The sequence below is a fragment of the Hemicordylus capensis genome, chromosome 1 (genome assembly GCF_027244095.1).
Source record: "Hemicordylus capensis ecotype Gifberg chromosome 1, rHemCap1.1.pri, whole genome shotgun sequence".
Lineage (NCBI taxonomy): Eukaryota > Metazoa > Chordata > Lepidosauria > Squamata > Cordylidae > Hemicordylus > Hemicordylus capensis.
This window is the reverse complement of record NC_069657.1, coordinates 279,518,600-279,662,778: the sequence shown is the minus strand read 5'-3', so window position 1 is coordinate 279,662,778 and position 144,179 is coordinate 279,518,600. Positions and strand designations below refer to the sequence as shown.

At 44.6% G+C, this 144,179-nt stretch overlaps 2 long non-coding RNA genes across 3 annotated transcripts in view; both read right to left on the bottom strand.

Moving 5' to 3' along the window:
• Positions 1 to 43,043: 43,043 nt before the first annotated feature.
• On the bottom strand, positions 43,044 to 123,560 carry LOC128340945 (uncharacterized). 2 transcript variants are annotated; one of them, XR_008314101.1, is made up of 7 exons: positions 123,385 to 123,560; positions 121,873 to 122,018; positions 88,887 to 88,954; positions 60,442 to 60,515; positions 44,759 to 44,793; positions 43,522 to 43,670; positions 43,044 to 43,425 (listed from the first exon to the last, which is right to left on the bottom strand). It is a non-coding gene; the product is annotated as an uncharacterized LOC128340945 (long non-coding RNA). The 2 variants fall into 2 exon arrangements; XR_008314102.1 differs by having other exon boundaries at positions 60,459 to 60,515.
• Positions 123,561 to 141,227: 17,667 nt separating this feature from the next.
• LOC128340946 (uncharacterized) overlaps positions 141,228 to 144,179 on the bottom strand; it is a 20,623-nt gene continuing 17,671 nt past the window's right edge. The window contains exon 3 of the long non-coding RNA XR_008314103.1: positions 141,228 to 144,179. This exon is cut by the window's right edge and continues 3,045 nt beyond it. This is a non-coding gene — a long non-coding RNA (uncharacterized LOC128340946).

Genomic DNA, 144,179 nt, shown 5'->3' with positions numbered 1-144,179 from the left:
TTAATCACTCTTCCACAGATGGGCAGAAGCAGAAAAAATGAGGCCAACAAATCAGCACCTTTCAAAATGGCAACCAGAGGTCTAGCTAAGGGAGAAGGGGCCCTTGTTTGCTCTTCTCTCCTGTGGCCCCTTCAGAGTGAGGGAGATAATGTAGAAAATTGGGAAGGGTGGAGTGGGGGGCCCCTCAGGTTGGGGGGCCTGGGTTCTTTGAACCTCTTCACTCAATTATAGCTACACCGCTGTTGGCAATTCTCTTTATATGAAGCAGGAGAAGAACAGCCCCCCCCCGCTACCATTCAGCTCCAGCACAGCATTCTTTCAGCTCTTGCTGGTGTCCACCTTGTGTTTTTTTTTAGACTGTGGGCCCTTTGGGCAACTTCTCCTTCTCCGGCCACATTTGCACATAATGGAAAACCAGAGGTAAGGAGCCTGAGGTTGAATTTCTTGTACATCCAGATGCGTGCAACCATGGTTCTGTCAGAAAAGCAACCCAAGGTTTCCTGTCCCAAACTCCAGTTTGAGCCTTTGGGTTGTAGTGAGTTTTGCTGCTCCTACCTGAGGTTTGCGTTTGGCAGCATTTTGTCCAAAGGCAGAATTGGAGTTACAGTGAGCTGTAACTGGACTTGAGGGAGGAAGCTCCTCCCTTACTTTGGCTGTGATTGGCTGCCAGGACTGTCCTTCATGCCAAAAGGAAGCACATGCAACCAGTTCCTCCAGCTGTGTAGCACTTTCCCGCCCTCTCTGCAGCCTCTGAGTCTGCAATTTTGAACATCTGTAAATTGGGCGGGGGAGGGAAACCGTGGGTCCGTTAGACCTGAGGTTTCCTGTTATGTGCAAATGTGCCTCCTTCTCCTTCTTTTCTGGTTTGAGAACTACCCCCACCCCAAAGCAGTATATAACTAGCAGCAACAGCAGTAGTAGTAGCAGCAGAAAAGGCACATTTGGTAAATAAACTAGAAAATAAATTGCATATCGCATGCAATATGTGTGATGGCTCAGTCTGTAAGATTGTGGGTGCAGATGAATACAATGGGGCTAATCTTGAAAATAGTTTAGGAATTTTAGCTCATCCAGGAGGCGGCAATGGCTCAGTCGTTGCTTGCAAAGATTTTATTATTTTTTTTAATTAGAAACGTTTAATATACCGCCCAATCCAAAGTCTCCGGGTGGTGTACAATGACATGTAAATAAGATAAAGGTAAAGTGTGCCATCAAGTTGATTTTGACCCCTGACGCTCACAGAGCCCTGTGGTTTTCTGTGGTAGACCACAGGAGGGGTTTACTATTGCCTCCTCTTGCACAGCATGAGATGATGCATTTCAGCATCTTCCTATATCACTGCTGCCCAATATAGTACCAGCAGAGATTTGAACCGGCAACCTTCTGCTTGTTAGTCAACCATTTCCCTGCTGCGCTACTTAAGTGTTGCTTGTAGCAGACCACAAACAGTCACTGGTTACCATCTTGTTTCCAGGCTGAATTCAAGGTGCTAGTTTTTACTGGTACAGCTCTAAAAAGCCTGCAGCCTTGGCCATCTCTGAGGAGTGTGTTAGTGTTTTTGTAGGTTACGAAGTATGAAACCAGCATGTGTTTTCTCTCATCTGAAGGGAGTGCAGAGCCGCTCTAACTTACCCTAATGAGCATTCCAAACCTAGGATTGTAGTGAAGCTTCCACTTAACTTTCCATATTTCTTCAGACTTAATATCATGCTACATATTGTGGCATGGGTCCACCCACCATGGTTTATTCCATGCATTTACTTATAGTATTTCCAGACCATTGGGAGATACACAGAATGTGCAAGCGGGGTGATAGGCGAGAGGAATGGGAATCTCAGCTGCAGCTATTAGTTAGAGGAGTTTGCTCAGTGTCGGAATCACATTAAAGGACAGCATTGGCTCCAGCAAATGGATGACTCATTGAGTGCTTGTTTTTCATGGCTGCGTCTCATGCGGTATCACTTCCCTGGTTTTGTGACACTTCCCTCACTGTGAGCCTAATGGCATATTCTCTGTTGCCATGAAGCTGAGAAGCACAGCAGGCAAATGACAGAAGACTCTCCAGCTCAGTCAAGGGGATGTGTGGATTAGAGTCTCCAGTTCCATATCTGTTGGCCATTGCACAGATAAATATTGTCCTTCCTCGGTAGAAAATGAAAACTACAAACTAGTATCTGATCTCATTAAACAAAAAATGAGCACCTGGGGTTTAGATCCCTGAAAAAAAATGAAAGGAGGTGCTGGGGAAGGGAAAGAATGTGACCTTAATGAGATAATTTGTGCACAAAAATGTATAGGCAGAAAGCTAGACAAATGCACTAGGGCTCCCCCCACCCGCCCTTTTAGACACTCCATGTATTTGTGTGACGGCAGTGTTTCTAGAAAATATGAGTTCCTCATTTATATAACTTCTAGACATGGAAATTACATCTTAGACTGAAAAACCCGTCAGCACATGCTGCTTCTACTCAGCCACTCAACAAGTCACAAATCTCCAGAAGATGTACTAATGCACAACATTTTCAAGCAATTTTCTGTTAAGTGGCTTGGTAATGCGTATTTATTACATGCTGCATGTGTATGAATATGCTTTCGTTTGCCATAACAGTCTGCTGTTGCAATTGCATCACTGGAATATAATTTAAGAGAGAGCTCTTTGGGAGTCTGAATAGTTCACACAATTGATAAAAGACTTTGCTGACCTTATGGCTCAAATCTAGCCTGCATCTTGTGTGTAGTAACTGTTTCCAAATTAGGAAGGTTTTGTAACTAGAACTGTATCAACTCTCTTTCTTTTTGGAGTCCATTGCAAAATCTGACCCTTAATTTGTTCAAAATTATCATAGCCATAATTGTTAATACAACTAATTGTCAATGAGAGCTTTAATTCAATCAATCTCTTTATTTCGGTCAACGACCAGATAGCTTTAATTATATTTAGGATGGAATCCATGTGACTTCATATGATGTAATAATATCTCAACTCAACTGTAAGAGTTCTTTCCAGTTTGTTCCCATTCTCTTGAACTGCTTTGCCTGCACAGAAAAAAAAAAGTAGGCAGAAGTACTATCTGAAAGCTGATGGAGATGAAAAAGGTAACAGGCTGAGTTTGGGGAACCTGCAATCTTTCACTGGACGGGGGGAGAACCCCAAAATGCCCCTTCTCCTTGTGGACTGCATTGTGTTGCTTACTGTTGCATAGTGTTGCTTGTAAGCATCAATGTGAAACTACTTTCCTTAGTGTGAGGTATGGTGGCTAGGTATGCAAATAGATCTGGGAAGAAGGTGAGGATTGGTGTAATCCTCACCAATCTTCACCTTCTTCCCAGATCTATTTGCATACCTAGCCACCACACCTCACACTAAGGAAAGTAGTCTGCTTAACAGGCCTGGGTTCCGGGGTCAGGAATGAATGCAGCTATACAGAAGTGAGAAACAACCGGCACAACTGCTCTCTTTAATCTAGCTGAAAAACAATGCATGAGTTGTGGAATCTAATAAGAGACAAGAGATAAACTACTGTCATCTCTCACCAACTGCTAGGGTTTCATTCTGGCAAAATCTTGCTGTTGGCAAATTTGCGGTTGGCGAGTCCTTAAAGACTATGGGAAACAGGAGGTTATGGGAACCATGACCTCAAAGACACCTAAAAATAAAGGAAAAAATACACAAAATTTACTTAAAATCACACACACACAAAATGTCCTGTAATATATCCAAGAGTCACCAAGAAGAATGAGCAGATCAAACCTCTGGAAATTTTTTGAACACCCCCCCCCCCAAAAAAAAAAATCACTCAAAGGCATTTTAAATTGGCAAGAGACAGTAAGGTCAGCAAGGGTCACCAATTGGAATGAGCAGATTGAACTTCTGAACCCCCACAAAATTGCTGAAACCCCCCCATCACTAAAAAACCTCACCAACCGCGGATACTTGGATTGCAGTTGGCAAGACCTGTCCCAATTTCCTGTTCACATATACTCAAAACCGTAGCTGGTAAAAATGTAACTGGCAAGGGATGACTGTATAGCTGAATAGAGCTAAAGGGGTGGGGGAAGGCAGGATGTCTCTGAGTACCAGTTGCAGGGGAGTAACAGCAGGAGAGAGGGCAAGCCCTCAACTCCTGCCTGTGGGCTCCCCAGAGGCATCTGGTGGGCCACTGTGTGAAACAGGATGCTGGACTAGATGGACCTTGGGCCTGATCCAGCAAGGCTGTTCTTATGTTCTTATGAAGGGAAGGAGGACCCAGAAATAACGGTACAGATGAAGTAGGGAACAGAGGCAAGAGAGTAGGAAAGAGAGGCAAGAACCAATGGAAAGAAGGTGTTGTAGGGGCAATTGTGATTTTTCACACAAATGAAGAAACACAAAAAGGCTGTTCACATGAGCAGCTTGACCCGGTCTTGCACAGCTCTATCCAGATAGGGCTGCTCATGTGGAGCACCAGGATTGGGCTCGATCTGGTGCTGTCCCTCTGGGTAGCCCAGGTTCCCCCTCCCCGGCTATTACCAAGGTAAAAGTGCACAGGTGCACTCTTCCACCTCAGTGCCCAGTCATCTGTCTGTTTGGGCTGCCTGCAGCCCAAGCAGCCACACTGCCAGGTGCCTAGAGCACCCAGCTTGCGGGGCACTCCCCTTATGCACCACACTCCTTGCATGGCGCATTGCACGGCGTGGAAGCCTTACCACACTCCTTGTGCAGTGCGCTGAGGAAATTCTGGAGGCTGGGCTGTGTGTTCCTGGCTTCTGGAATGCTGCATTGCCCACCACAGTGGTGATCGTGTGTGCAGCCGAGCAGCGTGGTGAGAGGATCGTTGCAGTCGTTTGAGGGAAGGTAGGCATTAGGGGTGCGCCCGGACCAGTTTTTGTGGTTCATTTCGAATCTGGATCAAATTCATTCCATTTGATTGAACCAGCTCAAACCAGTTCCACCTAGTTTGATGGCCTGAGGGGCTATGCGTGTAAAGGAGAATCAGGTGAGGAATTGCAAGCAAGGGGGAATTTTTCCTTTAAAAGGCTTGTAAGGGCAACTGGTGGGTGGGGGGAGCTAGAAGGCACCTTCAAATATCGGTGCTTACCAATCCTCTGACCGTGGCGGCAGCAACCATGGCTTCTCCTCAAAACCCTGCCACTCCCCCCCCCCCAGCAGCATGGTTCTGGCCTCTGCACCTCCAGGTGGCTTCGCTCCTGAAGCTATACTCCGCCGAGGCTGGAACGACACTGCTGGGCTGCTGGGGGAGGTGCCGGGGTTTCAAGGTCGGGTGGCTGCCACTGGAAGATCAGTAAGCACCTACTTTGAAAAGTGCCCTCTTGCCACCCTAACCCTAACCCTTAGAAGCCTTTTAAAGGCTCCCCCTTTTCTTGTAAAGGGGGAGCCGTACTGGATTCCCCTTTACAAGCATCGTCCCTCAAACTGGGTCGAACTGGTCTTCAATGAGCTGGACTGGGTTCAGTTTGATCGTGGACTAGTCCACCTCTCCTGCAGGCCGGTGTGATTAGCGATCAAACCATCAAACCGGCCCATTGAATTGCAGACCAGTTTGTTGTGGACTGGTTCGTGCACACTCCTTGTAGGCATAATCCTGCCTTCTCCTCACAGTCCCAGGGATTTTGGTCATGTGAACGACTTTAAAGTTTGATACAATTTAAGTCAACTGCCTATAGTGGTGTGCACGGACCAGTTCGCAGCCCATTCTAAAGGCCTGCGAACCGGTTTGCTGGTGGTGGTGGTGGTTTCATGGTTCGCAGCCGGGCGGGGGAGACTCTTTAAGGGTGGGGGAGGATGCACTTACCCCTCCCGCTGCTTTCCCCCCACCGGCACTCTGTTTTTGAAAAGCATTTGGGGGGGCAGCGTACCTCCCTGCCTCCCTTTCCCCCATTTCTTGGCAAAAGGCATCAGAATGTGTGACTGCGTGTGCACACAGCGTGTGCGTGGGTCATGTTTGTGCGTCATGTGTGTGTGTACATCAGATGTGCGCGTGCACGCCATGCACACGTGCAGTCGGACATTCTGAAGCCTTTTGCTGAGAAATGGGGGAAGGGGCGGCAGGGAGGTACACTGCCACCCCAAATGCTTTTCAAGAACAGAGTGCTAGTGGGGGGGAAAGCAGCGGGAGGGGTAAGTGCACCCTCCCCACCCTTAAAGACCCCCCCCGCTCAGCTGTGAACCGGAACACCGCGGTTCCGTGCACACCACTAACTGCCTGAGTTAAATCCTGCAAGGATATAGGACTGTTTTAAGAAGTTCTGAACACTGTGAAAATTGCTAAACATCTGCAAAAGCAATTTGCATTTGATTTGGACTTTATGCAAAAATTAATAGCATATGAAAATGTATCCTTCTTCATGCTGTGCACACAGTCAAAAACAATAGAAGACACTAGAAAGAATTGTAGTGTATTATTTGTAGATCTGTATAAAGGCATTTCTGTATCTAACATAGCTGCTGTGATTCAGCAGCTGTTATGAACATTAAGTTATGTAAGTCTTATATGAGTTTACTTAGTCTAGATGATGCATATTAACATATATTCCAACTGAGCCAGATGTTTTCAGCCTTTATTTATTTATTTATTTATTTATTTTCACTTTAAAATGTAATGATCTGATATTTTCGTCAAGCTCTTAGTGAGACAACTTGTAGCACATCGTATCAATAATAAAACTGAAGACCTGGATCACAGCACAGGGATGAGCAGTCTCTCTTTGAATGGTATACATTTTAATTAAAGAAGTCTGAAATGGCAGGCAATTGAAGGTGCTGGATCAGAAATGCATTAAGATGACATAATGTTCTTTTGGAAAGCTTTCACCAATGTATTCTACAAGACAATTCTTGAATGGGAATGGAAAACAAAATTAAATACTCTGATACAAGATGACTCATGTAGAAATACAAGCTTCAGTGGAATTTGGATATCTGAGAATCATATTCTTCTAAATGCATTACTTGGAAGTACATCTCTCAGATGAACCTTTAACGTAATTGCTCTGACCTAGTCACTCCAGTGTACATAAAGGGCCTCTGATGTGCACATGAGCTTTGCATGTGGAGGAACTGTTCCACTTCAATAAGTAGATGAATGCTCCATTCATGCAGTCAGACACATGTATTGTGTCTATGGAACATTCTCTGACACATGAGAGAACGAGGCATCCATCCCACGTATGTACTGGAGCCATCCAGGGCATGGGGCTTGTGTGCTTAGCATTAGAGCATCAGAGATTTCCTCTGTGGTAACTGAAATATAAAGAAAAGTCTATTGATTGTGGAAGGCTGCAGGGTTGACATTGTTTGTGGCTAAAATGGTAGCAATTCATATAACTACAAACAGCTCTGAGAGAGTACATGGATGTTTAAACAGGGGTTTGTAGTGCTTGTAGAGGGATGATTCGGCTCAACAACCCTCTTACACTATTAAAGGATGTGTCAGGATGTTCTTCATTGGAATCAGGATGGATGTGCTCTCAGCGTGACCCTATCCTCCACGTGTGTAGAAGCTGGTGATAATCTGAATTGGGCCTCAGTGAGACTGATTCACAGTAGGTTTAGGATAGCAAGAGATGGCCCTCCTTTGCAAAACATGTGCTTGACCTGTGGGATTCCCCAGTGCAAGATACAGTGATGGCCCCTAGCTTACAAGACATTAGAAGGGGATTATGTACAAAGGGGAGGCAGAGAGCCCCAAAGCATGGGGCACCCTGGTTTACATTTGAATAGGAGACTACATGTGTGCACTGTAAGATATTCCCCTTAGGGGATGGGGCCACTCTGGGAAGAGCATCTGCATACTTACCTGCAGAAGGTTTCCAGTTCCTTCCCTGGCATCTCCAAAACAGAGCTAAGAGAGACTCCTGCCCACAGCCTTGGAGTAGCCGCTGCCAGTCTGTATAGACAATACTGAGCTAGATAGACCAGTGGTCTGACTTGGTGTAAGGCAGCTTCCTATGCTTCCAATGCCATGAGGAGCAAGGTTTATTTAAAAAACATAAGTGGCCAGAACATTTTGTCATGTTGCTTTCTTCAGGGGCACAGGCCAAAATAGTGAAAACTGAATTCAGACTAGTATTTCTAGTGCACAGAGAGGGCAGTTTGGGTGAACTGCTTCCCCATTACAATTAGGGTCGGCTGGGAGAAGCAACATCCACATTGATCCTATGCCAACTTCCCAGGGTGATCCTTGACATCTGCCAGCTCTAACTGGAGGCCAGGTCCACTCTTTGTAAGCAAAGGAGTCCAAAGTCCCTCCTGTAGCTACAATCCAAGTTTCTTCATCAGATTAATCCTTCAACTAACCAGAGCTTTGATGGTGCTACAGTTCTCACTTTAAAAAGGAATTTTGATTTGGAGGGGTTTTGTTATATACATGTATATAGAAATTTTTGCCCACACTTGCTTGTCAAAAAAATGTTGGGATCTGAACTGTTTCTTGTAATGAGCTGAATTATCATTGCAAAACAAAAAGCAAAACCAAAATAAAACCAACCCCACTGCCAAAACCACACATTATAAGGTATGACGAGACTACATGATGGCTGTCTAAAATCCAGCTTACTTTCCCTATTTATGGGTGATCAAAGTTTGGAAATTCTGCTTTAAAGTAATAGCAAGAGTTGACAGTGAGGAATACAACAGAGTGGCTGCATTCGCATGAAATGTGGAACCGCAGTTGAAAATGCCTGTGGTTCCACGGATGTTATATCCAAACATGAAGAACCAGCATGGTAACGAAAGTTCAGATCTGGAACTCTAATCCGAACCCTCAGGTTATAATGAGTTTTGTTGCTGCAACCTGAGGTTCCAGACTGCCTGCGGTACGTCCAGATTCAAAACTGCAGGCTGCAGGTCCTGGTACCAGAGTTGAAGGAGGAAGCTCCTTCCTCAACTCTGGTGTGATTGGCTTTTCGAGCTGTCCTTCAGTAAAGACTCTCACTGACTACAGAGAGGCTGGTTTCCTGAATGTCTGAATTCAGATTGGGGGGGGGGGGATGGAACAGAGGGTCCATTGTACCTGCAGTTCTGTGTTACATGCGAATGCAGTCAGAGATAATGGAATGGGTGGGGGGAACAGTCATGAAGGGGCAAGCCTTTCAATAACTGCTGCGGACCAAATGACGGCCTCCATCTTTTGGGGCTATTGCCAAATATAGCAGTAAAAACCCTTGTGCAGAGTTATGGTGTTGCTATATGTTATATGCTTATGATATATTGTAACAATATGTCAGATCTGATTCCTTGCATTTGATTTATTTCTGTCCAATATTTCTTACTTGAAGAATTGTCAACCATACCTATGAATAAGACTCCAAAGCTGGGCAGGAATTGACCAGCTAGATACACCCGAGTTCTAAGCCTGTCTGTGACCTTGCTTGCAGCTGCTGATTCCCCAAGGTATTTAGTTATAATCTCTAACCAGAGCACTGAAAATCCAAGTTTTTAAAAAATGAGTTTGGATATGGATGGTGTGGCTGCAGAATATGGAGTAAGCAACATTTTTGTGTGTACCGTATGATCTGGATTATGTAGGCTGGTCTTGTGGGTGTGTAAGGAGGCAGTGAGCTGGGGATTGGCCTAGATGATAATTTGGTTCCTCCCACTTCTACAGTGTCCAATGCTTGAAACACAGACTGGGATCCAAAGATGCATGCACCAGAAGTGCTTCTACATGCATGCAGAAGTTTAGTTGATTCTACAGTGCCCCATGCCTGAAATATTAGGACTATGATCCAGAGAGCCTGACACATGCACCTGAATTGTTTCCCGATGCACACATAGGTTCTGCCAATTTCCCTTTCCTTCTGCAGCCTCTGACTCATGCTTCATCAGATGTGAATCCAGAGGGTCCTCCAATCATCATCAAGAGTGGCTTGGGAGAACTTAAGGGGCTACTGTGGGAAGGGGTGGGGAGGGGGGTTGAAAAGCTCTGGGATGTGCATGGACGATCATGCCTGGCTCTTTGAACCTGGCCCTGTTTTGGTCCAGAGAAAAATATCTTTGAAAAAAGGCTAACAACAGTTGCACCAAATGCTCAGATAATTGCTTTGATAACTCAAGGACACCAGTTAATGCAGCCCTCAAGCCTGGAGACTCTCACAGCTTCCTTGTTCGGAACCTTTTCAGACATGTACACTGCGGCCAATCTTCAGTTCATCATTTATTTACAGACTGTTTCTAACCCTGGAATTTATGATCAACAAACTTTTCAAAGATGAAATGAAAGCATTTGTTATGCTGACACCATTGTGCAGAAGTTGAAACACAGGAAGGCAAAAATCAATACAGAGATGCACATGCTATCCTGAACGTTGTCCGTATATCCTTTCCACTTGCTTGACTAGATCTAATCTTTCTCTCTATGAAAGCATCTTTACCATGATTTCATTCTGATGGCTTTTATAGTGGCTGCAGATAGCTAGCTCTTAAAAGAAACTGCAAAGATATTCCCACAATCCACAGAAATCTGGCTAAGGGAAACCAACACAGTTTATGTGGATTGTGAGAACCCCCAGGCTTGTGGGTGAGCCCAGTGGTTCCATGGCAGCTAGCCTGCCTAATTCCCCCACCCCTTAAACCAGGTCAACAGAACGAGTGCTCTGTTAACCTGTGGTTTTTTTGGCCATGAGACACTGCACCACATTTCTGTGCTGCGGTGACTCATGAGGAGATCCCTGACTGGGAGGCTAACACAAGCATCCTAGCCTCAGGGGTCTCCCCAGGATGCCCCCTATGCTGGCATGGGGCATCCTGGGACTTCCAGGGCTGGGCAGGGCTGGGCAGGATGCCCTCAATCCCCATCGCCCCTACAGGCTCTGTGATGGAGCCGGTAGTCATGTGGCCGCCCAGGTACAGCTCCCTTCAGAACCCAGTAAGGCTCTATACAGCAATCGTGTGTAAAGCCTCTGCATATTTAACTAAATGTACCTTATTTACCTGAATACAGGATGACTCTGAATTTAAGATGCACCCCTGTAAAAACAGTGGTTAAATACAGGTTATACCTATAGTCACCCAAAAGGAAGAGGTGTCTGAATTTAAGATGGTTGTCTGATTTCTAACTTCAAAGAACTTGGAAATACCTAGTTTTGGATTCCGGTAAATACAGTACTGTTTTTAAGGTAGAAAACTCTTTCTATAGTCTTATAATTCTTATCCAGATCTTTTCTTCAGATATTATACAGCTGGAAACAAACTGTAAACTATTGCCAACAGCAGCAGCAGTAACAACAACAACAACAACAACAAAAGCTGATAACCACAGCCTCTTTGTGTTAAGCATGGATCAAATCCCATGCAATCAAGGATGAGTGTAACTGGTTCTGCTCTGAAATTTTTGTGTGGAGTTAGAAATAGAATCATTCCAACTTGCCCAGAATGGATTGTGGAACTTGGAATGGATTCCACAGTCTAGTCCAGGCATCTGGAGAAATGTCTCTGAGTCTCCAGTAAGCTCAGAAGCCTGTGAGGTGTGGCCATTGTCAAGCACAATCTTGGGGAAACAGTGGATCACTCCTTGTATGCTATTTCAAGGACAGACCACCTCAAAATATATTCTCAACACTCCTCTTGAGTCATGATTTTTTGCACATGAGTAGGACTGCCTACTCCCAAGCAGTCCCATTGATTACACTGGATGCCCCACCAACTTTTCCAGACCACAGAACCTACAATAATAGTTCAGGGAAGTGCAGCGATGACCCCCACACCTCAACTGAAAATGTGAGTTGCTACCTAAGAAAAATGAACATTTCAAACCCAACACTAATGAGGATCCAGACCTCAACAACTCAGTTCTCAACATTTCAGCTGAAAGGACATTCTGTGACTTGCCTAAAGGCAATCATCACAGGTCTGGGAGCTGGTCAAGTGAATTCTACAGGCCAGTCTCCCACAATCATTGCTTCCTTTGTTGATTCATTCTCCACTTTCACTGATCACACACTTCTTGGGTATTCACAGTACTAACATCTTCTGTCCATCCAAGCCAAACACAGATGACAGTGCTTCCCTTTGTAAATGTGGTTGCATCTCTGGGGGTATGTCTGGTTTCATAGTGCCTACATAGGCCAACTCTATGGTCAGGGAAGCCTCTGCCAGCTGCACACTTGGAAAATCGTTATCCCCCACCACAATTCCGTGAGGTCAGGTTCAGATGAACACAGCCCTAGGTGAAAATATCAGAGCAGTGGCAAGAACACACCTGCTCTAATGTCACTGTTGGATGTGCCAATGCACTCTTGGTGCATCCTTTAATTGCGTGAGAGGGGGGTTCCAATCCAACTTGCATCTCACCAGGAGAATTGAGAAAAGATCAGAGACCTACTGCAGATAGTTGATCTACTGATGCCAGGCTTACTGAAGCTGACGTTGTCATTGCTGCTATTGTGAGCCTTTTAGTTTTGTTCTGGTGGCTAAAATCCCTGTTTCTGTGAGGTCAGATGCTTTAGAATGATTTCCTCATTCCAAACAGTAGGTCTGACATTATGGAAGGGGATAGTTTCATCTACGCTAACTCAGGAGCACAGACTTGTGTAGTGCCTCAGACTATTTTTCAGATTCTATCAACTTTCAAAGTCAATCGAGCTTGCAAGGAGAAACAAAACTGACATTTCCAAAGAAGGGGGGGTTGCTGAAATGTGACCCCATTGCTGAGTCAGCAGTGATTAGCTGAGTTAGTTGAAACCTTCAGAAGAACTAAAGCTTCTCCTGTTGCACTGGACTGGTGCTTCATTAGTCAGGATGTCAGCTGATGTCTTTTGTTTCTCATAATCTTCTCTTCCTGCCATTATTTATAGACTGCCTTTCAGCTATAATAACCCCCTTGGCATGGTGTTAGGACAATGGACAGTGATACAGGAAAATATGCCAGAAGTTTTGCTAGGAGAAGCCCTCTGAACTAAATGAGCTTATTTGGGTGTCAAATGAATCTTTGAATGGTCTTTCAAAATCCACGTGGTCTCTCTCTCTCTCTCTCTCTCTCTCTCTCTCTCTCTCTCTCTCTCTCTCTCACTAACCTGAGTATAATTAACCAGGTTGGCAACTGAAAGCGGACCACTGGAGTTATGTAGACACAAAATGCTCTCTTTCTCAGTGGGTCCACAGAATGAAGTAGATCAGGCCTGCTCAACTTTGGCCCTCCTGCATACATTGGCCTTCAGCTCCCATAATCCCTGGCTATTAGCCACTGTAGCTGGAGATTATGGGAGTTGTAGTCCAAATACGGCTGGGGGTGTGTGCAAAGTTGAGCAGGCCTGAAGTAGATACACTTTACCAAGCTCAGTGCTAAACTGCTCTTGATTACAAATAATGCCTTTCTAATGAAAGTCAATAGTGAGAGAAAAGCTTGAAGTGGGATTTTGTTTGATAGTTGGAACATTTTGTGTATCCTATGTTCCAGCCCAATAATGTTTGGGCAGCAGGGGGTGGGGGTGGCCATTTCAACATTCATTGCAAATGAGCATAGTGCCCTCTTTGAAAATGTCCAGAAAAATGGTGGGGATCATACACTATTCATGGCAGAACTAGCCTGCATAAAAGAAGGGGGTGGGAAAATACCAGTAATGCTTTCTTCAGTGGGGATCCAAATTTGATCCTTTAATGGGCATCCCTTTATGCTTTCTGGGTATTTAGCAGTCATCTTTCATCCTGTAATCATGTGAGACATCCACTGAAATTAATTCAGGAAGCCATAAAGAAGTGTAGAATTGTATCTCATGCCAATTATCTCTCTATGGTATAACTTCTGTTCCCTTATCTCCTATATCACAGCTAAATTCCTCTCTGACTTGGCTTTCATTTGTTGAGAACCTTATCACCAAAAAACACACAGAGACTAAAAATACACCTTTAAAATGTTTCATGAACAAAAGATCTGACAGTATAACAGCATTGTGCTTCATCTGGGGTCTGGTTTCTAGAGTCTATTCCATTTTATGGGCACATTGGTGGTACTTGCTTGCATCCTTCCGAGTGGACAGAAAATGGTACACAATATTTTTCATGTACTATCTGGAAAAGGACTTTTGCACTATTATTTAGTAAAGGAAGGGGAATGTTTTCCCCCTAAGGTATCTCAGCTCCTAATCAAGAACATGTTATATAAGAATGCCTATTTATATAGAAGGTAAACCAGAAAGAGGAGAGGAGTGTTGCTCACCCATATGTGACTGATTTAAAACTGGCTTCCCAGTCATGCAAGTATGGAGCGGGATGAGTCAGCTAAAAATACACACACCGTAGAACAAGGAATTATACCAGATCCATGGTGAGCCAGGGGATTTAAAACCAGAATCAGTGCCAGCTGAGGACATTTTGCACCTGAAGCAAAATGTGTGTTGTTGTTTTTAAAGGCCACACACAGACAGAAACATTAAACACTCTTTTTTATTTTTAAAAATGATATACCAAGTTCGGAAGCAGGAAAATGTCAGTTCACTCTTCTGGAATCCACTGCTGGAGGCAACTGCGTCACATCACTACCTGGTTAGTCTGATCCTGACTAGAATTGTACGTAGAGACAACATCACCACATGAACAGGAGAACACGGAACCACAGCTTTCTGATTGCCTGCATTTAGATAGGTAGGTTGGTGGTTATCGACACAGTAGCCTCTAGGCCATATGGGATGTGGCACAATTGTGGAGACCTTACTGTTGAAGGCAGTATTAAGGACAAGCAACTTGTGCCGGGTACTAAAAGGATTTCTTGCAGGAAGGCTGGATTCTGAGTTTCCTCACAGTTTCATTTTCTGTTGCAGTAGAAGATAGTTGATTATTTCATTCACCATGTTAACTAGAAATCTGGAGTTGCAAGCAAAGCAAACCCACTGTTCTAACCCCCTTAGACAGAAGTAATCATTGTTTAATGGCTCACTAAAATGGCCTCTACGCATGTGTGGAGACCAGAAACCGGGCCAGAAAAAGTCCAAATTGGAGTGCAGCTGGCCCGGGCTACTCTGGAGGAGGTCAGTGAGGGTGAGGGGAGCTGATGCCAATGCGGCCCCCGATGCTGATTAAAGTGAGTAGTCCTGACTCCTCTCTCACACCCTTTAGCTCTAGGAAGCCCCGCTGCCCTTTACTCATAATTAGGGATGTGCGTTTCATTTCGGATACAAAATGTTTTGTGAACAAAACAGGCCATTTTGGCTGTTTTGTAGCCAAAACAAAACACCCAGTGCTCAAAACAGAAAATGTTGTAGCCAAAACAAAACGTCCCTGTTTTGGATACAAAATGTTTTGTTGTTTTGGCGGTTTTGGAACTCCATTTTGCAATCGCAAAAAGTCTTTCTCCTTCAGTCTCCAGTTTGAGTTTTGACATCTGTTTAAATTTCCAGCCCTTCCAGCCTGCGGATTGGCCAGCGAAAGCATGGGCTGATCTGCTGGCAATTGCCTTCTTATTCCTTTTAAGCAAATTTAAGGGTAAATTTTACCCTCATTGGCCAGTGGGGCAGTGTGCATTTACTCTCATTGGCCAGTGGGGCAGTGTGCATTTCATTGTTGTTGTTTCACACTGTTGTGTGTAGTTCAATTGCATTTCGGACTATGGGGGGGGGGATGTGGATGTGCATGACCTTTGGAAATCTGCCTGATTTTTCCCCCAAAGCTCCGCTGTTGATGTGTGATGTTGATGTTATTTAGGGTGGATTGGGGGCAGAAAGGGGGCTTTAGGGGCAGAAGAGTGGTTCAGGTGGTAGTGCCCCAATGGGTGCCTGCTGCCACCCAGATTCCAAAGGAATTGGGAAAAGTGCTTATTTTTAAAGAATTTCTGAAGTTGACATGTCTTTGGGGCAGATTTGGGGCAGAAAGGGGGCCTGAGGGGCAAAATAGTGGATTGGGTGGCAGTGCCCCAAGGGGTGCCTGCCACAACCCAGATTCCAAAGGAAAAGGGCAAAGGGCTGATTTCTTAGGAATTGTTGGAAGTTTATGCTTCTTTAAGGTCCCCCCCCCCCCAGGGAATAATGGAGGTTTCAGCAGACCCATAACTCCATCTGGGGGGCACTGGGGTGTCCGGGAGTGAGTGGTGGTGTAGTGCACATAGGGTGCCAACCGCCCCCACGGGTTGCTAACCCATGGGGTTCTGGGTTCTGTTGTTTCTGAGGTGTTCTGAGTATAGATTCTCTGGTAGCATATGAGATTTTCAATGACAAACCATGAATCCACTCTCATATGCTACCAGAGAATCTGAATCTACACTCAAAGCATCTCAGAAACAACAGAACCCAGTACCGCATGGGTTAGCAACCCATGGGGGTGGTTGGCACCCTATGTGCTCTACACCACCACTCGCTCTGGGCCACCCTGGTGCCCCCCAAGTGCAGTTATGGGGCAGGAATTATGGAGGTCCATCATTCCCTATGGGGAAGAACTTTACAGACACACAAACTCCATTACATCTTTAAAAATCAGCCTTCTGCCCAATTCCTTTGAAATAAGTCTGGTAGCTTGCTTGCCCCCACTGGGCACTACCACCCACCCTACTCTGCTCTGGGCCACCCCTTTCCCCGCAACATGAAGCTACACTTTTGCTAAAACCTCAATTCTGCCCTAAGGGAAAAATCATGTACTTCAAAAATTCACCAAAACTCAGCCCTTTGCCCAATTCCTCTGAAATTTAGGTGGTAGTTTCCACCCATTGGGCGTTACCACCCCCACCCACTAGTTTTTCCCTGGGGCCATTTTTTTGAAATCCAAAACATTTCGGATTCGGATTTTGCAATTTCGAACAAAGAACAAAATTGGGGTGTTTCGGATTGGCTGGTTTTGAACAAAGAACAAAACAGGGGTATTTCGGATTTGGGCCAAAAACAGAAAACAAAACCAAATGCATAACCCTACTCATAATGGGGAATCCTCACCAGATTCCTCTTCCAGACCCCTAGTGAGTGACCTTCCCATAAGTCCCAAAGATTAAAAAATAAAAAAAGTAGACGCGAATCAGGTAACTTCATAAATATTCCACAGTCCTTTCAGAATCCAGTATTCTCTTTGCATTTCTTTAAAAACAATTACAGAAAATGACAGGAAGGCATTTATAAGTGACATTTAAAGGTGTGATTTCTTATCTTTTTCGCTGCCTTTGGAATCACTGTGGACAGAGATATAGTTTATGCATGCAAACAGAAAGGCTGAGTGAATCATACATGATTTTCTCTGCCTTGATATTTTGGAATGATACCACATGTATTTATCTATAAGACCTTTGCATTCAAAATAACCACTTTTTCCTCTCTCCTGGAATGCAACAGATTAACTTTGGCTTGGACATTCCAACTTGCTTGTGGCATTGGGAAGTGAAAGGATTTTCCAGTATAATGCAAAGGTCTCTTTCAGCTTCTTGCCCAACGCCATCTATTTAGGGTTAACCAAAACCATCTTCAAACCCTCATATAACCCCCAATTAGTTGTGACCCAAATACAAGGTGTGGGCTGACTTGGCAGACCAAATATCAAGCAGAAAGTATTTGAAGTTCAAGGCTTTGCTTATGCCAGATGCAATCATGCTGTAGTTTATATTTTCACATCAGGCCAGTGATTTGAATGCCACACTTGTAAAATAGAACATTCCTTTTTGAGAAATTATATCCAATGTTCCAGATGATTGGGACTTGGAAGGTTTATTAAATCAGACACCAAACAATTCTGAGGCGTTCAGAATTTAAAAACTGTATGTTTTGTTCTTTGGTTAATGTGCACTACATATATTATTTCCAGAGTAGAAAATAAGATGAATTATAACTCACATAGAATAGTTATAATATTACTTGCTTCTTTGCATTTGAATTCTAATGGATTTAGAGGAAATACGTCAAATTGATTTCAAATGGATGTTATGTGGAAGCAGGATCACCGCATCAGCAACTTTGGATCAGAGGATCATCTGCTAACTGTACTGGTCAGAATCGGGGCATCCAATCTTTTTTCCACGTGAAGAGATGATTCACCCAGTATTCCTCAAGTACCCACACTTCGATTTAAAGCTAAAAGGACATTTCAACATAGTGGCTGGTATCCAGTGCAGCAATCTGGGGACGCAGTGGAGCTATGCCTCCCCACACAGAGGGGCTGCTCTTAAATGAGCCAGAGTCTTCCTGAGCAGCAGAGTGCATGCATAGGGAAGTGATTTTTGCTGCTCTCTCTGCCTCCAAAAGTGTTTGTTGCCTTCCATGGATATGTTGCTGAGGGTTGAGCAGCCCTTTGGGACATATTTTTGGAAAGAAAAGAGCACTTATGGAGGCAGGGGAAAGAAGTGAAAATCCTTCCCCCTCCCCCTGCATGAACACTCTGGCTGAACTGTGAGCAGCTTCTCTGTGTGGAAGTACAGGTCAGCTGCATCCCCACATAGCTACTCTGCATGTCAGCCAGTGTGATCAGTCGGTCGCACAGTAAGGCCATTCACACGATCAGTCCAACCTGGGTTAGGCTGCTTGTGTGCAGCGCTGGGATCACTCCTGATTCTGGTACTGCCGTGCCACCTAACCCTACTTTTTGCCTCTGCCTTTAGCCTTTTTGCCCTGGCTTAACTCTGCATTTTGTTCCCTAACTCTAACCCCTAACCCTGACGCCGGGGTCATGTGTATGCTTGGGCTCAGGGGCGTAACTATGATAGGGCAAGGGGAGACAGTTGTCTGGGGGCCCACTGCCTTGGCCCCCCCAGAGGCAAATCACATGACTGACTCTCCCAGCCGCACACCCGCCTGGGCTTCCTTCAGTTGTATTCATCCTCCGAAACTGAGGTGAGTGTTAAGACCTGGAGCTACCAGAACAGCATGCCTTTCTCTAGTACCATTAAATGACTTGCACCATCCACAATTTACAAAACCTTTAAAAAATAATTTAAGATGATGTTCTATTGTGGCACATAGTAAAAAGCATATATTTACTATGCTTTTTGTTACCACTATTCAGCCTCATTTAAGATTTCTTTACTTCATGAGCTGAGCTTCAGTGAGGGAGGGGGCCCATTTTAAAATCTTGTCTCTGGGCCCACTCCAACCTTGCTATGCCCCTGCTTGGGCTGCACACAGTCCGAGTATACAGAGTTGGGTGCCTAGAGTGCCTGACTCCTGGGGAATTTCCCCAATGCACAGTGCTCAACTTGTAGTGCATTGTGGAATATCCAGAGGCAGAGACGCATTGTCCCAGCCTCCAGAGATCCACACTGCTCCAAGCAGCACAGATTGAGTGGAATTGCATTTTGCGTGTCCCACCAGCGAGGAAGGAAGGAAGGATCTTCTGGGGGGAAGGTAAGTTTGATCCAACCTTCCCATCTGCCTACACACCTGGTGGTTGTGTGAAAAGCCTTAGTAAGTGGAATGGTCAAAGTGGGTCAGTAATTTCTTCCTCCATGCTGCTGTACCCATGGAAGATTTTACAGCATCTCAACATACCTTATGTTCTGAAAACACTGACAACTAACTGGACAAAGTTAGTCATGAAAAAGAATTGAAATGAAATTAATGGGACTTAAGTTAGTCAGGACTAATATGGCTCATTGATTTCAATGGTACTTATTCATGACTAACTAGTCCAGATGTTGCCCCTTGAGAAGATTCTTCCAATTCCTCATTCTTCATCCAACCAGAAATATACCAGCTTGTTACAGTTAGCATATAATAACAGCCCTGCTTTGGTGTTAAGTTATCTTTCAGGCTGAGCTTGCAGCAGAATGGTTCAAGGTCAAGGCATGTTGTGAAAATTCCATCCTGCCTTAACCACCATATTCCTGCAGGAATAGGTTGCAATAATGCCCCTGTATAAAAAATATGGGACATGTGACATGACTCTGGTTCAAGACCACAATGACATCCCCTGAAAAAACTGCTTGTCTGGGCCAAACCTGATGAGAATGATTCTGAGGAGGAGGAACAGTACTCAACTCAGTCTCCCAGCATAGGACACTAGGAAGTTCACAACCCCTGAGGAAGAAGGTAGATAGAAGATACATCAGAAGATACCCCTTAGATGACCCACTGTCTGAGGTGGCTGTAGTAACACTAGGTTGGGACCTTCACTGCAATTCTGAGCCCTCCCTCTTCACTGCTGGGGCATCAGGAACAGCTTCGACAATATTATGACACTGGATCCAGGACCCTCCCCAACACTTGGGGAATGAGTTCAGGGAATGAGACAGGTTGGGAAGAACTTATGATCCAGACACTAGGTGACTTGTGGTGCTAGGAACCCGTCTCCCTCCACACACACATCAAGAGAACAAGGGAAGCCCAAGCCAATACCTTCACCATGAACCAAGGACCCAGCCCTACCTTCATCCGCCAACTCAGAGGAGTCACCAGAGAGAACCTACCAGTATTATCAGAGGGTTGCAGTGTCACCAGAGGAGGTACTTATGAAATGAGGCAAATGAAATGAGGCAAAGGGGTGGGGCCAAGTCACTCAGCCTGGACAGCAGCCTTTAAAAACTGGCAGAATGGAGCAACATTTTGTTAATACCTCGCTTGTGCGATCCTGCTTGGCGCTAACCAAAGTTCTGATACCTGGCTCCTGGAGCTGTCCAAGGTTGGGGATGCACCTGGATCTTAGTACATGCATGTGTGGATGCCATTTGAGGGGTCAGCACAGCAGGTTTTGCCATGCTGACCCCTCAAATGGCATCCATGCATGCAGAGGACAGCAGAGCAGTGGGGTTTGGGGTGGAGCTGCCTCACTGTGGGATGTTGGGTCAGGCACCACCCGTTCCATAGGATGCTGGGTGCTGGCAGTGGATGTGTTTGCTTTCATTTAAAGTTATATCTTACTGCACTCACCACCACTCCCTGCAGAAGGCGTCATTGGCTGCCTCTGAGCTCAGCCCAGAACAGGATAGACATCCTGAGCAGAAGCCCAGAACTGGCATTAGCATTCCCATTGGCCTCTGGAGAACTTCCCTCTATCAGCTCCACTCCAGAGGAGGGAACAAGCAGCAGCAGCATATGCTTTTGACCAGGGCCTGGCTCATCTAAGAGGTGAAGCAGCCAGGTATAGTATAAAACCCTTCACTCCATTCCTGTTAGCCACTCCACATGATGGTTCCCCTGCAAACCTAGCTAACTCCTGTCGAACAGCTCTCCAGTGGGTGCTGCTACCCTTCCCTGCTATTTGTTCTTGCTGCTTGTGTGCCCCCTCATTGCACCCAGACCCCAAATAGGAGAGAAGTCATTTGAGATGAGTTTCAACCTCAGGTCAACAATTAACAACAATTATCTGCAATGTGGTGAATAAGCTAAAGCGTGAGCAGGGAACAGAGGGTAGAGGCTGTTACAGCAGTATCTGCCAATCTCGAGGGAGTTGACGGGGCTCTCAGGCTGATAGCAGCCATGTGTCTGCTTGCACCTCTCCAAGGCCACACAGTTGACTGCGGAGAGAGAGGCTGGGTCACCATCCCTGGCCTCCAAAGCTCTGAGGCAAGCATTTCTGCAAAAGGATTCCATTCCCAGACACCCTGGCACCCAGTTCCCAAAGGCTGTTCCATGGAAATCTCCTTTCTCTAATTGCATGTCGAGAAAGCACTGTTATCCCCTCTTACTTGCACTCACCTGCCAGTATGACCAGAGACTCCCCTAGCAAAATTACACTGCCGCTCAGCATCAAAAATGATCCCAAAGGGGAATCAGTGTGAAATAGGTAGGAACATAGGAAGTTGCCATAGACTGAGTCAGACCCTTGGTCTATCTAGCTCAGCACTGTCTTCACAGACTGGCAGCGGCTTCTCCAAGGTTGCAGGCAGGAATCTCTCTCAGCCCTATTTTGGAGAAGCCAGGGAGGGAACTTGAAACCTTCTGCTCTTCCCAGAGCGGCTCCATCCCCTGAGGGGAATATCTTGCAGTGCTCACACATCAAGTCTCCCATTCATATGCAGCCAGGGCAGACCCTGCTTAGCTATGGGGACAAGTCATGCTTGCTACCACAGGACCAGCTCTCCTCTCCAAGGTGAGAAACTCCAGTCATAGTTGGGATGAAACATTCCTACCTGGTCCCAGGTAAGTGACTGGGTAATCCTATGCTGAGAACCCAATGGGTGTGTGGCAAGCTAAATGATTAAGAGGCCGAAGCAGGGGCTAGGGCCATCTTATAAAGTCACCATCCAATACCCCACAGATTGGAATAAGGCCCCATGATCTCATTGATAACATGGAGGACATGGCCCGCTTCCTTTGAGGCAGGATGCGTCAACCCTAGCCCCAACTCCCAGCATACCTGAGTGCTGTGAAGGAGAGGCATTGCTCAGGCTTGGACAAGGAAGCTGATGAGACAGCAGAGTCCATTAAATAAAGATGACAAAATTGGACCCAGTACTATGCCAAGAAGCGCATGGAAATCCTGTCACGATGAACACATGAAGCTGCCTTTGTGTGTCAGACCAACGGTAGCCCATATCACTTACCTGTTTTTTACTCTGACTGGCATCCTATCTGAACTAAACCTTGTTTTGAAAACATGGACAAGATTGCTAAATGCCACTTGTGGTGACTTTCCAAGGCAGAAGCCCTTCTGCCTAATATGTTATACTCCTTTCGCTAGGAAATGCCAGAGACTGAAGTGGGGGCTTTGGGTGCATATGCTCTACCCCGGAGCTCTGGCCGCTCCCATCACATTTCAATGAGCTGCAGAAGCAGCTGACCTAGCAATGCAAAATGCTCAAAATGACCCAGGGCAAAGGAAGGGAATATAGGAAAGAATTATTGCAGCCAACTGAGTTTTGTCAGTCTGAAAACACACAGCTCTTGGAAAGTTGGCTACAGGAATGAGTTTGTGGGCAGGCCTGCTTTCACAGAAAGCACTTGCATTCTTGGAAACATGAGACTATATCAATACTGGTGCCATTGCAAGGACAACATTTATGTAAGAAGGTATGATTCATGGACTGTTTCTCCAGGCTAACATGAACACATGATGCTCTCCAACATTTGCGATACCTGGCTCCAGTTTCATTGAAACATGCATGTATTTATGGGATGAATGCAAGGAAGTTTCCACCCCTCTCCTGTCTGTGACTGAGGCATTCTTTCATTACCCTCAGAAGGTTACAGAGCTCATCTCCTTTTTAGATGGCATCAGCAATGTGCCCATCAAATGCAATGGCAGAGGGAGAGGGTGGGCACAAGCCCACGGGAGGCTTACCTGCCTACCTCTTTGAAGTGCCCTGCCCCTCACTACCTTTGCCAGATGGCAGCAGAAGCTGAAGCTTAGATTGCAAGCTGCTGGGCAGGGATGCGAGAACACAGCTCTGAGAGCTCTTTCTTCTTCTGCCTGTCTGTCCGTGGGCCTTCATCTAAGCCACCCTAACTAAGGGAGAAATGCATAGACACAGGTGATGTGGACTGGTACAGAATCTCTTTCCCTTTCCCTTTCTGACAAGCTCTGAATGTGAGGAGAGCAGGGGGCATGGCCATGAAGCATGTCACCACTGAGGCGAGTGGGGGCAGCACACTCATCCCTGCTCTCCATTTGAGCACCTGAAGAAGGCTACAGTTAGGGAGCAAACCCCCTCAGACATTCTGCTGTCGTTACAGTTACCTTTCTTATCTGCTGCTATCAGCACGCACCAGGTAAATAGATGCATGGCACTAGACAGTTCAATCCAGTGCTGAACAGGAGAGTTTGTGGTTTCTCTTCTCGTGCTACACTATATATTTTAATTAAGAGCCCATATCTGGGTTTCATCATGTCCTAGCGCATAGGGGTCAGTGACAGCATTAGCAGGTGATATCAGAGGTAGGTGAAAGGTTTCCTCATTTTATCTCTCCACGCAGGAGCCTTGGGATGTCCCTCACACTTCTTCGCATAGCACAGAATGGGGAACCAGACTGAACATGTGTTGTTAGCCGTTCCCTTATGTGCTGGAGTCTAGTCCTCGTTTCTTTGTAGTACTCTGAGCAGCTTGCATTCAGTCATGGATGAAAAATAAATCTTTCTTCACTTCTCATTTGCAGTGGAAATAAAGGGCAAGAGGAAGCAATGTACCTCAGGAAACTTTCGGCTTCTTACCACACATCACATTTGTGTTGGAAAACTCACCACACAGCAGGGGATGTGGGGAAGCAGTTCAGTATAAAGAAACCCGCAAAAATAAGTAGTTCCTTTTATTCTACTTCTGTAATTATAGCCCATGATATACACACTTCCTACATTTACAAAATATTTTGTTTCCAATTTAAATCAAGCTCGCAAGCTAGAAATGGGAAGCAAAGCAAAATCTGCATGCATTTTTGCAAGTCTCTACTTGCAGCTTGTTCTTTTGGCTGCTTGTATTTGGAAACCGAAATTCTGCCTTTGAAACAGTTCAAGAGAAGTCTTTGAGCAAACATCTGCATCAAGGCCAGCAGCAGGGGCTGGTGCCATTGGGCACCTGGTGAGGCCTCTGGCTCAGACAGGCTCTTGGCCCTACTCCTCCCTGCTCTTCCTGCCTGCTTGCCCACTCTCTCCAACTGAGCAAGTGGCAATGGGAGAGAGCAGCAACAGCAGCATCCTGTGTGAGGGCATTTTGTCGGAGGATCCCCTGAACTGGGAGCCAGCACTATTCTTCATGCCTCCATTTTTAAGTTGCTCAGAGTCTGCACATGGTTCCCTGCCATTTTGTGAGGTAGGTCAGGCTGAGACATAGGGACTAGCCCAAGGTCACTCAATTGCCAGTGATGGCGGTGGCAACAGGCATTTGGTCTTTTATGGAATGCCTCTGGGTAACAGTATCCCGTGGCATTTTCCTGTGCCTTCTGGGGGAAAGGTTGTGGCCAAGAAATGGTGGCCACCAAGAAGAGCAGCAGTGACTGCCGCTGCCACAGAAGACTGTTGCTGCCACTGCCCACAGAAGCATGATATTGTCTTAAAGGGGTGAGGGACAGATTTCTATGGCCATCACGGGTAAGCCTCTACCTATTTTCAAAAATGCTTGAAAATGTTGTGTTCTCTTGAAATTTGGAAGGGTCCATCCTTCCCTTGAACCCCACCCCTGGCATCCTGAAAAAGGTCAGTACTACTTCCACTACATTATAAAGCAAAGGCATTTATTGACTGAACTCTTCTGCACCAAAGCTTGATTATATAAAACAGCTGGGCCAGTAATTTGACCTATTTTTGTAAGCCTTTCTCCTCCTTTGCCCTCAGTCCTAATCACTGGAGCAGAGGGATAACCACCACCCATTTATTGATGGGATGGGATAGGATGAAGAAGGGGACACACACACACACACACACACACACACACACACACACACACACACACACCAATGCGATCATACTAATAGGAGACTTCATTTTGCCCAAAGCAGGGGGTCCTACTTTGAAGGAGCAGAAATTTGCCATCTGCTGAGGTTCCTACTGCTCAAAAGGAAATGGCACTGTAGACCAGCCCGTCAAAGGCACCTGCATCTTTCCAAGAAATGTCAAAACACACTGCTATGGCTGTGCATTAAAGTAGGTAACAGGGAGCCACCCTATGTTTAAGAATGTCCCAAGCAATTAAGCTGACACTCATCTTCCTTCCCAAACAGGTATTTGTATCCCAGTTCCTCTGCTTCTTCTGGGAACACACACACACACACACACACACACACACACACACACACACACACACACACACACTACTGCCTTGATTAAAAGTTCTATTGCTCCTTGATCAAAGAATGGCCTGATTCATTCAAGATTGGTTATTGAGTGCATCAAAATGGTGTTAGCAGAGCTAACTGGGCAGGTATATTCATTACACACCCAAATAGATCATCCTATTTGGGGCAGATTTCTGAGGGACAGTTCTCAAATATCCCTCACCCCCATTGCCATGCCATAATGAGGTATTCATCTTTCTTGAGGAACTGCTAGCTCTGGCGCTATGGAGTAGCAGAGGCACCACAGCTGAGGAAGGAACACAACAGACCAGTCATTAAGCATTCATTGCTCCCTTTCATTGCCCCGGAAGAGTCAGGATCCTGTCCAACCATGACTATGTAAAGCTACTATTCTCTTTCCCCCTGTGCATCAAAACAAGATGCAGTCACCCTCCTGGATATTCGTCTTCTCTTATGCAAAGTTTGATTACAGTCTAGTTCTGGCCTTTGCTTCATGGTGCAATGGAAACTGGGCACAAACTAGGGGTTGACATCAAGAGCAAAGATACCCCAGTGCAGCAAGAGAGCAGTGGAACTACTAGTGGAACTTCCCAACTAACTGCAACAGTGAAGTGGGGAAGCAACATTTTTTGACACCTTTGCCTTTCTCAGGAAGCCCTCTCTGCCATCTAAAGGCTATGTAACCCCTAGGGACATATTTCTGGGTGGCACAGAGGATTTCCTGGGGAATGGGAAGGCATCAACAATAGATGCTTTCTTGCTGCATCAGTGCAGTTAGTTTGGAAGTTCTGTTAGGCTGCTTTCTTGCTGTACCCTTCCTCTGTATGTCACTGCCATCACTTTTACAAGGAACTGGTATTCTGAGATTGGTCCTGGTTGAAATATATGTTATTTCCTGTCATGAATGAAAGCATAGAGCAATCAGTTGCAAAGCACATTCTTTCTTAGTGCTGTACCTGAAAGTTTCCTGTCTTCCTTTCTCAGCACCATAAATTCTGAATATTTTCAGTGACTAATATTGTGGTGTAGCATTTGCATAACTGTTTTTTTCCAGAATAGCTCTTTGGCTCTCAAAACCATTATATGTAGCAGAAGATATAAAAAGGTCTGGGTGAAAAACGCCCACGGTTATAGCTCAACTGAAACCTGTTTCGTTGCAGCTTGACGTTGTTTATCTATCTATTTTATTTTATTTATTTTTACATTTATATCCTGCTCTTCCTCCAAGGATCTCAGAGAGGTATACATGGTTATTTTTATCCTCACAACAACCCTGTGAGGTAGGTTAGGCTGACAGTTAAGTGATTGGCCTGGAGTCACCCAGTGAGTTCCATGGCTGAATGGGGATTTGAACTCAGGTCTTCCCAGTCCTAGTATAGCACTAATTACTGCACTAACAGGTGACCAAATATAATGGATCCAATCAAATAATGGAGTCAGCAATGTTGAGGAGCAGGCACAACCCCACCCCAATGGTTTATTGAGTGCATCTCAATAAAGAGAGTGCATAAAGAGAGTGCATCTCTTTACCATCCCCATATGAGTGAATATTTGCCATTTTGCTCCTATGAGAAAACAATAAATACTTCACATGGGGATACTGTTGCGATGGAGGCATAACTTGCCTTCCATCTTGACCTTGCCAACAGGGACGCTGAGGTTCTCAAATACCTTCCCTACATGTCATGAGGATGTGTGGTTTTCTGTAGCAGATTCCTGCTTTGAGCAGAGGGTTGGACTCCAAGGCCCATTCCAACTCTATGATTCTATGAACTTCTAGCAATAGTGTGACTACATTCTCAGAGAATAAAGAGGGGAAAGGGGGAAATCCCACCGTGACTACAAAACAAAAAAAGGCAGATAATAATGACCAAACACTGAAAATATAAATAAACACTAGAAATATATATTCAAAAATAATAAGTCAGTAATAAATGATCCATAACATTAATGAACAATACACAAATTGCCTTCTCACAATGCAGAATACATAAACAAAAGCATGTGCAATAACAGTCAAAAGTTAAGGAAGGAGGTGTAACTGAGCCAGGCAAAAATTGGACTGCAGGATGAAATAGGCAAAGTCAAGTATCAAAATCAAAATGGAAGTGGCAGATGACAAAAGCACTGCGTCAGACGTGGTCTCAGAAGGGGTGTGGACGTCCTCAATGGCGAAATGCTCAATACCGTCCGCACAGAAGTGAAGATGTAAAGTCACAAAGGTGCTGATAGCAGAGAATCCGCCGAGCATGCTTCCATAAATAAGCTGGCCTGGATCAGAGATAAAGCCCACTGCATGTCCTTGTGGAGAAAAACAAACTTCATGAATCAATGTCATTCATGAATCAAAGTCGAACGGCTCTTCCAGATATGTGCCGTTTTGCCCACAAAGCTTCATCAGCCTCCAAAACAACATTGGTACCGGTACCCCATTTCTTAAGCTTGACACAGTCTTACAGTCCTTTCCAGCATTACAGTCCTTTCCGTGACTGCCGCTGTCCTTTGCTTTGGTTACATTCTCAGAGAGGCATTCTCAGAGAGGCACTGCACTTCAATCTGCAGGCCATCTTGTGATATTCAAGCCCTTCACTGACGGGAGCTCATGAATGAGGATTACTCTTTCAACTTCTGCTTTAGAGGTAGTAATATCATACATACAGGCTTCAATACACCCATTTTACTACTACTACTACTACGAATATTTATATACCACTTTTCAACAAAATTTCCCAGAGCAGTTGACTATATCCAACCCCACTCAACTCATCAATGAATGAATGAATGAATCAATCAATCAATGAATCTACTACTACTACTAACTAACTAACTACTATTACTACTAATTTATCATGAATTTTTTATATACCGCTCTTCAACCAAAGTTCTCAAAGCAGTTTACATAGAAAAATACACAATTGTTTATTGTTTGTTTGTTTATGCGCAAAAGTGGAAAGACACTAAAATGTCCTCGAAAGAAGACTGGCTGATAAAAATTTTGGAATATGCAGAGATGGCAAAGCTCACATTTATCAGAGAATTTATAAGAGAAGATAATTTTGAATGCTTTAAAGAAGACTGGGAACCTTTTTTTGCTTTATTTAAAGAATTATTTTCCCAATATGGACTTTTCAGTAGGGTTTGAAATATAGTAATAGCAGCAGGTCGGGTTGGGTAAAATCGAGTAGTATCAAATGCAGTTTGTATATTTTGAACTATTATAGCAATGGCTTATATGTATAGTTATTGTGAACCATGCAGATAGGTGAGCTGGAAGTCAATATTTATTTATGTGTACAGTTAGGAAATGAATGTAATTGAATGTTAAAGTTATTGTAAAATCTAATAAAAATTTAATAAGAAAAAGAAAGAAAAAGAAACAATACATAAATAAATGTCAATCAATCAATCAGTCAATCAACCAAGGGCTCCCTGTCCCCAAAGGGCTCACAATGTTAAAAAAGAAACATAAGATAGATACCAGCAACAGCCACTGATGGGATGCTGTGCTGTGGTTGGATAGGGCCAGTTGCTCTCCCTCTGCTCGATAAAGAGAACCACTGCTTTTGAAAGGTGCCTCCTTGCTCAGTTAGCAGGGGGCAGACTCTGAGTTTGAGATTCTGAGTGGGACAAGGATACCCTGATGGAGGCCTCTCTACCTCCTGGGTGCTTTGAGTGCTGCAACAAGTGCCCCAGGCATCGAGGACCCTTTCTCTGTCTAGGTCCCAGTGCTATTCTCCTGTGTTTTGTCTGTGGACAAGAGATGAATGCATAGGCTCAGCAGTGCTCTTTCGACTGGACTCTGGGTCTGAAAAGTCCAGTCCTCTGCCAAGGGGGTGTGTGCGACTCTAAATGTCTCCCCAGGGCCCTAGGCATCTTTTTGAAATGTCCCCTGTGGTGGCGGCACTGGCATGCACTGTGCTGCCACCAGGCAGCCAAGTGTGGTAACAGCCATGGCAGGGCTTCTGCCTGCCCGCCCAATCTCTTTTCCATGCGGGGTGTGTGTGTGTGTGCGGGGTGTTGCAGCTGGGCTGTGGTTGAAGCTGCAGTGCCGCCGCACTGGCAGCTGAGTATGGCAAGACCTATATGTGGCAGGGCCTCTGCCAGCCCACTTGATATCTCTTCCACGCGTGGCAGGGGGAGACAGGGGCTGAGGCCAGGCCAAAGCAGCCTGCCCGCCCACCTGCCCCTGGGCCCACCCTGGCTTCAGGCATGCCTGTGCCGTGAGTCACTGTGAGCACAGCACATGCCTCTGCGGCAGGACCATTGCACCAGCACACACCCACCCCACGAGTCAACAGTGAGCAGGAGTGGAGGAGGCTCTTCTGCAGGCACAGGCACATGTGGCTGGGCTGCCTCCACAGAGGGACCCGGATTTCCCAGCTGATCACGAGCGGAAGGCTCCCCTAGCCGCGCACAGTCTTCCTGGGAGCTGAGTGAGCAGAGCTCTGCAGCAGCTGGTGGCCAGGTAATTGGGGTGGGAGTTAGCATGGAAAGAAGAAATATCTGCTGAGTTAAGCCAAGCAGGTGTTGGATCAGACACACACACACACCCTGCCCAGCGATCCAAAACTAAGCCGGATCCTTCCACCCTTTGTGCAGCCTGGCTCCCAAGCAGCAGTTGAAGAGGTTTCCACCCAGACAAAACAGGAGAGCGCTGCTGTCTGCTTGGAGGCGATGCCATCCTTCTCTCCCGCTGCCCAACCCCTTCCTCAGACGCGTTGGTTTTATTTTTTCTTTGCTTTCCTCTACTGCACAAAACACAACTCTCTCACTCAAGTCATCAAGAATGTCCTTCATGGGTTTTTCTTCTTTGACTGTCAATAGCATTCTTTCAGCAGGCTAGCAAAGGGACTTTGTTTGCGATTTTCAAAGGGGGAGGGCAGGGCATGGAGGGGTGGGTGGGTCTTAGAGCCATATAAAATGCACTTCCAAAAAAACACACCCCTTTCAGTGCAGTTTCATTTTATACATATTCTAGCCTTGTGAAAACATACCTCTTCTTTTGAAAAGATGAGAGCTGCTTTATATGCCCTTTCCTCACCCAGAATGGAAGGCTGTGGAGTATTTTGGTGAAAAAAGTGCATTCAGCTCATTGAAGTGGCAGAATTGTTCATGCCCAATGCTGTGATGTAAGAAATAGTGCATTGCAGCTTCTTTTGCAGTGGTGATGGGCGGGGCGGGGCGGGGGGCAGGGCAGCCTTCCAAAAGCATCTAGGTCCAGGCTCCAAAGCTGCCTCAGTGCACCACTTCATAGGCTTCTTCTGTACAGATGTTTCAAGAAGCAAAAGATGTGGAGTATGTCATATTATAGTCCAAGCTCATGCTCCTGAAATGTTGGTCGAAATGTTGATTGGCAAACAAGGCCATCCCACCCCCACCCTTGGATTGCTACATGGTTGTAGCTCAGGGGCTCCCAATCTACGGTCCCCAGGGGTTGGCCATTGTGGCTGGGGATGATGGGAGTTGTAGTCCAACAGCATCTGGGGACCTAAGTTTTAGAACCCCTGTTGTAGCCTCATAACTATAAAGTTGGGGTGATGAGGACGTTGGTTATGATACCTTTTCCAAGTTCAGAAGAAGCCGATCTCGTTAACAAGAAAGAAGAATTAGGCCATAAATATTATTAGCAGGCAGCTCATGGTTTCTTTCCCTAGGCTGCCGGTGTAAATGGCATGACACTGTAGTTTTAGAGTTGCACAGAAGTGGGTCAGCAGCTGGAGAGAGGCAGGAGCATGGCATATCAGATGTGACACTTGGCAGCTTTGCAGTTTCTAGGATCCAGCAGCGGCACTTTCCCGTTAGCAACGATCTAACTAGCACGCAGCTCAGAGGAGAACACGTGACATCCTCAAGCTTTCCCCTCTCAGCTACTAGTGCTCCCTAACAGGAGATGAGCCAAGAGACCATGTTAAGTGCTATTTCTGAGAAATGCTGCCTGTTGGGGCAGGACCCATGGTGGCGCTGGGCAGGGGCGTAGCAAGGTTGGAATGGGCCCAGAGACAAGATTTTAAAATGGGTCCCCCCTCACTAAAGCTCAGCTGATGAAGTAAAGAAATCGTAAGTGAGGCTGAATAGTGGTAACAAAAAGCATAGTAATATATATATATACACCTATGTGTCACAGAACATCATCCTAAATTATTTTTTAAAAGGTTTTGTAAATTGTGGACGATGCAAGTCATTTAATGGTACTAGAGAAAGACATGCTGTTCTGGTAGCTCCAGATCTTAACACTTACATCAGTTTTGGAGGATGAATGCAACTGAAGGAAGCCCGGGTGTGTGTGCGGCTGGGGGAATCAGTCATGTGACTTGCCTCTGGGGTGGCCCCCAAGGCACTGGGCCCCCAGACAACTGTCTCCCCTTGCCCTATCATAGTTACGCCCCTGGCGCTGGGGCTTTCCCATTATGTACGCGAGCTTTCCAAGGCCTTGGAAGTGCAACCCGCATGGGATCAGGAAGCTGGACATAACACGAGTGCAGGTATTGTCCCAGTGCCATAGTGGTTTGATACAAGCTGAACAAAATGTGCAAATGCAGCAGTTTCTGGGAGTCTGTGGCAAGGATCTGATATAAACAAGAGTAACCAGGAGGTTATTTGCACTTGGCTTCAGGCTTTGGGGTAAATGTTGAGCGAAGCCACTTCGAAGTACACTTGCGGCATTGAGGGAAACAGCCCCTCCCCTCTGCTCTCAGTTTTCTTTTGAAACAACTCCTTATGGCATGCTCCGTGTTTTCCTTCTAGTCAATGAGAGGGTGGGGAGAGAGAAAGCTCCTCCAGGGATAGATCTGCGTTTCTGAAGAAACCATGCCTCTTATCATGCTAATGATTGTTTGTCAGCACCTCTCCCTGTTTGCTCCGGCGTTTCCAGAAAAAGTAGCTTAAAACCAGCATTTTAAAAATCCGGAAATATCTCAAGAGAAGCTAGAATTCACATTACAAAGTCGACTTGTGTGTGGAGTGGGTCCAAGGATCTCAAATGGACTTTGGGGGTAAGTTTGGCTGGTGTGTGAACACATACACTCTCTCCCAAAGGAGATTTGAGGCAGAAGCCCTGTGTGTAAAGCCTCCTGTTAGTCTGAAGTCTTATGGATATTGGACTACTTGACAAAATTACCACAACAATTGTCACATGGCAACATATACGATTAAGGAGGTGTGTAGAGGTGTCTGAGAGGATGTGAGGCCTGATATATAGGGAAACAGAAGCAATATCAACCTATACTGTCAATTTCCCATTCATCACCCAAGTAAATTTAAAACAAAAGACAAAAACATTTTATTTTTTTTGCTGGTGGGGTGTCAACACTAAGTTGCTTCAAGACCACCTCTTGTTTGAAAAGCCACACAACACAATTGGAAGAGAAACAGGGATTCTTTTATCCAAGCATGAACTTGAAAATTACCACCTAATTAGCTGCTGGCAATGTTAATGATGCACAGTTTAGTTTTACCAGTAGACGGGGGCTGAACAATGTCCTCAGTTGAATAAATGTCTACTGAGTGCCTCACTTGTGATCTCCATTGTGCTCTAGCTACTTCTCTGCATCTTTCTGGGTGCACACAACCACATCAGAAAGCTGCCACTTGCCTGATCCTATGGTACAGAATCAAGGAGTGAACCAATAGAAAGTGTAGTCAGTATTTTGACAGGCCTCTCACCATAATCCAGAGCACTATTAGAAGGCAAGGGGCTCTTTCTTAGCTGACATAAACCTTTTGCAGACCAAGAAAATTGTATATCCACAAATTAAATAGATTTCCTTTTCTGGGCCCTAAACACAGAAATCCCTTAAATAATGAAAATCAGAGGGAAACCTCCAATACTCTTAAATCATATTGCATCACTTATCCCCCAAACAGACATGCCATTTATGGCATTTAGGCCATTTGCATTCCACCTTCCCTCCCTCGAGGAACTCCGGGCAGCATGCACAGGATTTCCAGGAGGGGTGACCCATTCAGGCACTCCTGAGCTGGCCTTGCAGGGAAGAGAGAGAGAGAAAGGTCCACCTTTCCTTCTTGTCTCAGCGAACTCAACCCATCCGCTCCTGGAAGAAGCAGACAGAGCAACAAAAAACATTCTGCCTGTAGGAGGCCCCCTAGCTACAGCTGTTGCCCATTTTTGGCATCAGGAACAGGAGTGCTGTCCCTTTGAGGAGGAGGGTGCCTGGCAGGTGGTGAGGGAGCAGATCTGCCACTCCTGTCACCAGGCTCCCCTGAGATGAGGAGTGCGCCCCCTTCCTGCACCGACTAGGCTAGTTCTGTGCCCTCCATGTGCAACCCAGAGCCTGGCTTTAAGACAAGGGGTTCAAATGAGCAATAGCAGCCACTGCCGTCTCTTCCTCCTCCAGCCTGCAGATGCTCGATCTGCCGGCGTGGGACTCCTGAGCAGCCTCATGCAGCCTAGCTTGGCAACGGAGTCGGAGGAGGCTCCACTCAGGAGGCACCAGACGTGGGCCAGGCATTGGCAATCTCAGAGGCACAGACAGAGGCACAGACATTGCCTCCACTACCTCTTGCGGGGCTCGCTTCAGGCCTGCACAACATATGGCCCGGGGCCCGGATTTGGCCCGCAGTGACTGTTTTACTGGCCCCAAGGTCTCTTGCAGCAACACAGGAGCTGGGGACTTCTGTACAGTGCCATCCTGTGCATGCTTTCTCAGAAATATCCTCCATGGTGTGCCCAGTGAGGCTGACTCCCATGTAAGCAAGCCTAGAATTGCAGTCTGAAAGCAACGATGATTTAGGGAGAGGAGAGGACTTGGCATTTGTTTGGGGCTGGTGTGCACTCCAGGGGCCCCACTGACTGAGCAGGACCTAGTCTCTGGCCACTATCCTTGGTTGAAACTATGGGTCCACTGATAAGGGGAATAGATCCACAAGTAACTAATAATATTTTTAATTTTCATCTAATAATGTGTGAAAAATTGACTTGGCCCCTGCACGCCAGGTTGTGGATGGTTCTGGCCCACCAGGGCATTTGAGTTGTGTAGCTGGTTCTAGCTGATCCCTGCTGCAAAGAGGGGGATCTGCTGCTCCTTTCTCCTGTGGAGGTGGCTGATTCCCACCAGCTGCTTTCCAAGATAGCCGTACAAGCCACTGCAAGCTATTTCCGCAAAAATGGAGGTGGCAGCAGTAGCAGCAGAGCTGTGGAGTGGCTATGGGTGGGTGGGGGGGTAGAGCCATGGGGTGGGGGGATGCCAGAGAGAGATTGGGCCTGTCCCAGGGGCATCCTGGGAGTTGGAGAAGTCCCGGGTCAGTGTTCCTCACATCCCCCCTTGACTACACCAGGCTGCATCCCAGCAATCTCCATTCCACTGGCATTGCCAGACTATGAGCATTGTGTCAGCATGTCACTCACCCAGCAAGTATTGGCCATGATATAAGAGGGGGCATGCTCTGTACGATCCTGTCTTCTTGGCATCAATAGTCTGCCCTTGGCAGGGAAAATACATATTAACTCTTTCCTGCCACTCCTTATAGCAGTGACTTTCCCAGAATTCCTAAGCTACACAGCCACACATATGCACAATTACTGATACCCCAGGATGGCAAGGGGCTCTTGCAGATGGGAAGGTCATCTTGGGGGAGAAACACAGAAGACTTACTGAGAAATGGGAAAGAGGGGGTGGTGGGTGGGTGGATGAGAGAAGGGATGGTTCCGTAGAGTTATGCTGTGACATAGTTGCACAGCTGCTACCAGTGTCTAAGGCAGATCTCAAGCACAGTCGTTGCAGCGGGTGTTTCTGGGACTAGGAGGATTCACACCCTAGTTTAAAGAGCAGGGGGCTTGATGGAAATTAGTGCAGGCTCCCTGGATTTGAAAGGGCCGTCTCAAGACTCCCCATGGCAGGGATTGTGGTGCAAAACCACACCCAAACACTGGATAGGAGCCTACAACCAGCAATTGGAATCTCCCTAGAGGGAATCCTCTTGCAGCGTTGCTACACATAGGTTCCAATCTGGCTGGTTTGAACGACTCAAGTTAAACATCCAGAAAATGGTTTGTCACTAGGATCCATGTATACCCCTTTTGGAGGTCCTCTTTTAAACTCCCTTGGGAAATAAAAGCTGTCTTCCCCAGTTGGGGAGGAAGAGACTTGGGCCCCAGTCCCTCCCTCCCCTGAGAAGAAAGGCTTGAGCCCCTCTCTTTTATTTAATTTATTGTATTTTATTTTGTATTTTATTTATTTTATTTATTGAGCCCCTCTCTTCCCACCTACACTGGTGAAAGGTAGACTTAGCCTGAGGATTCTGCCCATCTGTTGGGGACTCCTTTTTGCACGCGCACCCGTTCACAAGAGGGAAAGGGTTCATCAGTCCCCAGAAGGGAAGGGAATGGAGCACCTGCTAAATTACTTTTCCAGGGTTATGGGGCTGCAAGAAGATCTTGAGAGCATAGGTGAAGGACAGCTGGCTTGAGCATCTTGAGGATGACTCCAGAAGATTGCATGCCCAATTCAATCTTATTTAGGGGTCATCTTATTTGGGAGAGAGTTTCCTTGGCAGCAACAGATTGTATTGCATCATTCTGGGTGACCTCATAAGAATAGAGGCAGGCTGTACCTTGAGAAATGAATAACTAATATTGCCATTTACAATGGGTGCCAGACAAAGCAGTAATTTGTTACCTGTGCATGTGCACTTTAAACATACATGCCACATTCAACCATGCTAGGCTCCTCATGTACTGGAGTCCAGTCATACCACACATGCACCTCCTTCATCAGAATGGGTTCAGAAACAGCTGCCCCAGATCAGGTGTTAGGTCCATGAAAGGGTTCATTGCACACCTGTTGTTTCCTCTTTCCTTGGAAGCTTTCACATCCATTTTGATAGGAATTCTAGGTAGAGGTCCTCCATGCAAAGTACTTCTCTAAGGGGTGTGTTGGAGGGTGCCCAAGCAGTCTAAGCACCAATCACTTCTAACACTGACAATCCCCAAAACAACTCCCTTCCCCTCAGAAGCAAGACCTCTCTGAACCCTTGGTTTTCCTATGGCAATCCAGGACTACAGCCATAGAACCCCTGTGTTTCTAGCCTCCCCCGCCCCACCCCATGCCAGCACACATGCTCCACTGTGCATTTATCAATGCCATTAACAGAAACACATATCACACAAGTAAAGGAAACTTTCTTTCCTTAATTAACTGAACAAGAACAAGGGGACCACAGGCGGGGTTCATGTGGTAGCGTTCCTGCATTAGCTTCCATGTACACCACCTAATAGCACAGCAGGGAAATGACTTGACTAGCAAGCCAGAGGTTGCCGGTTTGAATCCCCACTGGTATGTTTCCCAGACTATGGGAAACACCTATATTGGGCCACAGTGATATAGGAAGATGATGAAAGGCATCATCTGATACTGCGCAGGAGGTGGCACTGGTAAACCCCTCCTGTTGCTAACCCATGGGGTACTGGGTTTTGTTGTTTCTGAAGTGTTCTGAGTGTAGATTCTTTGGTAGCATATAGGATTTTCAATGACAAACCATCCTACCAATTTTTAGATGTCCAAACCTGTTCAAACCAGTTTGAACCGGTTCAAAATGGTTCGAATTCGAACCGAACCAGGAGGAGGTTCGAGCAAAACCATAACCGAACCACCCCCTCCTGGTTCGAACCTGGTTCAAATTCGAACCGAACTGGGCAAACTGGTTTTGTGCACATCCCTACTCTGACTCCTCTATGCTTGTACAGGGGCAGCTGCTGTGTTTGTACAAAAATCTCTTTATGTATGTCTGTATGCAGGGCTTAATGACTTCTTAACATAAACACTGGAATGATAACGTCTGAGAACTCGCTCCGGCTGTCTCCTTCTTTTCTTTCTCAGGAACATGTCAGGTACAAAGCAAGCAGGGGAAAGCAGGCTCATTCCAATCTGGGTCTGTCCCTTTATGTATGTATGTATTGTATGTATCTATGTATGTATGTAACAAATATTTATACTGCCCAAAACATACGTCTCTGGGCAGTTTACAAGAAGATAAAACATTAAAACATTAGTTAAAAACAAAACCAAGAAATTTAGCACACAACAATTTAATTAAAAAAAAACACAACAATATTCTAAAACAACATTAAAAACAATCAAAACGGTATCAGTTAAAAGCCAGGGTGAACAGATGCATCTTTAAAGACTTTTAAAAATTTGTCAGAGATGAGGAGGCTCTTATTTCACTAGGGAGAGCATTCCAAAGCCTTGGGGCAACAATGGAGTAGCCACCAGACAAGCCAGTGGCAAGTGCAGACAGACCTCTCCTGATGATCTCAGTGGGCGGTGGGGTTAATAACGAAGAAGACGTTCTCTTAAATATTCAGAGCCCAAGCTGTTTAGGGCTTTATAGGTTATAACTAACACCTTGTATTTTGCCCGGAAACATATTGGCAGTCAGTGTAACTCCTTCAAACCAGGAGTAATATGGGTCTCTCCTAGATGACCCAGAGACCAGCCTGGCTGCCACATTCTGAACCAACTGTAGTTTCCAGACTATGTACAAGGGCAGCCCCACATAGAGTTCATTGCAGTAATCCAGCCGAGAGGTTACCAGCAGATGTACCACTGTTTTGAGGTCATCTATCTCAAGAAACAGACGCAGCTGGCATATCAGCCAAAGTTGATAGAAGGCACCTCTGGCCACCGCATTGACCTGGGACACCAGGGAGAGACTTGGATCCAGAAGCACCCTCAGACTGCGTACCTGTTCCTTCTGGGAAAGTGTGACCACATCCAGAACAGGCAGATAAAAATCGTCTCCTGAGTTTCGAACTCACACGATGAGTACCACCTTCTTATCTGGATTCAGTCTCAGTTTGTCATCCCTCATCTAGCCCATCACCGACACCAGGCAGGCATTTAGCAAAGTTATGCCCTCTACCGATGATGCTGACATGGAGAAATAGATTTGGGTGTCATCAGCATACTGATAACACCCTGCACCAAATCTCCTGATGATCTCTCCCAGTGGTTTCATGTAGATGTTAAACAACATTGGAGACAATATGGAGCCCTGAGGGACACCATACAAAAGTTCAGAATTTGAAGAACAGTCTCCAAGGGACACCATCTGGAACCTGCCCGTGAGGTAGGACCGGAACCACTGCAGAGCAGTGCCTCCCACTCCCAACCCCCTCAGACGCTCCAGAAGGATACTATGGTCAATAGTATCGAAAGCCGCCAAGAGGTTCAAAAGGACCAACAGAGTCACACTTCTTCTGTCAATTCCCAGGTGGAGATCATCCATCAGGCCGACCAAGGCAGTCTCCACCCCATAGCCAGCCTGAAAGCCAGTTTGAAATGGATCTGGATAATCAGTTTCCTCCAAGACTGTCTGGAGCTGGGAGGTCACCATCCTCCCAATTACCTTGCCCAACCCTGGAAGGTTGGAGACAGGCCTGTAGTTACTCAGTTCTGAGGGATCCAAGGTAGGCTTCTTCAGAAGTGGTCTAATAATTGCCTCCTTAAGACTAGGAGGCATCCTACCTTCCCTCAGAGATGCATTTATAATCTCTACCAGGCCTTCTACAACAACTGCCCTGCCAGATAGTATAAGCCATGTCGGGCAAGGGTCAAGAGAACAGGTGGCAGGCCGCACCGTTCCAATCAGCTTGTCCACATCCTCAGGAGTCACAAACTGGAACTGATCCAACCTAACCACACAAGAGGAGTCGCTGGACACCTCCACATCAGACACTGAGGTAACTGTGGAGACGGAGTCTAAGTCGGCCCGAATACGAGAGATTTTCCCAACAAAGAATTCATTAAACACATCACAGCGGGTAATCAATGGTTCCAGATTCTGATTCAAGGGAGGAGGGGCACATACTAGCGCTCTCACAACCCTGGACAACTACGCCAGACGTGAACTTGTGGATGCAATAGGGGTAGAAAAGAATCACTTCTTTGCCGCACGTATCGCCTGAGCATAGGTCTTCAAATGAGTTCTATGTTGCAATCTGTCGGGTTCAAGCCGAGTCTTTCTCCACTTGCGCTCCAGTCATCTACCTCGCTGCTTCAGCCCCCGTAGTTCTTCTGTATACCAAGGGGCCAGTTTTGAAGTGGGTCGGAGAAGACGCTTAGGAGCAATCATGTCTACTGCCCTGGTGAGTTTGCTGTTCCAATTCTCCACCAGGGCATCAACAGGATCACCAGCAGAACCAACACTAAATCCCTCCAAGGCTTCTTGAAATCCCATTGGATCCAATAACCTTCTTGGGCGGACCATCCTAATAGGTCACAAGGAACACAAGGAACATATACCAAGTCAGACCATGGGCCTATCTAGCTCAGTACTGTCTACACAGACTGGCAGGTGTCTCTCTCAGCTCTATTGGAGATGTCAGGGAGAGAACTTGGAACCTTCTGCATGCAAGCATACAGATGCTCTTCCCCTAAGGGGAATCTCTTACAGTGCTCACATGTGGTCTCTCATTCAAATGCAAATGAGGTTGGATCCTGCTTAGCAAAGGGGACAATTAATGCTTGTTACCACAAGACCAGCTCTTCTCATTGTATAATCTCAGCCTTATACAACTCATGGCAATATTTTACTTTTGACTGAAGAACCTGATTTTTTTTAAAGTGTAAGGGTCCTTTACATAGCCCTTTCTGTTGGATTCTCATACATGTCTAGCCTATGCTATTCAGTCTTACCCCCAGATACTGCATCTGTCCCTTGCCCCTGTGAAGGTGGGGTGTCATTGTGAATCCAACCTTAACCAGATGGTGGTCCATCCATGACAATGGGGAAATCACAGGATTCCCCACCCATGGAACACCACCCTGATCAGAGTGAAAGACCAAATCAAGCGTGTGACCACCAATGTGTGTAGGCCCTGAGACCTTTACATGCAGGAACTCTAGGGATGCAGTGTTTCTTTTGCCAAGCAGCGGCAGGAGGAGTGAGGTGACAACAGAAGCGGAGTGTCCACTCTGAGAGACAGCCAGAGAGAGACATGGCCGCTCTAGAACACACGCATTTCTGAGCTGCTCTGAGCTGACCTATTTATGGTAGCGGGAGGAACTTCCTCACAAAACCCAAGTTACAGCGGCCGCAGAATTCAGACGGCACATTGGTGCTTCAGAACCTCCAGTTTCAGCAGTGAAACTCACTACAAATGGAGGGTTCAAATTCAGGTTTGGAGGCAAAAATGGAGTCGCGGTTGGGTGATAGAACTGCAGCTTCATGCATTCAGACAATCAGAAATGCCTCCCTCAGCTACATTTACCTGAGCTTTGGCATGAAGTCTGAATTGGACCATAGTCTTCCTCCTTCTATGTGAACTGCCATGGGAACGTTTTGTTGTTGTTGAGAAGTGGCATATAAATATTCTTAATTCTCTTATAATATTCTTAATGCGGTGTTGCCCACCTAGCCGCACCACATATTTGGGGTTTGGGAGAAAATTTTCAGAAAAGATGATGCAATTTCTGAGGAAGATTGAGCTCCAGTGCCTCCCATTTCAGTACTGTACACTGCCAAATTGATACATATTGTAGTGCTTATGTTCAGCAGATGAAGCCATCAGCTGGGAACTCAAATACGTGTATTTTTGCACCATTGAGGTTTTTGTGATTATAGCCAAAGGATTCAATAAATTAATTTAGCTCTGTATACGGACAGAGGATGCAGGCTGCGTTTCTTAACTTGCTACTATAAAGCTAGTATAAACTGTAGACTGCTTAGAGCTGTTGAATCCATGCTGAGCTATTTCTCTCTCTCTTTTATTACACTATGGGAAATGACTTGTCATACAGGATTACAGCATTGATTTGTCAAGGCTTGAAGTCTGTATCTTTCCCCTTTTTTGAAAGCTTTTTTTCCTTAAGGAAAGTAAACTTATAAGATCACCCAGCAGTGTGTGTGTGTGTGTGTGTGTGTGTGTGCCCCCCTCATCAATTTTGCAATGCCTGGATCAATATGAACCATATTGGGTACAGTTGTAGGGACACATAGGGACACTTCAATGGCGTAGTTTGTGATGATGTCATCACCCCAATTCAAGACAGCAGACACATGAACGTTTGAGGCACAAGTGGGCTAACATGTGAACTGCCTATCTGATTTGAACCAAATTTACTGCAGCTGTAGAGACACATAGGGGCACCACAATGGTGTCATTTATGATTATATCATTCACCCCAATTCAAAATGGCGGACATGTGAACATTTGCGGCTCAAGTGGGCTAACTTATGAACTTCCTAATCAATTTGAACCAAATTCGCAACAGCTGTAAGGACACACAGGGACAGCTCAAGGGCATAGTTTGTAATGATGTCATCCACCCTGATTCAAGGTGGCAAATGCATGAAGATTTGAGGCACAAGTGGGAACTGATTTGGACCAAATTTGTTACAGATGTAGTGACACATCAGGACACCTCAAAGCAGAGGTGCTCTTACCCCTGGACTTCTGGGCCAAAGCCCAGGGCCTCCACACCCCATGGGGACCCCCAATTCCTCTTTATTCTGACCTGGGTAGTGTGCTCAGTGTGCTGTGCCACTGGCCTGCACTGCACCAGGTGGCCGAATGTGATCTCTGCTTTAGAGACACAGAGGAAAGTGGGGAAATAAATATATAGGATGGGAACAGGTTGAGTTGCCTGTTGAAATGTTTCTGCTAATGCATATTTGCACAAATATACCTATTTTAGATTACATTTTTGTCAGTTCCGTTGCTGTTTGTGCCCTCAAGAACCTCAAGTGTGTGTCACAGTGTGTGTGTGTGTGTGTGTGTGTGTGTGTGGTGTGTGTAGGGGGATGATGCTTAACATGTGTGTGGGGGTGGGCTTCAAAGGCCTTTAGGTCCAGACTCCAACATTACCTAGGTGCACCTCTGCCTCAAAGACATAGTTTCTGATGATGTCACCCACCCCAATTCAAGATGGCAGACACATGAACGTTTAAGACGCAAGCTGGCTAATGTGTGAACTGCCTAACTGATCTGGACAAAATTTAGTCCAGTTGTAGGGATAGTGAGAGGAAAGTAGGCAGATTAGTTCTTACCAGAAATTCTTTTTTGTTTTTAGTCTTTCATTTGGAGGTATAGATGGGTATATATATATCCTGTGTATGATGAACACACAAGTCAGAATTGGTTGAACCCAATCCAATCCGACTCTGCAAATGTTGGTTTGGGGTCCTTTGGACCTGTCTGAATTTTGGAGTTGGGATCAGGATCAGATTCAGGATTGGGCTTGGATTTGGGGTTGGGATACAACAAGCATTTTAAAATGTTTTTAAAGAAATCATAGATACTTCAAACCTTGAAGAACGGTAACATAATACCAGAGAGTTGCAGGGGAAGTGATGTGACAGAGAATCTAAATGGAAGTGATGAAACAACAGAGAATCATAGGAGAAACCCAGAAATTACTCAAATTAACAGCTTGTGAATAAAAAAATGGGCTAATTTTTTTTAATTTTTTTTAAAAGGAGATATGCACAGGTAGGTAGGCAGGGGTGAAGACAGAGTTCCCTCCCAGCCACAATCTCTTCAAAAAAGAAGGAAAGAAAGACAAAGAACAGACTCTCGTCAATATTTGGAACTCTGAAAAGCTCCTTTTAAAAAAATGGTGTCAGAAAAGTCAAATTTAAACTTGACTGTGCAATTTTGGGTTTGGACTCTCTCTGAACCCCTCCAATTTGGGTAAAATCAGAATACGTCTGATTTTATACACATATGGACATGCACACAGACAAGTGGTCTCGATACTGTGAAGGCCCCTGCTCTTCCATCTGCTGGGTGTGTGCACTGGCTCTGTTTGTGTGAAGAGCCCACCCAAACATGCAGAGTCTCCATGGCTCTTCCTCCACTGGGAATAGAAATGTGCCATTTTCACAGGTAGGTTCCAGATTTCATCCAGCCTACCAGAAAAATAAAAAACAAAAAACCATGAAAAGTTTTTAATTTCCTGGAAAATGTGGGAAAACTCTTCCATTGAAAACACATGGGAATAGTACCTTCTGACAAACTTTGGCAGTTTTCTCGGGTATTTTTAGAGACAGAAAGTCTGGACATTCACATAATGATGAAGAAATGAACAAGCTATGTTTTTTCAGTTCTCTGAATTTTAATCCATGTTGGATTTCCATGAAAATTGCTTAAGAAACTGAAAAACACAAAAAATGTTGCAACACGTTTACATCCTCAAAACACGGTGCCTCTTCTGGTAATCAACTAGCAAGGAGTGAAGGGAGAGTGCATAGTCATTTTGTGGAACAGGAGCAAGACGCAAGCTCTTTTACTAGTACACTGTATATAGATTACATTGTGATGGCTAAGGGGTCAACTCTTTCTTGGCGCCATTGATGCAATGGGAATTCTGGGATGCAATTCTCTTCTGGGAACTTGGTGGGTTTGATAGGAGTTTGGTGGGATGTTCATTATGCTATTGGGTTCCTGGTGGTGCAGGAAAGGGTTAATACGCCCACACCACATGCCAGGATCCCAATTCTGATCATCCCACTCACAGTTACTACTTCACAAACAAGAATACCACTCAAGTATTCAGGGCCAAACTACAAGTCTAACCATAATATGTAGTTTGGCCCAAAGATCCTTTTAACTGGAGGTGCTGGACTGACCCCGAAGCTTATGCTGCATGCAAACCACATGCTGTATCACTGTCCGAAGTTACCCTTTCATGCTAAGCAGATGCCTGCTTTCTTTTAATGGCTCCTGCACTTCTTTATCCCATGCAGTAGTTTTGTATGGAACTGCTTGTTCACAATTTATTACCAGTGTATTTTGTAAAATGTTCCAAAATAACTTATTAATGAATTTAACGATACCTTAGTCATTCTTTCATAAATATTAATAAAGCATGCATAGATTATATACACATGCATAATATAAAATGCCTCAAGAGTAGTGAATAGTCTACAGCAAACCAACAAGACAAACTGATAAATTCAGGGTTATTTGACTTTTGCCCTTCATCGAGGAAACAAAGCAGACATTAATTTGGAAAATTATTATTCATTGACATGGGGGAGGGAATGGAAAATTAGGTTGATTTCAACATAACCCTTAGACAAACATCTGTTGATAAACATCCAAAACTGTTGTTTCTTTTTTAAACAGGAACAAAACAAAGCAAGGACCTTAAAATCTATGTCCTAACATACGTGGAGTCCACAGCATTACTGTTCTTTCTTCCAAGAAGCTTGCAACCCTTATGAGTTAAAGACATCTTACCCTGTGCCTTTGTTCTTTTAAATAGAGAGTGGAGCCTGGAAAAAGGAAAACAATGATTGTTAAAAGCATGCAGCTGAAAGACTGAATCTGGAAGTCCTTAAAGCTAGGAACACAAAGCGCCCAACCCAGGTTAGGGCAGTCCAGCCTGGGTTAGACTGATTGTGAAGAGTGCCAGGGTTGCTCCCAGTCCTGGTTTTTCCACCTCCACTAACCCAACTTGTAGACCTGGTGGCTTACCAAAGTTAAACAGACCCAGTGGTTTACTGAGATTCATTTAACCTCTGCAGGGAATCATGTGAATGATCGCTGCTGGGTCAAAAGGCTTGTGCCTTGCCCACCACCATTTCCGGCAGCAAACTGGGGGGAAGGAGTGCAGCGGCTGCCCTAATGTGAGCTGCCACCACACTTGTGGCATGGGTCCTTCTGCTCTCATCATTTGCCTTCGCTGTACCACTGCTCATGTGAGCATGCAGTGTGGTAAAGATGGCTACCACTATTCTGCTGGGGAAAACAGGTGAGCTCTTGCCTTCCCCGCAGCTCTTCTGAGTATCAGCCAGAGATCATGTGCACGACCTCCTTGTAGGGATGTGCTTGAAACACGATATGGCATTTGAATCACAGGAAAATCCCTTTAAAACTGATTTTTCCATAGCCCCTTTAACATGGAGGAGAGCAGGTCCATTCCTGCTCCTCCTCTGTTTGCCGCCATAGCCATGAGATAAAAATGATCAGTAGGCTTGACCATTAAGTGTAATTTTGTGTACCTACATTGTTGCTAATTACAAATCTCCAGGATTTTAATAGTATTGATATCATTTCAATGTGCTCTTTTAAAACACACATTTTATTTCATGTTTACATTGTGTCCATAACTTGTAATTAATAGTATAATGATATGGTGAAGCACCAATTATTGTACCAGTAATTATTCATAGATTCAAAAACTATATGCACACTCACATATACATATAAATAAAATAAACCAGGTCTTGGTATCAATACATCATAACTTTTCTTTTGAAGACATTAGAAACATGTCACAGAGAATGGACAAGATAACCTAATAGATCTTTTCCATCTCCTATAGTACGCTAGTAAAATTGAGTCACTGAGTGACATCTAGACTAATGCTGCACTAGTACAATGAAAAAAGATGCACCCTAGCAAGAAGATCACGTTGCTGAATGGAGGCTCAACGTTGCTCATTCTCTTGCATCCTTGTTCCATTTGTATGAGCATTGCACTTGTGCAACAAGGACAGTGGATCCTTGTTGCACAGACCTTCCCTGTGTGGACTTGCTGCAGTCTAAACATTGTGCCTGTGTGACTGTCTGGGAAACTCAGTCCGCCCCGCTACTGTGGGTTCATATAGAGCCACACAGAGGCACTGCACAAGATGCACCCCATTGCCAGTCAGAACCCTAAGGAGAGACCTTCTCTTCTCTTCTCTTCTCTTCTCTTCTCTTCTCTTCTCTTCTCTTCTCTTCTCTTCTCTTCTCTTTGTCATTGCACACAAAACAGCATACAAAATGGGAGGTAATGGCACTTTCCCTGTATTTCACCGCTCTCCCTCTCTCCCTTTTTGCCCGCATACCATCATTCCCCCACTTCCCGTCTATCATTGCATAAATCTCAGGGAACTGCCTGTATTCCTTGTATGACCAAGATTGCCAAATACCTCTGTTTGCGCTGTGTCCCTGTATATAAATAAACTTTACTTCTTTGTTTGAAAATCCTTGTCTCTGAGTCTGTTGCTTCTCTAGGGGTACCCTGATGTGGATATTTGCCTGTGTCCAGACTATGACCCTTGGTTATGCATACTTGCAAGACTGGTTTCAGAATGAATTCCCTCAACTCTAGTCAAAGCTTGGGTTTTCATGTGGGTAGTGTACATTGCTCCCCACAATGAGTAAGTGTGATAACTTCTTTGCCATCATTTATTATCTCTGTGGTGACAGGTCCCCCAGGCCTACTGCCTGCTTGCTAACTAGGGTGGGGGAAAGCCACAAAATGTGGGATAGGAAAATAAATAATGTCTGGGGCCCTTATGGAGGAGGATGCAGTTTGGTTGGATTTTTCACAGTTTGCTTGGTTTAAAATAAAACATATAAGAAACTTTTGCTTCTCTGGCAGACATTTTTCTACATAAATGGAGTCCTGGATCTGTGTGAGGCAAATTTAATAATGTTAGCACCAAAGTAATTCCTGTTGCTTCAGTAGGGGAGGGGTGTGTGGAATATTTTTTATTTTATTTTTTAAAGAAAGGTGTTTGGGTCTGCATTTTAAGTCAGATGCTAGAAATTAAATTTCAGATGGCTCTTTAGTCTGCCACTTCTAACTAAAGTCAAGTTTTCATTGCAAAAACTTAGGTAATCTCTCCTCCTCCACACACTCTTTCTCTCCTCACACACAAAACACACACACACACACACACAAACCCACACACAAACTCAGAGTTTCATATCAGGCACAGGTGACTGCGTTCAGTCGCTGTTCATTTGAGTGTTAAAATTCAATTTACAGTTCCACAGATGTTCTGGGATCCTTTGAATTTAATGAGGATGACTCACTGGGATGAAAATGGACTTGGAGACCTCTAATGCTTTCTGAGATCAATGGGTTCCAGATGAAAACCATCCAGCTTGATCACGGCTTTCATCATGGCCCATCCATTATCTCCTTTGCCCTCTTTGCTTGTCTTGCTGCTTAAAATACAGCATATTCAGAAACATGTGGGTTTCAATAAAACTTGCCTTCATGCAAAGAAAAAATAATACTTGTTCTTCTAGGCTTGATTCTGAATTGTATTATAAATGGAGAAAATGGATCGTGATAAGTTTTGGCAAATTTACTCACTGGAGATTCTAGGGGTGTGCACAAACCAAAAATCATGGCTTGTCTTAAATTTGAATAGAATTTGAGCCAAACTGCATGCTGCCGAACTGGTTCAGTTGAACTGACCGTCTGTCTGGTCCACTTGAACTGGTTCGGCAGTTTGGGTGGCTTATATTTGTAAAGGGGAATCCAGTGGGTATTCCCCTTTACAAGTGCAGGGGTAATCTGTACTAGTAATGAAGGGGCAGCCAGGTAGGGGTGGTGGGAGAGAGATAGTTAGATGCTTACCTGACTGGCAAAGTTGCCAGTGCCACTACCTGCCACCACTCCACAATCTGGCATGGCCCCAAGCATGCACTCTGCCTTCTTTAGGAAGCCACCTGCATGGCAGTGGACCATTTGCATGGCATCTGTGCATGTGTGGACACCATTTACGTGGCCACACAAATGGCATCTGTGCATGCATGGATGCCTGAACTGCTTCATGACTGCATGGGCAGCTTCCTAAAGAAGGCAGAGCACACGCTTGGGGCTGTGACAGAATGGGGAGCAGCAGCAAGCAGCAGTGCCAGCAGCCATGCTGGCTGGGTAAGCATTTAACCACCTCTCTTGGCCCCCCCCCCACCATTTGTTGCCAAACTGGTTTGCCCAAACCGGTCCTGGTTTGGTTCAATCATGGACCAAACTGCCCCCAGTTCAGTCTGGGACCAAACCTCCAAACTGGTCCATTTCGAAGCTAACTAGTTTGGCAACGAACCATTCATGCACACTCCTAAATATTTCCTTTTGTGTTGACAGGATGCCATTTTGATTACAACTTCCCGATTCAGATTGGATTTATCGTTTATTCAGCAGTTAGACTTTTTTTAAAAAAAATCCAACTTGTCAATTAAAAACCCCCAGTTACAATACAGTAGCATACATCTTTCTATGTGGTCGCTAAGAGTCAACACCGACTTGACAGCACTTAATCAATCAATCATCATACATTTATTCAATTAGCAATGTAGCAGCTACTTCTACTGCTCAAAGGCCAAACGAGAAGATGTGTCTAGAGTGAGATTGGGGCCAGCATGTTTACTTTCGAAAATGTAAATAGCAACAATGCAGGGCTCCAATCCAGACTTGGACTACAGTACGACAGAATCATTGACTCCACTGTGGCCCCTGTCTGGATCGGGCTCCTTGAAACTACTGTTTGCCCTGAGAGGAAAGCCAATCTAGCAACTGCTAATTTTGTATTTGCTAAAAATGAGCCAAAATTGTCTTTTTGTCCCAGTAGTTCTACATCTTGCAATCAATGCATCTTGCAATCAGTGTGAATCACCTCTTAACTTCTCATCCACTGTGGTGTGCTCCATGGATATCCTGATGCCCTCCCATCACATTCTTTTATCACACAGGGAGGGGGTGTTTAAATAAGTATTTGGAGCACATGTTGAGGTGCCATTTGGATGAACAGTGCCCCTTATGTGATAAAGGGATGCGCAGTCGGGCATTGGGATGTCCATGGAGGATGTCATGATAGGCATATTCTTGGTGTGACCCTTTTCTAGTTATGTGAGCTGAGACTGTATCATTCCTACTAGCCCAGTGTGTGTGGATTCTGTTGGATTCAAAGATGAAAGAGGAAGATAGAAAAAGAGGCCTAAGATACTACAAAGCTTTTAGTGAAGTATTGTCTCAACCATTACAATGGACAATGAATGAAATTATGATGAAGGGTTGGCTCCCTGGTTCATGGAGGCAGGCAACTATTACATTAATACCAAAACCTGGCCAAGATCAAACTCTGTTTAAAAAGTATAGACCAATCTCCTATAGAAATTATTTGCTTCTATACTTGCTAAAAGAATGGAGGGGGTCTTGGTAGAGTTAATTCATGAAGATCAGGCTGGATTTCTACCAAAAAGGCAAATAAAGCCTTATGCTCTGAGTTAGGCGTCCCACTGGCCCCGGAGAAAACGGAGGGTCCCTCTTCGGTTCTCACCTTTTTGGGTATTGAACTGGATACCTTAGGAGGCTGTTCCAGGTTACCTCAGGCTAAACTCATTACCTTGCGGGCCTTGTTGGCCTCTTGCAGTCATGCGCGCAAAGTGACTCTTAAACAGATGAAGCAGCTTATTGGGCATCTGAACTTTGCTTGCAGGGTGGTAGTCCCTGGCCGCCCTTTTTTACGTAGACTGTGTGACGCGATCAAGGGGGTGAGGCTTGGCCACCATAGGGTGAGGGTTACTGCCCCCATGCGGGCTGACTTGCAACTATGGGAGTCCTTTTTGGACTCTTACAATGGGGTGTCCTTTTGGCGTGAATCCCTCCTCCTGGAAGCGGATTTGCAAGTTCAGTCAGACGCCGCGGGTGGGTTTGGCTTCGGCGTCTACTTTCGTGGTCGTTGGTGCGCTGAACGCTGGCCAGCTGCTTGGGTGGCGAGCGGCGTCATTAGGGATCTGACTTTTCTCGAATTCTTCCCCATTGTTGTGGCTATCCACCTCTGGGCTGATCTTTTTCGGGACAGGGCGGTCCGCTTCTGGTGCGACAACCAGGCCACGGTGCGGGTTATCAATAGGCAGACCTCTAGATCTCCCAGGGTGATGAACTTGGTTAGAGCTTTTGTTTTGGCCTGTTTATCTAACAACATACAGTTCATTGCTTGCCATGTACCTGGCGTTCAGAACAGTCTGGCGGACGCGCTGTCTCGTTTCCAGGTGCAGCGCTTTCGCCAGCTCGCGCCAGAGGCGGAACGTCATCCCGAACAGATGCCGTTGTGGCTGTGGAGCCTTGGCGCTTAGAAGCGCAGAGGGCTGTTTGGGCCTCCCTGGCCCCCAGCACACGCACGGCTTATAATAGACAGTGCAGGGCCTTCATGGATTTTAGGACACAGGTAGGATTGGGTCAGGACTGGCCTCCTCCTGCGGAACATCTGATGCAGTTCCTGGTACACCTTAAGGGTAAGGGGCTTTCTTCCAGGGCATTGGCGGGCTATTTGGCGGCCCTGGCTTTCCAATCTAAAGCTCGGGGCCTTGCTGACACCACAGGGGACTTCAGGGTACGGAGGATGCTGGAGGGTTGGTCCCGGGAGCATCCGGCCGAGGCCGATAGCCGTAAGCCCATTTTGCCTTTGGCGATTCGGGGTGCAGTGGAGCATTTAGCGGGTGTTTGTAGGTCCCCTTATGAGACTGCGCTTTTCCATGCAGCTATGGTGGTCCTGTTTTTTGGGGCCTTTCAGGCCAGCGAGCTTTTCCCCAGGGGGCGGTTCAGCCACTCCACTAGGGTAGTCCAGTTCGGGGACACTGTCCCCGGGCGGGCCGCATTGACCTTGCGCCTGCGTTTTTCTAAGACTGATCAGCGGGGCAGGGGGCACCTTGTGTCACTTCATCGGGCAGAGGACGTTTTGTTGTGCCCAGTGCGGGCCCTTAACGCTTACCTGACCCTTCGGGGGGCTGCGCCTGGGTGCCTTTTCATCCATGAGGATGGACGCCCCCTCACTCAGTACCAATTCTGGGCGGTGGCCTGCCGTGCGCTTCATGCGGCAGGGGTGGACACTGCACGGCTTTCCCTTCACTCCTTCCGCATTGGTGCGGCTTCAACGGCCTCCCGGCTGGGTCTTTCTGGCGAGACTATCCAGCGCATTGGGCGTTGGCGATCTGCCACTTACCGGAAATATGTGCGCTAGCGTCTTTGAGTCGACGCTAATTGTGTTTTTCTTTACAGGCCCGGCGCGTAGGGCTGAGAGGGCTCGGGTCCTCATCCTGGGCCATTCCATTGTTTTCTGGGCTCACAAGGCTGCACGTGGGGTCCAGCCTGGAACGCAGCTGGGTCTGGGCCAGTGGGCATCGATCTCCTGGATCGGTCGTCGCGGGATGGTCATCGCCCAATTTTTGCCTCTGTTTCAGGAATTTATGGCGGCAAACCAGCCGCCGGATATCCTTGTTCTGCATCTTGGTGAAAATGATTTGGCATCCCAGACTGGGTTGGCTATCTTCCACAGCTTGAGGAGGGATATTTTACAGGTCCTTAGGTGGTGCCCGGGGATTGCCATCCTTTGGTCAGCCATGCTGCAGCGCAGGGTTTGGAGGGGAGCCCGGGACCCTTATGGGGTGGACAGGGCCCGCAGGAAGGTTAACGCACAGATGGCACGTTTTCTGGGGTCCATTGGTGGAGGGTTTATAGAACACCCGGGCATAATTTTTTCGTTGCCCTGCCTCTTTAGAGGGGATGGTGTCCACCTTTCGCCTAGCGGGACCCGTTTGTTTTTGAAGGATTTGGAGCAGGGATTGGCTGCGTGGCTACGCGTTCAGTGGGGTTAGCATGGTGTTAAGCTAGGCTAACCCATGCTTTGGCAGGTGCAGTGCGGTTGGAAATGATGTTATTAGGCTGGTGAGCACCTTCGGGTAAGTGTTTGGCTATGGGTCATAAAGGGGCAACTCCCTAGAGACTGCACGGCTCAGGGATGTCTGCCCTTGGTTGACCTACCCTGACTGGTTAAGCCCCATGGAATGGCTGAACGGCTACCTGGGGGCGATGCTAGTTCAGGGACCCGGCACTAGGCTGGCTAGGATAGGCAGCCCCGGTTTCAGAGCTTTCGGGTTGCCTGGAGCCAAGGTGCATCGCCCTATGCCATAGGTTATGCATGCCATGGTTGTGCATGCCTGTAGTACCGCACTGTAAGAAGGGATCAGCCATCCCTGCTCTTTCATTGTTGTTAAAGTTTAATAAACTGTGGCCCTTATTTACACCAATTCCTTGAGTCTCGTGTCTTCTTGGGTGTCGGGCAAAGGCAAATAAAGGACAATGTGCAAACTGTTTTAAATGTATTAGAATATGATGAAAAGCATAATGATAAACAACTGGCTATGTTATTTTTGGATGCAGAGAAAGCTTTCGATAACATCTCCTGGTAATTTATGTTGAAAATCCTGGAAATTGTAGAGTTTGGAGCTAATTATATAAGGTCAATTGGGTCTATATATTCTGAACAAAAAGCAAACATTAACGTTAATGGAGAACTTACAGATTATTTTAGTATTCAAAAAGGTACTAGACAAGATTGTCCTCTGTCTCCATTATTATTTATATTGGTCTTGGAAATTATGTGCAGGATGATAAGGGAAGAGACCAAAATACAAGGATTGTCAATAGGGACACAAAGATACAAACAAAGAGCCTTTGCAGATGATATAGTGTTGTTTTTACAAGATCCTTTAGAGTCAATTGATACATTATTGGAAATATTAGAATCCTATGGGAATATGGCAGGGTTCTATATAAATAAGGATAAGACAAAAGTATTAATTAAAAATATGAACAAGGAAGATATTGAAAAACTTGTCTTGAGATCTAGTTTCAATGTGGGGAAAAAGGTAAAATACCTAGGAGTTATGCTTACAACAAATAATGCCTTATTGTTTCAAAATAATTATATTAAAATCTGGAAGGAAATAAAGAAAGACTTATGTAGATGGAATAGATTGAATCTATTAAGTGGAAGACTTTCTGTTATCAAAATGAATGTTCTTCCTAAAATGCTATATTTCTTCCAGACAATACCAATAATAAATAAAATGTCAATTTTTGATCAATGGCATAAAGATGTAAAGAACTTTACTTGGCAGGGCAAAAAACCAAGAATAAAATTTAAAAACCTAATACCGAATTTTAAGTTATATTTTGAAGCAATATGCCTAAGGTGAATGAAAGAATGGATTACATTAAAAAATTCAAGACTGTTAGATTGGGAAGGATTCGATATAAGATATTGTTGTCATGCATATCTATTTTATGATAAGGTAAAAGTAAATAAAGACTTCTTAAATCACTATGTTAGAAAAAGCTTATATATGGTATGGATGAAAAACAAACTTGTGTTAGAACCAAAAATTCCACTTTGGGTATCTCCACTGGAAGTTATATCTAGAAAACAGAAAAATGTGCAACAGACATGGCCTACGTATCGACAACTGCTTGTTCCCCAAGGTGCAAAATACGAACTCAAAAAACTAGATCTTATGCAGGACTAGAATATTTCTTGGTTTCAGTATCACCAGATTAGCGCCTTATTCAAGCAAGATTGTAAAAAGGGTTTTAATTAATCAGAATTTGAACAACAGTTGTGTGACAAGGAAGACAAACTAGTTTCTAGGATGTATGATCTGTTATTACTGGAAGATACAAGAACAGAAGTAGTGAAAACTTCAATGATTAAATGGGCTCAGGATTTTGGTTACAATATAGACCTGAGAAATGGGAAAAACTATGGATAGAAGACATGAAATACACTGCCTGTTCTAATTTAAAGGAAAATAATCTTAAGATGATGTACAGATGGCATTTAACTCCTAAGAAGTTGGCTTTAATGTACAAGAACATGTCAAACAAATGTTGGAAGTGTAAAAAAGAGGAGGGTTCCTATATACATTTATGGTGGACTTGTAATCAGTCTAAAGGCTATTGGGATTTAATATACAATGAGCTTAAGAAAGTGTTTAAAATGACTTTCCCTAAGAGCCCAGAAACTCTTACGTGTTGATAACAGTATCAATACCTTTTGGAATTTGTATCTTCCAAAACTCTTATTAGGTATTGATAACAGTTCTTTGCCTAGGAAATATTGGATCCTCTTTATGTATCTGACAGCAGCAGCAAGATTGGCATTTGCATACAAATGGAAAGACATCCATTGCCCGAGTAAAGAGGATTGGATACTTAAGGTGTTGGAGTTGGCAGAAATGGCAAAGCTCACAGCATTATTAAGAAATAAATCTGAAGCATTTAAAAGGGAGTGGGACCCTCTTCTTATTTACCTAAAAACATATTATAAAATTGATTTCTATCAGGCTTTTGAGTGGTAACAAAAATTAGAGAGCTGACTTCTGTACGATTTACTGAGGGGAGAACAATTAAATTACAGGCAAGACTTGGGTATTGTAACTGATACTTGTTCTAATGATGAGATGGAAGTCCTCTTGTCTTTTGTGTGTGTGTGTGTGTTTCTTTTTTCTTTTTCTTTTTTTCTTTTTGTGTGTGCGTGTGTATATCTTATGTTGTGAAAAATTGAATAAAAAGTTATTTTTTTAAAAAGAAAAAAAGAAAGAAAAAGAGGCCTAAGAACAGTGGCCAACATGGAACTCTTGCTCTGCCCTGGCAGGTAGCTGGGGTGGGGCCACAACTCAATGACTATCTTAATGAATAACTCAACATCTATCTTGCATGCAGAAGGCCCGAAGTTCAATCCCTGGCTTCTCCAGCTGGGGTTGGGAAAGACTCCTCCCTGGAACCTTGGAGTGCCGCTGCCAGTCAGTGTAGATGATATTGAGCTAAATGGACCAATGTTCTGACTCAGTATAAGGTAGTTTCCTTTGTTCCTATGTTCCTATGGGACACTAGCTGCACTTAAGGCTTGCCTTGCAACCCCGTGTGTAAGAAGGGGGACAGGGAAGGAATTTTTAATGTGAATGTGAATGCAAATGTGACCAATATTTATATACCACTCTCCAGCAAAAATTCCCAAAGCAGTTTACATAGAGAAGTAATAAATAAATAAATATGGCTTCCTGTCCCCAAAGGGATACTGTGCTGGGGATGGATAGGACCAGTTGCTCTCCCTCTGCTAAATAAAGAGAACCGCCACTTTAAAAAGGTGCCTCTTTGTTTAGTTAGCAGGGGACTGTGTGGAATCACTTGTCTCCCCTCAAAAGCCCTATTCACTGCCAGGAATATGTCCCTGCGTGCTGTCACTTCCCTGTCTCTCCTGCGTTTTGGGTAGTGAGGCAAACTTGAAGAGCAGTGGATGGCCTATCTGCCTATGATAGAATGTCAGCCAGTGTTATTAAATTAAACTAGCTGAACCAGGTGCAGACCATCTACGCCTCTAGCCCCTCCCCCGCTTTCTCGCCCCAAGCCCATCTGCCAGTCGCCGCTTTCACCCGCCCGCTGCCACTTCCTTCCCCTCCCCCCACCCGCCGCTTTCTCCTGCCCGCTCCCCCACTGCAGCTTTTTTCTCTCTCCTGTCCGCCCTCCCGCTTCCGTCGTTTTTTTCTCCCCCCATCTGCCCGTTGCTGTCGCTTTTTTCTTCCCCCCCATCCACCCACCACCGCTGCTTTTTTCTCCCCCCCATCTACCCACTGCCACCGCCGCCTCTTTCTTCCCCCTTTCCTCCTCCCTCCCCACTCGGCCAGGCCGGGCCGGGCTGCCTCCATTATTAATGCCGGAACTCTTGCAGCGTGTCGCAAGAGTTCCGCCGCCAAATCCTGGGCACGCATGCCAGCTAAGAAAATTAAATATATAGATGATTATGTATATCTTCTCATATATTGCCCTGTACATAGATGTTGTTCATTTCGTACATTTGACAGCCACCAAGCATACCAGAGAAATGCGGGAGGGAGGCCAGGTCAGTTCAGGAGACTGCTGGGGGCCGTTTTGGACCAGTAAGTAACTTACAACTACTTTTAAAGATGCCCTCTCATCCACCCACCCCCCTGCCCGGGTGCTCTTTAGAGGCCTTTTAAAGCCAGGATTCCCTTTTGCTTGTAAAGGGGAATCCTCACTGGATTCTCCTTCACAAGCATAGCCCCTCGAACCACCAAACTGGTTGGAACCAGTCTGCTGCAGACCAGGTTCAGTGCAGTTCTATTGCGGACGGGATCACCTCTCCTGGAGGCCGGTCCAATTCCTGACTGATCCATGGAACCAGCCCGGTTTATGGCGGACCGGTTTGCGATCGAATGGTTTATAATGAACTTTTCTTTATACAATGATGAAACCTCTTGCCTTACCTGATTCATTTCAAGCTTTAAAAAGCTCTTCTACAGAGGCAATAATAGAGCATCCTATCATTTTCTGAGGACTGCATTTCACTCTGAAGAAGAGCTTTTTCAGGTTCTAAGCATGTCAGGCAAGGCAAGAGGTGTCATCATTGAATAAAGAACTGCTTATTACACAGCATGTTTGGGATTCCCCCTTTTTTTCGGGGGGGGGGGCGTAAGGACAATATTGAGAAAGACCAAAGAGTGAAGAGCCGGTGGCTCGGTAGGGAGGCAGGTGGTCTGATGGGATCCATAAGATGCCTCTTGAGGAAGGGTCTCAGAATATAGTTCCATGTACAGCTAACCACAGGGCTCTGTGGGAGCCAGGGGTCAAAATCGACTTGATGGCACACTTTACTTTTACCTATACTAAATGTACCATATAGAACTAAGCTTGATTTGGCCCTGGCTTGTGCAACTAAACAAGAATAACACTGTTGCACTTTTGAATACTTAGGTTTTCTAGGGATGTGCAAACAGGTTCGGAACCAAACCAGTTCGAAAGCTCGGGGACAAGATGAACCACCCCTGATTCAGCTCGACCCTGGACTGACCCCCTGCCCCCAGCCCATTTGGGGCATGACCCAGGCCACGCAGAGGCCCATTGTGCAGACACGGTGGACTCAAAAATGGCTGCCATGCTGGGGGAAAGGCCTGAACAGGCTGAAGAATGGCTAAGCTGGGCTGTTTTTTTTAAAGACAAAAGGGCAGTGGGGGAGGGGGAACCTCCACCCCCCTGCTGCTGCCTCGGAGACGCCCCCCCCCGAAGGGTGTAAGTTTTAAATTTATTTGTTTTTAACCTTAAAAAGGTTTGCGAACCCCACCGGACCAAACCAAACCGAAGGGGTGGGGCTCGAGGGGTGCTGGCCTGAACTGGCCCGGTCTGGTTCAGGTCCGGTTTGGACTCAAACCGAACTGGACCAGCTGGTTCTGTGCACAACCCTACTATTTTCTGTTCCAAGTGCAGTGCTAAGTAAAATATTGTACCACTTCCTTACCCCACATAATGGCAAAGCAGGATTCCCGGCAATGTCAATATTCCAAAGGACATTGATTCTTTTTTTTTTTTTTAAATGACGTTCTCCAAAAGATAACCCAAAGTACAACAGATCCCTGTTTGTTCTTCTCAATTGTTTCCATCTGTTATCATCCATGCCTACATTATTCTAGCCCAGCATGCCATACAGTCTAAAAATAACAGTTAGCTGGATGTGTTTCAGCTTCAAGTTGATGAAACATTTATTGATATTCTTTTCAGTTTATACTGCATTCATTGGCACTGAAACCTGAGATTAGGAGAAGGGGAGAGCCAGAGAGATAGAGATAGAGATAGATAGATAGAGAGAGAATGTGTGTGTGTGTGTGTGTGTGTGTGTGTGTGCCATGTTGGTAGGACAGGACAAGAGGTACAACATGGAGAACAGGTGTGTGTTCTCCACTGTGGAGAACAGGTGGTAGCCTTAGATGTGTTCCTGAACCTTTTCCCATTCACCACAATGGGAAGAAATACTGTAACACTTATAGTGCTGCTACTGCCCATTCTCTGCAATAGTGCTGTTGCTTCTGGATCTGCAGAAGGGCTCCCTTTCATGTCAGACATGTGCATCATCTCAGCCATTTGTTGCTTTAATCACCTCATAATAACTGGACAGACAGATGCTCCTAAGGAATACTTATGTGCAGTCTGCACGAAGGAGGGGTTGGTGTATGTGTGAGAGTCAAAAGGGTGTGTGCTCCCATGTTTAACTATGGATATTTATTCTCCTGCAGACTGCTCTCTCGCAATGTCTTCTTATGGTTCATTTGTATGAGCATCTGACCCATGGCAATCATGATGTTCCATCATGGCTTCTGGATCTGCAGCAGGGCTCCATCAGAGTGAAAGCCACTTGCCCCTGTTTGCCACATGTTGGGCTTAGGTCATCCCTTTTTGCATCCCTTTATGCTCAGCATGTTGCCAATAGCAGCAAATGACTTGAAAACAACTGACTGGGCACATGACAGTGCACCCAAAGGTCTACCAAAACCTTGCTGTTTTGCTGTTTTTGTTTTGTCTTGGTTGTGTTCTGCTATCATCTTTCATACTCTTCTTTCTTTGACATTCTTAGAAATAGGATGTATTTCTAAGAATGGAAGAAGATGGGGAAGCAGACTCCTGACAGTTTTGCAAGCCGAAAAAGCAACTTTCCCCTCTCCCTCTCCAAACCTCCAACCCAGCCCCTCACAGGAATGTAATGGGTTTTTCGCTCGTATGCCATTTAGGATATTATAAATTTTATTATTTCCTTGTGCTTTGTTACTAGCTGGTGTAGAACAGTGACTAAAAGACTGAGTTATGGTTCAGGAAGTTTGCCTTTGCTATGAACTCACCAGGTGGCCTGAGGTAAGGCACTGTTTCTCAGCTTCACCCCCAAACTGTAATACAGGGATAATTCTGACCTACCTTATAGGGTTGTTGTAAGGACAGCAATAAGATTATGGGGCTATTCACTCTCTCAGGCCAAATGAGGCTAAGGAAGCCCAGCTCAGTTTTGCCGGTGTGTGTGAACCACCGGGAACCGCGTGGTTCATAGCGGCAGTGCGGCGGTAAACCTACTTAGGAAGCTTAGTCTGGGTTTAGGACGCAATGGTGCCCTGAAACCAGGATTAGTGCTCATGTGTTGGTGCCACATAGGAAGCTGCCATATACTGAGTCAGACCATTGGTCTATCTAGCTCAGTATTGTTTTCACAGACTGGCAGTGGCTTCTCCAAGGTTGCAGGCAGGAATCTCTCTCAGCCCTATCTTGGAGAAGCCAGGGAGGGAACTTGGAACCTTCTGCTCTTCCGAGAGCGGCTTCATCCCCTGAGGGGAATAACTTGCAGTGCTCACACATCAAGTCTCCCATTCATATGCAACCAGGGCAGGCCCTGCTTAGCTATGGGGACAAGTCATGCTTGCTACCACAAGACCAGCTCTCCTCTCCTAGGCGAGCTCTCCTCTCCATCTAGCTCAGTATTGTCTACCAACTGGAAGCAACTCTCCAGGGGTGTGGGGCAGGGTTTTTCCCTCTGCTCTGCCTGGAGATGCCAGGAATTGAAACTGATCTCCAGCCATCTTATCAACTTTAGGAACAGGAAACTGCCATATACTGAGTCAGACCATTGGTCTATCTCGCTCAGTATTGTCTTCACAGACCAGCAGCGGCTTCTCCAAGGTTGCAGGCAGGAATCTCTCTCAGCCCTATCTTGGAGATGCTGCCAGGGAGGGAACTTGAAACCTTCTGCTCTTCCCAGAGTGGCTCCATCCCCTGAGGGGAATATCTTACAGTGCTCACACTTCTAGTCTCCCATTCATATGCAGAGCCTGCTTAGCTAAGGGGACAAGTCATGCTTGCTACCACAAGACCAGCTCTCCTCTCCACGCGGTTCCACGTGGCATCTACATGCAAGCAGCCTCCTGGCCAGTGCTGGGAAGCTCCCCATAATGCACCGCACACTTGCCCAGTGCCTTATGTAAATTCCGGGGGGGCTCCTGGCCCCCAAACCTCCCAGCTGTCAGTAGCAGCTAATGAATGTCTGGGCAAGCAATCTGCTCACCCAGCAAGAAGAGCAGGATCATCTGCGCGGGAAGTAAGCCTTCCAAGGCTTCCTCCCCTCACCCTTTTAGAGCCCTTTCTCCAATCGTGAGCAAGGCCAAAAAGAATGTGAAACCCTTTGAATACTCAGATGGAACATACAGGTTCTAATCGGCGAGCTGTTTTGAGAACAACTTGTTGTGCAAAAGCAGTATATGAGTATTCTTAACAACAATAATGGTGACTGACATCCTGCACACCAGTCCACTAGTGTTAGGGCCCTGCCTGGGCTGATGTGCAACTGGAAAGGCAGCCTGACAGTGTTGGGCAACAGGGCAGTCGTGCATTGACTTAAAGCAGTGTCTGTGCCGTTGCACAACCATGGAAACAATGGGACACGGCTGCCTTTCAAGGTTGTACAACTGCTCTGGCAGGTCCCTCAGGCCGGCAGGATGCTGCTGCGCCAAATGTCAGCCAATAATTCTCACGCAATTCATTGTGGAACCTGGATTCAAAGCTCTCCTCCGCTGAGCTGGCCTTTGTCTCAGCTTCAGTTTTCTTCCTGCAAAAAGCCAATAGAAAAGCAAACAGCAAGGTGGTTGCGAAGACGAAGAAGATAAGGCTCATAAGACACTTTTTAGTTCAGAACTACAGCCGAAACAATTACCCTTGAGCACAAATGTTAACACCTTCCAGAATATTTGGGTTTATTCCCACAGAACTGACCTGAGGACAGAGTGCCAGGATAAAAGATGTGCACAGATTACAAACTGATTGGAAACCTGCTGCCGTCAGTTTGTCCTTGGCCGTGTGAGTCCCTGATCTCCCCTGTTTCTCTTCGCTTTTGGGCAAGAGGAAAAAGAACGAAGGCGCTAGAAGCTGCATACACAACAATATTGAGCTAGTTTGTCTGTGCGGAAGCACAGTGTGTGTCCTTTGTGGCAGGCTACAGAAATCAAGTCAGAGCCTCTTGTTTGTGCTCACAGGTCTTCACCAATTCAACACACACAAAGAGAACAGAGCAGAAAGAAGACTTCATAGACAATGGGGCACTGACTGTCTCTAAAGTAATTTGAACTTTTAAACCCTTTAAAACATGCTCCCTCTTCCCCGGGATCACACTGAAGGTTGCCATCTTCTTTTACTACCCCCTGCTCCCATGCTTTTAGCAGCAGCTTGACTCGCAGACCATCAGGCACGTCTAGGGGCTAGAGTCAAAATACTTTGCTCTGAAGGCAGCTGCCTTGTGTGGTGAGCCATCATGTCAGGTACCACCCTCGGCTGGGACTTTGCCTGACAATGGTCTTGTTTTATAGCTGCTTCCCTCACAAACACAAGGGCTACATTTGCACATAATGCAGGACCGCAGGCCTAATGGACACCCCCACGCCCCCACGTGCTCCCCATACCCCCACTTGCTCTCCTGTCTGCATTCGCTCTCCTGTCCGCATTCGGACGCAACGGAGAGCAGGCTCTCTGCAGTCAGGGAGACTACGAAGAGGAGGGGGAACTGGCTGCGCAGGCTTCCTTCTTGAAGGACAGACTGCACAGCCAATCAGGACCAAAGGGAGAGAGGAGCTTCCTCCTCAACTCCGGTTAGAGCATAGGCAGCCTCCAGTTCTGCATTCACTCTTAACGCTCCCAAATTCCAACCCCAGTTAGGAGCAACAAAACTCACTACAAGCTGAGGGTTCAAACTGGAGTTTGTATACGCATTTGGACGTAACAGTTTGGCAACCTCTGGCCCCTGCAACTCCAGTTCTGTGTTACATGTGAATGTGGCTTAAGTAATCTTATATAGATTTAACTAAGCGTTTATTCAGAAATAACTCCATTTTCTACTTCTTCTTTCCCTCCCCTTTCCTTTCTGACTCCATCCCCACATTCCCTACAGGATCCCCACTGGGACAAATTTGTAAACAACAAAACATAAAAGATACTGGATGGAATACAACATGTCTCCCTGGCTCTGGTGTGTTCTAATATGTCCCTTGGCTCTGACTGTGTAGCTCAGGCTCCATTTGGATAGCTGGCTGCAGCTCAGCTCTGCCATAGACATTAGTGAGTAAACATGCTTACATATGAGCTGTGAAAAGTTCCACTTGCTGAAGTCTGGAAATCAAGCTGCTGTTAAAGGAGTAAGAGCATGCTAGACTGTGTCCCCGCACTGTGGTCTGTTCTTAGTCACCCTCTTCCTCATTTGAACCATAGCTCTTTATTACCCTCTTGATGTGCAGCATATTTTACCAAAGGGTCCTGAGCACTCACACGCATACTAACTGCTGTTCCCTTTAGCTGAACCCTAGGAATTTGAACTCTCTCAAGGCTAATTATTTCTGATATAACATTTTTCACATTCCCGCCCCCATTCCCATGTGGAAAGCATTATATCAGGCCGCTTGTCTCTGAAATGGGGTGGTGGTCAGTCTCTTTATCCCAGATAAATAGAAGGATGTGTCATTTGGAAATGCCTCTCAGGTGCCTTTTTGAAAGTCAAATCCTTGCTGTTGAGACAGGAAGACCAGAGCCTTCTGAATGACAATCAGTGCCAGCTAACCACTATGGTTCCACTGCCAAGTGCACTGAGAGTCTCATTCATTGTGGGAAAGGAGGAAGAAAAGGAGATTCCCATTTATTACCAGGTTTTGGAGGAGCTGAAGCACATCTTCTCATGAATGTCAGATGCATGTTAGGCAAGAGTGTTTTGCTTCTCTTGCTGCTCTGACAAAGGGAGGGCACCCCATTCAGTATGCTCTTTTAAGGACGATACTCACAGTGAGCACAGAAATCCACCACTGTCAACTTAGATGCTCTCTAGAGTTGAAAGAAATCATCATCATCATCATCATCATCATCATCATCATCATCATCATCATAATTCAATTTCTATACCACCCTTCCAAAAATGGCTCAGGGCGGTTTACAAAGAGAGATAACAAACAAATAAGATGGCTCCCTGTCCCCAAAGGGCTCACATTCTAAAAAGAAGCATAAGACACACACCAGCAACAGTCACTGGAAATACTGTGCTGGGGGTGGATAGGGCCAGTTACTCTCCCCCTGCTAAATAAAGAGAATCACCACAGAAAAAGGTGCCTCTTTTATCCCAAAGTGTATAGGTACTGCTCTGCAGCAAGCTCTGAGCATAGCTCTGTTATAGACTTGAAATGCTTTAATAATTATTATCTCTCTCATAACTGAATCCTGGACATGTACCTCTTCGAGGGGGCTTGGTATCTGCAACTGAGAATTCTTAGCTCCCCAAAACATTTCAGTACAAATTCTGGCAGGGGGTGGAGTTGCAACAGTTAAAGTGGTATAAATCCACTTCGGCAGGAATTTATAGTGTAGCTTTGCTCTCGCCTGTGCTTCTGCATGGTTGTTCAGTTGTCAGGTCTTCAAGTCACAGATGCAATTTACAGCTGGGAATGATGGGAGTTGAAGTTCAACAACAGCCAGAGAGCCAAGGTTGCCTGTCTCTGCTCTAGTGGATTTAGCCAGGATGTCAGCCACTAGCTCCCATCACTAGGCATGTGATTACTCTTCATGTGATTACTAGTGATATTTTTGTATAGTCCTCTCATGTACTAGAGTTCTATTTTTCCAGACTGAAAATGGATAGTTTCCTGCTCCTTACTGCTGTTTTAGATTGGATATTAGAGAAGATTAATGGTATAAAGAAAACATTTATGCACCCAAGGTCAAGCCACAGATAGAAATAATACATCTGTTTAAAGGGAAACTAAAGGAAGCCACCGCTCTGGGCTCCTTGATGGAAGAGTAAAATATAAATGTGGTGATGATGATGATGATGATGATGATGATAATATCACCATCAGCCAATTACAAAAAGCAACTTTACTGGGAACAGCCTATATTCTGTGACAATATCTATAATAACAGCAACAACATTGATAATAAAATTCAGCCATCCCAGGTCCTTGGGAAGGACTTGATGTCTGGATAAAACAAACCAGTCAATAACACCTGTCTGACTGTGTAAACAATAAACAACAACAACAACAATAAAATAAAATAAATATCTGGGATCAATAAAAATGATTAGAGCGAGAATAATTAAATTCCAAATATAGTATTAAGAGTATGGATTTGGGAATGAAGATTGCCAAAGATAAGTCATGCATCTGAGATGGACCATGGAGAGAGCACTGTGCTACCTTTCAGACTGGGAACATTCTGCTAAGGGAAGTTCGATATATTAGAACATATTCTACAGGTAGCAAATTAACTTCTGTAAACTTCTGTAGTACATGGAAGAGCTGGTGCTATGAACTTCAAAATAACCTTGTTCAAGATTAAGATGCCATTAAACACAATAAAAATACTAGGATCCGGGAATGCTCTGCTAAGGTTCATATCTGCTAGTAAACACAGAAGTATAGTCCATGCAATTCTATATTGTACAATTTTGTAAGAGACTGTCTTGCAGTGATTTATGTTACATGTGACTGTCGGAGAGGAGGGTCAGTTGTATACTTTGGATGAATAGGGTGTTTTCTGTGGCCTGCACCCATTTAACATGATGCTCTGCCCCTGGCTGGATGAGTCTGTATTGCTGGGCTCCATCCCCAAGTGCCGAGGTCTGCCCTTTTACAACTGGGTTCTGCCCCAGAGCAGAGGGGCTCTAGCCCTTGATCCCATTAGACTCTGCTTCTTGATCAGCCTGTGACCCTCCCCTTGATGCAGTTGGGCTTTGCCTTCAGGACCACACATTTGTAGCAGAATGTTGTCTGTCAAGCAGTTCTAGAGAGAGATGATTGGTATACTAGCTGCTGATGTCACAACAAGCCAAATATTCAAAGAGGGCAGAAGAAAGATTTATCTCTTGCTGGTGATGTTACAATGCTCACTCTGCATTGAAAAAGCCTTTTTAAAATCGCTGTTGCTGATGCGAGGATGGGGGTATTTCAGTTTTTTCCAATATGAAAGGTCACATAGTCCCCTAAACATAGCTTATTCCCTCCCCTTCGCTTCCCTTCTCTCTCAGTCTTCTTATTCTGCCTCTGCTGTTCTGCCCAGTGAAGCAGTTCAGGATGAGAAGATAGACAGATGTGTTTGCTTGCAGATATCTGGACCATTATTATATACATGGCCAAGAAACCTAGACTAAACGAAATCACTTTCCTACCCCTTTCTGATAGTTAACTGTCATAAATGTATGCTAGAGCAGGGATCAGAGAGCTGAAATGCAGATCTGTGTCTGTCCTCTTGGAGCTGTAGCATAAATATTCTCCCTTTCCATCCGCAATGTCACTGGAAGTCAAATGTGGCTTGTCTGTAAACCAGTAAATGGTGTGTAAAAGACCGGCACCTGCTTGTTTGCTCAAAATATTAAGCTGTCAAATGACATGGGTGTTTGTGCTCACAGACTTGCTTCAGATGATTGATGTAGGTCATGCCTTTGTTTGAGAAAGCCCTGGGTTAGTCAGCCATAGGAGAAAGCTCTTTGGGATTGCTGTTCGAAATGAGTGTCAAACTGCACTCACCCTGAAGTCAGCAGGGACTGTAGGGGAGTAGCTTGTTTAGGCTGTGATTATTGCTGGATATTTCTCTATTAAATTAGCAAATGTAAATCAGAGAGATATGATCAGGTATGATTAGGTATGAGCCAGCATGGTGTAGTGGTTAGAGTGCTGGACTAAGACCAGGGAGACCCGAGTTCAAATCCCCATTCAGCCATAAAACTAGCTGGGTGACTCTGGGCCAGTCACTTCTCTCTCAGCCTAAGCTACTTCACGGGGTTGTTGTGAAAGAGAAACTCAAGTATGTAGTACACCGCTCTGGGCTCCTTGGAGGAAAAGCGGGATATAAATGTAATAACAACAACAACAACAATAAATATAAACAAGACTTCTCCAACTTCTTCTTCTTTTTTTAAACCCTCTTCCCCCACACATAGGAAGTTAGCATGTTAGGTAAAAGGTTCTAACTTTTCTTCTTTACCCCCAGAAATATAATATAGCAGAGAGAAGGGTTTTAGCCCAGCTTTCTTTGATCTGTGTGGAGAATTTTTAAACAGGGGAACTCCAAACACATCAATCTATGTTCAGAAACTGTATGACTCCAGGTGGGGTTAGTTCAGCTTTTAGTCACACACACACAGTTCCTGGGGGAAAAAATGCATGAACCATTTTAAATTAAACACTGCAGGGAGCTGTAATACACTGGTCCTGTAATACATAGGTTACCCCAAACCAGAGGTAAACGTGCCAGAGGTTGCAGTTTGTGACCATCATAAGAACATAGGAAGCTGCCATATACTGAGTCAGACCATTGGTCTATCTAGCTCAGTATTGTCTTCTCTTCACAGACTGGCAGCGGCTTCTCCAAGGTTACAGGCAGGAATCTCTCTCAGCCCTATCTTGGAGATGCCAGGGAGGGAACTTGGAGCCTAGATGCTCTTCCCAGAGCAGCTTCATCCCCTGAGGGGAAAATCTTACAGTGCTCCTCACACATCAAGTCTCCTATTCATATGCAACCAGGGTGGACCCTGCTTAGCTAAGGGGACAAGTCATGCTTGCTACCACAAGACCAGCTCTCCTCCCTAGTAAAGACCAAATGCATCCAATTGAACCACCCAGAGACGAAAGTTTGGGGTGGTGTACAAATTTGATAAATAAAAATAAATGTAGCTGTTGTTTCATCACCCAACCACAGCTCCGTTTTTGCTTCCAAACCTGAATTTTACAAGCCTTGGTTTGTAGTGAGTTTTGCTGCTGAAACCTGAGGTTTGCAGGCACCATTGTGTCATCTGAATTCTGCTGCCGCTATAACCTGGGTTTTGTATGCAAGCTTCTCTTGCAACTATAGAGAGGTCAGCTCTGAGCAGCCCAGAAATGCTTCAGTTCTTCTTGCTGGCCACCTCTTGGAGCTGCTGCTCCACCATCTGCTACCTCCTTACTCCTCCTGCCACTGCTCGGCAACAGGGTGGCTGCATCTCTAGAGTTTATGCATTTAAAGGGACAGAAGCATGTTGAGACAAGGGTTCACACTCCCTGTTAACTCTTTAGGGGCGGGCAGGCGCTGATCACTGCATAAGCAGAATATAAAGGTCATCAATATACACACACACGATTTCCTACTATATACATCAAAATAGGTTCTTATAATGAAAATTCTAGTTCATTTTCTTTTAGCAGGAGAAAGGACATCCTAGAGACATTTTCCAGGATCATCCTGCGTCATCATCACACACAAGCTCTATTCATGCATTATGTTCAGCACACAAACACTCTGTGTACAGTGTCCACACATACATATCTATATGCATGTGCAGTTATTCACACATTATGTCCAATGCACGTGCAGTAGTACACTTCCTATCTGTACCCTGCATTTGAGGGGCCTTGTACCCAGGTCCACTTTTAAAGTGAAAACATGTACAGTCATTCACACAAACACATGTACACATGCACAAACTCTTGTATGCACATACAACATAATGTCTGAACAGGGCTTGGTGTCTGTCCAGTTTTAAAGCATGGTGGAACACACGAGATCCCATTTCAGCCTTTCTGCACTGACTTTTGGCTTACTGCACCACCAGCACTTCCAAAACAACCGAGCTGGAGGAGCTGAAATTATAGCCTTTAAAAATAATCAGACCAACTCGCTGAATTCTTTCTGAAGCTTTGCACAGCATCAGAAGGGAAAACATGTGTCTGCTGAGAGCTTTAAGAGGAATGGACAGGGAGGAAACAGTTGGAGGGCAGCAGCTGTTACAGGATTCTCAGAGGCAAGGTTCAGGTGCTATTAAAATCGAATGAACTGCTAGTAAGCCTTGAAGAATCACTAGCTTAAAAAGAATGGTTTAAACATTGCCTGAGGGGGTGATAGAACTAAAAGGGGAAATTTCTCAAATACAGGGTCTTTGTCTGGTGTAAAGGCTAGATGTTTGTTTCTCTGTGGCTGAATTTATCCTCTTCAATTCCCATTACAATTCATCCTGTTGTCACATTTTCCTCTTCCATCCTCTATCCTCTTAGGGCAAGACTAGATGTGAGATATGAGATCCCAGATTTGTGATGAGGATCTCCCCAAACGTTTTGAAACTTCAAAGCAGTCAGCATGAGGCTGCACATTTATTTAATCAGGGAAGTGATTCTTGTTGGGGCGGGGGGAGCTTAAACCCTTTTCTTCTGTTCCATTTCTTTAGTCTGTTTTACTCTCAAAGTTATAAGCCCTGCATTTGTCTTTTTCTTTCTCCCATGGAGCAAATAGTGACTTTTTCTGGGAAGTTAGATCAGGGCAACAACCCAGGAGGAACAGGTTAAACACCTTCTCCCCTAGCACCACTTTCCCAATTCAATAATAAAGCCAGTCAATCTTTATTACGGTCATAGACCAGCACAGGTTATAAAACAGTAATACTATACAATAAATGCTATATCAAAGGGAAAAAATGTTACAGTATTACGGAGAATAAGATTGATATAGCAGATAAGGCTGAGAAGGGTGGAATATAATAAAGCCAAAAACAGGAGAGATCTTGATTCTGATCCCCCATCCTGCGTCACATGTCACTAGTCCTTTATTTGTTTCCCAAGAACACACTAGAATAGAAATGAATTAATAAGTGATATTTTGGAAAATCAGTTTGGGGCCAAACAGGGGCGTATCTAGGGTGGGGCAGGCAGGGCACGTGCCCCGGGCGCCACTTGAAGGGGGCGCCATTTTGTAAAATTGTTTTAAAAAAATTAAATGGTTGCTGAAAACAAAATGGACACTGCACATGCTCAAATGGCCTCTGTGAGGCCCTAGGCCATGCCAGGCCTTGCAGAGGCCATTTGAGCATGCACGGTGGCCATTTTGTTTTCAGCTGCCATTTTTTAAAAAAAGATTATTTTTAAAAATGGCCACTGCACATGCTCAAATGGTCCCTGCGAGGCCCTAGAGGCCAGCAGGGTGAGGGGGAACCTTTGCAGACACCCCCCATGGCATTTAGAAAGCCCCCCGAAGGGGCTACAGGTAAACAAAAATTAAAAATATATATATATATAATATAAGACACTGTACACACATTCAGATTGGCACTATGTACAGAGAATCAGGGCTTGTGAATACTGAGCTGAAGCTTATGAGCTAGGATTGCATTCATTTGCTCTTACTTTGCTTCTTGTGATAAGTGAGTTAAATGTGATGTCTTAATATTATGGCTATTAATGGTGAGTTTGTCTTTGAATCAGTGTGAAATCCTTAGTATTAAGGCCCACTGGGAGTTTCTTTCTCTCTTTCTCTCATTTTAACTGTCTTTCTGAAATACTAGAATATATTCCAAGCAGTGACACAGTTTACTCTGAATATCCTTTAATTATTTTCAGAGTATCTAGGAAAAGTCAAATTCTCCATTGATTTTTAAAACTTATGTAATGGTAATGCTATAATGCATAGTAGAGAATTAGACAGGCACTTCTGTTTAGTTTTCCAAGTACACCTCCACATAGTATTTGGGTATTTCATGAGCCCCAGCATACTGAAATTTGTAATTTCCCAGCATTTTTTGGTCTGTCTACATCCACTGCTAAATAGTTTTTGAAATATTAGAAGATTAACGAGCTTGACTTGTATTTTTCAGCTGATATTATGGTGAAGTTATCTGAAAGATGGGTGTCAGATGTTTGGACAGGGGGCGCAATTTCAGTGTTTGCCCTAGGCGCTATTTCCCCTAGATACGCCTCTGGGGCCAAACTACATGAGACAGTTGCAGACCAATCTCCTCTTCTCCTCTGTGGCATCAAACAGCAAATTGGTGTTGCAAAACACACAATAATGCACCAATGCAGGGAGGAAGAAGCAGCCTGACAGAACTTCCCAGCTATCTGCATTGGTGCAGCACAACCCTCAGGGACATATTTTTGGGTGGCACAGAAGGCTTCCTGGGGAAGGGGGAAGGTGTCAAAAATTGCTGCTTCCCCATTGCCCTGGTGCATCCTCTCTCTGTATGTTAAACTGCCTGGCTTTTTTTTAGTCAATTAATTGGATAAATATCAGTATATCTGCATACTGCATATTTTAATAGAAATATCTTCTTGAGGATTCTGTAGGGCAAGGATAGGGAGATAAAAATACTTTTAAAAACTGGAAATAACTACCACATATTGGCGGAAGGAAAGGCCATATCTTTCTAACATTTACTTTTTTCCATAAATTTGGGAGCAGAATATTTCTATTTATAGTAGCACAACGGGAGTAAACGGTTTTTGAAAAGAAATTAATGTCATAAATATAAATAATAAATCCTTCAAGACTAATCGTATCTTTTAAAATGGATGTACTGGCTTCGTAGATTGCAGGAATACTATAAATGTAATTTATCTTTATTTCAGCAGAGCATTTGGTAAAGTTTTCCATGATATTTTTGTTAGGAGGTCAGTCAAATGCAGGCTAGATGACACTGTCAGGTGAATTCACAACTGGTTGGAAAACCATACTCAATGATTACTAATAAATGGCTTGATCAGACTAGCGAGAGGTTTTGAGTGAGGTGCCACAGTGCTCTGCCCTGGCCCTGGTAGTATTTTTGTCAGCATTTTTGTAAGTGAGATGAAGGGGTGCATAGAATCCTAATCAAGTCTGTAGTTTACACAGATAGGGAGGGATAGTTAATGTCTCAAGCCATCTAATGGCACAGCAGGGAAGTCACTTGCCTAGGGAGCAAGCAAGTTGCTGGTTTGAATCCCGGCTGGTATGTTTCCCAGACTATGGGAAACGCCTATATATTAGACAGCAGTGATATAGGAAGATGCTTAAAAGCATCATCTCACACTGCACGGGAGGAGGCAATGGTAAACCCCTCCTGTATTCTACCACAGAAAACCACATGGCTCTGTGGTCACCAGGAGTCAACACCGACTCAATGGCACAACTTTACTTTACTTTAGTTAATGTCTCAAGACACAAATAAAATTCAGCATGGTCCTGACTGAATGGAAAACTGGGTTGAAAGTGACAAAATGAGATTCAACAAAGAGAAATGCAAGGGTTTTCACTCAGACAACAAAACAAAACAAAACAAAACACAAATGTATAGGTGTAGGATGAAGAATTAGGATTGGTTTAGCATGAGTACATATGAAAAGGGTCTTAGGATTGCAGAAAACCAGGAATCAGGAGTATGATGCAGCTACTAAGGCTCATCTAATTTAGACTGCCTTCATAGAACCATAGTCTTCAAGTCATAAGAAGTAATAGTACTACACATTATTCTGCACTAATCAGACCTCATCCGGAATATATGTCCAGTTCTGGGTGTTGCACTTTAAGAGGAATGTCTACAAGAGAAGAAGGGTGCAGACAGACTGAAATAGGTTCAGAGAAGGGCAATGAAATAAGCCAAATGAGGAAAGGAAATGGGAATATTTACCCCTGCTAACTTGGCAAAGAGGAACCTTTTAACGTGGTGATTCTCTTTATTGAGCAGGGGGAGAGTAACTGGCCCTATCCACCCGCAGCACAGTACCTCCAGTGACTGTTGCTGGTGTCTATCTTAAGTTTATTTTTAGATTGTGAGCCCTTTGGAGACAGGGATCCATCTTATTTATTTATTATTTCTCTGTGTAAACTGCCCTGAGCCATTTTTGGAAGGATGGTATAGAAATCGAATGAATGAATGAATGAATGAATGATTTAGCCTGGAGAAGAGAAGGCTAAGTGGGGGACACAGCACTGTTCAAGTACCTGAAGGGATGCCATAGGACCAGTTCAGACGATTGTCTGCCAACACACAAAATCAGGGTGGGGCTGTACTAAGAGCGTACCTGCCCTGCCATCACTGCAGGATGTCCCATGCTTTAATTGTGTGTGTGCATGCATGCATGGGAAGGTTCATTTGAATCACCCCTCTACACACACTCCAAAACCATGTTTAAACAACCCTGGATTTCTTACACCAAGCAGGGGGCTGGACTATGAGGCCCATTAAAACTCTCAAGTTTCTATGATTCTAAGTTCTGGTGCCATCATTACTGTGGACATATGGGCATTTCTTCAAAACTGGGCACTGGTTTTTAGTTTCCTCGATCTGGAGGAACAATACACTAGCTTGAGATGACACTAGGGCCAGTGTCATCGGTTGGCATGGCCGGACAGCTTCCGAGGACCCACAGCTCTCTGAAGGGAGCACTGTTGATCCCTGAAACCACATCTGCAGCCAAAGCCTTTGAGTGTAGTGGAGCAGTTTTCTTGGGGTCCACTCAGGCAGGAGGGGGGCCATGGAGGACAGTCCCATGGACCCCTTAAACCTGGAGCTGGCCTTTGGTAACAATGCAAGGAAAACCCAAAGGGAGGAAGAAGGTGGATAAAATGTGCAGTCACAGACTGTAAAGCATTTGCAAGTTCCAACGAGTCTCACTAATTATCCAATGAACGAATTTTAATTTGTAGTTAACTGTAGAGTCAGATCTAATCCATGTTTGCTTGGGTAGAACTTCCACTGATGCTCATGGGACTTCCTCCCATCTAAATGCACATAGGATTGCAACTGTAGTTGACTAACTGCACCAATTAGAGTGTGTTGCCTCCAAATAGTATTGAACCCCAAAAGGCAGGCTTCCTTCTATTAAAGTGTTCCATGTATATTGCAGCAAATAGGAAATCATTAGGAATTTTATTAATCTATGTTTAATAAAGGGGGCCTGTAATTTGGGATGAAAATGTTCTAATTGGAGAGGCTAGTACCTTGCCCGTGGCTATTTCCATTTACAGGGCTTGTTCTCTTTATAGCTCTCTGCAGCTGACTGCACTGACGTCATCTTTACAGCCATTGACACATTCTTTTGTGTGGTGTGAATGAAGAAGTAAATTGATCCCAGTGGGGACTGTACTCACAATGAACAGAAGCCTGCCACTTTGCCAGCTCTAGATGGCATTAGCTATCTGTTACTATAGCGCAGGACTCAACACCCAAATCATTAACAGCTAGGAGTTGCTCACGCCCAGTGTGATTTTTCTTTTTGACTCAATTTACCCTAGGCACTTTAAATTAACAGCTCCCCATTCATTAGGAATATTTATAATACCAATATTTTATCAAGGATGCTCGAAAGATTATTCCAAAGGTGTAGAAAAATAAAAATTGCTCCGAAACATGCAAGTCGGGATGTTGTCTGGTGCTGGACAGCAAAAGATGAGAAAGAACATAACGGTTCTGTTGCCAAATGATGTCAAGCAGGTCAGTTGATGGGGTGAACTCTGCTTGGCAATAGCCCTATTCAGATATTATGTCGTACCTGCATTCAGATGTCTGTACACTTGCACCGTTTTGTGTGATTGACCGTGCCTGTGTTGATTTTCAAAATGAATCTGGGTACAGGCCCTCTGAGATGTAGGCTACAGATAGTGTACTGCTGCCCATTCATCCCACATAACATGTGAATAACTGTACCTGCATACAGATCTGCACCAGTGTTCAATGGCTTACATACTGCACGGCCAGCCGCCCGTAAAAGAAGAATGTGATCTGGCTGGTTCTGCTGCACTCACCATCGTGTGGATGTTCCTACCAACAATGGGGGAGGCTCCATGCATCCTAAGCACTGGGAGTAATGGGACCAATGGGAATTGGCTGTAGCTGCTCTGATGCAGCACTTAGGATGCACAGAGCTTCCTCTGTTGTCAGCAGGAGAGTTGATGTGGTGGTGAGTGCCATGGATCCAGCGACATCACATCTCTCCTGGATGGGCAGTTGGCTGTGCACTATGTAAGCCAGTGTATACGGATTGTACAAATGTTGAATATAATGTGTGAATAAGGCAAATCTGATGTCCCATTTCATTTTTGCCCTTTTATCCCTCTCCTTTCCTCCTGCTTACTAGGAATGCCATTTAGGGTCACATGACACATGACTATAAGCCCAAGATATTCAACTACGTTCTTGCTTCCCTTTTTAAAATAGCTTGCACAGCAAAACTGATATGGATCAGGACTGTGGTGGGAAGGGGCTTTAGCCCTTTGCAGCTGCCACAATCCCAGTCAAGACTGAGCCCTTCACTATGGCTGCTATTTAGCCAGGCAGGGAAGCTCCTGTTAGCCTCAATGGCAGCTATTCTCTCTGGTCAAAGAGCAGCCATGCAGGGGGGTGAGTAGGGGATCCAGATTGTTGTCTTAGTCCTCTGACAGGACAGGGTGGAGGGGCTGTTTCCATAAATGGTCAGTGCTATGACACAATGAGCCTGGTCTCACGACCCAGTTTTTGGACCCGGTTTTTGTGAGTGCGCGGGGAGAGCGGGTTAAGCCCGCTCTCCCCGCACACGAGCAGGGAGGGAGCCCTGGGCGGCCGGATGGGCTGCCCACATGATTGCTGGCTCCGTGATGGAGCCGGTGGGGGCTGGGGGGAGCGGGGGCCGATCGGCCCCCAGAAGCTTCAGCATGCCCTGTGCGAGCGCGCAGGGCATGCTGGTGAAACCCCCGGAGCCAGGAGGTGGCTTTTTTCCTCCCCTCCGGGGGGTCTCCTCATGAGTAGCTGTAGTGCGGAGTCACTGCACGGCTACTCACAATAAAAAAACCCAGGTTTGCGGAGTGCTCGCTCTGCAAACCCGGTTTTAGGGGAAGGGTATTTAGGCGGGTTAACCGCCTGGGAGCCACCGGGCTCGCTTGCAAGCCTGGTCGCTCCCACGATTAGCCAAAATTGGGCTAGGCTCCCGTAGCCCGATTTTGGCTGATCGTGGGAATAGCCCCTCTGTGTTGTAATTTTGTGCCACTACTGAGGAATGACTAGGAATTTGGGACCTGATACCTTTATGGATGGGTACTGCAGCAATACCCAGAATGTGGAAGCACCCATGCTGCTGACCAGGTTACAGCATCTGGCATGGGCCATGACTTCAGTGACTTGGGCTACGCCCCACCAGCCAGTTAGCAGCCACATATCTGTGTAGTGATGAGCTAGCAGACCCTGCATCACCACCTTGCAATGCCTGCCATGAAGGGTCAACTGCCACTTGCAGAAACAAGCAGTAATAGCCCACTGTGTTATTTCACCAGTTGCCACCTGTAGTTCCCCCTGCTTTTCAAACTATATGTGACAACCCGACATTAGGGGTAATTTCTATGTCCTGGTTCATCTGTTGGAGCACTCCAATAGTGACGTGTGGAAGCCCTTGCCTTCCGGCCCACAGAGAGTCGCCAGTGTGAGCAGGACCTGCCAAGCGAATGCCTGCTTACACAGAGGCCCAATCTTTGTGAACCTCCCCTGCTTCTTTGAGGAAGGCTCTGTGTAATCAGGTGCTCACTGAAGGCTTGGTTCACACGGGAAATTATCTGCAAGATGCAGGGACTTTTTTTGTTCTTGGTAAACAAAAGTCCTAGGATGATCTCATTCTTATTTTTCCTGTAATATTTTTCTGCACATCTGTGAGTGTGTTTGCTTTTTCCTCCTAAACAATATGGGTGGGTGAGCAACAGCAAGAAAGCTAAGAGCAGAGAGACAGTAATATAGTGGCCGCATTTGCACACAACGGGGAACTGGAGTTGCAGGGGCCAGAGGTTTCTCTACTGTTATGTCTGAATGTGTGCAACTCTGGTCTCATTCCTTTAGCAACCCGAGGTTTCACACTGGAGAATCAAATTTGAACCCTCAGTTTGTAGTGAGTTTTGTTGCTCAAAACGGGGGTGCCTTTCCGCGAGTGTTATGTGCGAATGCGGCAATGGAGGCTGCATTCGCTTCAACCAGTGTTTGCATCAACCAATGTTGAGAAAGGAAGCTCTTCCCTCTCTCCGTGTGTGATTGGCTATGTGGGCTGTCCGTCAAGCAATGAGGAAGCCTGCACAGCAAGTTCCCCCTCCTCTCTCTGCAGTCTTGCTGACTGCAGAGAGGATGCTCTCCATTTCATCCGAATGTGGACAGGAGAGTGGGATGGGGAGTGGGGGTGGAACGGAACTGCAGGTCCATTGGACCCAGAGTTCAATGTCATGTATGAATGTAGCCAGTGTGTTGGAAGCAATTATGATTGTTTTGGAGAGAGACTCCCCACTTCCCATTCCTCCTAGGGACAGCATAGAGAAATAGCAATCCTTTCCCTTGCTTTAGAGATCCATCAATGACTTTGTGACAGCAGCAGCTATTACTCCAATCTCCACCTTCACCTCAGGCCTATTTGTATGTGTGGCAATCATCACACTTCACACTAATGAATGGGGTAAAAAGTGCTATGCTTAAAAACTCCGGAAGCAAACAATCAAGAATGATATGGTTCACAGGTGAGTAACATGTAGTACAGCTACTATCTAGGAACACACTTTTGTGACTGGGCAAGATTAATGGAAGCAGAGTCAAGAGGCAAAAGTCCCAGGGAATGTAGAGGGTGAGAAAGTGAAATCCAGAAAAGGAAAGGCAAGACAAAGGCAGTTAGGAAGGGAATATTGGGTGGCCACTTGCCCACTGACTCAGACACAATGCATCTTTATAACCATATTTCCATTTACATCACTATCATTTGGTAGGCATCATGCTCATACAGTTTCACTAGGTGAGTGCAAGATTATAATGGCCCACAAGGTTAAAGTGCAGCATTCTGCCATCACTACAGGCAAGATATTGAGATGTGATCATTTTGGGATGTCCAGGTTTGGACTAATCTTATTAGAGGGCCCATAGCTCAATGGTAGAGAACTTATTATTATTATTATTATTATTAGCATTTATATCCCGCTGTTCTTCCAAGGAGCCCAGAGCGGTGTACTACATACTTGAGTTTCTCCTCACAACAACCCTGTGAAGTAAGTTAGGCTGAGAGAGAAGAGACTGGCCCAGAGTCACTCAGCTAGTATCATGGCGGAATGGGGATTTGAACTCGGGTCTCCCTGGTCCTAGTCCAGCACTCTAACCACTACACCACACTGGCTCCCTTGCTTTGTATGTAGAAGATCTCTGTCATTTAGAGTGGTGGGAAATACCCTTCTGGAGAGCCACTTCCAGTTAGTATAGACCGGACTGAGACTGATGGACTAATGGTCTGACTTGGTAACTTCATATGACTAAGGTAGCTTCATATGTTCATATGACTTCTATGGATTAATTTCCTGTTGCCTGTAAAATCCTGTCTAGCCTTTGGCAGTGCTATATTCAGCTTCTCAGTGTGCTGTTTGCAGATGGTTGCTTGCTCACCGGTGGGAATCCCTCTTCTGGAATGTGTTTTAGACTGCTTGCAGAGACAGCGATGATTTCTGTCTCCTTCCTTTTCTCCCACTATCAATAATTCAATCTTCTGAGAGAGGAGTGAAAAAATTATTCTGTATCATTGCACATGAGAGGGCGTGCTCTCTCTTGCTCATTCTCTCGGGCCTGTATGGCAAAATCCATTTCTGTCAATACAAAAAAGGCCAAATGAGTTTTGAAAGCGAGTAATTCTTTGCAGTAAAATCTTTTTAATGGCAAAGCGATTGATTTGTCTGAATTAATTTCATCAGAGAAAAACATGTCTTCCCTTTAATGACTGTATATCTCAGATTCCAGTATGAATGACTTCACATCTGTAGTATTCACAAGCTGTCTGGATTGTGAAAGACTTCAATTAAAACAAAAACAAAACAAAACAAGTAGCCTGAGTAATCCTCAGTGACACTCCACCAATGGATTTAAAGGATGGTCCAAGGATCACCAATGGCTGCTAGTAAAATTTCACAGGCAACATGGCAGAAAGATGCTAGATGAATCCAGGGGTTTCTGTACACAGGAGAGGCAACCCAGTTTTCATTTCAGTTTTAAAATTTAGACTGAGTTTATAGACAGGGCCATAACTGCACAGCTGACATATTATATTGCAGTTTGGGAAGGCTTGGTAGTACAAAATAAATTCATTGAAAGATGGTCAGTGTTTGCTTTATACTGAAATGACGAATTTCATGACGGTATTCAACCATGTGCTAACCCCCTGCAAACTGGGCAAAGAGGCATCTTTTAAAGTGGTGGCTCTTTTCTGTTTAGCTAGAAGAGAGCAATTGTTCCTATCCAACCCCAACACAGCATATCTTCTGTGGCTGTTGCTGGTGTCTATCTTGTGTTTCTGTTTACATTGTGAACCCTTTCAAGACAGGAAATTGTCGCCGTATTCCTTTTTCTATGTAAACTGCTTTGATGGTTATTTTTTATTGTTGTTGAAAAACAGCATATAAATATTTTAATAATAAACTAAATTAATAATAATAAAAAACAATAGTGGCCTACATCCAGCGCACTATTGTCATCATAATCAACGGCTTGGGCCCAGGATACTTAAGAGAGTGTCTTTGTCATGACCCCTGTCACCTATTAAGATCATCTGGAGAGGTCTGGTTATGATTGCCACCTTCTCATTTGTTTGCTACTCGTGACCAGGCCTTGTCTATGGCTGCCCTGGGGCTTTGGAATATGCTCCCTGTTGAAATAAGAGCATCTCCTCTGTTTGCTTTTAGGAAGACCCTCAAGATGCCCCTGTTTTCCCAGGCTTTTAACTGAAATTTTAAATTATTTAAAATGTTTTTATCTTCTGAGATTGTTTTTTACTTGTTTTCTGAATTTTAACTGTTTTATATGGTTTTACATTTGCTATGTTTTTAACTTTGTACACTGCCTAGAGATGTCTGTATCAGGCAATATAGAAATATGATTTAAAAAGTAAATATTGATACACTGAGGGGTTGCTGCGCCCTTCAAAGGCTGTGTTGGGGTTGTGCAAATTGGGAGGTTGGGCAAGCAGCATTTCTGTAGAATTTCCCATTTAGGACAATGGGGAGGTCTGTGGGAGTGCTGCTTGTACAACTGCTCAGTTTTGGGTAACCCCAACCCTGCCTTTGAAAATTGCAGCAGCCCCTCAGCACAGTGTTACAGAGACATAACATTGCACTATATGTCAGTCATCATCATCATCAACAACAACTCTTTTATTTCAATATGATACTTTAAAAATGCTTAGCATTGTATATTTATCTTTGTGTAAAATAAATATACTAAGTCATCATGTTTGAACTTTAAACTGAAAGATGGCTTGTCTTTTCATTGGGTATGGAAACTGATGAACTCATGTCCTCTTTCTCTTCTTCTGAATAGTTAAGGAGAAGAGAAAAAGGAAATGAGGTCATTGGTCCTAAGGCTTAACCCCATCTGTTTTCATCACACATCATCATTATCTATCCATCTACCTGGCTATTCATTTCTAAGGTGCCTAAAATCTACCCGTCTGCTGCGGCACAACCTCCATCTCACTTCCATTTCCCCCCTTTGTAGTTTCATACTGAGGACCTGGAAAATGAAGCTACTGAGCTTTGATGAATAAATGAATGATTTTGCATCAAAAAAGCATCACCATATACTGAGACAGATTGTGAGAGTGCCCTTATCAGTCCATACCAGTTGAATACACAAAATGACGCAGGTCGCTCAGATTCAACCAATTTAATTTCACTGTTGAGATAAAATGGTAAATTCTATGAGACCCATGTACTCTACCCACTCTGTGCTGTGATAAATAATGCATTGCACATTGTCAGGCTCTTGAGTAGCAACTGTGTTGCAAAATCTAGGAACATGCCTTCTCTTTTTTGGCCTGGGTGGAAAGGGAAATCAGGGGAAAGATATAATTTCAGAAATTATACTTTCAGAACAAGTCAAATGTGCATTAAGATGCTTTTTAAGCCATACGTAACCTAGAGCCTTCATCCCTCAGGTATCATGTCGCTGTGTATGAATCTGCCTATTCATTAAAACCTATGACTGAAGTCATTCTTAGTATTCCCTCTCTTAGGGAATACTAATAGAGAGAGAGAGAGAGTTACAAAAATAGAGGCAGAGAATAGATAAGGACAGTTACAAAAAGAGCAAGTCCTTTTCTGCGATTACTCCAAAACTCTGGAATAAGCTCCCTGCCAAGGTATGTTGCTGTGACTCCTTGGTTATAAAAAAACAACCAACCAGCCAACCAACCAACCATGTCAGCCTTTATCGGTTCCAACATGCATTTTAATGATATGGAATTGTAGTGCTGCTGGTTTTGATCTCTTTTTAGCCTGCTTTCCAAAGGAAGGCTTATGAGATCACCATTACCATGTGTATGTCCCTTTAATAACTTTTGTGTTTACAATCTGATAGAAACCAAATGTAGAGCGCATGGTGGGGGAGAGGGCTAAGGGGCCATGGTAGGGGTATATTTTTATTTATTTCAAGCCACCATCTTGGTTCAAAATGTTAGCCTCTCAAAATATAAGCACCAGCACCACAGCCACGCATTCGCAGTTCAATATAAACCAAATTCACAGCACCTTGGAAGGCAGCCTAAGGTATCTTGATGGGAGGAATTTCTTTCCCTGCCACCATCTTGAAACAACATGGTGGCCACTCAGTGTATACACCGCCCCTTTAGAGCTCATTTGTTTACAGTTTGATACAAAACAAATAGGAAGGGGTCCCAGCAGGGTATTCTGACTGAGGTCTTTTCATTCTAGTCCCCCACTTGAAAACAGATGTTGGCCACACATGTTATAGCTTCCCCTTTAAATTGCATTTTAAGAAGTGGGCAAACAAATATGATTTCCAAGAATGGCAATCAAATACTATTGAATGAATAACATTCTAAACCCTTAATGTGAGCTGAATGTTGAAAGGAACAGAAAGTAGGCTCCATTCGTTCTATTTAGAACTACGTGTTTATGGCTGCTTTAGTTGTTGTGGGGTTTTTTAATTGTTGGCTTTTGTTTTATTGATTGGTATTTTAACACACTGTAAGAAGAGTCTTACTAAATCAGACCAAAGTTCCATCTAACTGAGCATCCTGTTTTCCACAGTGGTCAACCAGATGCCTATGCAAGCCTACAATCAGAGCCTGAAAACAACATCTTCTCCTCCTGTTGCATCCCAGAAAATGATATTCAACGGCGTAACACACCTTTGTCTTAGAAACAGATCTTTTGTATTGTTTGGTTTCTAAAAGAATACTTTTATCCAATCTGAGATTTATTTGTTTATTTATTTTGCTTTGCACTCTTCAGTGTGTGTGTGTGTGTGTGTGTGTGTGTGTGTGTGTATTGGGGCCTACTTTACTCCTTCCAATCTGCTGACAGCACAATTTATCCAACACTGACTGAGGCCAGCACAGAGATTTATTGAATTAGTTGATAGCCTATGCATACTCACATAGTAGTCAGCCCCACTGAACTTAGCAGGACTTACTTCTCATGAAGCATGCATGGGATTGACTATATGTCTGCTTTATTTCAAAAGGTGAGGGCAGGTTGTGAACGGCTTCAATATTAAATTAAACATTAAATTTAATAGAGATCCCAACTGGACTGAAAAAACACAATTCATGAATATAATAGATGGTAATGAACAAGAAGCTCATGTCCAGGGCTCAGATTCTTCACTGCAGACTCAACTAGCTCTCCCTCTCCACATATTTTCTCTCTTTTCCAGCTCAGCTCCTTCCTCCAAAGCTCAACTCTGCTCCAAGGTACAGCAAATAACGCTTTGTATTCAGCCACTGTGTTGTAGACCAGGGTTTCTTAACCTTGGCCCCCCAGATGTTGTTGGACTACAACTCCCATCATCCTCAGCCACAAAGGCCATGTCTGGGGATGATGGGGGTTGTAGTCTAACAACATCTGGGGGCCCAAGGTTAAGAAACCCTGTTCTAGACAATGGGTGGTGCCTTTTCCTCTCCTTGAGTCTTGACTACAACAGTCTTTTTTGTCTGGTCATTCCTGGGGGAGCTCAGTCCCCCTGGAGATTAGTCTCCTCTGCCCTCCTCTTTTAGGGTCCATGCCAACTGAACTACTACAAACCTTTTGGGAACCTGCCCCATTCCAATCCTAAATACACTTAGAAGGAAATAAGCCCCACTGAACTCAGCGGGACTGACTTCTGAGTAAACACACTTAAGATTGCACTGACAGACAGTTACTCTCTACTGTAATGTGTATGATTTCCCCAATAAAGATGTCCATTCTGCTGATGCACATAAGATAAAAAAGAGATTCACATGATGCACATAAGATCAAAAAACCAGTAACTGTAATTTTGTGTAACCGTTCTTCCCTTCTCACTTTTATCTTCACAACAGCCCTGTGAGGTAGGATAGATGGTGATTGGCCCATGTTGACTCAGTAAAATACATGACTGGGGACAGTATTTGAAGCTGGGTCCAGCTCAATATTCTGATCACTACACTACACATGTCTTTTTGACTGAATCAACCCTCAACTAGAATCCACTGATATTCACTCTTGATTTCCCATAGTAATTAGATTTCCCATAGATGGATGGGATAGTATCTGGATTTCCCTTATTAATCTCTGGCTCACAATCTGTGAAATGAAACTACAAAGCAGAATTCTCCAACAGGTTTCTTCCATATTTCAGTCTCACTTAAATTCTTGTTGGGGTAAAAAAAGGTTAATGTTTATCTTATAGCAACAAAATAAGTAGATAGTATAAATAATATTTCATATATGCCCTACAAAGGCTGTCGAAAAAGAGGTTTAAGTAGCTAGTGTGACTTGCTAGAAGTCAAAGGAATTGTATTAGAATGGGGCCATCTCCTCAGTCTTGCTTTCTGCTTCACTTGAGTTTGCAGAATTGCATAGCAGAAGTTCTCCACTTTGTAATGATTTAGGAAAGAAGGAATTTTCCATATTTCCTTCTCATCATTTCTGCTCAGAATTTACAAGGGCCCAAAGAGAAGGATTGGTTTTCTTCATGCATTCTACTCTCTAGGTGCATTCTCTCACTCTACACAAGTGGATGTACATCAAACTTGTTACATTGTTTGAAGCAAATCAAGAGTCATTTTGAGACATTGATGGATGTCTGTCATGGAATGTCAACTGGAGCTGACAAACAGCATTCCAGTGTAGGAAAAGCAAAACATGTCACGGGCAGAATTTGACAGACTTCCATCCTGACATGAACAACATCTAGAAACAGAAGTCAAACTGTCTACACTGGACTGTTTGTGGGGCTGAGGAGAAATATTGCTCTTAGGTCAGCACTTATTCTTTCTCCTCACACAGTATGGTGTGCTACTTTTACCTTGAGACTGTTCAGGACCTCTGGAAATAAGATGTAGTATAAAAGGGATGGTTTAGACACTAAAGAAATGTTCCTTCCTTTAGGAGTGGATTTCCCCCCGCCTGCTATGGCTTCCTCTGCCATCACTTTGCTGCTGACTCACAAAGCTGCTCTAACTCTAGCATAGCTTTTCATTCTGGTGAAAACTTTTGGGATTTAAAAAAATGTTTTCCAGTTCCCTGTCATGTATAGCCATTAATCTGGCACCTTTTAAAAAGCCTGTGTGTGAATCAGAGACATGTTTGTTTTACTGCCACAAGGCACAGTCAATCAGCATCAGGGGTGTCCTTAGGGAGCCCTGATGTGGTGCGGGGCTTGGAGAAAATCAGCCAGGGCGGGGCCCCTTCCAGTTTAAAGGGGGTTAAGAGAGCGGGGCCCAGGGTGGTCGCCTTGCTTGTCCTGCCCTAAGGACATTTTACAGAGCCAGCCAAGTAAGTGCGAAGGAGGTGGCTTCCTGTCTGTCATATGGGCCAGCTCCCATTACCACTCAGAGCAGTCCACTTTTCCTGGAAACAGGAAGAACCAGTTGCACTGAATTCATTTTTGAAATGTGTGCATCTTTCCAAAGAGGGGAGATTGTTGGTCTAAAGTGGGCTTATATCCCTCAGGGTAAGTGCTGCTTTCTTGGGTCCTAGAAATACAAAGTGATCCCATTTATTTGTTTTCTTTGCCTTACTGAATCATCCTTGCTCTTTTGCAGGTTCTTTTGAAGATCATCATCAACTGGCTTCTTTTGAAGATCAACGTATCTACAAGCATGGCAATATAGACTTCTATCCATTAAGCAACCCCATCCATCCATCCATCCATCCATCCCTCCATCTTGCTTGCAGTAAATTATCTTTATATTAACATCACTCTTTTTGCATGCTGATAAACACAGCACTTACTACCAAAATATATGCACCCTGCAGGTCTATTCATATATATTGTTTGGGCATAGAATTAAAATCTACTGTACTCCTAAGCATATGTGAAATACAAGGACTTCTGTATTTGTAATGTAGAAACCTTGTTTCTACAAGACCTTCTACAAGGTCTTGTTTTCCAGATCATCAGTTCATTTTTATTCCAAAAATGGCAGACTGGTATTCCTAGCCTTTGCTACTTTGTCCTTTCATAAACACCAGCAGTCATTTTTCTGCGTAGCTAGTATTTTAAGACTAATCTTGCCATAACAGTTGAGAGCATCTTCGGGAAAGGCAGGAACTGATTATACATTTCTATTCCATCTGTTTCCTGAAAGGATCTTTCTAGCCCCAAAGTGACCCTTTGATAGCTATTCTCAGTACTGGTGAGTCACCCATTAGAGCATTTGAGTCATAGGCAGTATCAGTTTCACACAGGCATTAGAATCACAACTGTACACACTATATAAAGAATAAAAGTAGCAGAGAGAGATAGAATTACTCCAGGAGAATATTTCTGTTTTCATGCTCTTCCTGGGTCTAATTTGATATTATCGCCTGTATATGGATATTCATTATGGAAATGTACTGTATCACCTGCAAACCTTATTTTGATCCGGAGTTACAGGGAAGAAAATCAAATGTATTGCTCTTTGTTCTGCTGTAACTGGAACAGATGTCTCCTGACAAAGGATATTTTAGGATGACACTGAGTGTGTCTTCATTCTTTAGGAGTACAGTCAAATGGAGGATGCACTTTTAACTGGATCAACTACCATAGCATCAGTAGGACTGCTTAGCATATAACCCAACTCTATAGGACATGGTCAGGAAACGGTGTAAGCTGCTGCTTTTGCAAGATGCATGTATGACATTTTCTCACTCAGTGATCTTCTGAAATACTGTTCTCTTTTGTGTTCTTAAAAATGCCACATGCACCATCTCCTGGAATGGAGGCAGACACACCCTCAGGCAGAGGACCTGGATGCTCAATTTTTATTATGCCAAAAGTTGTCAGTGGCCCATATGCCCCTTTAAGACTGCATTAGTTCAAGGGCTGGCAGTTGTAACACAGAGATCTACACTGGATCACCCTGAAGTCCCCCAGAGTGGGAGACGAGGCAGCCATGGCTCCTCCCACTCCCACCTTCCTCTGCCCTGCTTCCCACCCCCCCACCCCCACGTGAGCTGCATGCTGCCAGTTGACCCTGAATAGGCCTGCATTGCAGTTGCATTCCATGCGGAAAAGATGAAAGGGGAGTGCCGGAAACACAGGAGCATGCCACAAGCTGTCCCCATTGTTATTGGGAATCCTCCTAAGAAGTATGGAAAGCCCCAGTGCAGAGCTGCAGGTTGAAACCTGGCCAGTCCAATCTGTTCATAAAAACAACCATGATGTGAACTGAGTCACCACATTTCTAAAGACACGAGTAACCCCATGAGTAGCTAAGAGCTCTGCAGTGGTGGTCTGGTCTCAAGACCCAGCAGCTGCTGCTCCTGGCTTAGTGTCCTGACCCCCACCACCCAGAGACTGTGCCAGTGCACAACCTGATCTTCTGAGTCTCCATATCACCATGCGTCTGCATCCTGCACTGCAAAAGATGGCCAGCATGCAGCAGCACTATGATATGTGGAAGTATGGGTTTGGTTGGATTTGGTTTCACACATATGGCCTTCCTGTTTGGAAGGGAATTGCTATGTAAAGTGAAAACGGATGACTGCTGCATCCTGCATCTTGATGAGGAGGTGCCCTTAGAAACACCTTGGATGTTAGCAAGAAGCAAGAAGCATGAGAGACTTGCACTTCCTCTCCCCTGGTACAGCGAAAGTGCCGTTACTTAGACATCTGCTCAGACAGCAAAATTGCAGTGAATGAGTGCTCTCCTCTTTTGTATCTGGCCATATGTATCTTCTCACACAGTGAATTTTTCTTAATGTCAAAAAAGCAGAATGCTTACGAGCATGAATCGTGTGGAAGGACAAAGCAACCCATAGGTTTTTCAGAAGACTGGTCCTAATTAGGATGCAGCATTTGCTTTCCTTCACTATTCAAATTGTCCTTCCTTATTAAGCTTTTGCCTGCATTAGTGGCTGTCTGTCAAACCATGCACCACTGACAAATTCCATTGGGTATATATGAGACTATATGCCATACTTCTGGTAGCATGTGTATGCAAATTGCAGAGAGGAATCCTCATGTTCCAGCAGAGCAGCCCTTTGCAGACAAGTGCTGAACATACAGATGCCTGAAGACGTCAGTAGTGGTTGCATTGACTTGCTGGCATGTTCTTGCTTCCCCCTCCACATGATCATTGAGTACATGAGGGTCATTTCTGAACCCAGCTCTTATTGGAATCAGATTTACATTAACTATCTACATTCACTCCTGTGCTACATGCAGAATTTCATAGGATCAGGCTCAAGGGCTTTAGGGCTGGCTATGGGGTTGAGACTGCCTTGGTTGGCCTGATGGATGACCTTTACTGGGGAATTGACAGAGGGAGTGTGACTCTGTTGGTTCTTCTGTATCTCTCATCGGCATTCGATACCATTGACCATGGTATCCTTCTGGATCGCCTGGGGGAGTTGGGGATAGGGGGCACTGCTTTGCAGTGGTTCCGCTCCTATCTCTCGGGTAGATTCCAGATGGTGGAGCTTGGTGACAGTTGCTCCTCAAAATGGGAGCTGCTATATGGAATCCCTCAGGGCTCCATTCTATCACCAATGCTTTTTAATATCTACATGAAACCGCTGGGTGAGGTCATCAGGAGATTTGGTGCTGGGTGTTATCAGTATGCTGATGACACCCAAATCTACTTCTTTTCATCTTCAGAAAATGGCACTCATTCTCTAAATGCCTGTCTACAGGCAGTAATGGGCTGGACTTTTGCTGTTATTGCATTTGTTCTTAGTGCCTGTTCTTGTGCAGCCAGTATTGAACCCTCTGTTTCTTTCTTCAAGTTGCCATTCTTAAGCCATTGCCAGGTCTTGGTGATGTCTGATTTTCCACTTATATTGTGCAAATATTGACCATGCAGTGGCTTCTTTTTCCATTTTTCTGCTCAGTTCTTGACTTGTTCTTTCTTGTAGGCCTGCTTTCTTTCATTGGTGTTGAATAGTTTCTCGTCCTTGACCATTTGAAGTGCATCTTCTTCACTGTCCTTGATATATTCTTCAAGGCCTCTTTTCTCCTCCTCTACTGTTTGATGGACTTGTAGCATTCCTCTTCCACCTGAGCTGCGAGGGAGGTATAACCTATCGACATCACTGCGGGGGTGCAGAGCATGATTGATGGTCATGATTTTCCTGGTCTTATGATTCAGCGTCTCTAGCTCAGCCTGGGTCCAGTCTATTATTCCTGCAGTGTATCTGATAACAGGTTTAGCCCAGGTGTTTATGGCTTGTATGGTGTTCCCGCCATTGAGTTTGGACTTGAGGATTTTTCTAACTCTCCTAATGTATTCACCTCCTATTTTTCTTTTAACTTCAGTGTGTGCAATGTTATCAGCCTGGAGAATGCCCAAGTATTTGTAATGTTCTTTCTCTTCCAGGTTCTTGATGTTGCTTCCATTGGGCAGTTCTATTCCTTCTGTTTTTCTTATTTTTCCTCTGTTCATTATTAATGCAGCACACTTGTCTAGTCCAAACTCCATTGCTATATTGCTACTGAATATACGGACAGTGTTTAGCAGTGATTCGATTTCTGACTGGGACTTTCCATAAAACTTTAGATCGTCCATGTACAGCAGATGGTTGATTTTACTTGATGTTTTAGATGTTTGGTATCCAAGGCCTGTTTTGTTTAGTATTTGTGAAAGTGGGGTCATGGCAATTACAAACAACAGAGGGGATAGTGAGTCCCCTTGGAAAATGCCTCTTCTAATGCTAACCTGTTCAAGTGTCTCGCCATTGATTGTTAACTGTATACTCCACATGCTCATTGCTTTTTTAAAAATAAATATCTGAATGTTTTTGCTGACACCAGTTGTTTCTAAACATTTTAGTATCCATGTGTGAGGCAATGAATCGAAGGCTTTCTTGTAGTCAATCCATGCAACACTTAGATTGGTTTTTCTTCTCTTGCAATTTTCTAAAATCATTTTGTCAATCAGCAACTGGTCTTTTGTGCCTCTGGTATTCGGGCAATTTCCTTTCTGTTCAACTGGAAGCTGTTTGTTAGTTAATAAGTGTTGCATCACTTCATCTGCTATTATTCCAGTTAATAATTTGAACATGGTTGGCAGGCAGGTGATCGGTCTATAATTACTTGGAACTGCACCTTTTGCTGGGTCTTTCATGATGAGATTGAGCTTTCCCAGTTGTTAGCCATTGTTCAATATCACCTCCTTGCAAAATGTGATTGAACTGTTTTGATAGTTGTTTATGAAGGCTTGTTAGGTGTTTAAGCCAAAAGCCATGCAGTTTTTATTATTATTATTATTATTATTATTATTATTATTATTATTATTATTACATTCATATCCCACTCTTCCTCCAAGGAGCCCAGAGCGGTGTACTACATACTTGAGTTTCTCTTTCACAACAACCCTGTGAAGTAGGTTAGGCTGGGAGAGAAGTGACTGGCCCAGAGTCACCCAGCTAGTTTTATGGCTGAATGCAGATTTGAACTCGGGTCTCCCCGGTAGTGCAGTTGGTCTACCACCTCTCTGTGAGGGCAGAGCTCGCACCCTTGTAAGGCTTCAGAGAATATCGGCCAATATATCTCATTTATATGCAAGATCTCTTCATTTAGTGCAGAAATTAGAACTTATTTTAAAGAATCAAACTCCTTATGAATTTTTGTTTGAACAAAAAGATTATGTAACCCAGCAGGCTATTTGGAAATTAACAATCTAGTTAACTACATTTGACAAGAGTGGAAGTTTATCCGCCCTCATAAGAGAGGAGGTTAAAAAGACTGTTAGTAAAGAAGAAGTGTGAGTTTTCATTACTCCCATCAGTTTCTCTCCACCTTTAACGTTGTATTCTATCCAGTATCTTTTATGTTCCGTTGTTTAGAAATTTGTCCCAGTGGTGATCCTGTGAAAAGGAGGAAAAGAAGAAAGAGAAAATGGAGTTGTTTCTGAATAAACTCTTAGTTAAATCTGTATAAGATTACTTGGTGTTTGTGGGGGAAGCAGCTATAAAACACTTAATCAGGATGATAAGAAAATACAGTAAATAGAAATAATTGTGAAGACCATTGTAATTAGCATAAACAGGGTAAACCCCAAACTATAACTCTGTTAAAGGTCACTTAATTAGCTGCAATGACTGCTTTTAATAGCTGCTGAGATCACCTGATTTCTGTGTTCATATCTCTAGCACTACAAACTTGTGCTTAACCTAACGTAGAAGAGGTATATCAATTTTTAGTTTAAAAAGGTAGCTAAACTTTCGGTTCAAATGTTTGCTTCTTGTGGTACATATTTCAAATTTTAATTTTTACAAACTGTATATTCATACATCATCCCCGCGCCCAGTTGATAATTTCTACACTTTTTTATTTATCACACTTTTTTTGTCTCACCCCTCCTCCAAAGAACTTGGGGCAATGAACAAGGAGATGATTCCATTTTATCTGAACTCCTTGCAAGTTAGTTAGGCTAACAAATAACAGCTGGCTCAGGTCTTTGGACTCAGGTCATTTATTTGATCAATGTCTGGCACTCTACCCATGACACCATGAACAGGTGCAGAGGTTTAACCCCTTCTGCAGATCATGCAATCTATCCTTGTGGAAGAGATCTGGGCTTGTGGTAGTGAGCATGAATTGTCCCCTTTGTTAAGTAGATTCCACCCTGGTTGGCATTTGGATGGGTGACTGCACAAGAGTGCTGACTACAATAATATATTCCCCTAATGAGATGGGGCTGAAGCTCACTAGTAGAACATCAGTTTGCATGCAGAAGGTCCCAGGTTCACTCCCTGGCATCTCAAGGTAGGGCTGGGAGAAATTCCTGCCCAAAACCTTGGAGAGCTGATGCCAGTCAACTACATTGAGCTAGATAGACCAATGGTCTGATGCTGTATAAGGCAAATTTGTGTGTACCTAAATCCTCCCAATGTCTACATGACACAGGTGCACATGTGGTGGTGGTGGTGGTAAACTCTTTATACGTTTATAAGTTTTTGAGCTATGGGAGAGTCTGTGAAAAGGGAGACATTGGCTGACATGATGCACAGTTCTAATGTCTCCACTAGTACTTGTGGCTCCACTGCTGCAGACCCAGAAGCAGTGGCCACCACCACTGCAGAAAACTGGCGGTAGCCCTATGAGCATTACCATATTCATTCCCAATATTAATTATTCTCTACAGTGGCTTCACTGTAGCACTGGAGACTTTAGAATGGCACATCATGTCGGCCACTGGCCTGCTTCACTCACACATGTATATCACTTGATCACATTGAATGGTTAGCAGCCATTGTATGTTAATGGTTTGTAGGAAGTCCCATGATATGGTCTGCATGGGTGGGAGATTAAAAGATTTCAGGATATTTTATGCCACTTCTTGTTGTTTGGAGTGATGAAACTGCATTTCCGCACAGTTGCATTTTCATATTTACCTATTTTATTGCTGCTGTTTTGGGGGACGTGACTGATTTAATTAATTGATTCATTTATGTTTTAGTCCTGTCCTTCTACCACTTTAAAAATGTTTTGATATTTTGGAGATGAATTATTATTATGAGTTAATGTTGATTTTGTGTACAGAGTGCATTATTACTGAAGGCCTGGAAATGTATTGTCTTTTTCCTGCCATTATTAATTATCATTCGTTTTGAGTGAGTTGTTGCACAAATGTTTTGAAATGCTAATGACAGAGGTGATTATTGTACTACTTACTAGGGCTGTGCAAGGTTGGATCAGGAAGGTTGGACAAGGTCCAATATTGCCACTGTGGAGGGCATTAGAGGCAGTCTGACCCCACCTGAGGAAGCTGATTTGGGGTCAGAATTCCCCTACCATGTTTGGCTAAGTTCAGAGTATTTCGGAGCTCCAAATGGTGCAAGTGGGGGGGTCTGCTTCTTTTGTGTGTGATCACAGCTAAGGCTGGGGGAGGGGAGCCACAATCTGTCATCTCTCTGCCTGCCTGCCTGCCTGCCTGACCTGACCTGACCGAGCCCACTCCTGCATTACTCCACAATGCAGTTCTCAAGTGCTGAACATGCCTGTGTGAATCGAGCCATAGTGGCCCAAGGGATTATGGTGCCTGGGGCAAATAATCAAGTGTTGCCTCCTTTACTCCCCAGGTCCCTGCCTCCTAACCTAGCTGTTCTCCTCATACATTCAACTTTAAACTGGAAAGGAGGGGGAGGAAGAAAAGCTAACCATAGCTAAACTCTGGGCTAGTCTAGAGTTTCCCAGTCTTGGGTGCCCTTGTGGTTAGATTAAAACTCTAATCATTCCCAGCCAAAGCCTAATGTGGCTAAGGATGATGGGAGTTGTAGTCCAACATTATCTGGGGACCCAAGGCTGGAAACCCCAGGCTAGAGCAGCTCTTCTGTAGTGCTACCTGCAGTGACAGAAGCAAGCAGAAAGCGAGTGAGTGAGTGACCTGGAGGGAGCTTCAACCAATTTTTCACCCAACACAGATGTTTCACATCACTGCATGGATAGCTTGGCCCTATCATTCTTTCATTTTATAGCCAAGGTATAGATGAGGTTAAGCGGCTTTCTGAATGTTACTCATCATGGGGCAAGGAATGAACTTTATTTAATTTTAATTAATTAATTAAAATTTTCTTATATACCGCCTCCTCCAAAGACTCTAGGCGGTGAACAACAATACCAGTAACAAATAATAATAATAATAATAATAATAATAATAATAATAATAATAATAATAGGGCAAACACCTGGCGGAACAGGTGGGTCTTAAGAAGGGCCAGGGAAAGGGCTGAACGAATCTGGGGGGGAAAGAGTTTTCCAAAGAAGAGGGGCAGCCACAGAGAAGGCCCTCCTAAGGGCCCAGGCACCACACACTACACCAGGGCCTGGGACACTAAGGAGCGCCAGCTGAGAAGCCCTCACAGGTAGGGATACAACTGGCTGAGAGAGGCGATCCCAGAGATATACAGGTGCTAAGCCCATAAGGGTTTTATAGGTGAGAACCAGCACTTTGAATTGGACCTGGAAGCGAACAGACAACCAGTGCAGCAGCAGTAAAAGAGGTGTGACACTATCAAATCTACGGCCACCCATGAGGAGGTGGGCCGCTGCATTCTGGACTAGTTGAAGCTTCCGAATTGTTTTCAAAGGCAACCCTAGGAAGAGTGCATTACAGTAATCCAGACAAGAGGTAAAAAAGGCATGAGTTACTGTTGCCAGGGCTTGCTAGTTGAGAAAAGGCCATAACTGGCAAACCAGCCGAAGCTGGGCAAAGGCATCTCTGGCCACGGCCTACACCTGCTGTTCAAGCAGGAGCTGCCAGAAGGACAGATCATAAACTGTCTCTCTCAAGGGAAGCACAACCCTGTCAAGAGATAAACTCACACATGGCAATTGGCCAGATCACAGACTGAACAAGAGCAACTCGGTCTTGGAAGGATTGAGCCTGAGCTTGTTTTGGCCTATCCAGGTCCTGACAGCCTCTAGGCACTGAGCCAGCACATGGACGGCATCACCTTTTTGGCCAGGGGTAGAGATATAAAGCTGAGTATCATCAGCATATTGATGAAAACTTACCCCAAACCAACGAATGACTAGGCCCAGTGGCTTCATGTTAAAGAGAATGGGAGCAAGGACCAAGCAATGTGGAACCCAACAAGAAAGGGGTGAGAACACTCACCCCCAATCGACACAGACTCGAATTGCCCAGTGAGATAGGATTGGAACCACTGAAGAACAGTGCCCCCAATGTCCAGCCCACTTAAGCGCTCCAGAACGATATCATGGTCGATGGTATTGAAGGCTGCTGAGAGATCAAGAAGAACCAAGAGAGGCGCGCTTCCCACAGCAAGGTTACGATATAGGTCATCCAACAGGGCGACCAATGCCATTTCAATGCCATGCTGCGGCCTAAAACCTGACTGGCAAGGGTCCAGAAAACCAGTTTTCTCCAGGTCTCTCATCAACTGAGCACAAAACACTTTCTCCAGAATCTTACCAAGGAAAGGAAGATTGGAGATTAGACAATAGTCATCCAGATTACCAGGGTTGAGAGAAGGCTTCTTCAGAAGAGGGTAGACCACCGCCTCTTTAAGGGCTGATGGAACAAACCCCTCCCGAAGAGAGGAATTAACCATCACCCGAAGCTGGGACAGAACATTCCCCCTCGCAGCCCTAATGAGACAAGGGTCCAGGCTAGAGGTCGCTGTGCCCAGGTTGGCAAGAATCCTGTCCACATCATCAGCCTCAACAAACTCAAAGGTAACCCAGATAGTATCACAAGATTCAGCCTCTATTATTTCAATAGATACTGAGCAATTGGAATCCAACTCTAACCGAAGGCGAGCAACTTTATCAGCGAAAAACCTAGCAAACATGTCACAGTGGCCAGATGGAAGGTCACCAGAATCAACCCTTCCCAGCAAAGATATTATTTATTGAGAATATCTTCCCTCTCATATTCACAGCTGATGCCCTACCTTCCCACTTGTATAACTCTGTTGCCTCATTAGTGTAAAGTACTTAATCCAAAAGGCACAGAAAGGGGTAATGTCAGGGTTTCAATTAAAAATCCATATTTGAGTAACATGTAATATAGGAAAAATGAAAAACTGCAGCTTTCTTTTCAAGTCAGAGATTCAGGAGTAATAGAATAGCACACATTTGTTCAGTTGTGGCAGCCACTGAATACTAAAGGCTAGAATGGGGCATCTGTGTTGAATTCTGAAAGTTCTGTGTTAATGGCTGTGGTCACAATCCAGCAAAGTTAAACTCGTTCTCCCCATTGAAATCAATGAAATTTTAAAATGCCTGGTTTTGGCTGCTTGGTGTCAATTTTTTTAGATCAGCCTACACTTAAAAGGGGATACAGTAGAGAGTCAGCAACTTGGGGAATGATCTAGCCAGAGTTAGTTGTTAAGCATGCATTTGACTCTCTTTCACTGGTGTCAGTGGAACTTAAAAGTATCTAACTGGCTGTTCTTGATTTTTCAGTAATTTTTGTAAGGGGCCTATAAGCTCGTTTTTGTACTTAGCCTTGCTAGGCCTGTAGCATATACAGTACCAATTTCATCAAAAGTAGTTTATTTTTCATTAGAAATGCACTGAGTACAAGCCAGGATCCTGTTTGCATGCACAGAGTGCCTGGTTTGGAGACTTCAGGGCACAGAAATAGATCCCAAGTAAGTAAAAGTAAAGTGTGCCGTCAAGTCAATTTCAACTCCTGGCGCCCACAGAGCCCTGTCATTTTCTTTTGGTAGAGTACAGGAGGAGTTTACCGTTGCCTTCTCCTGTGCAGTCTGAGATGATGCCTTTCAGCATCTTCCTATATTGCTGCTGCCGGATATAGTACCAGCAGGGATTCGAACCTTCCCTTCTGCTTCTTAGTCAAGCATTTCCCTGCTGCGCCACTTAAGGTGGTAGGTCCCAAGTACTCCCTCAGAGATAGAGACAAAAGTCTGATCCAGATGTTATCCAAAAGCCCTGCTGTAGCTTTGTACTGTGGGGCAAAGGGGCAGGAAGTCCAGCCCCTGCCACGTTAATCACCTTGCGTGCCCCGCTGCTCACTGTTTCAACAGGGCTTGCCTGAAGAGCCCCCTCCCCTCCCCCACCCCCCGTGATGGTGGGCACATCCATCATCCATGGTTGATCCCCTCTAGAAATCACTGATGTGCCCACCATCACGGGGAGGACTCTTCCCTCTTCAGACAAGCCCCGCTGTGACCGTGAGCTGCAAGGGATGCGGGTGAGGAATGCTGCAGTGGCAAAACTTCACTATACACAGCTACAGAGGGGCTTTTAAATAACATCTGAAGGAGGCTATAGAGTATTAATTAAGGAGAACTTCCCATGTGAATGCAGTTAATTTGACTGCTAGTCTTATAGCATATGGCCCTAGTCCAGGGAACATTCCGGGTCCAATTCAAGGTGCTGGTTTTGACCTTTAAAGCCCTAAACAGTTTAGGCCTGGGATACCTGAGGGACCGCCTGCTTCCAAGGGTTGCTGCCCGCTTGATGAGGACATCTGAGGGGGTCCTGCTCTGGGTGCCGACAATGAGTGAGGCTCGGTTGTCGTGCACACGGGACAGGGCCTTCTCTGTTGCTGCCCCCAGACTTTGGAATGCTCTCCCAGTGGCTATTCACTCCTTGGTCTCCATCACAGCTTTTAGAAAAAGTGTAAAATATTGGCTTTTTGCCCAGGCATTTATTTGATTCTCTGCTGCTGCTCTTTATAGTTTTTATTGCTTTTATGCTTTTGTTTTAAATTTTTTAATCAGATTTGTTTAATATTTTTCCCCACTTAATATTTTGTGTCTTTTTTACCATCTTGTGTTAATTTTTTTTGCTGTAAACCGCCTTGAGATAGCTTTAATGAAAGGCGGTATATAAATTTAACAATAAAATAAATAAATAAAATTAATCAGGCTTTAATGGGACCATTAAATTCAATATGACAAGTTAGTCAAAACGAAGATAAGTTCCTTGGTTTTCAATAGAGTTTAAACTTGACTAGGTTACATGCCAAGGTTACATGGCCCTTACATGTGATAAGATCAGTGCTGTAGAGAGAATACCCAGTTTAAACAGGGTTCTGTAGCAGTGGAGATGGGTGATTCAGAAGAACACCACTCACATATGATTAAAGGATGTGCTGAGATAGCTTCCGCATATCCTTTTGTGATGTCAGGGAGGGCACATTCTTGCTGCGGCCCCAATGTTATCACGTGTAGGTGCTACTGCTCATCTGAACAGGCTCATTGTTGAGCAGAAACTGCCACCACCACCATCACCACTATGATGATGTTGTTGTTGTTGTTGTTGATGATGATGATATTATTTCTTCTGTGAGCAAAGCAGCTTACAAAAATAAATTGAAAAAAATCACCATTTAAGTTCTGTCCAGGCACCCTACTTGAAGGGGATCCTGCAGTGACAGAATACTCAAGGCAGGCAGGTAGGGGAGCAAGAAGTGGCTGGTGGAAGATGCAGCATTGTTGCCAAGGCAACGGTGGTGTGCCTTCTTGATGGGTTGGACCAGTTTGCCTCCCGCCAATGATAGGGTGGGGAAGGGGAACACTCAGGAAGCATTTGAATGCCAGCAGAAAAGGGCTGAGTTAGGACTCTCCTGGCAGTAACCCACAGGGCAATGTCAGGAGGAGAAGGAGGTTTTGGGTAAGGGCAACTTCTTTCTCCGGTGCTGAGGCCGTCAGAGGGTGAGGGACCTGAGTGATGCTCAGGGTGTGAAAGGCACAGCCATTGATGTTTTCTGCACATTAAAATCCATTGTAGAGTCAACGTCTCTAGGAGAGAGAGTATATAATAGAGTATATAATAAAATAACACAGCTGTTTAAGGGGAGGGCTATAACTCAGTGGTGGAGTATATGGCTGGCATGCTGAAGGCCCCAAGTTTGACCCCTGTCATCTCCAGGTAGAGCTGTGGAAGACTCTTGTCAGGAAATGACAGCCGCCAGTCAACAGAAACAATACTGAGCCTGAGAGACCAATGTTCTGACTCGGGATAAGGCAGCTTCATAGCTACATAGTCTGCTCTAACTGTTTCATGCTCTGAAGTGTGTGTGAACTTGAAAAGTAACTTACATTCTACATTTACACCAACAATTTGATTTAATAATTGAATCCCCTCTCCTGGTTTTATTATCTCAGCCCGTCTGTTCCTTATTTCACATTTTGAGAAACCATCACATCAGCCATACTTTGACCTTTACTATACTGCGTAAGAATGATGCCACTCACTTAAGCACTATATTGCCAAGCAATAGCATGCCTGTCTATTTGTCTAGCCTGGCACATTGAATGTTGGTCCTCTTACATTTTCACCATTTACAGTAGGCGGACGGGTGCATGTCTGATTGAGACTTCAGCCCACAATATTTAAGAACCTAGCCAAATGCATTAATCATTTGTTGATGGCTTGCTACTTTGTGGCTACACACTGCTGAGCAAATTTGTTTTTCTCTTGCTAAGGGCACCTTGAAAGAGAAACGGGGGAAAGAGCTAAACCATTCACTACCTATGAAACCTCTCTTAACCTATGGCAAGACTGAGAGAAAGCCTCTAGCTCTCTAAGCTTCTTTCCCCCCATACGAAAATTCAGAAACAGATAGGATGCTCCTCTGGCTGATTATACACCTGAACATCTTCCTCAATGGAAATATTTTGGGTGTGACAGGTCTAATGCAAGCCTGTGCTTTTAATTGGCAATAGAAAGTTGTTAGAATGCCCCTTACATTGTACCATTTTTAGAATTTATCTCCTCTATCTTCTTCAAAGTGCACATCTCCATAAGTATATGTTATTTATAGAAGTGCAAACTCCAATTATGGAGCTGCTTGCCTTTTAATTTGTCCCCGCCCCCACTCTCAGAACAGAGGATTAGGATACTTTGTGTTCTACTTTGCTCAGCAGTATTTGATTACAAAAGTTGACATAATCTGTTCATTGCACTACTGATAGGTTTTCTTTCCATCACAAAGAGAGCATAGCTCCGTTGGCTCAGAAAATGCAGCAAAACCATTAAAATGCTTCTCTAGAACTATAAAACGATGCATTGTCTAGACAAATATAGGACTGCTGTCAAAATGATTACTGTTTTAATATGATACTACATTTGGGGATATAAAGGCTATTCAGATTATTGGCCCCAGGGTTTCAGGCAGGGTTTCACTTACCTCCTCGCCAGACAATCTTCTGCCACATCTTTGGTGCCTCAGCTAGGGATGTGCACGAACCGGTTCAGAGGCCATGTTGGAGGCCTCCGAACCTGTTTGGAACCGGTTCAGTCCGGCGGTCCGACACTGAGGGGGGTCGAACTTTAAGGGCAGGGGGGAGTACCTACCCCTCCCGCTGCTCTTCCCCCTCCGGCGCTGTATTTAGAAGTGAAGTTTTGGGGGTGGCAGCGTTCCTCCCTGCCACCCCTGCCCCCGTCGTTGCCAGGAAGTAGTGTAAATAGCAGCGCGCATGCGCCCGTAGCAGCGCGACTGTCGCCGCCGTGCGCCGCATACGTCACATGCAGCGTGCGTGTGATGTATGTGGCATGCGCACGCACGGCAGCGACAGGTGCACGTGCGCCGCGATGGGCGCATGCGTGCTGCTATTTACTTCCTGGCAATGACGGGGGCAGGGGTGGCAGGAAGGAACACTGCCGCCCCCAAAACTTCACTTCTATATACAGCGCCGGAGGGGGAAGAGCGACGGGAGGGGTAGGTACTCCCCCCTGCCCTTAAAGTTCGACCCCCCTCAGTGTCGGACCGCCGGACTGAACCGGTTCCAAACAGGTTCGGAGGCCTCCAACATGGCCTCTGAACCGGTTCGTGCACATCCCTAGCTTTCGTTCGTGCACATCCCGGTTCGTGCACAGCCCTTAAAGTTTGACCCCCCTCAGTGCCGGACCGCGCCTCCATGGTTCCGTGCACACCACTAGCCTCAGCATGCCGAATCCATGCAGCAGAGATCACTGGAGGCCGGGACTCGTTTTCCCGGCCTCTAGGAATCCTTCAATGCACCACGTGACAAGCACGGTGCATTGGAGGATTCCCCTGGGAGTTGGACACTCTGGGCAACCAACTCTGGGTATGCTTGGGCTGTGTGCAGTCCTAGCACATACATGACCCCGGTAATAGGGTTAAGGGCACACTTGCACACTTAACCCTAGCTAAAGTTTGGGGTAAAAACTAGAGTTAGGCAAGGCAGCAATGCCAGGATCGGCCCTGATCCCAGTACAGCACACAAACAGCCTAACCCAGGCTGGGTTAGGCTGCACTAGCCTGGGTTAGGCTGCTCATGAGAATAGCCATATTAGGTGGCTTCACATTCTGGCAAGTCAGTAAGATGGGAACATTTAGGTAAAATGTCAGGACCTGGTGCTGACGGGTGTGGTATCTGAATACCCCCAAGTCTGGTTCCCTCACCATCTTACCAAGTTCCACCCAACATTCTCCTGAGATCATCCACCCACTTTCAACTGTTGGTGATAAGTGGGTGGAGGATCTTGGGTGAATGTTGGTGGAACTCATTAAGCCAATGTGAGGACCAGACTTGGGTGGGTGCAGATGTTGCTCCCATTGGGAGCACCTACCCAGTTCCCAGCATTTTACCTATATGTTCCTGACTTACTGAATTGTCAGCGATTATGCGCAGCTGCCCATAATCTCAAATGCCATTGTTTTTCTATCATTGTCCCCTTTCTTACCATCCTTATTTGACATTTCTCATACCTTCACAGCTTGTGTCCCACCACCAGCCACACATCATGGCCTACAAATAGTAGAGCACATGCTGCGTATGTAGAAGGCCCCAGGTTCAGTCCCTGTTATAAGAAACGTCCCAGTTCTATTCTCACCTCTGCCATGAACTCACTCAGTAGCCTTAGGCAAGCCACCCAGCCTCTGTTCCCTAGCTGCAATACTTCCTTACAGGATTGCTGTAAGGACGACAAGATAATAAATGTGAAATGCTTTTAATGTTCAGAAGTGTTATACAAAAGCTAAGTGTTTTTAGCTGACATCTAGACTAAGTACACACATACCAAAAAATGTTTTGCACATGCAGTCAAAGAACGGGGATTTATGGCAGTTCCCCCTGCAGTTCTCTATGCTTCCTGAAAATATGTCCCTGAGGGTTCTGCTACTCTTAGGGGCATATTTTCAGGAGGCACAGTGGGCTGCAGAGGAAAGGGGGGGGGGGGGAGGGAAGTCAGCAAAAATCTCCCAGCCTCCATTTCATGTGTGAAACATGTTCTGGCATGTGCATGCTTAGTCTGGATGTCAGCTGTTATCTCCAGGAAGGGCTGACAAAGTCCCCTGTCAAACCCTGGAGAGTTGCTACCAGTCTGTGTAGCCTATGTTGACCTATACTGATCAGTGGTCTGACTCAACTTATGGCCGCTTCATATTTGCTCTTATATGGCTAGTGGCCTGAATTTCATGTAATGCATTACAGACTGGGCAGACCTGTCCTGTATGTGGTAAGTCCTCTGCTGGTGAAATTCACTCTTAGAAAGAAAGCCCCTGCCCCTCCAAGCATCTCATGTCACATTGCTTCGAATCTGTTTTTCATACTGGCAAGAATGGACAACACCTCCATTTTCTGTCTCTACGCGATGAGAATCTGGCTCAGAGCCCCTTACTTATCTGAACGGATAAAACTCTGTAGATAGAAACACAGCTCCCCATGAAAGAGCAGATAACTTCTGTGACTGGAAGACTGCAGAAGAGATGACAGTTCCTTTCGTTCTGGCATAATTTAATTCGGGGTTCAGCAGCAGGTACAGGATGTGCTGAAGAGCTACAAAAACTCATTAGTTCCCTATAAGGAAAGACTGCCCTGGAGTCTACAGTTATTATCCTGGAAGCAAAAAGATGCGAGTTGAAATTCTACACAGCTTCAGTGCAGCCTGGCTCGGCATTGACTTTTTCTCCTCAGCTGAACCCTCTTGGCTTTTCAGTCTCACTGTAGCCCATCAGTAGAAATTGCAGGTTGCTTTCAGCAAAAAGCTTCAAGTTACCACCAGGTCATTTCTGGATTACTTCACAAAAAGTGCCCCCCCCGCTCTGGTATTTTTTTGATGAAAGGATAATTGATTTCACCCTGGAAGGAACAAGCAAAGGGCAAACACATGATCTTGGAAGTTAGAAACTCATTGTAAGGGTAGCAGTCCCAGCTTGACGCTCTATTCAAGTCAGCTGAGCAATGAACATTCATTTCATGACTTCTTGCTAGTCTTTATCTGGCTTGGGAATATGATCCGCATCAGGGGTGTAGCAAGGCTAGAGTAAGCCTTGGGACAGAAATGGAAGAAGGGCTCCTGCCCCACACTTTCAGAGAGGCATAGGGGGAGAGCAAAAGCAAGCTGTCACCCATCCAGCAGGGGAACCAGCTCAGGAGTCTAGGGGCATTTGTCCCCACCTTGTTCAATTATTAGCTATGCCCTTGATCAGCATGCATTTGGTAAGAAGGATGTATGTAGCAAAACGGCCTACAAAGTGACTCCCTGTCCCAAAGGAGCTCAAAGTCCAAAAAGAAAACTACACAAGGGAGACACCAGCTAGCAACAGCCACGGGAGGGACTCTGCTGAGTTGGAAAGGGTTATTTGCTATCCCCCTGCCAAATATGAGAGCTACCAATTTAAAAGTTGGGGTTTTTTGCCCAATTAGTAGGGGTTAGCAGTAGTAATCTATTATTATTGCTGATTTGAATCATCATTGTACTTCTATCTTACACTGGCCGCATTCACACATAATGCAAAACCAGAGGTAAATGGGGCAGAGGTTGGAACTCCATTATGTCTGCATATGAATATGGCAGCGAATATTTATATACCGCTTTTCAACAAAAGTTCCCAAAGCGGTTGACATTGATATAAATAAATAAAGTGGCTCCCTGTCCCCAAAGCGCTCACAATCAAAAAAAGAAACATAAGATAGACATCAGCAGAAGCCACTGGATGGATGCTGTGCTGGGGATGCGTGCAACCATGGTTTCGCAGCAAAAGTGACCTGTGGTTTGCCTCGCCAAACTCCAAATTGGAACTTCAGTTTGTAGTGAGTTGAGGTTTCACCTGAGGTTATCACCTCAGGGTTTTTTTGGCGGCAGCATTACGTCCAAATGTGGATGGTGCCATAGCTATGGTTTTGGTCACTTTCTGGAGCCATAATCATAGAGACAGTGACACAGACCCAGCCAGGATAGGACACACTCCATACTTGTGGCGCTTCTCACTGGCCTCTGAGCACTTGTCCCGCCACCTTTTTCTGATCCAATAAAGCAGTTGCCCAGCAATAAGGATGCCACCACGTCCCATCCCAAGCTCGGCAGCCTTGTCAAATGGCAAAGTCACACAGAAGAGGGCATGCCCTGTTTCCACTCTGTCCCTTGCTCCCCACTCCTGCCAATCAGGAGAGAAAGGGGATGGGATGGTAAGATGGGCACTAAGTGCTTTGCTTTCTGAAATTTAAGTGAAAAAGATGTATGTTCACAAGCACATTGCTTTGAGATGGGAACACAGGCAGAGCAACCCCATTAGAGCATTGGGATGGAAACATATCGCAGGGCAGTCCTGAGGTCGGATTTAAAAGGCAGCCCCAACTAGGAATTCTTGAAAGGCTAAGGTCTATTTTTGTTTTTTGTACAATTACATTAGGGAAGGGGGCACAGCCCCTTTCCCTTGGAGTTACCTGTGTGGTCCCTAGACTTACTCATGAGAAGGGCCAGACAGCAGGATCAACAGTGACCCATCATGATTCCTGTTATGTGATGTGGATGGATGCTGTTCCTGTTCCTTACTCATGAGAGTGTAATGCAGGGCTGCTCAACTTTGGCCCTCCTGCAGATGTTTGCCTACAACTCCCCAAATCCCTGGCTATTGGCTACTGTGGCTGGGGATTATGGGAGCTGTATTCCAAAAACAGCCGGGGGGGGGGGAGTTGAGCAGACCTGGTGTAAGGCCATGGGAATACCTCTTCATAACTCATGAGAAGAACCATCTTTGGCGATAAGGGTGTTGGGCAGAATCTCTAATAGTGTGTGATGACAATCCCCTTCTCCCACAGACCACTCTCTCCCTAGAGTGTCAGACCATGGGGGCCAGATGGCAGATGCCACCCTGCCAGGATGCTCTATACAAGCAAGCCACGGAGACGGGTAACCTGGGAACAGCTCCCCCAGACTTGGCAACTGCCATGAAGAAGCTGTCAAAGCACGCCCTCTGCCAGCTCGTCTGCCCATTTGAACATGTCCATCTTTGTTTTTGCCTGAAATGGTAACTTCACTCTCCCGGGGTCACTGAAAATCAGGACTCCACTCTCCCATGATTCTCTGCGGTGTCAGAGCTGCATACGGCACAATGCTGTCTGGAACCCTGGAATTCTGAATGAGAGTAAAGATCCATCTCCAGTCCCAATATTTCCCCAGTCTGCCCATCCAGCAACACCCAGAAACATGGAGTGTCAAAGTCTCCTTTGGGTGCATGAAAGGCTTACCTGGAGATGAGGGGGTAGCTGTGCAAAAGCTCTATCATTAGCCAGAGAGAGCAGGGGCTCTACACAAGCAGGGTCCTCTTTGTTGGGCTAGTTCAACTCATGAGCATGCAGTCCGATGCAAGACAAAAGGTTTTGCAAGCCTAAGGTCCTCCCCAGTAGATTGGCCTTCTCATGAGAGTGCTAATCCCTGGGTGGCAAGCTACCACGGGGGCAGGAGTGTGGTTTGGTATCCATGGACTGCTTTGCCGGGGTGAGCCATCACAAGAGCATCCTTGGTCACAGTGGGCCAGACCCCAGGATCTCCCCCCCCTCATATACCTATCCCCTCCTAGGAAGCCATCATGTTCCCTTCCCTTTCCTAAGTAACAGGGAAATAGTGCCCCTCACCATCCCCCCGCCCCACTGCCAGAAATTGTGCTTGTGCAAAACTAGTTTGTTTTGGGGTTCTTACAAGGGCAGCAGTGCAATCGCTGCCAGAAGAAGGGCTTACATGGCATGGTATTTAAAGGGATTTAAATGCCCTTTCCCTGCTGCGGGAGGGCAGACCATTCTGAAAAGGCACAATCACATCTGGCATGCTCCCTTCAAGATTGTGGCCAATGGCTGCCACCCTGGAGGCATGCCGACACCTTGCCCACAGTCTGGCGATGCTTGCTGGGATGTGGTCTTGGCAGAACTTGAGGAGGGAGGGGCTCCCCTGGCCCGAAAACGGAGGTTGCCAGGCTGTGGTTGGATGAACATCTGCGATGCGATTCATAGTTAAAAAAATTAACCAGCCTCCAGTTTCATGTTACATTTGAATGTGGCCCCTGTAACTTTACATAATAACCTGCCTTTTGACCCCCCACCTTTTACCATGTTTCCTCTTTCTCTCTCTCAGTTTGTGTATTTGTGTGTGTCTATTTTAAAAACCCACCTGCTACCTCTGATCTACAATCACAATGTAACTGACGTCCAGACGCTGAGCATGGGAATGAAAGTATACACATGCAATCAGGAAGGGGTGATTTTCACCGATCTCCCCTTCCCTCTGCAGCTCACTGTGCCTCCTGAAAATATGACCTTGAGGGTTGTGGGACTCTCAGGGACATATTTTTGGGAGTTAGAGTTGTTGTGGGACCCTCAGGTACACATTTTTAGGTGGCACAGAAGGAAGGTGAGACCGGCAAAAACCATCTTCTCCCGATGTGAAAAAGAAACTCTTTTTTTGCATGCAGCATTAGTTTGGATGTCTGCCAGTCATTGTTTTAGAATGCAATACTCACTTTAGTCCCAGGTATGCATAGTGGGATTGGAAGAGGGGAATCTCCCCACACCATTCTTTCACTACTCACAATAGGGAGGGAGCACCATTTGGTGTTTCATTTCAGGCAGAGAAATGTCTTGGGCTGGCTATCCACATAAAGCATTTTTTCAAATGAAAGTATTTTCTTCCTGTCCAGTAGGATCTGGACTACTGCTTTACTGCTGCATTACCGGATGTAGGTGTACAATCTCTTAATGTCAAAAAGAACAAAATCCTTTACCAGTTCAGTGTTTTTATGAATCTGTATCTGCTTCTTCCCTTATACTGTGGCTCATAAAGTTAATGAAACATTGCTGCGTATCCAGTGGAGGATACACAGACTGAATATACACAGGTGACATAATTTTCTACTATTGTGTGTGCTTTAAATTTTGAACAGAATACTCTGAGAGGAAAAAGAGAGAGATGAATAATGGAGTGTCTCACAGTTTGCATGTTTGAATAGCTGAGAAATCTACACTGCATGAGAGTAAGCACCAGGGTATAAATGAAAGCAACTGCGTTTTAAAAAGAGTGGATCATTAGCATCTAGCATATGGTAAATACATTTTCTGAGCAGAGAAAATACTTCTCTGTGAGCCCAATTCTGAACAGGCAGCACACCCTGAAGAGGAATTTTGCTGGAATTACAATTTAATTGCAGACAAAGTCCTTCTGCTTGCTTTTAATAAGGTTATGTTTGGAGATTTTGAATAACCTTCGAACAATTCTAGCCTCACAGGCATTTACATTGAAGCTCTTTTATTTATTGAAAGTTGCATACCTGAACATACTAAGCTGCTACATATCAAGTCAGCTAAACTCTGAATAGCAGCAGTTCTGCAACAATTCAAGCAGAGGAATGCCCTAGTCCCCTTTTAAATGGAGATGCCAGGAATGGAATAAGAACACATGGATATAAGAAGAGTCTTGCTGGATCAGGCCCAAGGTCAGAGGCGTAACTAGGGAAAACGGCGCCCGGGGCAAGCACTGAAATTGCACCCCCCACCACGCCACCCCGCCACCCCCCCAACATACTGTGCATACATAACACATGTTTGCCCACCATAAGCAGATTCCTACATCAGATGCCAACATGCAGTATATACTCCTATGTTGTGGAGGAGGAGAGCTGGTCTTGTGGTAGCAAGCATGACTGGTCCCCTTAGCTAAGCAGGGTCCACCCTGGTTTGCATTTGAATGGGAGCCTAGAAGTGTGAGCACTGGAAAATATTCCCCTCAGGAGATGGAACCACTCTGGGAAGAGCATCTAGGTCCCAAGTTCCCTCCATGGCAGCATCTCCAAGATAGGGCTGCAAGAGACTCCTACCTGCAACCTTGGAGAAGCTGCTGCCAGACTGGGTAGACAATACTGAGCTAGATAGACCAATGGTCTGACTCAGTATATGGCAGCCTCCTATGTTCCTAAATACTACTGCAGTACACACACAAGACGCCTGTCCCATCCTGACACTCAGCCAACTCCCATAATCAAGATCCTACACACACACACACACACACACACACACACACACACACACACACACCCCCCACAACTGCCTACTCCTAGATTCACAAGGAATACAAGCCACACCTAATGGCACAGCAGGGAAGTAACTTGCCTAGGGAGCAAAAGGTTGCGGGTTCGAATGGAAACACCTATATCGGGCAGCAGTGATATAGGAAGATGCTGAAAGGCACATTTCATACTACGTGGAAGGAGGCAATGGTAAACCGCTCCTGTATTCTACCAAAGAAAACCACAGGGTTCTGTGGTTGCCAGGAGTCAAAACCAACTTGATAGCACAACAAGCCACACCAGGGCTACCAACTTTCCAATAAGCCTCTGTACCCCCTTCTCAGTGTTCCAACAAGCCAGCAGCCAAGTCAGGTACAGAAACATCAAATTGCATTTGACTTAAAGCAAACATTTATAGTCACTTACATTAGAAGGCTTGCTACTAAGCGCTAGTTGCTTGCTTGTGCCTGCAGTTCTTCCAGTCAGCTCAGCAGAGGTGCTATTATTAGCAATAGCAATAGCAATAGCACTTACATTTATATACCGCTTTATAGCCGGAGCTCTCTAAGCGGTTTACAATGATTTAGCATATTGCCCCCAACATTCTGGGTACTCATTTTACCGACCTCGGAAGGATGGAAGGCTGAGTCAGCCTTGAGCCCCTGGTCAGGATCGAACTTGTTTTTTGAGAGAAAACAGTATTTATTTTTTGTATCTCAATTTATTTATTTTTACATTCTATATCCCACTCTCCCTCCAAGTAGCCCAGAGTGGTGCACTACATACTTTTTCCTCACAAGCAACAACCCTGTGAAGTTGGCCTGTATCTCAAACATCAGAATTATGATGCAATGATGATACATACTACATTATACTTGGGTTTTTCCTCACAACAACCCTGTGAAGTTGGCTTGTATCATAAAAGGCAAACCAAACACAATATATTTGTATTTCTGTTTTAATTGTTTTTAATGATTTCTGTTTTTTAATTATAAACTGCCCTTAGCTAGCTCGGAAGGGCGGTATAAAATCGAATAATATTCATCATCATCATCATCATCACCATCATCATCATCATCAATAATAATAATAATAATAATTATTATTATTATTACAGCAAGCACACAAAGGCCCATTGGCCTAGCATATGCTGTGAGCCTGCACTATGGACTAATTTCTGAAGCATGTCTGATGGTTCTACTGAAACAAGGGTAGTCCAGGAACTTTCTAGATTTGGATATGGCTATGGGGATGAAGAGTGTTTAATTCCCACCTTCTCCTGCCAGTGCTCCATACTAATTTGCAGTTCTGTGCAGCTGCATTTCAGTAAAACCCAAACAAAAGAGATCAATCACAGATCTTCTGCCTGATGTACAGTTTGCCCAAAGACAAGGGTTCCCAACAGAGACTGCACACTTTTGGGAGACTTACAACCATGGGGCAATGCATTATTCTCAAAAAGCACGTGGGCAGGCAGTGTAAGAACATACCATGAAACAATTACTTCCAACTTCTTTATTGAAACTGGCAAAATTTTGACATCCTTGGTTTCCCTCAAGGAACACTGCTAACCCAACAATTCCATTTTAATTTTCTCTGTACATGACATTCCATCTTCTCACTGAACCTCTATAATATTCTTCTTGGCGGTCCAAGAGTGATTATTTACCTGCTGAAAACTTTGTATTAACTCTCAAAGGGAAAAAGTTGCTGTTGGCTGGTGTACTTCTGAGGCCCAGTGGACCAGATTCTGAACTTCTCATTTTGGGGTGGAGGTTGAGCTGGGAGCCCAGCAGGGCTTGCTGTCCCTTCTGCGAGGCAGGTGGGGCCGGTTGCAGCCCCGGCTGGGGTGACCTCAGAGAAATGTCTCCCCAGGAAGATGGGATCCACACAAAGAGGAGGGGGCGGGACCCTTGGCCGGGGAGGGGCACGGGCACGGCGGCGCTTGGCGGCCAGGAGGGAGCGGGGCAGCCAGAACCGGAGACCCCGAGTGGCGCCCGCCTTGGCCGCCTCCTTGCAGGCAGGGTCGGTTTGGAGCAGCAGAGCAAGCGGCCTTTGCCCGGCTCCTCTGGCCGGCAGCCTTTGCTCGACGGCGTCGGCCAGAGCGTCCTGTGTCGCTCCCAAGGCTGGTGCTGGCAGTGGCGCTGCCTCTCGCCCCGCCCTCTCCCTGCCGCCACACAGCAACCCCCGACGGAGCGGGGAGGAAGGAGGGCGTTCAGATCAGACTCTCCTCGGAAATCAAAACTTACATGAGGGCGGCAACAAAAAAGCAGGGCGGAAGCGCGTGCGCGAGCATTCGGGCACCCAAAATTTGCCGATTTCAAAACAGAGCTGGGGCTGGAGCCCTTGAGAGAAATTTCTCTCCCACACCGCACCAAACAAAGCCACACACGGCCCCCGGGCAGGAAGGAACTGGCCCTGTGGCACTGCACAGAACAGGAATCGGGGATTGACGATTCGAAGAGAAAAAACACACACACCTTGTTGTTTGTGACCACCACGCTTCACACCTTGTTGTGACTGACCACCCACCCTGCTGGGTGTCCATGTCCTGCTCCTGCCTGCGAGTGCACCTGCCCTGCTTGCAGCCCCAGGCCCCCAGCAACAACGCTCGGCTCTCTCCTCTCTGTCTCCGTCCTCCGTACGCGACGGCGCCACGTGCACGGTGCACAGGTGAACAAGCTGGGAGGAGTCAGGAGGGAGACGCACTCATACGCATGCGCAGTGCGACTTGGCACGCCGGCCGAGTTGCGCGTGCGTGTGCCCTGCATGCAAGCCACTAGAGGGCCTCTGGCCTGAAGTAACTTCTTCAAGCCTGCCCTCGGCCAAGGGTGGCATAGCAGTGAGAAAGGCGCCCGCTGCGAAGCCAGCAGGCAGGCCAGCAATTTGCAAAGCAATCATGGGGGGGGGGGATGCGGGCGCGGAAGGGACCGGACCGCGGCGCTCGTGGCGGGAATGTGCTCCCTTGACTGCTGCTGCGGCTGAGCCGCAGAAATTTGTTTTTTGTTTTGTTTTTTGTTTTTAAATTAGAAATTTTGGGGGGGGAATCGGCGGGGTCATGGCGGTGCCCCCCCATGTGACCCGCAGCGATGGCGCCCAGGGCACGTGCCCCCCCTGCCCCCCTATCATTACGCCTCTGCCCAAGGTCTATCTAGTCCAGCACACTGTTTCCCATAGTGGCCTACCAGATGCCCTGTGAAAACACACAACCCAGGGGATGAAGGTGTGTCACCTCTCCTCCTGTTCCTCCCCTGCAACTGATATTCAGGGGCATTCTGCTTCTGAACATGGAGGGAGCCTATATCCATCAAGACTAGCAGCCATTGATTGAACTGTCTTCCATGAATTCATCTAAGTGCTGTTTAAAGTCACACAAACTGGTGGCAACCACCACATTCCACGGTAGAGAATTCCTGTGCTGTGTGGGAAAGTATTTCCTTTTCTTGGCCCTAAATTTCCTGGCAATCAGTCTCATGGCATGACCCCAGGTTCTAGTGTTGTGAGAGAGGGAGAAAAATCTCTCTCTCTCCACTCTCTCCAAACAATACATCTCTCCCCCTCCCTCTCCCTCTCCCAAGCTGCTGGAGCCTCACCAGTAGCGGAGCAAGGCCAGCGCTGTGGTTCCGCTTGTCCCACCCCCTACATCTGATGTCAGACACGGGGGTTAGCCATGCCCCCGCATCTGACATCAGACGCGCGGGGGGGGGGGGGGTCCTGACTCCTGAATGTGGCCGCGCAGCCCCATTCGGGAATGAGATCCAGGCCAGTGAGGCATTTACACCACGGCCAGGAGCAGCTCTCCCCTGCCTTAAAGGCAGGGAGAGCCTCTCCTGGCCATACTGTGAATGCAGCGCTGGCCATCTAACTCCCGAACGGGGCTGTGCAGCCTCGTGCAGGAGCTAGATTGGGGCCAACGCTGCATTCACAGCATGGCCAGGAAAGGCTCTACTGGAGGGAGAGCCACTCCTGGCCGCACTGCAAATGCAGCACTGGCCATTTAACTCCCGAACGGGGCCGCACAGCCCTGCTTGGGAGCGAAACCAGCCACCCCGCGTCTGACGTCAGACGCGGGTGTGTGTGTGTGTCGGGGCCGCGAGGTGTGGCCCCTGAGGGGCGGAGGCCTGAATTCTTTGAACCCGGTTGCCCAACGGTGGCTATGCCCCATAGCCTCACTGATTGACTGAAATGAAACTCCCAGACCAAACCATGAAAGAGAGAAACTTGCTGTTCTCACAGGTAGGCTTCAGACCTCGCCCAGACTACCAGAAAAACGGAACTCCATCCCCCCTTCATTAATTTTTCAGAAAATGTATAAACCTCTTCCATTAGAAAAGCATGGGAAGTATGACAAACTTTCTGACAAACATTGGCAGTTTTCATGGGTACTTTTAGAAACAGAAAGCCCAGACTTTCCCAGATTGATGAAGAAACAAACAAGATATATCATTTCAGTTCACTGAATTTCAATCCATGTCGGATTTCCATTAAACTAGTTCCAGAAATCAAAAACCATAAACAATTTCGCACTCAGTATCTTTGTTTGTCTAATTCAGTCTCCTAGAATTTGTATTTTTCAGGGTTCTTGGCAGGAACATGATTACATCCTTAAAACAAAGCAGCTCTTCTGGTCATCAGCTAGCAAGGAGTGAAGGGAGAGTGCATAGTCATTTTGTGGTATAAGAGGAATGGTTGAAAACTTCAAGCCCTTTTACTAGGAATTTTAGAAACCTCTATCATGTCTTCCTTTGGTCACCTTTCTTCTATTCTAAAAAGCCCCATATGTTTTAGCATCCATACCTTCTGCATGCAAGGCATGTGATCTGCCGCTGAGCTTCCCCATGTAAAACATTGTTGCTTAACTGGAAATAAATGTGGTTAGGGTTGGCCTCTAAATCTCGTTTAAGTCCATTGTAAATTAGCTTAAATGACTTATAGATGCATATTCTGATGTGTTCATACGTGGGTTTCATGCAGGCTGCTGCAACAAGTGAAATATAAGCTTGTAGATATACTGAAAGTACGTGATACCCTTTAAGTCTTGCTTTCCCAGCATGCCATCTTAGTGGGAAGACATAGTAATTAGTCCTGGAAAGTGTATATCCATTCCAAGACTGTGAATGACCTTTCAGGATTATGTAGGTGTTTAAGCTTTTTGCTCCTTGTTGTGATATGAATTTTACAACAGTGTCCAAGGATGTTGGCAAGGGTGTAGCTAAAACTGAGCAGATGGGTTCAAAGAACCCCAAGCCCCCCGAGCTTCTGAGTAGTGATGTGCTCGGACCGGTCCGGAGGCCGTTCTACAGACCGGTCTGGACATGGGTGGTTCGGGTTCGGGTGGATTGGGGTGGGGGGGTTCCTTTAAGGGTGGGGGAAGGTTTACTTACCCCTCCCGCTGCTTTCCCAACTCCGGCGCATGTATTTCCTCTAGTAATCGGGGCGGCAGGATACCCCCCTGCCACCCCTTCCCCTGCTTGGCTGCAAAAAGCTTTAAGGCTTTAAGACGTGCGCGTGCAAAAGGCTTCTTAAAGCCTTTTGCAGCCAAGCGGGGGGAAGGGGCGGTAGGGAGGTATCCTGCCGCCCCGATTACTAGAGGAAATATGTGCACTGGAGTTGGGAAAGCGGCGGGAGGGGTAAGCAAACCCTCCCCCACCCTTAAAGGAGCCCTCCACCCCAGTGCCGGACCGCAGCTCCGTGGTTCTGTGCACACCCCTACTTCTGAGGGCTCCCCAGCTCCACTCCTCCTTATTTTCTTCATTAACTCCCGACTCTGAGGGGCCGCTGGGGAGAGGGGCAAATACAGGCCCCCTCTCCCCTAGCTACTCTCCTGGATGTTCAGCCTAATCACATCCAGAAGCAACACACCTGCCACCAGTAGGGTCGCCAACTCTGACTGAAACTATTCCAGGAGATTCTCCCCCCCCCACCAACCCCCCCCCAATATTTTCACAATATTAAGCTATTAAATCTTCAGAATTGCTTTCAATAGTCTCCTGGCGCCTCCAGGCCAACTTGAGAGGGTGGGCAAACCTACAGGCCTCTCCTTCCAGCTTCAGAGTACAAGGTGACAATTTATTAACAGTGACGCTCTAGCACAGCAGTGTTACAAAATTGTTATTTATATGAGAAGAATAATTGAATAATTGAATATGTAAAGCCAACTGAACAGAATTTTTAATTACTGTGGAAGGGTAAATGGTTCTTGTTTCCTATGGCATAAACTCATTTTTATGCCTAAGATTTATTTCAAAGAGTAATTAATGATGAACAAACTTTCGGGGGGGGTTCATATTTTTAATATTAGCTTTCAAGAACACTTGCTAAGATCATGGTCACCATGAATAATGTTGCTGATACACAATGAACCATAAACACATAAACAGAACCTGAAAACTTCTCTGTGTCACAAGGTTTAGAACACCATAAATTGATAATGTTATCCATTTGGGCATTATTCTTCATGCCTAATTATTTGAAGACACAGATTTATACATTGTATGCCAGCCTAGTAACACAGTGTTTGTGTAATTTGCATCTCATAAGAGTAAACCCAGTGGAAGAAATAGGCTTACTTTTTGCAACAATTTGTGTACATTTTGCATTTGTGCAACTTGAACAACTTATGTAAATTGTGCAAACATAATGTTACTAGGCTGACACTCTGGCACAGTACATCAGCCTTGTTCCCACTGAAAACTGTTTAGTTATTGATTCATTAAAAATTATTTGTTTTTGCTATTATCTCATTCCTTTTTGTTACTCTTATTCATTTTCATTTCTCATTGGGCTGGTTTTGATTAATGCCAGCCACAACACGTGATCAAGATGGGGTCGTGCCAAGAGTATGCTTGCTCTGATGTCACTGGAAGATATCCCAATGCACTGTAGGGGCATTAATCTGAATTGCTCCTCTATACAAGCTCCAAAACCTTGCTTAAGCAGGAACACATATACAGGTGAAACTCGGAAAATTAGAATATCATGCAAAAGTCCATTAATTTTAGTAATGCAAATTAAAAGGTGAAACTGATATATGAGACAGACGCATTACATGCAAAGCGAGATAAGTCAAGCCTTAATTTGTTATAATTGTGATGATCATGGCGTACAGCTCATGAAAACCCCAAATCCACAATCCCAGAAAATTAGAATATTACATGGAACCAAGAAGACAAGGATTGTAGAATAGAACAATATCGGACCTCCAAAAAGTATACAGTGTACTGTGCTTGACTGGCCAGCAAACTCGCCTGACCTGAACCCATAGAGAATCTATGGGGCATTGCCAAGAGAAGGATGAGAGACATGAGACTAAACAATGCAGAAGAGCTGAAGGCCGCTAATGAAGCATCCTGGTCTTCCATAACACCTCAGCAGTGCCACAGGCTGATAGCATCCATGCCACGCCGCATTGAGGCAGTAATTGCTGCAAAAGGGGCCCAAACCAAGTACTGAATACATATGCATGCTTATACTTTTCAGAGGTCCAATATTGTTCTATTCTACAATCCTTGTCTTCTTGGTTCCATGTAATATTCTAATTTTCTGAGATTGTGGATTTGGGGTTTTCATGAGCTGTACGCCATGATCATCACAATTATAATAAATTAAGGCTTGACTTATCTCGCTTTGCATGTAATGTGTCTGTCTCATATATCAGTTTCACCTTTTAATTTGCATTACTGAAATTAATGGACTTTTGCATGATATTCTAATTTTCCGAGTTTCACCTGTAAAGTGGTGATTCAGATGAATGTCCTCTTCACATAATTAAAGGATCAGGAGGTACATCCGGAGGTCTACCAGTGATGACAAGGTGGGTATGCTCTTGGTGTGACCCCATCTTTATCACGTGTTGAAACCAGTGCTCTTGCAAACTGGGCCATTGTTTTAGTGGGAGATAGGGTTGCCCTTCTGTTGCCTCTTCTGTATTTTTCATCCAGTTGGCATGGATTTTTCAGATTTCTACCCATCCAAGAAATATAGCAATGTTTTATGCTGTAAAACATTTATATTGGAGGGGGAATGGGGTGACAGATTAATAATTAGAAGGTGTGATTACTTAGTTTCTACATTCAGACCCATTATGATATTATGGCACAGACACTCTCATTCCTTCACATGACTACTAACTTTTGAATTAACTAGAGAAAAGAACTATAGAGAAAATGAAATAAAATATATTACCTGCAGGCAAGATATTTGACATACTTTTAAGGAAAAGAAATATTCTTGATAAGGGATGTTCAAAACGTGTCAAGCATGAAATTTTTCGAGCTTGGGAAGTTTTGAGTGCCCTTAACAAAATGCCCTTAAAATAAAGGAACTGTTTAAAGTTCAAAACATAACAACCCCATTTTGAGTCTGAAACATTTCCAGTTTCAAACATCATTTTTGCAGACTGTTTTCCCCTTGCTGATTGGTTTTCTGGCACTAACTTCTGATTGGCTTGAGATTGCTTTCTTTCTTGGTTGGCTTGTTATCATACAGATCAAGTGTTGTCATAGGCAACTGTGTCTTCATTGGCTGGGGTGAGGGAGGGAGGAGGGAGAACAAAAAAAGGAGGGTTTCAAAATATATTCAAAGGGCCTGGGAGGCAGAAAGAGCCCTTAATGTGCCCTTAAAGATAATTCATCTGGAGAGGAGGAAGGAAGGAATCAAGGAAGGTTTGATTTTGTTCTTTTCCTCAGCACTGAGTATATGTAATATGCTGTGCTATTGCTGCTATGTTAACTATCTGGTTACGCTGGATCTCAGATTGACAAAGGCAGAACTTGGGTGCCCGCCTTCCTTCCTTGAGTTGTGGTTTGTTTTGTTTGTGAGATAGCGTTGTGGTGAGAAATGGACAATCTCCCTTCCCCACTTGTAAAATTTTCTTGGTGATTGCTATGAGATGAGCTCCATGCCTGGCCTTGAGACTAACTTGTGCTTCGCTCACTGCTCTGTTCTGCTCTGCAATCTGCATTGCAGGGTATACTCAGTCAAAATGTGGCTGGAGACATTGCTATAGTTGAGCTTATGACTATGTTTGCTGCTAAGTGTGCTGCTTTGGCAGCTATTGCAATGCTGAAGTAAGGAGTCATGATTATGTGTGAGAGAGCAAGTTGTGTGAATGATGTTACTGCAGCACAGGTACTATGGCTGGCAGTGGACTTGATTCTGAGCCAGTGATTCTTTTTTGGCCATTTTTGGGGGGAAATGTGTGTTCTGTGTTAGGAGGGGCAGATTCCCTTTTGCTGCGTGCTTCTAATCTGCAGCATTTTGCAAGGCTGGGTTAGCCATAGGGAACAATGGGGAACTCAAAGCATCCCATTGTTGCCCATGGGTAGCTCCTAGGGACACCAAAGTGGGTTGTGTGGTAGGGCATGATGGGTGCTACCTACCACCCAACCTGCAAAAGCAATGGGCAAGCAGGTGATTTTAAACAAATGTTTAACCTTTCCCCAATCCCCTTTGGATCTTATAGGGGTTTGGGGGAAAGGTTGAAAATTTTTGAGCAAGCACAATTTTGTTCATTGCATGCACGCAAGTTGTGCAAATGTTGCATGAGAGTAAGCCCACTGGCAATAATGGGCTTACTGTCATGAAACATCATCTGCATAACTTCAGTGTTACAACATTACTAGGCTGACATACTGTTGCACAGTATGTCAACCTATATTCTTTTAGTATATTTAATCTTTACTGTATTGTTTTTACTTTCTTCTTTGGAATGTTTAACTGTGTTTTGTAATCCATCATGGGTTCTTAATCTGGACCAAGGTGGGGTATAATTTCTCTCTTTCTCTTGTTTCTCAACCCCCTTTCAGATATTATATGGATGAGTTGGTGGGGGGAGTTGCGATCAGGTAGCGTGACTTCCACATGTTTATTTACTATATTGTCTGAAGGCATTGGCGCATGCGTGGCGGCTGCCAAAATGGCGGCTGCGCGCTCATACAGAGGCCCAAAAGGGCTGAAAATGGTCAATTACCCGGCCGTGGTGGTGATAAGGATGCCCGGTGGCGGGAGAGGGAACCCACATGGATTCCCCCCTCCCCGCGGCCTCAGCAAGCCCCCCGAAGGGTCTAAAGGTATTTTAAATATACTTTATTTTTTTAAAAAATAAAGAAAATTCATGGATTGGCCAGACTGGACCCAGCGGTTTGGTTCCAGTCCAATGGAACCGGGGTGGGTGGGTGGCTTGGTTTGATCCCGAACCTCCGAACCAGTCCGCACATCCCTAATGATAAGTCCACAATATAACCTAAAGCATCTGCTTCTTGGTTCAATTTTTTTTAATGACAAATTGTATATCCTTCTTAGGATCTGACTTTATAGAAATGTACACGTGGAACCATCAAGTTGTTGATAAACCTCAGAAATATAATCTTTCTTATTTAATAATACAATAGAGCCACTTTTATCAGCTGATTTAATCATATTGGAATTGTTCTTTAAAGAATGTATTGCCAATTTTTCTTCAGATGTAAGATTATAACTTCTATATTCCCTCATCTCCAATTTTTTCTAGATCCCGGAGCACAGCTTTCTCACCTGTGCTTATGTGTGGATTTTGTAAAGGAGGCATAAAAGTGGATCTTACTCTGAATTTATCACATGATAAAATCATGGAATTCCCAAAATAATATTTAATTAATCTGATAAATTTTTAAAAAATCAACTCTGGTTTGAAACATGTTATAGTAAGGAGTTGGTACAAAAGAGAATCCATTATTCAAAACTAATTAATACGAATTTAAGATGAGAGATTAACTATTAATAGGGATGGGCCTGGACCGGTCTGGAGGCCATTCTAAAGGCCTCCGGACTCGTCTGGACCGGTCTGAACCTGGCCGGTTCGGTTCGGGTGGGGGTGTTCCTTTAAGGGCGGGGCACGCACGCGCACGCACGCATGTTGTGGAGACGTGAAGCGTGTGCGCGATGTGCGCGTGCGCAAAAGGCTCCGTGCAGCCTTTTGCACTCAAGTGGGAGAAGGGGCGGCAGGGAGGTATCCTGCCGCCCCAATTACTACATAGAATACGTGCGCTGGAGGGGGGAAAGCTGCGGGAGGGGTAAGTAAACCCTCCCCTGCCCTTAAAGGAACCCCCCCCCCCACAGTGCCGGACCGCAGCTCTGCAGTTCCGTGCACACCCCTAACTATTAATTGCATTTCTTTTTGGCTATGTAAGTTTTTCCTTGATCTCTCTGATGTTCTGATTGTCTTAAAATGGGACATCATGTTAACAAATGATCTTGAGATGTATCTTCTCCATCATATACACCTATAGATTCTGTCTGATTCTCCATACTATCATTGTCTGAAGAAATTCTGGAAAAGGTCTGAAAAGCAACATTTTTTTTGGGAGCCTCATTTCTAGTGTAACCAGGAATAGACTCTCTCATGTTTATAATCTAGTTCATCTCAATTGAATTTCTTAATTTTGATTGATTTCAGATCTTTATAATAAATGCCTAATTTTCTCTGCATAGTATCAGTTTATGGGGACAACTGCTCAAAGGCCAGAAGTTTTCCCAATTCTTCAATCTTATTATCAGTGGCTAAAACCTCTTTATTGCAGTGTTTTATGATAAGTAGCATAAGGTCCACAGAACGTTTAATATCACTGTAGCGAATGGCAGATTAAAGCCCAGCCTTTGTCTCAGAGCAAGTCCACGTGGGGGAAAGAAAAATGCTGATTCATTCCGTCCATGTTTGCTCAACAAAGGCTGCCCCTCTGGTAATCGCTGCCACCACACCTACTTTTTAACAGAGTTGAATCCCTCCCTTGTGTGGGCGAAATTCCAGAGTTTTGGTTGTGTGGAAGAAAGGTAAGAGGGAAAGCTGGGTAGAAACAACTATGTGGAAACAAGGTAGGAGGAAAACTTGGGTAGCTTTTCCTCCTACCTTACTTCCACACAATCACTTCTGCCCTGGTATTCCTCCTACCTTGCTTCCACACCTTGTGTTCAGAAAATTGGGAACACACAGCTCCCAAACCCAAGTAGGACACATATTTTGATTGCATGAATGACCTCAGAGAATGCCTTTCTGCTTTATTTTAACCCTTCCCTGGTGGTTGGGCACCTTCGGGGTAGGCTTTGCACGGGGTCCCTTGGATCCTCCAGGTGTCTTGGCTTTTACTTCGATAAAGTCTGATAGAGCAGTCAGAGTTCTAAATACCAGAGAATAAATTGTATGGAATATCATGTATGTTTGGGGAGTTCTTCAAGGCCTTTCAATTTTCCGTGTGTGAGTGTGTGTTTGTCTGTATGTGTGTATTTATATATATATTTCCCAAAGGAGCTTCATATCACATATTCATACCTGTAAGACAATGCACGAGAAGCACAATGTATTATTGGCTTGCTTTTGCTCTAGTAGTTTTAATTGGAAAACAAATTTGGCTGTTAGGCTGCGCTGACTTCAACAAGACAAATGTGTTACATTTTTTGTGAAAGAGTAAAGAAACATTTATCTTTATATAAAATAATAAGCAGTACAATAGGAATGAAGCAGTAGACTGACAAAAATAATCAATTGATGCATGGTTTCCTTGAAGTTATTATTTGTCTTGCTAACATTAATTCAGCATCACAGAAAGAACTGCATGATGTGTTTATTCGTTCTTTAGTTGTAAGGGGCCAGAGTATTCAGTTGGTCCTTTTCAATTGAATTCAAATTTTATTTATGGTCTTAGACCAAAACAGAGTCAGTTGGTCCTTTTCTGCATTAGCTGTGTATTGCTGTGTATATCTGGATTGGAATCAGCCAGCAGTATACCTAGGTTGGAGCAATAAGACCCCCTGGTCTAGAGGTGCAATTTGGATAGTAGAGCATAATGCAATAAATGGATACTTATTAAAAGAACTGTTAAATTATGTAATACAGTTTTTTAAAAAATCAATCTGGAATAATTTAAGCATATGTTTAAGATGGGAGATTTAAAAAGCCAGTCATCGGCTTATTTAGAAGATTAGTGAGGGCAGTAGTCATGCACAGTGGTTACTATCCCAGTGGTTACCATCTCATTCTGATTGGCCCTGTCCTTGCAGCCTACCATAGTAAATTGCACCCAACCACTCAATACTGACATGTGCCACCTAATGGCGCAGCAGGGAAATGCTTGACTAACAAGCAGAAGTTTGTCGGTTCGAATCCCCATGGTACTATATTGGGCAGAAGTGATATAGGAAGATGCTGAAAGGCATCATCTCATACTGCACAGAAGGAGGCAATGGTAAACCCCTCCTATATGTGGTTTTCATTCTAGCAAACGAAAACCACAGGGCTCTGTGGGCGCCAGGAGTCGAAATCGACTTGACGGCACACTTTCACTGATTACTGGCACTATGGGAGGAGACATGTGATACTGGACATCATCAGCCAGCAGTTTTGCTTTGGTTTTTCACAAGAGCTTTGGAACAGGAATAATTGACCTGTACAGTAAGGACTTTGAATTTCAGCATATCGTTTAAGACTCATCCTTGAGCCCCTGGTGGCGCAGTGGTAAAACTGCCGCCCTGTAACCAGAAGGTTACAAGTTTGATCCTGACCAGGGGCTCAAGGTTGACTCAGCCTTCCATCCTTCCGAGGTCAGTAAAATGAGTACCCAGAATGTTGGGGGCAATATGCTAAATCATTGTAAACTGCTTAGAGAGCTCCGGCTATAGAGTGGTATATAAATGTAAGTGCTATTGCTACTGTCATAATGGCGCAGCGCAGAAATGCTTGACTAACAAGTCAGAGGTTGCCGGTTCGAATCACTACTGGTATATTTCCCAGATTATGGGAAACACCTATATTGGGCAGCAGGGATATAGGAAGATGCTGAAAGGCATCATCTCATACTGCGTGGGAGATAGCAATGGTAAACCCCTCCTGTATTCTACTAAAGAAAACCACATGGCTCTGTGGTCGCCAGGAGTCAACACTGATTTGACAGCACACTTTACCTTTACTGCCATTCTTAGGTTGGTCTAGCAACAATTCCTAGAGTAGGGGGGAACTCCTCTGAATTATGGGGGAAAGTTCTTAATTGAATTCACAGGCCCCATCTTCTTGTTCCCCACAATTTTAGCCAATGACACCCCCTGTAGGCTTCTAAGAATAGCAGTTAGGGTCTAGCACAAAAGGTAAGGATGCTGGTCTCCCTCTGATCTTCTGGTATTCAACCACTGAGCCAGGTGCAGAAATGATTAGTTATGACACTTCCTTACTTCAGTGATTAAATTTATTGGTGAGTTTGGGTTTCAGGAGAATTATCTCAATGAAATCTAGTGAATTATGGACTGGTAAAATCAAATGACAGTACATTCCATAACTGGAAGTTGTGAATATACCAGTATGTTGCTGGTTTTGAGGGTCTGATAGAAAGGCAGGGATATTAGGCAGGAAAGAACTCCAGTGGAGTGAGGTGAACATGCCATAGGGCACCAGTGAGCTCTAAGAGATGTTTTGTACATACTGCATTTTTAATTGCATTGGATAGTAACTTGAAGATATCACAGACTGCTAGCTATGTTTGGTGTGGGATAAGGACCTGTACAGAGGACAGAAAAAACAAAACAGATTGACATACAGGTGAAACTCGAAAAATTAGAATATTGTGCAAAAGTTCATTAATTTCAGTAATGCAAATTAAAAGGTGAAACTGATATATGAGACAGACGCATTACATGCAAAGCGAGATAAGTCAAGCCTTAATTTGTTATAATTGTGATGATCATGGCGTACAGCTCATGAGAACCCCAAATCCACAATCCCAGAAAATTAGAATATTACATGAAACCAATAAAACAAGGATTGTAAATAGAACAATATCGGACCTCTGAAAAGTATAAGCATGCATATGTATTCAGTACTTGGTTTGGGCCCCTTTTGCAGCAATTACTGCCTCAATGCGGCGTGGCATGGATGCTATCAGCCTGTGGCACTGCTGAGGTATTATGGAAGACCAGGATGCTTCAATAGCTGTATGGGGATGCTGACTTCATTTTCCAGCAGGACTTGGCACCTGCCCACACTGCCAAAAGTACCAAAACCTGGTTCAATGACCATGGGATTACTGTGCTTGATTGGCCAGCAAACTCGCCTGACCTGAACCCCATAGAGAATCTATGGGGCATTGCCAAGAGAAGGATGAGAGACATGAGACCAAACAATGCAGAAGAGCTGAAGGCCGCTATTGAAGCATCCTGGTCTTCCATAACACCTCAGCAGTGCCACAGGCTGATAGCATCCATGCCACGCCGCATTGAGGCAGTAATTGCTGCAAAAGGGGCCCAAACCAAGTACTGAATACATATGCATGCTTATACTTTTCAGAGGTCCGATATTGTTCTATTTACAATCCTTGTTTTATTGGTTTCATGTAATATTCTAATTTTCTGGGATTGTGGATTTGGGGTTTTCATGAGCTGTACGCCATGATCATCACAATTATAACAAATTAAGGCTTGACTTATCTCGCTTTGCATGTAATACGTCTATCTCATATATCAGTTTCACCTTTTAATTTGCATTACTGAAATTAATGAACTTTTGCACAATATTCTAATTTTTCGAGTTTCACCTGTACCTCAAGATTCTGAGGAAATGTTAAAAGTGTAAAGGTATAAAAGAAAAACACTTTTTGAAACAAATAGTTTTTTTTAAATGTGGCAACTTATCTTGTTCATAATCTCAAAAAAAACACCCCAACAACCCTGTTATAGTTATCGTTTTTATATGTACTTGCTATGGCCTATGGCCAATGTGATAAAGATAAAGATTTTATTATGTTGTAGTTAGTATTTGGACTGTAAGCTTGAATGTTTCCTACACACACACACACACACACACACACACACACACACATCAGACTACAGCAGCCATTCAGGATAGGGTTGCCACACCGGGCCCTTTTGAGAGGAACTTAAAACATTTATGGGTGTTGGAGCAAGATGTGAATGTGTGTGGTCAGTAATTTAAATTAACTGGTCCCTAAGTCAGTCTGGAGCAGATATCATGAAAGGTTGAAGCAGTTGTTTAAAAACCACAAGTTCTCCTCAACAGAGACTCACCATGCAGCTTGTGTTTGTGACTGAGGAATCAAGCTTTCATAAGCTCTGGAGTAAACAGCTTTGGAACATCAGATGACAGCAGGCTCCAGAGAATAACTACATTCTAGGCAATGTCCGTGACATGTCCCATGGTTATTTTTGAAGATCTGGAAATAGACATAATTACCAACAACAAAAGCCACTGGATGTGTGGAACTCTTTCAATGAACAGAACTCCCTGAGGATGTGTGAACTAGAGGGGTAGGGCAGGAGGAGCATTCCCATATTGTGCATGGATAATAGGCAACCTAGCTTCATCGTACTTTTGATGTCTCGGCATCCCTGGGTTTTCTAATTAAATTGATGAATTGGCTTAGAAAAGGGCATGAGTCTGCAGTGATGAAGGAAGACAAATACATGAGAGCCACACTGGGTACAAAGCACACAGAGAGATGAAATCCTCCATTTAGAGAAGCAAGGCATGAATGGATGGTGAACACACAAAACACCCCTTCTGTATTACTCAGGGCAGGTTTACCCTGACACTGTTCTATCGAGGCTGCACAGGCAGCAACACAGAACAGCAGAGTGGAGAAGCAGATTGACTATCTACATTTCCCTGGGAAAGAAACACAATTCTTTGTTTGCAACGGAACTTGACAGAGGCAAGTCTCTGCTCCCTTGGGTTCTTCCTGTCACTCTAAGAAGAGTGATCTCAGCTAGATCCACTGGCATTTTATTCATGGGGCAGACAAGGGAAGATCATTTGCAACAATGATCTTAACATTTTACCTTAATTATTAATTACTCTTTCTAGCATTTGTCATGATAGTCAGTGTGATCACCAATCTTTGTAATCAACCCTTTGGGCTTGAAAACTGCATTCAGAAAATGCACAGTGACAATGATATAGCAGCACAAAATCTGATTCACTGTCAGATTAAAGTTTGTCCTCCCGCATTAACATTGCCCCCACTAGCTAATCTACTAAAGTGTGTTAGTTGATTAGTCGACCAATTAAAGCTCACAATCCAAGCACTAATTAGAATATAATACTTTGTAACCAGCACAGAACTAGCTACATAACAGGTCTGAAAGATTTAATGCTTCTGTTCTTCGCACACTTGCTGGGGAGCAAATCACATTGAAGTAAGTGGGACTTACATGTGCCTAAATCAGGCTGTAATTACGGAGTCTGGAAACTTCAGGGCAAGATGACAAGTCAATAAGTGGTGGCCAAGGGGCTAAACATGCTCTGGGGCGGGGGGAATGTACATCCCCCCCCTTTCTTCTTCTAGGTCACACCTACTTCACCATTTTGTGTTTATAAAATTCTCACAGCAAAGGTCAATTAAATATATGTGAAAATACTCCTGTCACAGCCCTTTATGTCCAAACAAGCTATCCAGGAACAAATCCCCAATGTTGTCAAAACAAGCAACAGAGGTTTAAAACACCACCAATGGCACGGCTGATTATTACTGCAAACAGCCCTCCTGGGGGTGTCTTTACACTGAGTCATAGGGCACTCACCAGCATAGGCCCTCCTTAGTAACTGGACCGTAATCATCAGCCAGTCCAGCTTTAAATAACCCAGAACAATTCTCGCAAATCTCGTGAGAGCTTGGCCTGAAATGAGATCTCGTTCCGAGATCTTGAGAAAGTTCCAGCCAGAGGTGCGCTAAGGTAATTTTGGAGCCTGGACCTAACTAAAGGCCTTTGGAGTCCCTCCATCCCCCCCCCCCTGCAAGTTAAGCATCATCCCCCTACACCAGGCCTGCTCAACTTAGGCCCCTCCGCTGTTTTTGGACTACAACTCCCATAATCCCCAGCCACAGTGGCCAATAGCCAGGGATTATGGGAGTTGTAGGCCAACGTCTGCAGGAGGGCCAAAGTTGAGCAGGCCTGACCTACACGCGCGCGCACACACACACACACACACCATAGCACACATAGTATTTTTAATATGTGGCTTCTTGATGGCACAAACAGCAACGGGACCTTCAAGAATATAAAACAAGTATATTTATTCACATATTTTATTTTATTTTATTTTATTTTATTTTATTTTATTTTATTTATTTATTTATTCAATTTTAATACCGCCCTTCCGAAAAGGCTCAGGGCGGTTTACAATTAAAACAGAAACCATTATAACCAATAACAATTAAAACAGAAATATAAATATGAACCCCAATTAACAATTAAAACATCTTAAAAAACAATTAAACTATCCGAACAGTTAAAACCCTGAAAACCAGGTTAGCATTACAACAATTAAAACTAATTAAAAACCCTGAAAGGCCAGGCCAAACAGATGGCTTTAAAATATACATTAGAAGAAACATTCCAACATGCAATGTAACATATCCCCATCCCACATATTGATTCCCCCACTCCACCCCTCCCCTCTAAAGCACCTGGTGCAGGTCACAATCCCACTCGACCACCTGGTGCGGAGTGGGCCAGCAAGGCAGCAGGGCTACCACACCCACCCAGAACAGACTAAGGAGGATTGGGGGGGGGGCAGGGTGTGTGTGGAGGCCCTACACCTTGGCCCTGAAGTCCAGGGGCGCTGAAGTCCAGTGCCTCTGGTTCTAGCAAACTATTTGAACTCTCAGCCACATCACCACAGTTCGACAGTTTTTCCTGGTGGGGACATTTTAACTTGCAGTGGGGAGGGAGGCCTCCAGCGGGTGGGATGGGGTGGGGGCTCCAAAGGCCTTTAGATCCAGGTTCCAAAATTACCTAAGTACACCTCTGCACCAGTGTGGAAAGTTTTGACACAGTGCAGAAGATTCATGTGAACCACTGCTTCTGCCTGGTAATATCGAACCGTGCAGTAGGGTGGGATAAATTGCCCTATAGAGGCTTTTTTCTGAGGAATAAGTACAATGTATAGACACACTAAAGACACTCTGCATCTGGATTTGCACAGAGAAGGATTATTGAGCAAATTCCAGTACAATGTTCGACCATATACATTTGAAGATCTCCTTTTACTGAAGCACTTTATTCTACAGTAGCAAATGTTTTTGCCATTATATTCCTCTATTTCATGGCATAAAGAAAAAGGTATGGAATAGGTAATATATGACCTGGGTCATACAAAACCCATAGGAATATATACTCTAGAAATCATATTTATTCCGCTAACCAGTGCCAAGTGCCATTAAATGTTACTGATGTGCAATTTAAATAATTCATTTCCCAGACTCTGTGATAGGTTTTACATCTGTAGCCATTTATTGTGCATCACCACGTTCAACTATTTCCATTAGTATCTATTCATGGCTAATTTATTATACAGGAAATCTGGGGGCCAAACCTGAGAACCTGATCCTCTTGGCAGTCTGTGTGAGCCTGTATTCACTCGAGCTTGACATAAATGATTGCATTACTAGTTGAACTGGATCTTATGAAAAGTATACCCCAAACTTAAGCAAACTCTCTTACTGCTGTTTTTTAAAAATTTCTATAAAAATATAGCCAAAAATATAGTAGGAGATTGTTCACACGACTGTGCAGGCAGGGCAGTGGGCGGTCGGTCAGGGAGATGGCTTGTAAACACACCTTCCCCCCAGACGACCAATCCCATGTTGCTGGGAATGCAGATAATGCTCCCAGACAATATAAAAAATGTAGATTCCGAATGGGTGCCATTTTCTACCAACTTGTACCTCTAGGTATCTTTTTTTCTTTTTTTGAAGACTCAAATCTAATCCAGAGCAAAAGACTGCCATATTGACTTGTTGCTTTATATGTAAAAATGTTTCCGGCTTGCATTATTTAAAGTTCAGGGCTGCTCAGCTTTGGCCCTCCTGCAGATGTTTGCCTACAGTTCCCATCATCCATGGCTATTGGCCACTGCAGCTAGGGATTATGGGAGCTGTAGTTCAAAAACAGCTGGGGGGGGCTAAGTTGAGCAGGCCTGATTTAAAGGCATGAAGGACAAATAAGTCTAGTCTCAAGTATCGAAAGTGCTATATGAACCCTTTAATAAAAAGTGCATATAAATTGCATTGCTGTCAAAATACTTCAGCAACAGTTCATTTGGGGGTATTTTCAATGATATGTAATGCATTTAGATGCATGTGTGCAAAGGTATTTTGATTTATGACTGTAAATGGTTTTTGGAATATATTCTGGTTATAGCATGATTTTAACAAGATTACAAACAGTATGCCCTTGAGTTCCCTGTGGGGACAGAGCTATCTCCCCGTATAATTTTGCCCAATGACTGCATGTATATTTTGACATCCTTGCTATCACTTATGAACAAGGACATTACAGTATTCTGACATCATCCCCTAAGGTCTTGCCTGAGGAGGAAGGCAGAACACTGCTGTTCCAGAAATGCTGCTTTGCTGGTAGGAGCTGAAACTGCTTACAGTTTAACTATAGTTGATTACATGGTTAGATTACTGATATTCACACTGCAATAAATGGATATTGTCACAGCCCAGTTACAGTTCAAAGTAAAGTGCATTGTTGTCTGTTAATGCAAATATGTTATGCATTTAATCATTCTAGAGAATCTCTCTCATGTTATAACTAGGGCCCAGTTCAAACATCCCAACATGATTTTGTTACCATGAGAGCTTGTTTGGGGGCTCCCCGGAGCACCTCTATACCTAGTTTGGGCTTACAGGCTTCTAGTTCCCACATTTTGCTGCTCAGATCCCACGGGACCATGAAATCTCCATTTTGGTTTGCATGAGCTAACTCATAGGGCATGTCACTTGACATGTAGCCTGTGATGATAGCTCAAGTCAAGTTTAATTTCTGGACAGCAGGTGTGTCTCCTTGTGCTCACCTCCCTGATTCCTTTCAGGTAAGAAATGCTAGAGTAGACGTGATTGAATCAGCTCTATTCTTCTCAAGAATCAATCAAGTATTCTCCCTATGTTGGCACAGCGGATTAGGTTACAATATCATCTCCTCAGAAAGGCTTGATAAGGTAGCAAGTCATCTCCTCTGCTAATGAGTATGCTAATGGTTGGTTCAAGGTGCTGGAAGCTAGCTTGTTTACATTTAGTCACTCCCAGATATTCTAAAAGACATGAGAGATAAGCTTTGATGAGTCCATTTCATTTTTCCTTACACTGGTCTTTCAGATCACTCTCAGCCTATTTTCAAAAGAAATCCACTCCTCACTTTTGAATAGGAGCAGTTCATCCTGTCTTTTGTCCCTTTTATCCACCTTTTCAAGGTGCAATCAGCATAATGCCCTTGGGTAAGATTTTCCTATAAGAGATCAAGACACAATCAATCTGTGTGTCTCTACATGTCTTCCATGACTGACCTATTCCAATATGTTGGCCACTGTGTCATTCTCCAAATTTGCTGGCATAGTTTGGTTAGAACCTTGACTGATGCTTCTTCTGTTGCCTGCCAAATTTCTGTAGCTATTCCATCAATTCCTGTAGCCTTACGATTTGGTAATGACTGGAGTGCTGATCTAACTTCATCTTCCTAGACTAGAGGTTCTTGCAAGTAGGAATAATCTTCTAGAATGTATTGGATGTTGACGTCCCTGTTGTACAGATTTTCAGTATACTCCTTCCATCTCTTTTTGATCTTCTCTGAATCAGTTACTATCTGTCCTTTGGCATCCCTTAAAATACCAATTCGAGGTTGGAACCGCCCTCTGAGTTCAGAAATCTTTTGGAAAATGTTCCTTGTTTTTCCATGTCTATTTCCATCCTCAAGATCTTTACAGATGTCATTGTAGTATTGCTCCTTCCCATATTCATGCTTGTTATGTTCCCCGTTCTTTGCAGCTTTGGATTTTCTTTTCCCGCACGGCAACATCAGCTGCTAGACTTCCAAAAGGCTTTAGTCTAACCACGTCATAAACACCATCGGTACTCTAAGAGATCCTCAGCTCTTCTTCAGTAGCATGTTGAGTACCATCCAACCTGAAGAGCCCATCATCCATCATTACATCGACAATCATTCTATTATGTCTATCCATATGGTTTTCTTGGTAAAATACAGAAGTTCACCATTGCCTTCTCCTGTACCGTATGAAATGATGCCTTTGTCACTGTCAGTGAAATGATCGTCTGCCTCCAGCACCTTCCTGTATTGCTGTTGCCCAATATAGATTCCTGCTTGCTTTAGCTGGGCAGCTGGAATGACCTTTGCACTTTGGGTGACCCTACTGGGAGTATACCTCCTGACGTATTTCGCTCATCCCTCCCAGGAACAGCCCCCACCACCCACTATGATGAGGCAGCGTAGCAGGACTTGGGGGGCTATTGACTATTACAGAACTGACTATTACAAAAATTAAAAAAAAGTTTTAAAGTAGTTTTGTATTGTATTTTCTATTTTTGGTGTGTTCTCATTTCATGAGCTTTATGGCTTTACTTGATGTTTTAATGCTGTATTGGGAGCCACCCTGAGAACAATTTGTTATGGGGCAGCTAACAAAGTTTATTATTATTTTTGCTATCATCCTTTCTGACCCTTTATGCCTAATCTGGGGAGATCAGCTGCTGCTCTTCTCCCCTGGCTGGCTGGACAATGTAAGTTTGTTTGTTTGTTTGTTTAACTACCCACGGGGTATTTTCTTTTTCTTTTCTGTCCATTTTTTGGTGGACGAGGGGCACAGCCCACCCTGTCTTAACTGAGTGGCCACCACTACAAGAAAGGAAAGAAAAAAGTGACAGGAAATTACATAATTGACTCTGGAATGCACTTCATCATTTTGCTTGCATTAAGTTCCTTTGAGCTATGGGCACAAATCTTCCAGAAATCCTCAAGCTGAAATCTTGGAAACCCAGCACACTAGCCAAAGAGGCAGCTTTTAAAGTGGCATCTCTCATATTTAGCAGGGGGACAGCAACTGTCCCTAATTATCACAGCAGAGCATTCTTTGCAATGACTGTTGCTGGTGTCTTCTGTGTGGGTTATTTTTTTTTTTTTTTTTTGTAAATTGTGAGCCCGTTTGGGACAGGGAGGCTGTCCAATCATATCATTCCTTTTACATATAAACCACTGTGAGAACTTTTTTGTTGTTGAAAAGCAGACTATTTCAATAAATAATATCTGCACCTACAGGAGATGATTGCACGTGTGGTCCAAGTTACCTTGCATGTTTTAACTGCATCTATTTGCCTTGCACAGCTAAACAAACAAGCCCTTTTCCAGGGGAAAATTAGCTCACCCATTCAAGTGACTATGTAGAGACTTCAGACACTGGATATGCATGCAGTTCTGCCCCAGGTGTGTGTGCGTAACTTTCTAGAACTGCAAACCTTACGACTCAGGCTAGATGTATGTGAATGCAAGTTAGGAACATAGGATAGCTGCCATATATTGAGTCAAACCACAGGTCCATCTAGCTCTGTATTGTCTACACAGACTGGCAGCAGCTTCTCCAAGGTTGCAGGCAGGAATGTCTTTTCAGCCCTATCTTGGAGATGCCAAGCAGCTCCATCCCCTGAGGGGAATATCTTACAGTGCTCACACATCTGGTCTCCCATTCATATGCAACCAGGGCAGACCCTGCTTAACTAAGGGCACAAGTCAGGCTTGCTACCACAAGACCAGCTCTCCTCCCAAGTTCTGTTTCAGGTAGTGGACAGCCAACCAGCATTTCTGAAGGTAATTGGTAAATCAGAAAGCTTGAAACCAGTAATTACTTTAATGCCCATGGGTAACAGTAGGAGGTAATTATTTCAATATCAGCACACAGTTGCTCAAATTATAGACAGAGTTCCACTACCTAGCTCCAGGAAAGCCTGAGGAATCATTGCATAAAGGGATGTGAAGAAACTCTGGAGTGCATTTTGTACCATCAAAGGTACAAAATCAGCTAATTCGAGAAACCAATCTATAATTTTGACAGGTCAAGAGGGATGCTCTATAAGGAGAAAAGCACGGTTTCCTAAAAGCCGTTTTTCCTCGGCAACAAAGTTGATTATGAAAATAAGAGTCATTAAGGCATGGATGAAAAACATCTGGTTCTATGGCAGATGGGCAATTCAGCTATCAACACATCCAACTGTTAAGTGAATAGGCTGCTTTAATGCAGGAAGTATGGCTTTCCCCTTCCCATTCATTTGCAGATTGTTGAAATGCTTGTTCAGATAAAATTGAGCCTTTCAGCCATTTGACATGCTTCGTGTTTGCTGGGTCTTCCCTCTCCACCTCCTCTGTGGCACACACCTTCCCCAGGCTTTGTTCCAGCTCCGTGGATAAAACAAAGAGGGATGAGTCACTGTGAAGGAAGGCACAAGAGTAGAGCACTCATGTGGCTTTTCCATTAAAGCACCGTCAAGGCAAATTCATGCCTTGAATAACTTGCCGGATTTCTGTGGAGTTTCATGGCAAATTTGCTGGGTATTGTGATGCGCAATACAAAAGGAAATAATAGCATACCACAATGGCTTAGAATCACGTTAGATTCACATAGAAAGGATAGAGCTGTCTTTGAATTTTACTGTCAGAAGCTGAATCCACAGAGATAAATCAAAAAGGGTTCGTCCTGGCAGGGAGGGGAATCAAATCAACATGAAAAGCAATTACCAAACACACCCCAGAAGTCCTTTTGAATTCCTGCTGTCTGGATGGAATTTTTTTACATTTTGGATTGTCAAAAATATTTATTTATTGGTTTATCTGGACTGGACTGCATGGTTGAATTCTGTCCTTTGTTACTTTTGAAATCAGGAGGGTTGATCCTGGCTTCTTGACAGTGTGATAAAAAAACAGGCAATGATTCTATCTCAGCAGATTAACTTACCTATGTATTCTGATTTGTGGTATTATACTTTTGTATGGCCTGTGGTTGTTACAGCATGGAGCAAGAGCTTTCATTTATTTATTTTGTTGCCATGCAGAAGGAATCAACTGTTGCCTTCTGCAATGCTGGGGATGAATTAGGAACATAGGAAGCTGCCATATACTGAGTCAGACCATCGGTCCATCTAGCTCAGCATTGTCTACAGTGATAGACTGGCAGCAGCTTCTCCAAGGTTGCAGGGCAGGAATTTCTCTCAGCCCTATCTTGGAGGTGCTGCCAGAGAGGGAACTTGGAATCTAGATGCTCTTCCCAGAGTGGCGGCTCCATCCCCTGAGGCGAATATCTTACAGTGCTCAGACATCAACTCTCCCATTCATGTGCAACCAGGGCAGACCCTGCTTAGCTAAGGGGACAAGTCATGCTTGCTACCACAAGACCAGCTCTCCCCTCCTAATTCAGTGTCATAGACCAAGTTTGCACTGATCAATTCACATTTTATTTGCATAATATTAGTATTAGGATGTGAACATTTATGGATATGTGAAGCAGCCTTATACCAAGTCAGATAATTCATTAGTCCAGTGCTTTCTACTGATGACTGGCAGTGGCTCTCCAAGGAATTAGGCACAGGAATTTCTCAGTCCCAATATGTCAATCCCTTTAAAGTTAAGGTGCCAATGACTAAACTGGGAATTGTCCATATGAAAAGCTAGTATTCTGTCATTGAACTCTGTCCCCTCTCTGTATATGCACTCCAAAGTGATTTCTCCCTCCACATCGGGATGCACATGAAGAGAAGGGCCTCAGCTCCATGACAAATGGGAAGGTTACATTGATTATTTGGGTGAACAGTAAAGTGGTGTGTGATAGGCCCCTGGCTCTCAGCACTGATTATACAGTATATGGAAAATGGGACAGAACAGAGATAGATTGTTCTTGGCAGGGAGTAGTGACAAGGACTTATATCCTATTTCAGCAGGACTTCTTCCATCCATCAGTTCACAGATAGGCCATAGTGAAATAACCTTAATTGCATTAGGTCTGGTCATGGGATGGAGGCTGCATTGTAATGAAGCACAATATTTGCAGTTATTGCCCTCTTAGCCTTGCACTTGAGTGTAGCTGCCAAATAATGCCATAGATCTGCCTTATTTGAACAACACCAATAGTATTTTCATTTTTCATTTTTACAAAGATGGTTAAGGATAATGTTTTGAATGTATGGATGACCACCATATACCACAACAACTAACACATTGACCCAAGAATGATAAAGACGGTTGTGCAAACATCTTTTTTTTTTTTGAGCAGTGATGGAAGCTCTCTAACAACATATACCTGTAGGGTTTGTCTAACTCAGTGGCATATTCAGGCACACCGAGGCTTCTGTTTGGTGCCTTGCCAAGTGTATAAGGAGAGTCACAAGATGAAGATCAGACCAAGGGTCCTTCTGGTCAAGCATCTGGTTTCCAAAGTTGACTATACAGATTCTTCTGGTAAACTCACAAGCAGGGTGTGAAGGCTGCAGCTCTTCCATGCTGCTCTCTACTACAACATTAGAAGGCTGTCCAATTCAACGCATGTCTAAGAGCAGTGATAGGTCTATCCTCCATGAATTTGTCCCATCCATTTTAAAGCCCCCTTAGTCAGTGAATTCAATAATAAGAGACTATAGTATGAACTGACTCCACAAATGGTAGGGTAAATCCTTCTTTTCGTGCTGCAGTGCTCTGAATGATGAGGCATTCATTGAGGCTATTCCCATGAGCCCTGGAAAGCGGGCTAAGGGACCTTAGCTCACTTTACAGTGCTCGTGAGAACCACCAGGCTCATGAGAGAGCCTAGTGCTCCCAAGGCGGCTAGCCTGCCTAAAACATCCTCCCCTTTAATGAGGTTAATTGAGCAGGTGCTCTGTTAACCTCATTTTGCTGCTCGTGTGTTGCCACAGTGTGCAGCGACACACGAGCAGACTCCCAGCCGAGAGGTTGCAATCAGCCTCCCTGGCCCGGGGGTCTCTCCAGGATGCCCGGCGCACTTGCGCGGGGCATCCTGGGACTTCCGTGCGGCCCCCGATCTCCGCAGCCCCCGCCAGCTCCGTGATGGAGCCAGCAGTTGTGTGGGTGGCCAGTCCACAATCATCTAATCATATAATCATCTCCTCCACCAATCATCTGCAAGGGCAGCGGGCTAAGCCCACTCCCCCTGCAGACCTCACTGAGGCACTTCACAGCAATTGTGTGAAGTGCCTCATTATGTTCTCGGCAGCGATGACATTATGGAATAGATATCCATATACAGATATCTATTATGGAATACTAACTGAGCAGAGGTGTACCTTTTAAAGTGGTGAGTCTCTTCTGTTTAGCAGGGGAGGAGCAACTGGCCTTATCCAACCCCAGCACAGCATCCCTCCAGTGGCTGTTGTTGTTGCTTATGTTTCTTTTTTTAAGATTGTGACTCCTTTGGGGACAGGGAAGCATCTTTATATATTTTTTCCTATGTAAATCGCTTTGATAAATTTTGTTGAAAAGCAGAATATAAATATTCATAGTAGTAGTAATAGATGATAAGAGTTTTAAAAACTGACTAGCCAAATGTAGTGACACATTGAAACCATGATCTTCTTTGGGTATATCTTGAAAAATTGCTTGGCAAAGAATGACCTCTCTGCCTCCCCTCCTAAGGAAAATATTCTCTGAGGTGAAAACCATTTAATCTCTCTCTATATATCTATATCTATATCTATATCTATATCTATATCTATATCTATATCTATATCTATATCTATATCTATATCTATATCTATATCTATGTCTATGTCTATGTCTATGTCTATGTCTATGTCTATATCTATATCTATATGTTATTTAAATTGAGAGAGGTCTCCAAAGCTGTTGATCAGTTTTGTGGTTTATTTTGGATGTATATTGGTTGTTTGTTGTTGATCCTTATGTTTTATAACATGTCCCATCAAAAGAAACAGAAGAGTAGACCACCTTTTGAATGAAACCTAAGAGACTGGCTTTAATGACATTATACCATAAACATTCAATTCATCAGCATCTGTTGCTCATATCTGAAAATAGAAATTATCGCATCTGAGCAGAAACTACTTTGCACAAACATAAAGCCACCCTAGAGCTTTCTGTCTTGTGAATCTTAATAGAGGGGCGGGGTGGGCGGTGGTGGTGGTGGTGGGGGGAGCCCAAACACTGCTGTTAGCTGATATGCTTACTTAGGAAAACATCCCTTATTCAGGGAGGTGCACAAAACACAAGTTGCCTTATGTCTGGTCTACATGATAAATGTATCAAGAAGATGCAATACTGAGTTGAGAACTGATGAAATTGGCAGCCACCAAAGAGCAGCATCCCCATTGTAGACATCTGGAAATTCATATAGAAACCCTGAGAAAGATTGCTTGTGTGGGTGGAGTTGTACCATTCTGGTACAACTGGGGGAGGTCAATGTGGTATTTGATCAAAATATCACTAAAACACTCGGCAGAAGATGACTGCTTCAGTATGATTTGCTTGACAGTTAGTACAAGTAAAGCAGCACCACTTAGCAGGTGTTGCTATAGTTATTGAGTACAACTGGTATGGTAGTTGGTATTATTAGTATCTTCGGCAGCTATCAAAGTTAGTTGAAGCATGTTACTTATTGAGTATGTGTTACCATTAATTTTTGAGCATGAAATTTATCATTTTTGCCTGCATTTTGTAGCACGTTGTATCTCGTCAGAAAAGATAATGTGAAACCAGGTTGGTTTCACAGCCACAACACAGCCCTGCAGGGGTGCTGGACCTATTAAGATGGTCTGCCCAAGACGGCTGCTGGACCCAATAGGATTCCAAAAAGCCTTGGAGGGTTTTAATGTTGGTGCTGCCAGTGATTCTGTTGATGCCCTGGTGGGAACCTGGCATAGGGAACTCACCAGAGCAGTAGACACGATCGCTCCTAAGCATCCTTTCCGACCTTGCCTTAAAAGTGGCCCCTTGGTATACAGAGGAGTTGTGGGGTCTGAGACAGCAAGGTAGGCGACTGTAATGCAAGTGGAGGAGAACTCGGCTCAAAATTGATAGGACACAGTATTTGAAGGTTTATGCGGAAGCAGTGTGTGCAGCAAAAGACCAATTCTGGTCTGCACGCATTGCTTCTGCAGGTTTGCATTCAGCAGAGTTGTCCCAGGTTCTGAGGATTCAGGCTCCTTCCATTTCAAACCAGTCCCCAGAGACTATGTTCTGCTGTGATGCTTTTAATTGGTTCTTTGTGGACAAAATCTCTTGTATTCGGGCCAACTTGGACTCCATTGTTTTTGCAGAGTGTATTAAGGTAGTGTCCAGCAACCCTTCTTGTAGTATTAGATTGGATCAGTTTCAATCTGTGACTCCTGAGGATGTGGACAAGCTGCTTGGGGTGGTGTGGCCTGGCCTACCACTTGTTCTCCGGATCCTTGCCCAACTTGGCGGCTTCTATCTAGCAAGGAGATTGTTAGAGATGGTCTAGTTAATATCATTAACTCATCACTGAGGAAGGGTAGGATGCCTCCTTGTTTGAAGGAGGCAATGATTAGACACCTTTTTAAGAAGCCTTCCCTAAATCCCTCAGTGATGGATAGTTATAGGCCGGTCTCCAATCTCCCATGGTTGGGCATGGTGATTGAGAGAGTGGTGGCTAATCAACTATAGGCAGTTTTGGAGGAAATCAATTATCTAGACCCATTTCAAACAGGTTTTAAAGCAGGCTATGGGGCTGGTATGGCCTTGGTTGGCCTGATGGATGACCTTTACCAAGGAATTGACAGAGGGAGTGTGACTCTTGGTTTTTTAAAAAAATCTCTCGGCAGCATTCGATACCATTGACCATGGTATCCTTCTGGATTGCCTGGGGGAGTTGGATATAGTTGGGAGTTGCTTTGCAGTGGTTCCACTCCTATCTCTCAGGCACATTTCAGATGGTGGAGCTTGGTGATGGTTGCTTTTTGAAATGGGAGCTATTATATGGAGTCCCTCGGGGCTCCATTCTGTCACCAATGCTTTTTGATATCTACATGAAACCACTGGGTGAGATCATCAGGAGATTTGGTGCAGGGTGTTATCAGTATGCTGATGACACCCAAATCTATTTCTCCTTATCATCATCATCATCATCTTCATCATCATCATCATCTTCATCATCATCATCATCATCATCATGAAATGGCATTCACTCCCTAAATGCCTGCCTACAGGCAGTAATGGGCTGGATGAGGGATAACAAATTGAAGCTGAATCCAAGCAAGATGGAGTTGCTCATTGTGAGGGATTATTTAGACCCATTTCAAACAGGTTTTAAAGCAGGCTATGGGGCTGGTATGGCCTTGGTTGGCCTGATAGATGACCTTTACCAAGGAATTGACAGAGGGAGTGTGACTCTTGGTTTTTTAAAAAAATCTCTCGGCAGCATTCGATACCATTGACCATGGTATCCTTCTGGATTGCCTGGGGGAGTTGGATATAGTTGGGAGTTGCTTTGCAGTGGTTCCACTCCTATCTCTCAGGCACATTCCAGATGGTGGAGCTTGGTGATGGTTGCTTTTCAAAATGGGAGCTATTATATGGAGTCCCTCGGGGCTCCATTCTGTCACCAATGCTTTTTGATATCTACATGAAACCACTGGGTGAGAGCATCAGGAGATTTGGTGCAGGGTGTTATCAGTATGCTGATGACACCCAAATCTATTTCTCCTTATCATCATCATCATCATCTTCATCATCATCATCATCTTCATCATCATCATCATCATCATCATGAAATGGCATTCACTCCCTAAATGCCTGCCTACAGGCAGTAATGGGCTGGATGCGGGATAACAAATTGAAACTGAATCCAAGCAAGATGGAGTTGCTCATTGTGAGGGATTGGAATTTGAGGGATGAGTTAGACCTTAGTGTGCTGGATGGTGTTACATTCCCCCAGAAGGAACAGGTACGCAGCTTGGGAGTGCTCTTGGATCCAGGCCTCACCCAGGTATCTCAGGTGGAGGCTATGGTCAGGAGCGCTTTCCAACAACTTCAACTGATTCGACAGTTGCATCAATTCCTTGAAGAGAATGATCTCAAAACAGTGGTGCATCAGCTGGTAATCTCCAGGCTCGACTATTGCAATGCACTCTACATGGGGCTGCTTTTGTATGCAGTTCAGAAACTTCAGTTAGTTCAAAATGAGGCAGCCAGACTGGTCTCTGGGGTAACCTGGAGAGACCAAATTATGCCTGTCTTAAAACAGTTGAACTGGCTGCCAATATGTTTCTGGGCAAAATACAATGTGCTGGTTATTACCTTTAAAGCCCTGAACGGCTTGGGTCCGGGCTTCCTTAGAGAGCACCTTCTTCTATATCAGGGATTCTCAACCCTGGGTCCCCAAATTTTATTGGACTTCAACTCCCATAATCCCCAGCCCCAGAGGCCTTTGGTTGTGGATTATGGGAGTTGAAGTCCAATAACATCTGGGGACCCAACGTTGAGAATCCCTGTTCTATATGATCCCCATCACATGTTGAGGTTTTCTTGAGAGGTCCATCTCCAGTTTCCATCTGGAGAGCTCTGTCTCAAGTTAGCAGTTACCATGTCTGGTGGCGACTCAGAGCCAGGCCTTCTCTGTAGCTGCTCCTGGCCTATGGAATGCACTCCCACCAGATATCTGTAATGTAGGCTTGTTGTTGGCCTTTAAGAGAGCCCTAAAAACTTACTTGTTTAGCCTGGACTTTCAAGGTTTTAAAGTTGTTTTGAAGTATTTTAAATGGTTTTTAATGGCTCTGAATTGTTTTTAAATTGATTTTATGTTGTTTTAAGCAGTGTGTTTTTAAATGGTGTTTGTTTTTGTTTTTTAAATTTGTTGTGCACTGCCCAGAGCCTTTGGATGGGGCAATCTAGAAATGTAATAAGATAGATAGATAGATAGATAGATAGATAGATAGATAGATAGATAGATAGATATCTGATTCTGAACCTACAAGACACAGGAATGCATAAACCTAGCCTTTTGACACCTTCATCCCTGTGTTCAGACTGAAAGGGAGTGTGCCACTGTCCAGCCAGGCCCCCATGCTCCCTGGCCATGTCCACAAACTTCCCTGCAGTCAACATTTGTCTGCAGAGACAAATATTAAATAGAGTTCCTCCCCAGGGACCCAAAAGCACCACCCAGTGCAGACCCTCATCACCTTGCTGTGCAGACATGAACATTAGTGGGCCTTAAGTGCTTCTGAACAAATCCTCATTAGCTGCTGTGAGCGAGGCAGTGAGGTTAAAGAAGCTGATGGTATTTAAATAAGCTTTTTAAAAGAACTGAGGAAGGTGCTCATTAGAAGTAGGCAACAGCATCTGAACATGAAGCAAAACCTACTTTATTTAACTTCTGACACTAACAATTTAGAGAAGTTAAAAATGACAAAGGTGACAGACATTCTTCTGGGAAAAGCACACATTTTCTCATGCGTATATATGCATGCATGTGTGTGTGTCCTTTTATGGTAGCCCCATCAAGTGAGGAACATTTGCTGTGACCTTGTGTCAAGCACCAGGTTTTGACTGGATCAGAGGGCTCACCCAAATCCTGGGAGTTGCTGGAGAAGATCTGAAGGGGGGCACACAAGAGTCAGGCTGGGCCAGTCCAGCAGGAGACCCACTTCAGCAGAGTGGTGGCTTCCAGCAGGAGCAAGAATTCAGCAACAGACTGACAAGCAGGTGCTCTCTAGATCAGGGATTCTCAATGTTGGGTCTCCAGATGTTATTGGACTTCAACTCCCATAATCCTCAAACAAAGGTCACTGGGGCTGGGGGTGATGGGAGTTGAAGTCCAATAACATCTGGGGACCCAACGTTGAGAATCCCTGCTCTAGATGAACTGCTGCTTCCGGCAGAGACTGTGAGGACTCAGAAGGCTTAAGAAGGCCAGGAAAGGAGCCCACCCTTGCCTGCCTGCCTGAATGTGTTGCTGGAAATCCTCCTCATGATTAGGTCTTTCTGTCTCTTACTCCTCCTCCAGAGGAGGCCCATCTTGTAGCACTGCTGGACTGCCAAACGTGCACTCCTCTGCCTCACCCACAGGGCTTCCTGATTGCACTGGCGCCTGTGGGTTGGAGGACTAGGCAAGACCTCCCTCGAGGAGTGCAGGGCAGTTGGTGGAGGCTGGAAAGACCGGGTTTGTGTGTGTGTGTGTGTGTGTGTGTGTGTGTGTGTGTGCTGGGCGGGGGGGGGGCTTTGAGTGTCTGTGTCTTCCTCTGGAGCAGAGCCAGGGTCCTCGGGGGTTCTGAGGTCCTCGGGGGTTCTGTGCCTCTGGACCTGGTTCTGGTTCTGTGAACTCCCTCGAATTGACAGTGGGTCCCTGAGACTCTTTGGGGCTGTCTGGCCATGTGGGAGCAGGATGATCCTCCATAGTGCTGCCGGGGAACAGCTCCTCTTTGGATGAGGAGTCCCCTTCCTCTGGCAGGATGTTCAGGGAGTCAGGACTTATTCCAGACGGGCTCCTGACACTTTTTTCGATGGATAAACCCATTTATATTGGAGAACTATCAGCAGTAAGTTCATCTACACATCTGCAGCTGGGGGCTATATCTCAGGGTCAGACTAGGTGTCCATCTGTGTGCCAAATGCATGCTCAAAGAGGAAAAACTCTTGCACAAAAAGCAGCTCCTGGACCTTCATCCTGATAAAGACTGCAACAGATGGGGAGGGGGGATTTAATGCTTCCAGGGGAATGATAGACTGGCAGAATTCACAACCGCCCCTCCGGTTGTGCAGCGAGACTTTGGATTACTAAATGCTGTGAAGCGCCTTTGCAGCCTTAGTGGGGTTGTCAAGCACTATTTGTAGTACAGCAGGATTTAAAGTGAATAGTGAAAGAATGTTCATAAAGGTAAAAATGAGGGGCAAGATCCAGACCAACTTAGTCATGAATAAGTCTCATTGGAATTAATGGAACTTAGGCTAGTCATAACTAACATTTCTTATTTATTTCAATGAGGCTTAGTAGTCATGACTGACTATCTCGGTCCTCCCTGAGCTTTTCTTCCCTGTTAACATTTTTAGAAACTGCTTACCTTAACACACACACACACACACACACACACACACACACACACACACACACACACACACACACACCCTGTAACTGCAAATGCAACTTTTCTTCTAACCCCTCCCCCCTGTTCCAAACCCTTGAGTTACAGGGCAAAAATATGACTATTTTTCTGCATAAATTTAGTTAGTTCCAGGATATGGTATGAATAATACCACAGAAGCAATTAACAAAAACTCAGTCTGATGGAGGCAATGAAAACCATTATACAATTATAACTTTTTTTTTGCCAATAGTTTCTAGAAATGACATACAAACTCCCACTACGATTTGGTAACGATTTCTAGAAATGACTTGCAAACACCCACCCAGATTTATTTCAAGACATTTCCTGACTAAGGATGTTAGGCATGGAAACATATGGTTTTACCTCCATTACCTGCTGGCTTTATAGTTCACAGAGGACAGACTTCCAAGTAATATCTCCAAGTGGTAGAAAATCAAAGAGTAACAGCACTTGAGAGGACTTCTTTGTGCAATGGAGGTCTGACTATCTTTGTGAAATAAGGGCCTGAAGGCCTATTTACTTTGTGCAGTAGGGGGTCCCTGTATAAAATCTGGCTAAGGACTGAGACTTGAGATTTAGATTTTCTTTATCTTCTTTAGAAACCTTTTGGTTGGCTTTTGATACATGTTTTCCATGTGACGGTGTTAAACAAACAAACAAAGGCATTTCCACAGGCAGTTAAGATTTCTGGCAACATTGTAAATTGTTCACAACCAACCCACCTCTGCCTTTTTGTGGATACCTGCCCCCCTCCAAATTATAAAGAGGTGCCATGTACCCCTCTTTTGGACCCAAGGCGTGGTTATAAAACAAGCAGTCCTCCCACAGAAATTGACACAACTCAGGTTCTGAATAACAACCATATTTTATTGAATATATAACAAGACTTTAATGATTGGGGGCATTCCCATGTGGCATTTGATCATGTAAGATGAAGCATGTGTCTAGGTGCTATTGCTATAATCACATGTTTGGGTTAGCTGGTTACCTAAATGACTATTAAAGCAGGGGAGTCAAACTCAAATCGGGTGGGGGGGCAAATCAGAGTCCAATGCATCTCTGGGGGGCCCCACAGATAGCCTCTCACCACCTTCTGTCACTTTGCACCATCTTCTGTCTTCCTCCTCCCCTCTCTTTATCTCACTCACTCCCCGCCTTGCCCCTTAAATTAGCTGAATGCACTACTTTTACACTGGAATATGCTCAGGGCAAAGTTAAATATTTTATGGTAGTTTTTGGAAGAAATTCTGAATATCATACTTCCCAGTGACCAGGAGAGTGGGGAGAGGAGTGGGGGTAGGGGAGGCTTTACAAGAGTGTGTGGGGGAGAATGACAGAGAAAAAGGGAGTGGGAGGAGGCTTGACAAGAAGGAAGGAAAGAGGGAGGGAGGGAGGGGGAGAGAGGGGGGATGGAAGAGGGGGAGAGGAATACCGGTGGCGGCAGGGGGCAGAAGGAAATTGGCCCATGCTTTGACATGGCAAGGGGTGAGGGTAAAGGAAGGAGAAGCTCCTGGGGAAGAAGGAAGCCAGCCAGCACTTGGGATGCTGCTCCTTTGATGAAGAGGGAGGGGGGAAGGAAGGAATGATGTAATATGTGTGGGGGTGGGTGGGAAGGAAGCCACCAGTGTTTTGGCACTTGGCAGGGGGAGGGGAAAGGAAGGAGCTGTATAGCATGCCATGGGGAAGGAAGGTCAGAGGGCCAGTGGAAGGAGCTGTGCAAGCCAGAATGCAGCTGCAAGGATGCTCGTGGGTGCAAGTCATTTCATGGGTATTATGCCTATCCTGTGGCAGCTTCATTGGTTACCGGTCTGTTTCTGGGCTAGATTCAAGGTGCTGGTCTTGACCATTAAAGCTCTACACGGCTTGGGGCCGGGGTACCTGTCAGAGTGCATTTGCCCATATGAATCTGCCAGGGCCCTCCATTCATCGTCTCAGGACCTGCTCATGGCCCCGCCACTAACAGAGATCCAGTTGGCGGGGACTAGAGACAGGGCCTTTTCGGTTGTGGCCCCTTGGCTTTGGAACGCCCTCCCTGAAGAGCTTTGCCATGTTCTCTTCCTCAGTGTTTTTAAAAACAACTGAAAACACACCTTTTAAAGGAGGCTTTTTAATGCTCCAATTTTGTTTATATCTGATAGGTACTTTAGTTTTTAGTTTTTATAACTCTCAGTTTTTAGCTTTTAAATTTTTTTAAAAAATTTGAACTTTATAGAAATTGTGGTTTTTAACCTGATTTTTAACTTGTTTACTCAATTTGGTTAATTTTATTACTTTTATTGTATATTGTATCTATTTTATTGTTGTGAGCCACCCCGAGCAGTAGTGTACTGGAGCAATGGGGTATAAATATTATAAATAAATAAATAAATAAATAAATAAATAAATTCTATCTTTTCTATTGGTAGGGAGAACTTTTCATACCTTTGTTTCTTCACATCACAACAATGGACTCCAGACATTTCCTGAAATGTGGCATGGATTTTTGAAGTTGTCAGTTTCCACATGTGAGGCTGACCATAACCCTCTTCAGATGTTCAGCGAAATGAAGCCGTACATGCTTACATGCACCAAAAGTGAGTTGGAAGTCCCATCTCAGCCCATCACTCACTAACACTTTTGCAGCGCTCATGGATACACTGGCATTTGTTTGAAGAAGTGAACTCTGTATCTGTGATGGCGAGAGATTCCATGATTGGCAAGCTTAAGTTAGGCTCCTGAGTCTGCTGATCATGTAAGCACCCACCCCCACAGACACAGCATTTGCCTTTTCGAATGAACACTGGCATATCTGTGAGTAGTGTGGAGAATGCAGTGAGTCATGGGCTGGACTGAGTTTTCTGTTGGAGATCCTGCTTCACAAGGCATTGACCTTTTACACCAATAACCCTAATGACCACTAGTGGCATTGGGAGCAGAGATAGTCAGTAAGAGTTTCCTTCCTGCTTTGTCTCTGCTTCTATGACCCCTCCTTTATACTATGTACTCAGGAACTTCCTGGGAGCAACTTCCTCCTTCTTTTCCCCAAGACTCTCTCTCTGACCACTATGTAGCTAGCAGCTAGGGTATAGGTCTTTCCTATCATCATGTAGACTAAATAAAGAAGATTCATTTAACCTTAAACCAATTTCCATGCTTATAATGTAGAAGCTGTTGCCTCCGAGATCCTGTTAGCTTCTGCTGTAATGGGAGTGTGTTAGCATGCACGCGCACAGGCAGACACACACACACACACACACACACAGCCTGCTCATAAACCCTAACAGGTTTGGGTGCCCCAGGCTCAAATTTTAGATATTATTTTATTTCCCCCCTAACACTTCCAACCCTCTGTCAGTACATGTAAACATGTACCTCATTGTTTTGCTAAACATCTGAATAGGATTCATACTAATGTGCAAATTAAATTTATAATCATTTTGTAATGAAACATTTCACATATTTAACACTCATGCCATTGGCTGCTTGATCTGTGTAAACTAAAGTTGTGCTGTCGAATTGGTATCAGCTCCTGGCAACCACAGAGCCATGTGGCTTTCTTTGGTAGAATACAGGAGGGGTTTACCATTGCCATCTCCCACGCAGTATGATGCCTTTCAGCATCTGTGTACTCACAGCAAAATGAACATTTATGGCCCATTTCAAATAGGACATTGTGATCCTTCCAGAGATTGACTGACATGATGTGCAGTCTACTGCTTCCATAATGATCTACTTTGGAACTACGGTGGCAAATGGGGAAACCTCCAGAAATGCAGTTTCTGCAATCCCTGCTTCAGAACATCATCAGGGCTGCCTCTGAACTCTACAGAAGCCTCAGGGCAGACCCTTACGGAGGCAGTAGGCTGCACATCATGTCAGCCAATATTTGCACCATGGTTTATTCTCAGCGTTGTTTCCTCCTGCACAGTTGGCAGGGTCAGCCCACTGCCATCCATGAGTGTCCCCTTCTAATCCACAGAATTTTCTAACAGAAAGAAAAAGTCAAAAAAGATGATGAGAATGTATAGAAAAAGAAAGACAGATTGAAAGAGAGAAAATAATAAGGGAATGGAATTTAAAATAGAAAGACTGCCAGGAAGCAAGAAGCATGTAGGTGCCTGGCAAAGAATGGGAAAGAGTAAAGGAAGGCTTTAATAAACTTTTTGTATAAAGTTATGAAGAGAGAAAGGAAACCATATTCATTGTTATTTTCCATTACTTTTCTCTTTTCTAAAGCAATCTACTTCCTTATTAAATTCCATAGGCCTAACTGCAGAAAAAAATAGTTTCCACTACAGTTCCCCCCTCCCTCACCCCACTGTGCAAAATATATCCAGCTGCATGTTATAGAATATAAGCCTACGTTTCTACATATGTAAGAAAACGTCATTTATGCAACAACATTTTGGGCTGGGAATGCATTGGACACTTATCAACATAAATGTTGCTGATAGAAATCAACCT